At 44.8% G+C, this 106721-nt stretch overlaps 2 protein-coding genes across 3 annotated transcripts; one reads left to right on the top strand and one right to left on the bottom strand.

The window, feature by feature from the left end:
* Window positions 1-543: 543 nt before the first annotated feature.
* IFT38 (intraflagellar transport 38) lies at window positions 544-76481 on the top strand. 2 transcript variants are annotated; one of them, XM_088657459.1, is made up of 13 exons: window positions 544-693; window positions 3269-3465; window positions 4275-4386; window positions 5503-5587; window positions 14685-14864; window positions 20417-20512; window positions 40854-40937; window positions 44958-45091; window positions 46998-47139; window positions 61380-61452; window positions 66954-67061; window positions 68721-68776; window positions 75355-76481. In XM_088657459.1, exons 3-13 carry the CDS (start codon window positions 4286-4288, stop codon window positions 75505-75507), a joined length of 1212 nt encoding a protein of 403 aa, XP_088513585.1. In that variant the 5' UTR covers window positions 544-693; window positions 3269-3465; window positions 4275-4285; the 3' UTR covers window positions 75508-76481. The 2 variants fall into 2 exon arrangements, with proteins under 2 accessions (XP_088513585.1, XP_034987253.1); XM_035131362.3 differs by lacking the exon at window positions 3269-3465.
* NLRC3 (NLR family CARD domain containing 3) lies at window positions 74794-101912 on the bottom strand. The gene is made up of 19 exons (XM_035131354.3): window positions 101788-101912; window positions 101110-101173; window positions 98804-98940; window positions 96308-98048; window positions 94962-95048; window positions 91940-92023; window positions 90369-90452; window positions 89510-89593; window positions 87999-88082; window positions 87368-87451; window positions 86278-86361; window positions 85010-85093; window positions 83728-83811; window positions 83271-83354; window positions 81977-82060; window positions 80617-80700; window positions 79475-79558; window positions 78132-78215; window positions 74794-76907 (listed from the first exon to the last, which is right to left on the bottom strand). Exons 3-19 carry the CDS (start codon window positions 98808-98810, stop codon window positions 76817-76819), a joined length of 3018 nt encoding a protein of 1005 aa, XP_034987245.1. The 5' UTR covers window positions 98811-98940; window positions 101110-101173; window positions 101788-101912; the 3' UTR covers window positions 74794-76816.
* Between the last annotated feature and the right edge of the window lie 4809 nt (window positions 101913-106721).

Here is a 106721-nt window from a genome sequence, read left to right on the forward strand (position 1 = left end):
GAATTGACTGGTAAAGTATATATATATACTAGAAATATTGCACACCTGGTAGAGATTAAAAATAAATAAATAAATGCAGATAAAATATAACGTACGCCATGGCATAGCTGTCAAGTTTTCCCTTTTCTCGCGAGGAATCCTATTCAGCATAAGGGAATTTGCCTTTAAAAAAGGGAGAACTTGACAGCTATGCGCCATGGGCGTAGCCAGGATTTTTGTTAGGGTGGTAGGCATTTTGTTAGTGAAGGCAGAGCCTCAGATTGCTATGTACTGTATATTTATTAGGGTTAGTCAGCTGCCCCTCCCTCTCCGCCCCCCTACACCCATGACGTATGCAAATAAAAAACTGCGTGTATGGATGTCTCCGACGACCAGCTAAGCCACGCCTCTCTGTTGTCACAGGGCCTCAGAAGCAGCTGTGATTCCAGGCTAGCCCCGCCCATTCCCGCGTCTGAGCCTCGCATTCGATTTATCGCCCGTTTCTTTCAAAGGCGTTTCTTCGTCTTCCTGCGCGGTTTGAGCCCGGCGGCGGCCCGTAGCCTTGTTGTCATAGCGACCAAAGCGCCGCGGCCTGGTCTCGAAAAACTGCGCGGGGAAGCCTCGGCGAGTGTTGTGTTAGCCGAGTGAGTCAAAACAACAGAGGATATTTCGCAGAGTTTCCTGGAGCCACCATGTCCTTTCGCGACCTCCGGAGTGAGTCGAGTTGCCTTTATTTCGTTTAGGGTCCCACCCGTCTCCCCGTCCTCTTATCTGATCCTCGCTGATTGTACCACCAATGTGGGGGTTAATTATTAATCACTGTTATGATTCCACTTTCCCCAAGGAGCTCAGGGCAGCGTACATGCCCCTATCCCGCGCTCTCGTTTTAAAATTACAACAACCCTGTGAGGCAGGCTAGCTAGGCTGAGAGACTCTTTGACTAGCCAGGGTCACCCAGTGAGCTTCATAGCTAAAGGGGGATTAGAATCTGGGTTTCCTGACCGTAGTCCAGCACGCGCTTGCTCACGTTGGCTCCCAAAATTGAGCAGGCCTCAGGCACCGAACCTGTTGTTGACCATGTCTGTAATCCTTTTAAATCTGCATAATTTTTACACGTGATCCACCCCACTCCGAATTCAAAGCTTATGTTTGTGTCTATAGACTGCATGCTAAAAATCACATCTTCGCAGAAATGTGGCTCTTATGGCGTCTTACGTTACATGGGATGCCAACATACCCCAGGTTTTGTGGTAGTTCAAGAGTTAAAGTGAAAAGTTAAATCCTACTTTTACTAGGCCCTTCAAAATTCGCCTTTGCCATGAAGGATGGCGGTTCAAATCCCTGCGATGGGGTGAGCTCCCGTTGCTCGGTCCCAGATCCTGCCAACCTAGCAGTTCGAAAGCACGTCAAAGTACAAGTAGATGAATAAGTACCGCTCCATGTGGGAAGGTAAACGACGTTTCTGTGCGCTGCTCTGGTTCGCCAGAATTGGCTTTGTCATGCTGGCCACATCACCTGGAAGCTGTACGCCGGCTCCCTTGGCCAATAATGTGAGATGAGCGCCGCAACCCCAGAGTCGGTCACCGTCAGTCACGACTGGACCTAATGGTCAGGGGTCCCTTTACATTTACCTTTTTAATGAAGCCTATTGCTTAACCCAGTGATTTTCAACCAGTGTGCCGTGGCACCCTGGGGTGCCTTGAAGGATGGTCAGGGGTGCCGCGGGCAACACTGGCCTCTGTCCCTTTTTCCTTCCCTCCCGCCTCTAATGCCTCCTCACGTTACTGCCCCCCAAAGACTTGCACAGCTGTTTGTTGCAGCAGCCCTGGCTTGAAGCTCTGCAGGTGAATGGTGCCTCTGGGGATGGCCAGGGGCTGAGGCAGCCTCGGAGTCAGCAAGCAAGTGGGTGAGGGAGCCCAGCCAGCCAGTCTGCCAGCCCTTGCTATTGGGAATGGACATTGGGAGGCCAGGCAGGCACTGTGCAGGCTTTTCTTGTGCTTGCTATGTGCAATGCCTGCCTGGGAGCTGAGTGCCCGGCACCAAAAGGGAGCCTTTCCGCCATGCAGGCCTGGCGGTGCCCACTGCTGCCACTGCTGCCTCCCAAAGTAAGTGCTGGCCTCACATTCACCAGACTCCGTTGGACCAGTCTCGGTTGGAGGCATCCTCTTCCCAGGCTCCCGTGGAGCAGTGTGAGGAGGCACCTCTCTTTGGGGCGGCGGCGGGGGGGGGGGGAACAACTCAGAAACCAGGGGCGTGGTAGCGGCTGTCTGGAGGACTCCCAAGGTGAGGGGAGAGGAGAGGAGGCTGAAGAAACACTCCACAAGGGAGGGTGTTTGAAAAAAAGTGAGAGGCTGCCAGCTCTGCAAGCAGGGGGTGACATAACTGGGCTCCTGAGCCCCACAGGGGTGCTGCAGAAAGAATGTAGTTGGTCAAGGGAGCCGTGGATTCAAAAAGATTGAAAACCTCTGGCTTAATCCACCAATACTCATCCTCAAATCTATGCAAGCCTTAAAACATGTACTGTAATTGCATTTTCTACCCTTCCTTTCAAAACCTGGCCACAACTTACATTTAACGTTTCTGGTTGTCAAAGTTTAAATTGCAAAAGCCTTGTGTGCGGATCTCACATTGGCACAATAACCTCCGCAAAATGCCATGTAATAAGAAGAGGATGGTGTCTTTGCCCCAAGGAGCTTACAAATTTAAGCACAACAGTTGCAAAATACAGTATGGAGGGAAGGAAGATTGACTGGAGCAGGGAAGTAAACAGGAGAGCATATCCTCCCTGAAGGTTGGCTGCTTGCAATATGAAATCCAATTAGACCATAATCAAAAACAATAGTTAAAATAATAGTTTTTAAATCTGCAGTATTTTAGTCTTGGTTGCCAGTGCAGAGATCAAAGGCAGGGATTGAGAACCTGTGGCTATTCAGTTGTTCTTGGACCCCAGCTCTCATCACTCCCATCTGACATGGCTGATGATCAGTGATGGTGGCAGGTTTTAGTTTGGCAAAATCTGGAGGACCCATAGGTCTCCCACTTCTGATTTGAGGCTGCAAGGAAAGACTGCAGGTAAAAGGTAGGTTCTAAGGAGAGAATTCAAGGAAGAGAGGGAGGTGATATTTTGAAGATGGCAGGTGGGCAGGAAGGTATTGTTTGGGTTATATGAGGAAAAGTGGGGCCTATAAAACCCACAAACCTCAACTCTGGATTACCTCCAATGTCATGTCCTTTCCCCTTAGTCTTCTAAACACAGTAGGTCACTAATGACCAGTGTGGTGTTTTGCAGATGTTTTGGACTACAACTCATTGACCAGCATTGTCATTGGTGAAGGATTTAGGGAGCTGTAGTCCAGCACATCTGAAATGCTCAACATTGGCTATCCCTGCATTTGCTGAACAAGCTGACACACAAAAATTACAGGGGCTGGTCCCTTTGGTAGTTTGAGCTCTGAAGAGAGGCAGTTCCGGGCATCATCATCATAGGTACACATAACAATTTATGGCTCATGTCTTTAAAAGCACACCAGAAATTGTGCTGTAGTTCTCTTTGGTGTTTTTTTTAATTTTTTAAAAATGATATCTATGCACAACAGAATTCAGTTTGTGACTGACTTGTTAATACCAGTTAGTGACCAATCTCCTCTCAAATTTCCCCAGTTGCCAGACAATAAACACTATCCTTCTAGTTAATGAACTATGGAAAGCAACAGGATGACAGCCAATTCATTTTCATTTGCTGGCACTTCCTGCTCTGAAATGTGGTGCACAGATTCAGCAGGACCCTCGAAAACTCCTGTCCTTTGCCATTATGCATGTCCAATGCCCATAAACTCAACTGGAATTAAACTTGTTTCTGAAATTGCTGCCCTGGCTTTGCCCACACTGGTAGTTCTTGTAGCACAGCTGTGAGAGAAGGTCAAGGAAGGGTTGACCATTGCAGGGTACAACTATTTGAGAAGAATAGTTTGCATTAGAAGAGCTTTAGAGCAGACTTCACAGACACTGGATCAACCTTTAAATGCAGCACAGAAGCCATTTTCTTTATCAAAGTCTGCTGTTTTTCTCTTATCAGAAAGTAAGTTTTGTTGTTGCTGCCACACACCATATGCCTAGTATTAGGTCACAATCCATTAGTTGATGAGTAGTGAGTTAGAGAATATATGTATGATCTACAATGTACCTTTCCCATGTATAATTGGGAAAAAAACTGTTTTGCCCTTGAGATTGAAATGTAAGGACAGGAGATCATGATGCTGTATACATTTTTAAAAAATGCATATTTGTTTCTCAAGATTTTACTGAGATGATGAGGGCTCTAGGCTATCCCCGGCTCATCTCTATGGAGAACTTTCGCACTCCAAACTTCATGCTGGTTTCAGAGATACTCATTTGGCTCGTGAAAAGGTTAGTACTTTATCCTCATTTGAAAGCAAATATCAGATAAAATGTGATAATCACCAGAGCAATACTTGGATCTTTGGAAAAGAACAGGCTTACAGATGAACTTTAGGTGCTGTTTTTTTCTACAAGATCTCCAGCCAAACAAAAAATAGCATCGGTTCTGCTTTCTAGAACATACTTGAAGCTTTCTTTCATACTGATATTTGAGCAACTAAACCCTTGGCTCTTCTTCAGTTCAAAGTCATACATGTTATTGAGATTAAAATCGCCTCACAGTTTTCTCAAATCAAACACAATGTAAGTTTATTATTCTAGCCAAAATCCATGACAAACCTGCAGCAATAGTACCAATAAAACAGTACAGATCATACATCCACCCTAGTGATACACTACAGGTGAGCTACAGGTATAGGGTGGTATACAAATTTAAATAATAATACATCCATAATATGAGCCAAAATCTATGATGTAAGAGAGAGGTTACCAAAGACACTAACAAACTCATATCCAGCTTGATTTCAAATTAAACCTCCAAATCACCACAACAATTTATAACGATTTCATCTAAATCTCTTTTCCTGATTTTTCTTCTTGCGGCTAGTACATAGAAGACCACTTCTGTGTTACAAAACTATTGTTGTCACTCAAAAGAAACATGACAATTTCTGCTAGGGTGTACATGCTTGCTTTTGTGAATGAAGGTTTCATAATGTCTTCCACCTGAGGTTAACCTCAAATACAAAGTCAGTCTTCATGTGGGACCTTATTGTAGTGGTCCTCCAAGACTGCAAAAACCTGGCTATACAAATCCCTTCTGGGAGAGATGAATTTTGCCCCTTTGCTGCTGGTTTTCTAGGGTCAAGCTAGGACTGTTTTGTTTCAGAGGGCATTTGTACTTCCCAGTGAGTGGTTGCACTGTCCTGGGATGTGTTTCTCGCTTCTTGATGAATTGGGGCTTTTACTCTTGCCTTTTTTTGACTGCCTGTGTTGATTTTTATGTATTCGGTATGTGTGTTTTTAAAAGTTCTTTGTCACAAGCACCCGGTTTGAAACATTTTGCTAAAATAATATGTTCTAGCAGCATGTCTTTTAAACTGTTAGAGCTGTTTCATTTTGCAGGTATGAGCCTCAGACTGATATTCCTTCAGATGTTGATACGGAGCAGGATCGGGTCTTTTTCATTAAAGCAGTTGCTCAATTTATGGTGAGTCTTATTTATTTTATGCTTCACCATGAAGTGAGGAGGAGAGACAAGCAGGTTTCCTCTTGCCTTGCTGAGTCTTGCTAGCTAGCGTTTTATTGATTGACACATCCTTTCCACTGTGACTTTAGTTCCAAATGAAAACAATGTAAAATAAGATTCATAAAGGTTTAAAATAACTGTCCAGGAATACACTAAGGAGAATTGGTCTTGTGTTGCAAGTAGAGGCTAAATATAGATCCTGAGACTGAAAATATTAAAGACTTTCTTGACAGTGGATGATTCGGTCATTATAAATATCCTTCTACAGTGGTACCTCGGTTTATGAACACAATTGGTTCCGGAAGTCTGTTCATAAACTGAAGCGTTCATAAACTGAAGCGAACGTTCCCATTGAAAGTAATGGAAAGTGAATTAATCTGTTCCAGGCGGTCCGCGGAGTAAGCGTTCATAAACTGAAGCAAACTTTCCCATTGAAAGTAATGGAAAACGAATTAATCCGTTCCAGATGGATCCGCGGCGTTCATAAACCGAAAATTCATAAATCGAGGTGTTCATAAACCAAGGTTCCATTGTATTGGTGTAATGTGATGACTCACTCTTAACATAGAACTATGGCTTTGGCTCTAATAGATGGGTGTGTTGACTTGACATACCAGCCAGGTGTGAAGGTTGCAGTCAATGCATGTTTGGTTGATAAGGTTGGACTTGTGGTACACATCAGTGCCATTGGCATTGGGGAAATGTAGCTGTGGTCCTGGAAGAAGAAGAAATAAGTTACTTGGTACAATGTTGAAAAGCAGGGCAACTATTTCTTCAGCAGCATCCAAAATGGCTGCCCAAAAGTCAGGCAGTCACACCATAGTCATGTTTTGGTCCATCATCTTGATTCAGAATAGTGGCCAGTGGCCCATTGTCAACAAAAACTGCTGCCACTCACTTCTTTCAACCCCCCTCCTGTCCCCCCTCCCAACCTTATACTGTATACAATATTAAAGTCTCATATTGACTATAAATGATCTGAGAAAAGGACTTTATGATCTGAAAACAGAGACGATGTATGTACTTTAGTAACCTAAGAAAATCTTCAATAAATACAACCCCCCCCAAAAAAATAAAACTACTGCCCCACTACACGAACCCTCGTGCCAAGTTTGAAATCAGCCAAAAACCAGGTGAAGGCACACTCAAGTAACATTTCGGACTGCCATCTTAATTCACAATGGTGTTTGGCATCCCAATGTTGACAAAAACTGCCACCGCCACCTTGGGAACCCTCATGCTGAGCTTGGTGGTGATATTTCAAGAGACATCCGAATGCATAGAGAACCATATTCTAAAATATATACAGTAGTAGATGGTGATGGTGATGGTGATGGTGATGGCTCAGGTAGACTGTGAAGAGCTCCTAAAGGATTTCTCCAAGTGGATGGATAGGCAGCAAAATGGCAAATGAGATTCAGTATAATTAAGTGTAAAGTTATGCACAAACCACCATAACTTCACATATACATGTTCAGCCCTCCTCTGAACTGATGATGACTAACCGGGAAAGAGATTTTGGGGCTCAATAATATTGTCAACTCTGTGAGTATCAACTGTGAAAAAGGCATATTCCATACTGGGGATTATTAGGAAAGGGACAGAAAATTTAAAAATCCCAGTATTGTACTGAACCCAGTTCCAGTTACTTCATCTCAAAAAAAGGAAACTGTAGAGATACAGAGGTACAGACAAAGGTAGCCAAATGATCAGGTTAATGAAGCATTTTTCATCCAAGAAAAGGTGTGAGGCATTTGGAGCTTTTTATGTTAGAAAAAGATGACTAAGGGCAACATGATAAAAAGTTGTCAAATTATCCACTTTCTCCATATCATGCATAGATAGAAATTTCTCTGTCTTTTGTAATACTAGAACTGGGTCATCCAATGAAATTGGTTACTGTGGGGTCAGGACAGATCACAAAAAGTACATCTATACATCTAGCATAATTAAATTAATGGAGTGATCTGCTGCAAGATGGGGTGATGGCCTCTGGCTGAGGTAACATTAAGAGAAGGATGTGCCTGTCACTGGCCATTAGCTAAATGAAACATTCCAATTAAGAGGCAGTTGGTGGGCAGCAGGACCAGCAGAGCTCTGTTGTTTTATAGATGTCCTGTTTGCATTTCTCCCGGGCTACTGTGAGAAGCAGGATCCTGGATTTTGTGACCCTTTGGCTTCTTTCCACAGGGCTCTCATGTTCTTAAGACTATTGGCTTGGGAAGGTAACTTAGACAGTGAGAGAGATTGTAAGAGGGCTCAGTTGCACTACAGAGGAAATATGAAAAAATAAAGATTAATTGTATTTAGTGGAGGCTTGTAATGCCAATAGAAATTCAGATTTTCTTTGAAATGGTGAATACTCTGATTTAAAAAAACAATAAAACAATGCAGTTACATGTTATCCTGTCCTTGGCATTTACCTGGAAATTTGCCACCCCTCTCAGCTGCACTCCTCATTTACCTGGCATTTACCATCCCTCTCTTTGCTCCAGATTTCAGCCTGGCCTGTATAGTTCAGGAGCCATTGAGAACCAAGCCTAACTCTTTTTTGCTTAGACTTGCAGTGGCTTCACTTTCTTAGTCTCACTCTCCAATTGGCTTTTGTATATACAATGGGTGGATTGGATCCCAACCATCACTTTTGTCACTTTCCTCAATTTTTACGTAAGATTATTGGATGTATGAGAACTTCTTAAGGGATATTAAATTACCTATATCTTTCGCTCCTACAGCAGAATGGTGGGGGAGACGTATATGGAAGGTGGTGGACTGTCTGCTTATGGGCCAAATCCACCTCCCAAGCTTTCCCCCCAAGCTTTAAACAAGACACACACACACCCCAAATTCTTCTGGTGATGGCAGCATCTCCAATAGTGGGGCAGGTGGTCACAAACCACATGGAATATCTCATGAAGATTAGTTCCGGCAGCAGTGTTTCCATGATCTTTGACAGCCAGAAAAGATGAGAAGCACACAATAATATGAAATCTTCTCTGAGCATTGACAGGTAACAGTGAAACTTGGTGTAGGCCAGGAACGAGGAATTTGTAACCCTCCATATGTTGTTGGAATAGAACTCCTATCATGCCTGACCATAGGCCATGTTGACTAGGGCTGATGAGAGCTGGAGTCCAAGTACTTCTGGAGGACCACAGGTTCTCCATCCCTGATATAGATGCTACTCAGTGGTAGGGCACGCTTTATATGTAGTAGCTTCCCGGTGGGATCCCCAACATCTCCAGATAGAGCTGGGGGGGGATTGTGTCTGAATCCCCAGAGAGCTGTTACCATCAAAGAGCTGACAGCATTGAGCCAAGTGGATTAATGGTCTATTTGATGTAAGACAGCTTTCTATGTGACATGACTTTTCATTTCAAGTTTGAACACCAACTTAAAATCACCTTTGTCTTCAAGTGTATGAGACAAGAAAAGTGACAAATAACTTATAATACAATATCTCAAGCAAGGTCAAGGCACTGATTTACTACTATTGAAAATAAATTTCCTTGGAAGTGAGTTTTACACACTACTTCTGCTGTCCATATTGGATAGTTTTATTTTCCTGTTGTTCTGTGGAGCACATCCAGTAGAAATTAAAACAAATGAGAGTGGGTACCAGAATAAAGATAAAGGTTGTTCTGAAATGTTGCTGGTGTAATTGAATCAATCTTAAAGCGATAGACTAGGAAGAACTGTTGAACCTTGCAAATGTTTTGCGGGTAGCAGATGTGAACATCACTCAAGTGTTTGATTTCTTTTTTTAATATCATTTTTATTAATTTTCCAATAAAAACAGCCAATCAACATATAATCATAATCCAATTAAAAACAACAAATTAAAACAAAAAAGACCAAATGGTAATCTCAATTATTAATTATTAATTTTTTTCGGACATCCGATAGTCTGGACCTTGAAGAACTTTCCATATCTTGTTCCTGCCTCCTTCTTGTTCTCCTACTTTCCACATTCCGATTTTAACACTCAAAGTTCTCCGTACCTGGCTGTGCAATTCTCGATCATGTCAAAAGTCATATATCCTTGCATCCATCGAGTACAGCTTTATTTTTAAATATGTATTTTTCCAACTGTCTGTTTACCAGCACAGCTTTTCCTGACTTCATTCCCACCTTCTGATCCAGGCTATTGTCCAAGTCCTCATTTAAAATTTAATGACGCAGCAACTCCCGTGTTATTAAGTTGTAAATTACTCCCATCTGGGCTGCTGTCCAAATCAGTCACTTGATGTAAGGCATGCTGTTGCATCTTGCAATGTAAATAAACTGTATTCCACAAATATAAATCATTTGACAATTGATCGGCTTTCGGAGACCACACATTCCCCCCTCCTGGGCCCTAGGAGGGGGGTGCTAGACATCCATTTAGCCTTCTCTCTTGCACTTAATGAAGAAACCTTGCAAACAGCTGCACTGCATGTTATCCCAAGTTATTATCTCAATTCACTACAAAGTCAGGCAGCAAACATCTCCACTTCCTTTGAGACATTTTTCATTGCTGTGTCATTAACCAGCGCCATCTTGTTTCTTCTTTTCTTTATCAAGTCTCTCAAGCCAATTAAAACTGCGCAGTTGAATATCCAATTGTAAATAAAAGTCCATCTGTACTCCTCAAAATAAATTAGGTTTATTAATGAGACTTGGCATAGAAAAGCCAATTGTAAGTATTGTGAAGAAAAAAGAACGTACCAAATATTCCAAACATCATGACGAGAATCTCTTTGAAATCCAAGCTTTGAAGTCCAAGCCAGGGACTGTACACATCTGCAGGTTTTTCCTCAGTCTTCTTTGATCCAGACTATGTCTGTTTATTATTCAAATCTAATTATTTTATCATACAAATATTCCCAGCTGTGAGAGTGGCTTTGGAGAGTGCTGGCCGTACCATGCTCTGTGACCCAGTGTCCTGTCGCCTGCACCTTGATACAAGCTGTTAATCTCGGACAATCTGCGGGTCTTTGAGACAGTCCTCCCCCATCCTGGGGAGTCTGCCAGGGCTAATTACCCCCATATCAGCCCTGAATTACTGGCACGGCTGGGGTCTGATCGTGTGGGAGTCAGCCATTTCCCACTGCTGGAAACAGGAAGTCCAAGTGTTTGATTTCTAAACTTATAGGACTGGCACTTTTGTTACTATTTTGAGAAGTACGGAAAGTACATTTATTTTTCACATTACTAACTTTGGTCCCTGTTTCCATAACAATCATTGATTTTCCCTCTTCATTTTTTAAAATGGATCTGTAGCACTTCAGTTTTTAACAATACCTTCAGAATGATTCCCACCAGCCTCCCAGTGAAACTGACATTGTAGGTGCTACCAATATAGAAATTACAATTTCTTTCAAAACTTTGCACTCAATGCTGTCATGAAACAACTCTTCACAATCTTCTGGCTGAAAGAAATAGAAGGAAAAACACTTTGCTTGTTGTTGTTTTTAAACAATTCCCTATTATACTTTTTCTTGCCAATGCGTGCCAACCACTTCTTCCTTTTCTGGGGTGATCAAAAATTGCTTAGGGCTTTTCAGTGCCTATAAAGAATTGCCATTTTTTTGGTCTAGCAATTACATTTTCTCTATTCTTGCTGAAGTTGTTTCACATGTGGAGGAAAACATAAATTTCTGTAATCCTCACATCAAGCAATCACTTGATCTTCCCTCTTCTTCAGTTTCAGCATTTCTAAGGTAGCCATTCCTTGTTGCTGAAGCTTTTTTTAGTGTCTAGGCTAAACTTCACCTGGGCTGTTGAAACCTCCTCTTTGTAGGTCTCCCCTCCTGCTGTGCACTTTCCCTGCTTTTTCTCCCTAGTGGTTTGTCCAAAGCAAATTGTGTTGTCTGCAGGCACCGGTGTTTGTGGTGTGATAATATTTCCATTTTCTTAGCAGGGGAATATGTCACCTTTCTGCCAAGAGCCTCTCAAGGCAGACCTTTCTTCCATCAGCCTGGCCCACACCATCCCCATCTATGATTTTAGCTCCTTGAGTATCCACTCATGCCATGGAATGAACTATGAGTAGCTAAAAGACAAAGTCACAGGAACCCAAGTAACAAAACAGAAGTGATTGTTGAAACAAAACATGTCAGCAAATGCAAATATATGTGTACACAATACAAAATGCAAGTTACCCAAGCTGTGACCACTGTATAAACAGCAACAAAGTTGTGGAAATAAAATAGATGAAGATAGACAAGATCTCAGGATTGTATCTCACTTCATACTTGTTCAGAAACAAAATGGAGAATTACCCATGGATGGCAGCCCCAATATCCCTCCCCCATATTTTCTTCCTTTCATTAATATGCTATTCCTGTAAACTGTGATTCTGCATTTGAGTAACAACCCTCTTGGTTAGAAGTGTGATCCAAAAGTGAAGAGTTTTCAGTTCTTTGGCAAGGGTTAAATATATTGAAATGCAAACCTGCTACTTTATTATTACTTGTTTTTCTATGCCTTCATTCTTTTGTTACTTATAAATATTTTCCATTTTGAAATTATATATGGAGGAACCCCACCCACCCTCTGGCTTTTTTTCTACTACTTACAGTTCCCTGCCAGCACCTTCCATTCTCCTGCTGATCCCCACTGTGGAACTCCCTCCTCTCCTCAACACCCTTCCTTTTAGTTTCCAGATGGTAAATGTTTATGTGTATTCATGGAGAAGTGTTGGATTGATTTCATGGCACATACTAGGGAGAGAAATCAAAACAGAGTACCATAATTTAATAGAAAAATGTTGAATTGCCTGGCCGTAAGAATCATTGAAAGGGAAGAATTCATTAAGATAAGTGATCTCATTATGGCAATTCACAGTGGGGTTGGGAAGCCACTGACCTCTGTGTGGAAGGTGGGCACGGACGGGCAGCACTTAAGTGCCAATTAAGCAAAGGTCTGATCAGCTGCAGTTCCACCCCTGGCAAAGTCTCTTCAGGCTAATTAGGGAACTACTTGATGCCAAGGTGTTTGCTGTATAAGGTTACAGGTAGGTAGCTGTGTTGGTCTTCCGTAGTAGAAACAAACAAACAAAAATTCCTTCCAGTAGCACCTTAGAGACCAACTAAGTTTGTCATTGGTATGAGCTTTCGTGTGCATGCACACTTCTTCAGATACACTGAAACAGAAGTCACCAGACCATTATATATAGTGAGAGGGTGGGTAGGGTATTACTCAGAAGGGTGGTGGGGATGAGTGATTGGCTGATAGGTGTGGTAAACCTGTGGACGACTGTTAACGACTGCAATTGGTCTTACAGGAAAAAGCAATGGGTGAGATGACTAAAAATAGCTTTATCATGTATAATGATATAAGATAAAAAAATTCCTTCCAGCAGCACTTTAGAGACCAACTAAGTTTGTCATCGGTATGAGCTTTCGTGTGCATGCACACTTCTTCAGATACGTGTGCATGCACACAAAAGCTCATACCAGTGGCAAACTTAGCTAGTCTCTAAGGTGCTGCTGGAAGGATTTTTTTTATTTTGTTTCGACTACGTCAGACCAACACGGCTACCTCCCTGTAATGAGATAAGAATCCAGTGTCTCTATTCAGACCAGGTCTCTCCATGGTTTTAAGTTTGTTAATAAGTTGCAATTCAGAAACTTCTCTTTCCAGTCTATTTCTGAAATTCTTTTGTAATAAGACAGCTACTTTGAGATCTTCTATAGAATGTCCTAGGAGATTAATGTGTTCTCCTACTGGTTTCTCTGTTCTTGTGATTCCTGATGTCAGATTTATGTCTGTTTAGAAGAAGAAGAGTTTGGATTTGATATCCCGCTTTATCACTACCCGAAGGAGTCTCAAAGCGGCTAACAATCTCCTTTCCCTTCCTCCCCCACAACAGACACCCTGTGAGGTGGGTGGGGCTGAGAGACTTCAAAGAAGTGTGACTAGCCCAAGGTCACCCAGCAGTTGCATGTGGACAAGCGGAGACGCGAACCCGGTTCCCCAGATTACGAGTCTACCGCTCTTAACCACTACACCACACTGGCTTATACTTTGGCGTAGGGTTTGGCCTGTTTGTCCAATATAGAGAGCTGAAGGGCACTGTTGGCATTTGATGGCATACACAGTGTTAGAAGATGAGCAATTAAATAGTCCTGAGATGGTATGTTTGATGTTGTTGGGGCCAGTAATGATGTTGTCCGGGTGTATGTGGCAGCAAAGTTTGCATCTGGGTTTATTGCAGGCTCTGGTACCAGTGTCCATGTTAAGTCTGGTGGTTGTATTATTGTGGGTGAGGAGTTGTTTAAGATTGGGTGGCTGTCTGTAGGCAATGAAAGGTCTTCCTCCCAGAGCTTGAGAAAGGGAGCTGTCATTGTCCAGGAGAGGCTGTAGATCTCTGATGATGCGTTGTACTGTTTTAACTTAGGAGCTGTATGTGATGACTAGTGGTGTTCTGTTATTTTCTTTTTTGGGTCTGTCTTGCAGCAGATTCTCTCTAGGTATCAGTCTGGCTCTGTTGATCTGTTGTTTAACTTCATCAGGTGGATATTTTAGTTCTAAAAAGGTTTGCTGTAGATCTCTTAGGTGAGAGTCTCTGTCTGTGGAGTTGGAACAGATGCGGCTGTAACATAGGGCCTGGCTATATACAATGGATTGTTTGGTATGTTTGGAATGGTAGCTAGAAGCATGTATAAGGGTCATTTTTATCTTATTTATCCTGACAGCATCCTGACACATTATTTATCCTGACAGCATCAGGGAACGGCTTGAGCTGTCTTTTTGCAATCTGAATTACTGTGTTACAACTATTGCATGGGCAAAAGCATCTTTTAAAAATGGAAAGACTTGCTAAGATGTATAAGTTGTGTTCTTGGAGAAGGTGTTTGAGATCTGCCTCTTCAGAGTCTGGCGATCCCAGAATAAGGCCTAACCTAAATACACGATGAAGCAGCTTTATGAAAGCCAAAGCAGATCCAGATCTGGTTAGTGGCTGGATGGGAGACTGCTTGGGAACGCTATGTATATTGCTTTGAGTTCAATCATGGAAGAAAGGTGGGATAGAACATACAGTAAAACAAATTTATTTTTGGCTTTCTAATAGGCGACAAAAGCTCACATCAAGCTCAACACCAAGAAGCTCTACCAAGCAGATGGCTATGCAGTGAAGGAGCTTTTGAAGATCACCTCTGTTCTTTACAATGCTATGAAGACCAAAGGAATGGAAGCCACTGCAGTGGGTGAAGAGGACACGAGCAAATTCAAATTTGACCTTGGCTCAAAAGTAAGGAGCTTCTTCCTCCTTCAATTTCTTTTCAAGATTTGTTACATTTGCATCCTGTTCTTCTTATCAGGAACTCTAGAGTATTCTTTTGCCTCACAACTTCTCTATGAACCAGATTAATTTGAAACAAAGGACCACCTAGCCAATTCACACTAGTTGTAGAAGCCCTGTGTTGTTGTGAAGTAATGTATATAATCTAGAGATGTGTTGAGCTACACATACAACCCTAGTTGATTAAAACAGTTGGCATGAGGAATTCTGGGGATTGATCCCCGATTTGATGCAAAGTTTGATCAGATCAGCAGTCGTCTGCTTGTCTCTAGCCTGTACCACTGATGGGGGATCATATAATGGGATGTTCCTCTGTACAGCATATAATACATTCATGTATATAATAAACTAGCCTTCTTCCTGACATGCTGTTTTTCCATATGCAATTATTTATTTATTTATTTTTAAATAATGGTACAGAGGAGCAGTCATTCCTTTGAAGCTCCCCTTACAATCTGAAGTGGTACAGTCCAGATAAAGCTTTAGGCCTGGGATGTGTTAGTGAAGACAATACACTCATACCTCGACATCCGAACGACTCGACTTCCGAAGGTTTCGGCTTCTGAAGTCGACAACCCTGGAAGTCTTTTTGCCGTGTGCGTCCCGTGCCTGCGCAGAAGCGGTGCGCGCAGTCGGCACATGCGCAGAAGCGTGAAATCGCGCTTCGCACATGTGCAGAACAGGTGCTTCGACAACCGAAGACTTCGACTTACAAAGACGGCCGCGGAACAGATAGTCTTTGTAAGTCGAGGTACCACTGTAGCAGTATTTCTCACACTATTCCCTAATTTGTTTGTTCCTATATTTGAGACTGGGAGCCATTATTCATAGGAGAATCACAGATGAATATCCTTTGAGTGTTGGCTCCAAGACCAATTCAGCAGTGATTCTGGTGTTACGGAACTTTCTCTGCAGTGAGACCCACTAAGGTTTTCAAGTGTATCTCACTTGTGTATCTCAAGTGTATCTCACATTTCACAGTGTGGTTGCAAATTCTCTTTTGCTAGGTTTTTTTTGTTGAGGTTACTGTACTGTATGTATGTATATATATATATATATATATATATATATACACACACACACACACACACACACACATTCATTTTTATTAATTTTGTTACTATTGTATGTGTTAACTATGGCTTCTTTCGTCACTGCCATTTTCTTCAGAAAAGATTTGGCAAAAATGCAAAGTATACATATAAATAATAAGCTGACTGCTTTGTTCCCTACATTCTTAGCATCTAGGCTTGTCTGGAAGATGTGACCAGAGGATTACGGCCCAAATTTACTGTGAGATTGCCCCAGTTCCCAACCCATTAGTCTTTCATCTCCCAGGTTTTCAGAAAAAGTATCACTATTACAAAGAATACATTCACATTCTGGCTTCCAGCTGTTTTTATGCTTTTCTGCCCTCCCATTACTTAGTGTGTCTGGCCTTTCTTCCTGGCCTGTCAATGAGTCTGCACATTACATTAAAAAAAAGTTTCGTAAGAGTATTAGTAATTATGAATCTGTAAATGGGTCACGCCAACATTGATGGAGCAGGGAGGTTGCCCACCCCCACTGTCTCTTCTCTTGCTTTGCCTTCTTCCACAGCTGTCATTTCTCTCAGATGAATAAAAATCCAATGAAGCTGGATGCCAGAAGATTCAGGACAGATAAAAAGAAGTAATTTCTTCACAAAGCACATAGCTAAACTATGGAATTTGCTCCCACAAGTAGTAGTGATAGCCACCAGTTCGGATTGTTTTAAGAGAGGACTAGACAGATTCACGTAGGATAAGTCTGTCAGTAGCTATGACTATGCTCTACCTCCACTGAAAGAGGGAGTATGCTTTTAAATACCAGTTGCTGGAAACTGCAGGAGGGGAGAGTGCTGTTGTGCTCAGGGCCTACTTGCATCCTTCCCAGAAGAGGCATCTAGTCGACCACTGTGTGAACAGGATGCTGGATAAGATGGGCCATCATCCTGATGCTTTGGCTGTGCTGATCTTCATCCAAGGTGACAGACACCTGTGTGTTTTGTTCCCCCACAGCGGGAAAGCTAATTTCCTCTGATGTGAAAACCTTGTGGATCTCCACCATCTCAGGCTGGCTCTCTCCTCCTATAAAGGGCCAAGAGCCCCAAGGCAACAAAGAGACCAGAGTAGGTTGTGTGTATACCCCAACGTGGCATATCTAGTCTTTGTACGATAATTGGTAGTTGACATTGGAGACCAGAAGAACTGCAGATTTTAAGGTTGTCCAATCCGCTTAAACTCATTTAATTTCTCTCTCTCATCCTTTCCCAACTTTTATGTGAAAATATACTAACTATAAGCGCCTTGAGAAAATGACTCTTTTGAACGGAAGCTGCAGCTCATTAATTTAAGATGACCTCCTCCTACTCAGGAAATGTTCTTTTTTGGGGCAATGCAAAAAATTCATTTACGGGTATGATTTCATTTACTTGTTTAAAAGTATCTTTAGGCTGGAATACACATTTCCTATTGTTTACACTTATTTAAAAGTGTGCTTAAACTAACTGCTTCTTTTTAAAAGGAAAGGTATCCATGGGAGGTCCTAATCCAAAATGTGCTTCTGATGCAGATTTCAGTTCCACATCAGTTTGTAGCTGAACATCCTTCCCCCCCCCCCCCGGCGCGCCCTGGTTGCTACTTGTTCACAGAGATGTTGTTCACGGCAAACAGCAGAGAGAAAATTGGAGGATTGTTGATGGGGAACAGTCAGATCTCCAATCTGGATTGGGATCTCACATGGCTGCTCTTTTTTCAGAATAAAAGTAGACAACTTAATAATAATAATAATAATAATAATAATAATAATAATGCCTGTTGTCTTTGTCCATGGAGTTTTCTTGGCAGGGATACTGGAGTGGCTTGCCAGTTCCTTCTCCAGGTGGATCACGTTTAGTCAAAACTCTCCACTATGACCTGTCCATCTTGGGTGGCCCTGCATGGCATAGCTCATAGCTTCTCTGAGTTATTCAAGCCCCTTCGCCACGACAAGGCATTGATCCATGAAGGGGAGCATTGATCCATGAACTGATAGGTGAAGGGGGATCAATAGCAAATTTTGATCTTATAGCAAAATTCCAGCTTAAACTGAAGAAAGTAGGAAAAACCACTGGGCCAGTAAGATACAATCTGAATCAAATCCCTTATGAATACACAGTGGAAGTGAGGAACAGGTGATGAATACACAGTGGAAGTGAGGAACAGGTTTAAGGATTTAGATTTGGTGGACAGAGTGCCTGAAGAACTATGGATGGAGGCTCGTAACATTATACAGGAGGCAGCAACGAAAACCATCCCAAGGAAAAGGAAATGCAAGAAAGCAAAATGGCTGTCCAACGAGGCCTTACAAATAGCGGAGGAGAGGAGGCAAGCAAAATGCAAGGGAGATAGGGAAAGATACAGGAAACTGAATGCAGATTTCCAAAAAACAGCAAGGAGAGACAAGAGGGTCTTCTTAAATGAGCAATGCAAAGAAATAGAGGAAAACAATAGAATGGGGGAAACCAGAGATCTGTTCAAGAAAATTGGAGATATGAAAGGAACATTTCGTACAAAGATTACCCTAATCAAGGACAAAAGTGGTAAGGACCTAACAGAAGCAGACGACATCAAGAAGAGGTGGCAAGAATACACAGAGGAATTATACCAGAAAGATATGGAGGTCTCGTACACCCCAGGTAGTGTGGTTGCTGACCTTGAGCCAGACATCTTGGAGAGTGAAGTCAAATGGGCCTTAGAAAGCACTGCTAATAACTAGGCCAGTGGAAGTGATGATATTCCAGCTGAACTGTTTAAAATGTTAAAAGATGATGCTGTTAAGGTGCTACACCCAATATGCCAGCAAGTTTGGAAAACTCAGCAATGGCCAGAGGATTGGAGAAGATCAGTCTACATCCCAATTCCAAAGAAGGGCAGTGCCAAAGAATGCTCCAACTACCGCACAATTGCGCTCATTTCACACGCTAGCAAGGTTATGCTTAAAATTCTACAAGGCAGGCTTAGGCAGTATGTGGACCGAGAACTCCCAGAAGTGCAAGCTGGATTTCGAAAGGGCAGAGGAACCAGAGACCAAATAGCAAACATGCGCTGGATAATGGAGAAAGCTAGAGAGTTCCAGAAAAACGTCTACTTCTGCTTCATTGAATATGCAAAAGCCTTTGACTGTGTCGACCACAGCAAACTATGGCAAGTTCTTAAAGAAATGGGAGTGCCTGATCACCTCATCTGTCTCCTGAGAAATCTCTATGTGGGACAAGAAGCTACAGTTAGAACTGGATATGGAACAACTGATTGGTTCAAAATTGGGAAAGGAGTACGACAAGGCTGTATATTGTCTCCCTGCTTATTTAACTTATATGCAGAATTCATCATGCGAAAGACTGGACTAGATGAATCCCAAGACGGAATTAAGATTGCTGGAAGAAATATCAACAACCTCAGATATGCAGATGACACAACCTTGATGGCAGAAAGTGAGGAGGAATTAAAGAACCTTTTAATGAGGGTGAAAGAGGAGAGCGCAAAATATGGTCTGAAGCTCAACATCAAAAAAACCAAGATCATGGCCACTGGTCCCATCACCTCCTGGCAAATAGAAGGGGAAGAAATGGAGGCAGTGAGAGATTTTACTTTCTTGGGCTCCTTGATCACTGCAGATGGTGACAGCAGTCACGAAATTAAAAGACGCCTGCTTCTTGGGAGAAAAGCAATGACAAATCTAGACAGCATCTTAAAAAGCAGAGACATCACCTTGCCTACAAAGGTCCGTATAGTTAAAGCTATGGTTTTCCCAGTAGTGATGTATGGAAGCGAGAGCTGGACCATAAAGAAGGCTGATTGCCGAAGAATTGATGCTTTTGAATCATGGTGCTGGAGGAGACTCTTGAGAGTCCCATGGACTGCAAGAAGATCAAACCTATCAGTTCTTAAGGAAATCAGCCCTGAGTGCTCCCTGGAAGGACAGATAGTGAAGCTGAGGCTCCAATACTTTGGCCACCTCATGAGAAGAGAAGAATCCTTGGAAAAGACCCTGATGTTGGGAAAGATTGAGGGCACTAGGAGAAGGGGACAACAGAGGACAAGATGGTTGGACAGTGTTCTTGAAGCTACGAACATGAGTTTGACCAAACTGCGGGAGGCAGTTCAAGACAGGTGTGCCTGGCGTGCTATGGTCCATGGGGTCACGAAGAGTCGGACACGACTAAACAACAACAACAACAACAACAACAATAATAATAATTGTATACCACCCTATACCCTCAGGTCTAAATAACATGATATGCAGCTTATCCCTTTAAAGCATGATTTGTTTCCACCATAATTGGTGTAGATATGATCTCTTCTTTTTATGTGTTTTGTGACATGCCTTTCCAGTTGCAGAACTGACCAGATATGGTGGTTTCACTAGAAATATCCTTATCTACCCCCCCCTCTGGAATTTTCATGAAGGTAAAGCTCTTCTTTTTCTGATGTTTTATCTAGATCGGCGATTTGAAGACGGCCAGGCAGCTTGCTTCAGAAATCACTTCGAAAGGAGCATCTCTCTTTGATTTACTGGGCAAAGAAGTAGAGCTGAGGGTGAGTTGGTAAAAAGAACTTGCAGGCTCTGGGAAAAAAAACAATTGAATTCTTCAATTATTGTACTTGAAGTCATCCATCTTTGTGCTGTAACATTTCTAGAAACCTGAAACCCAAAATTGGGTTATTTCAAATCAGCCACTTGTGAATGCCAGCTCTCCTTTAGTGGTCAGTTCATAGTCATGATAACAGTTCTCCTCTGCTTATTTTCTCACTCAGTTTTCTATCCCCTCTCAGATTTCTTCCTGTTCTCCTCCCTGCTTTCCACTTCATCTCAGGAATTGCTTCTTCCAGTCCTTCTCATCTCCCTTTGCTCTTTTGCTTTGGCCAATTGTCTCTTCTTTCCTTAGTCCTGTCTGATCCACACATAAGCTTAAGATTCTGTGTAGTCAAAACAAAATTAAAAAATCCTTCCAGTAGCACCTTAGAGACCAACTTAACTTACAGCTGTTAATTTCAGTGGGTCTACTCTGAGTAAAAGTTAATTTGATGCAACTCTTAGAGAAGATGGAGCAGACGGAGCAACTTAGTCTTTGGCATCTAGAGGCTTGTCTGCCTGACTAGACCCACTGGAACCTTAGGACAGCTTAGCCAGCAACTGCACACATAGGGAATACTCTCCTGTTTTCTGTATCAGAGTGTTCTCTGTGAGTAGCAGTTTCCTCGTTGTGCACACAGAATATTCTTTGACATATGGCAAGGCACAAGGCAGCCCTGGGATGTGCAAGGCTCTATGTGTAGAGCTTTGGGATTGTGGCGATTTAGTTATCTTTAACACTTGAGATAGTTTAGAAGGCAGTAGGCTGGTGGCTTTGTGATGGGTGCCAGCTATAATAAAATAATAATAGTAATAATAATTTATTATTTATACCCCACCCATCTGGCTGGGTTTCCCCAACCACTCTGGGCAGCTGCCAGGAGAATATATAAAAAGTGACAAAACATCAAACATTAAAAACTTCCTTAAACAAGGCTGCCTTCAGATGTCTTCTAAAAGTCAAATAGTTGTTTATTTCCTTGACATTTGATGGGAGGGCGTTCCACAGGGTGGGCGCCACTACCGAGAAGGCCCTCTGCTTGGTTCCCTGTAGCTTCACTTCTTGCAGTGAGGAAACCGCTAGAAGGTCCTCGGAGCTGGACTTCAGTGTCCAGTCTGAACGATGGGGGTGGAGATGCTCCTTCAGGTATACTGGACCAAGGCCATTTAGGGCTTTAAAAATCAGCACCGACACTTTGAATTGTGCTCGGAAACGTACTGCTTGTTTCCCTATCCATCCTTGTAAAGGCTTCCGTTTTGCAGTATTCTGATCAAATAATTTTGATCTTTCAGGCAAGAGGGAGGAAAGTTTTCAGCCAAGCAGGGCAGATCTTTTATCTCCACCCACCTGCCAATCATCTGACATTATAATGATGCGCAAGCAGTTCCGTCTTGTTTGCTGCAGGGGTTCAGGTACACCAGCGAGGTCACTGCTCATACACCCCAAACTAAGCAGGATTGAACAGCTGTTGCATGGTTCAATCCTACTTTCCATCCGTGGAAAGTATCTTTACTTGCCCTGCACCTGAAGTCATGTATGAGGTATGAGGCAGGTGGGCATAGTTTGGTGAAAACATCCTTGTGTGCCACATGGGGAGGCCTGTTGGTCCAAATTTGGCCTGCAGGCTGGGGGCTCCCTATCCCTGTTTTTTAGAGATTTAGCAGGCTTGGTCAGTGCTGTATTGAGCAGTCCCTCAAAGGCAGTGCTCAAATGCATACATAATGCATACATAATGTTAAGCCAAAAATAGTTATCAGATTGAACTTGCCATATCCTGTCTCAGGAGAAATGACTCTGCCTCATTAGAGTTGGCATGACATTGTTAGTGTAAGGTACAAAGCCTTTGCAAAAGACCAGTTGTGCGAAAAACCTTCAAGAAAGTAACAAGCAGCGCTTTCCTGCATCGTTCCTAATGATATGTGTCTGGTGTTTTTTTTTTGTTCTGAGCAATTAATTAAAACTGAAATGCAATTCCAGCCCAAGGCTGGATAGTAAAGCTGAACACTCTCTACTCTCTCTGGGATCTGGGCCCATGGCATGTTCTGAAATACATTAGCATTAGTCTGTTATTGCAACAGTGTATTGATACCCATTTTTGCTGATGGGAAGCTGAACTTTATGGTAATTATACTGGCAAAATTCAAGCCATTAATTATGGGTGAACTTAATATTTACAAATCCTCCCTTAATATAAATATCAAGGGCTTCTGCAGTGCACCCTCCCTCCCCAGAATCTTTTGTCTTTCCTTTATTTCCTATATCTGATTTTAATCCTGCCCTTCCTCCTCTAGGGAACTCAAGGTGACATGTAGTTTGACCATGCTTTTTTTATATGCCACTCACACCATAGTGTAAGGAAATGTTGGGGGTCAACTTTTATATGCTGCTAAATCTTAATAGCTAGGTTTTATGGGCAATAAATTACATTTATATATTTGAAATATTTCATCAAAACAGATTCCAGATCAGTATACAACAATAAAGATTGAGGTGGGGAATTTTGTGTTTTATCTATGGATGGTTTTGTATATATGTGCTGTTTTTAAAACTGATGCCAGGAAACCCTGTAACCAATAATTAGAAATTGCTGATAGTAAATACTTTATCACAGTTGCTTCCTTCCCTTCCTCAAAGGACTGTTTATGTGGCATTTTCCAATTTTATCAGCATGGTAGCTCTGTGAAGCAGATGAGTGTGTGTCAGGCCTGAGGTCACCCAAAAAAATTCATGGTAGAATAGGGATTTGAATCCAGATTTACCCATTCAGTTACAAACCTTTTGCCAACAACATCACATAGATTACCCTTTTTTGAGCTGTCAAAGTGTGTTTCATATGTTGCCTCAGTAATTCATACAACCAACCCTGTAAGGTAAGTCTGTACCATTAACTCCTTATTACTGATAGGAATTTTGGCAGGCAAGGGTGGGGAACATATATTGAAAGTTCTCATATTACATATGTAAGTATTGCTCTCTCTTAAAAACTCAACCTGGTAGCTCTCTGACCTGACTATACCAAAAGGCGCTTGGGTTTGTCATTATGAGATACTTCTTTGAATTTGAAAACTGTCAGTCTTTTTTCCATTAATTTTCCATTGTACAGGTTGAAGGTGTTCTTTTTCTTCTTAAGGATTACAGATTGCATACTTTAGGCTTGCCATGTTAGTTGAGAGCTGAAACGAAATTTATTTTCCCATCATCGCAAGGCGGGTGTAAATGAGCCCTTTCAGTTAGGGGGTGAAATAGCTGTTATATAGAAAAAACACTTCTTACCGTTTGAGCAATTTTGAAGTGGTGGAAAGATGCCAATTAGAGACCACTGGAAGAGCATCTTATAATACCCAACCTAGCAGGCGGGAGACAAGCTCCAGTGCTTACCTTCATTTGTGGATGCTGTCAGTGCATTGCAGTTCCTACGGTATGCATTGGATCTGTCAGAGGATGGATCGAGGGAAAGGATCCAGGTCATTTAGATTAAGTACATTGCTACATTTTTCCCATGTTAAAAGTGCTGAGATTTCATGAACACTGTTGATTTGCACAAAATTTTAAAAAAACCCAGTACAGTACTTTCCTACTTCACTAAGAAGAGACTTGCTTGCTCAGGCCAAAGTTCCATCTAGTCCAGCATCCTGTTCTTACAATGGGCAACCAAATACCTATGGGAAGCCAGCAGGCAGGACCAAAGTGCAACAGTGCTTTTCCCACTTGTGGTTCCCAGAAACTGGCATTCAAAGGTATGCTGCCTCCAGCAGAGAACGAAGTACATAGCCATTGGTAGTCTTATCATTATCTAATCCTTTTTAAAGCCATCCAACTTGCTAGCTATCTCTAAATTTTGGGGGAGCAAATTCCATAGTTTTAACAGTGCACATTTACCAGTCCTGAATTTTCCAACATTCAGCTTCACTGGATGGCTTCCATCTAGTATTATAAAAGAAGTAGAAAAACTTCCCACCCACTTTTTCTACAGTATGCATAATCTTATACACCTCTATCATGTCCCTTACTCATCTTTTGTTCTAATCTAAACTGAAGAGCTCCAAATGTTGTAACATTTCCTCATAGGGAAGTTGTGCCAACCCCTTGATCATTTTTGTTGCCCTGTTTTGAACTGCTTCCATCTCTGTGATATCCTTTTTGAAGTGAGGTGGTCAGACCTGTATACCTGTAGGATTTGTTCTGAACTAATTGATTGAAGCGTTGAGCAAAGAGTCAGGTCCTTTGGGAGCAAGTGCCCAATAGCTCCCCCTCCCTGCTTTGGAAGTGTGTGTTTAAATGTCTCCAGCTCAGCTGGTTGTCTTCCACAGCTCTTCTTGGCGCTCTCCCATCTGTCAAGTAATAGATGGGTAAGCAGGAGCCTGTCAAGAAATGGCCTTGCTTAGACATGCTAAGATCTTACGCTCAGCAGGCATAAAAAGAAACTTCCCACTAAAGAAAATCTTCTATAGTGGAATGACCTTTTAAAAAAACATGAAAAACATGCTTGACTACATCTTTTTTGAACATCTTAATTAATGAGACTGAATTTTACAATATATCATAAAAGGTATTGGGAAAGCTCCTTTTGTTCCTGAAACAACCTCACTAGTGCATGGACCACTTCACATATTGCATTCATTTGAGTATCCTTACAAGATCTTAGGTAAAGGTAAAGGGACCCCTGACCATTAGGTCCAGTCGTGACTGACTCTGGGGTTGCAGCGCTCATCTCGCTCTATTGGCTGAGGGAGCCGGCGTACAGCTTCCAGGTCATGTGTCCAGCATGACTAAGCTGCTTCTGGCGAACCAGAGCAGCACATGGAAACCCCGTTTACCTTCCCGCCTATTTATCTACTTGCACTTTTATGTGCTTTCGAACTGCTAGGTGGGCAGGAGCAGGGACCAAGCAACGGGAGCTTACCCCGTTGTGGGGATTCAAACCGCCGACCTTCTGATTGGCAAGCCCTAGGCTCTGTGGTTTAACCCACAGCTCCACCCGCATACATGTCAAGTGGGGATCTGGTCCCATCTTGGATGTTGTACAGTGTTAGGATGGAGCTATATACAGCTGCCAAGAGGGGAGCCAGGAGAGTTGCGCCAAGATGGCCTGACACCAAGCCAGGAAAATTTGGCTTAAATTTGGCTTATCCCCATGTCTGAGAATACCTCACTTCCATGAAGAGGCTCCAAGTTGCATTTCTGTTATATGGGATAAGCACACACATTTTGGTATGTTATTTCCTCTAACATATTGTCACAGTGGCCGGAGTGGACTACTTCAGAGTAACGACGCTACGCAGCTCTGCATTTTTATTCTTTTATTGGTGCTGCGTATTTACAGTGCCGAAGTCATTGCTATTTACACGGAGTGATGTGGTCAGTCGGTTTCAGAACCTCCGAATGACTTTTGGCGCGTCTTTCTCCAACACAAAAGCTTTGGCAGACCCATCCTCTTGCCCCTCCTCTTCCTGCGTAATTCTGGAGTTGGGGGGATGGGTCTTCCCCCCTTACTTGCCCCTTCCTGTCCCACCTGGGACCCTGGCTCCTCTACCTTGCCTGAGCCTCGGACACGACTTCCTGCTTCCCCACTGGAATCGGAACTCTCCCTGCTTTCCCCTTTGCTCGGGGATGGGCTTGAACTCAGGAGGGGAGGGACTTCGCGATATCCCCTGTCCCTCACATCCACCCCCCTCCCAAGCTCTCCTTCACCCCTCCCCAGGCCCCCCCCATGTGTCGGTGACGACTGGAAGCCTAAGAACTCAGTGCTCTCCGAGCCCGTTGGTGTGAACACCTCCCCCCAGTCCTGCGAGCCCCCCCCTTCCGCCTGGGAGGACGGGAATCCCAAAAAGTCCGTGGCGTCAGAGCTGGTGGGGGTAAAAATGTTCTGCCAATCTGCTCCTTCCTCTGACTGGGTGGATCTCGGTGACACCCATACCTCATCCTCTGGTTCCTCAAACTCCGCTTCCCAGCGCCATGGTGAGCTGCTCTCCCGTGCCTCCTCCTCCTCCCCCTCCCTTTCCATGTGCCAGGGCTTGGGTCTGTGGGGAAAGAGGGCGTGAAATTCTTCCACCAAGAATTCCTCCTGTATCTGAGTGGCCGGGACCCATTCATTCTGGGACGGTGGAGCATCCTCCCATGCCATGAGGTACTCCAGGCCCCCCACCCCTCTCCGTGAATCAAGGATGGCCGTGGCCTCATTGAGTTGCTCCCTGCCTCCCCTCTCCCCCCCTCCCTCGGGGGTTTGTTCGCTGTCTCGGAGTCTGCTGCTTTCCCTGTACGGCGACAGCAGCGATCTATGAAACACTGGATGCACCCTCATGTCCTCTGGCAGTGCCAGTCTGTATGCCACCGGGTTGACCTGTTGCGTGACCGTGAAGGGGCCCAGCCTTTTGGGTGCCAGCTTTTTGCACCTCCCTCTGGTGGGAAGGCCCTCCGAGGACAACCACACCTTGTCCCCCACCCTGATGACCTCCCCTTGTCGCCTGTGGCGATCTGCCCCCTTTTTGTACGCTTCCTTGGCCCTCTCCAAGTGTTCTCTGAGCTGCTGGTGCACCGTCTCCAGCTCCTCTGCCCAATCCTCAGCCTGTGGGCCCTCCTCCTCCTCCTCCCCCTCCCTCTCTGGGAAAGATCTGAGGTCGCGCCCGTAATTGGCCTTAAAGGGCGACACCCCTGTGGAGACGTGCACCGCATTGTTGTAGGCAAATTCTGCTAGTGGCAGGCGATCCACCCAGTCCGTTTGCCGCTGGCTGACGTAGCATCTCAGGTACTGCTGCAGAATGGCGTTGACCCTCTCCGCTTGTCCGTTGGTCTGCGGGTGTCTAGCCGTCGACAAGCTGACCTCCACCTGCAGGAGGTTCATGAGCCGCCGCCAGAACCTGGAAACAAATTGGCGGCCACGATCCGAAATAACCCTTAAAGGTAATCCATGCAGTCTGAAAACGTGATCAACAAACAGTTTGGCTGTCTCTTCTGCAGAGACTGCCCTGGCACACGGTATAAAGTGGCACATTTTGGACATGAGGTCCACCACCACCAACACTGCGGTCTTACCCCTGGAAGAAGGCAGATCTGTGATGAAGTCCATGGACACCACTTCCCACGGCCTGTGTGGCGTGGCTAAGGGCTCCAGCAACCCTGGTGGCGCTGCTCTGACCACCTTTGCCCGCTGGCAGGTGTCACAGCCCCGTACATAGTCTCGAACATCTTCCCTCACCCCTGGCCACCAGAAGTGTCTCATGACTAGGTGAGTGGTCTTGTCCCTTCCAAAATGCCCCGCCGTTGGGTTGTCGTGCATCTGCTTGAGGACCGTACGTCTAAGCTGGGTGGTGGGCAGGTACAGTGCACCCTTGTAGAAAAGCAGCCCTCTGCGTTCTGCAAAGTCTTTTGCCTGCTCCCTCCCCCCTCTCAGTTCTCTGAAGATGCGGTTGGCAAATTCATCCGCTGCCGTCAGTGCTGTGAGTTCTGCCTCGCTCACCACTGCTGCTCCGCAGGACCATGCTGACGGGGGGAAAATGTGCCTTGGGACTGGTGGCGCCTCCTCCTCCATGTACTCTGGCTTGCGGGAGAGGGCATCCGCCCTGACATTCTGCTCTCCCGGGATGTAGTGTATGGAGAAGTTGAAGTTCGAGAAGAACTCTGCCCACCGTATCTGCCGCTGGTTGAGCACCCTGGCAGTTCTCCAGAACTCCAGGTTCTTGTGGTCTGTGCACACCTGGATGGGGTGCTTGGCGCCCACCAGGAAGTGTCTCCAGTGCTGGAACGCCGCGTGGATCGCAAGAAGTTCCCGATCAAAAACCGTGTAGTTTCGCTCTGGCTGGGTCAACTTCCTGGAGAAGAAGGCACAGGGTCTCCACTCTCTGTTGGCGTCCAGTTGCAACAAAATGGCGCCCACAGCTTTATCAGAAGCATCTGTCTCAATGCGTAGGGGCGCGTCCTGAACCACGTGGAACAGGTTCTGGTCTGAGGTGAACACCCTCTTGAGGCTTTCGAACGCTGCTTGCGCCTCTGGTGTCCACCTGAACTTCTGCTTGCCTCTCAGGCAGTCAGTGATGGGAGCCGTAACTCGAGAGAAGTTCTTGATGAACTTCCTGTAGAAGTTGGCGAAGCCTAGTAGGCGTTGGGCATCTTTGCGCGTCCTGGGGCTGTGCCAGTCCAGGATGGCCTGCACCTTGTCCTTGTCCATCGCTAGCCCCTTGTCTGACAGCTTGTAGCCCAGGAAGTCCACCTCCTTGGTGTGAAACTTGCACTTCTCCAGCTTCACATACAGGTGGTTCTCCTTCAGGCGCTGCAACACATCCCTGACATCTTTCACATGCTGCACTGGGTCATCGGAATAGATAAGGATGTCATCCAGGAAGACCAAGCATTTCCTGAAGAGGAGGGACCCCAGGACGTGGTGCATGAAGGCCTGGAAGCATGCTGAGCCCCCTTGCAACCCGAATGGCATCACCAGATATTCAAAAGAGCCCAGAGGCGTGAACATCGTGGTTTTCCATTCATCGCCTTCCCAGATCCTGATCAAGTTGTACGCCCCCCTCAGGTCTAGCTTGGTGAAAATCTTGCCCCTGCGTGCCGCTGTCAGGAGGTCATCCACTCTGGGCATGGGGAAAGCCACTGGCTCCGTCACTGAATTCAGCCGTCTGAAATCCACCACCAGACGGCGCTGTTGCGTGTCTTTCTTGTCCACCCAGAAGACCGGGCTGCCCCCTGCTGCCTTGCTTTCTCTGATGAACCCTCGCTTGAGGTTCTTGTCGATGAAAGCGCGCAGATCCTCCAGTTCCTGGTCTGACATGGCGTACAGCTTGGCTGGGGGTATAGTTGCCCCTGGCACCAGGTTGATCTGGCAGTCAAAAGGCCTGTGTGGGGGTAGGTGGTCGGACTCCGCTTCGCTGAAGACCTCCTGCAGGTCCCAGTACGGCTTGGGTATCGCCTCACCCCCTTTGACGTGCATGGTGGCCACCGTGGCTATCGGAGGCCCCTCCCCTGGTTGGTGCTGCATGCAATGTTCCAGGCAAAAGTCCGATCCAAACGTGATGCATCTCTGGTGCCAACTGATGGAGGGGTCGTGGCGCGCCAGCCAGCTCATGCCCAAGACGATGGGGGGGTCTGAGATGGTGGTGACGTTGAATGCCAGTGTCTCTGAGTGCCTTCCCACCGTCATTCTCATGGGGGGGGGTTTGATGAGTGATGGCCCCTCCCAGCAGCTCTCTGCCGTCAATGGTTGCCACATGCAGAGGAAAATCCAGCTGCAGCAGCTGGATCTGGTGCTCTTCTGCAAAGTTCCTCGAGAAGAAGTTCGCGGACGCCCCACTGTCAATTAGGGCGAGGACCGTCAGGGGATAGCCATTTGGAAGCGTGAGCGTCACTTCTAGAACCACTCCTGCTCTGGGAGGGGTGGGCTGGCTCTGCTCCTCTCTGTGCGGGTGGGCGGGCTGGGGCTGTTGTCTGCTGACTGTGCCTGGCTGCTGCCCCTTGTCTCCTGCAGCCAGGCTTTCCCGTTTCCCTGCTGTGGTGCTGCGTCAGTGGGGGAGGGCACAACCGTTCCCGCCTTTCCTTGCCACTCCCTGCGATGTGGGCAGTCTCTGACGAGATGCTGGGGGGAGTTGCAGAGAAAGCAATTCCCACCCCTTCCCTCCTTGCGTCTTGGCGCCGCTGGGGTTTGAAAAGCCCGCACGCGCGCGCTGTCAATCTGCATGGGTTCCTGGTCTTGGCTGGCCCCAGGCGTGGCTTGGAAGGGCTGTTGGGGGAGTGGCTTCTCCTGCGACCGCGGGAACCAAGCCCGCTTTGCGCGCGTTGCTTGTTTGTCGCTCCACCGGGATTCCTGTCTCACCCCCACCGCCAGAGCCGCTTTGCTCAGCTGATCCATATTACTGGGCTTTGGACCTCTCGAGAGCTCATCCTTCACGTCCTCATGCAACCCCAAGTAGAACGCCGCTTGCATTGGGGGTGACTCTAATTCCCACCCCAATCTGTGCACCAGCATGGTGAATTTCGCCCAGTACGCGCGAACTGTCATATTTCCTTGGCGTAAATTATGAAGTTCCTCCTTAGTCTGGTCCATATGACTATCGGACGAATACATCGTTTTCAAACCTTCTAGAAATAGTTTGACATTCTTCATGCAAGGATTCTTTGTTGCGATTAACGGTCTTAGCCACTCCCTGGCTGCCCCGGTAAGGTGCTCCACAATAAACGCTACTCTGTGCTCATCATCAGGGAACTCAGCGTGGTGTAGCTCAAGAGCATACACAATCTCAGTCTCAAAGCCCTGATATTCCCTCGGGTCTCCATTGAACTTGCTCACTAGGGTCCCGGCTCTCCTTCCTGGCAGCACTTGGACTTGGGGTGCCCCTCCCGCCTTGTTTTTCTCTGCATCCAGCTTGTTTTGGAGGTCTACCGCCACCGCCCTTAATTCCTGCTCTCTTTCCTGTAGCGCTCTCACCTGTTCCGCCAGTTGTAGCCGGTCGTCCTGGACCTTCTTAGTCTCTTCTTTAGCTGCCTTCAATTCCCCCTGCGCCTGCAGCGACAGCTGCTGCAGTTCTTGCTGGGCTTGCTCCGCGATCTGCCGCCATCTCTCCGCCTCTGACACGCTCATCCCGGCAACTCCAAAGTAGCCCAAAAAAAGATTCGGAGGTTGCTGTCACAGTGGCCGGAGTGGACTACTTCAGAGTAACGACGCTACGCAGCTCTGCATTTTTATTCTTTTATTGGTGCTGCGTATTTACAGTGCCGAAGTCATTGCTATTTACACGGAGTGATGTGGTCAGTCGGTTTCAGAACCTCCGAATGACTTTTGGCGCGTCTTTCTCCAACACAAAAGCTTTGGCAGACCCATCCTCTTGCCCCTCCTCTTCCTGCGTAATTCTGGAGTTGGGGGGATGGGTCTTCCCCCCTTACTTGCCCCTTCCTGTCCCACCTGGGACCCTGGCTCCTCTACCTTGCCTGAGCCTCGGACACGACTTCCTGCTTCCCCACTGGAATCGGAACTCTCCCTGCTTTCCCCTTTGCTCGGGGATGGGCTTGAACTCAGGAGGGGAGGGACTTCGCGATATCCCCTGTCCCTCACACATATGCATTTTATAGCACATACACAGACACCCCCAGTATATGCATTTTACTTGGCTGGAAAGCTGCATTGCAATATATAGAGAAGTGAAATTTTTGAAGGAAAACTGTGTTTTGGTTCTCATATTGTTTTGGAAAGTGCAAATTAGATTTTGCCTTTAAATGCAAACTGAAATGAATTTCTTCCTCATTCCCACTCATCACTGAGTGAACATAAAATGGAAGAGGACTGCTGTTGAAAGCAAATATATCTGCATCTCTAGCAATTTTATCAAGGAGCAGAGAAACTGGATGTCTTATGCAACATCCTATTTGATGTTTTTGAGCTCGATTTGAGCTTTCTCTCCACCTTTTTTTGGTTATAGAAAAGAAAAGATGTGAAATGACCCCTGTGCTTCACTTACAAAGGACGTCTGTAGTTATTCATTCTCTTGCTGTATGTCCATTCTTTCTGCAAAAGCACAGATGCTCCCAAACTGAGCAGCTCGTTGCTACTGTTTCTTTATCTTTGTCCAAAACTAAATCCGCAAGAAGCTCTTGGGCCTGTTTTCCAAATCGGAAAGCACCAAATTAGTTAAGGAGGACAACAATGAACTACTTTGGTGTTAGTGCTTTATGCAAGATGTGGCCTTTGCTTCTGCAGGGTGTTGGGGTTCATGGCATGTTTCTGTCAGGTTTCTCTCAGGTCTTTTTTTAAATCATAATGTTTTTACTTTTGAAAGGGGTGGTTTTCACATTAGTTTTATGGGCAGCAAAAATGAAAAGGGGGGGAGGGGTTATAGTCCCTCCAAGGAGGGGAAAATGATGGAAAAGGGTTAGGGGTGTTTAGTTTTTTTAGTATGCAGTGGACAAAAAATGTGGAGTGGTAAAACATGGTTTTCAGTTGGAAAGCTAATAACATGCATTCTGAACAGTGGGGTGAAATTAGACACGTTAAGTGTTTGTGTTTATTAAGCATGTAAATGACAGGCAATGTCAGGGATAGCATGTACACCAGGGGTCGGCAAATTTTTTAAGCAGCAGGCCGGTCCACTGTCCCTCAGACCTTGTGGCGGGCCGGGGAAGTGGCACCGAGGGTGAGGGGAGCTGGAAGAAGAGACGAGGGGGGCAAGTAGTCCTCTTCCCCAGCCCCAGCCGCTGCGCTTACCTTCCCAGGGGCTGCCACAGCACCACCACTGCTGCTGCTTCTCATGGGTAGGCAGATCGAGCTTGTCTGCTCCACTCTCTAACCCACAGGAGCACCAGGGCAGCGACGGCAATGGGAGGAAGAGGCCGAGCGGCGGTGGCTCTACCAGTCAACCGCCGCACCTGGTTTACCTCAGCACGGTGCGAGGACGTCTCTGCCAATCAAACACCGCTGAGGTAAACCAGGTGCGGCGTTTGAGTGGCAGAGCCACCGCCGCTCGGCCTCTTCCTTCCGTCACCATCGCCGGGAGTCTCGGCTTCGTGGCGTGGGCCATATTTAGGACCCAGATGCGCCTGATCCGGCCCTGGGTCGTAGTTTGCCAATCCCTGATGTACACAAATTATACAAGGGTAGAATGATTTCAGTTTGCACACAAAAACTGCCACAACCATACTAAAACATAACACTCCTTTTAAGACCAGGACCTCATCTTCCTAATCTCTAGGCAGGTAATGCTTCATCACACCCTTGTAAATACAGCAACCCTGCAACTTATGTGCTTTATGTTGCAGGCTTACTATACTCTTAAAGTGCTCCTTCTTCTTCTTCTTCTTCTTCTTCTTCTTCTTCTTCTTCTTCTTCTTCTTCTTCTTCTTCGCACTGAGAGAGTTTCATAAATGAATCATTATTTATATACTGTAGTAGATAATAGCTGCTTTCTCCTATGCAGACACCACCACTGACACAGGGTGAAAAGCAAGGAGGAAGCTTGCTTGAGACTGCAGTTTCTAATCACAGGACCTAAAGCTATGTTCCATTCACTGTTCTCCTCGGCCAAGATGTTAAAATAGATAAATCTGCTTAATTTTTGAATCTTTCCCCTTCAACTTTTGGGGGACTTCTTCGCTGTTGTATCCTTCCTTTGCTTGTAGTGTGATTCAGCAGTGCCAGTATTAATAACACCTGCTAATTACATCTCTGTGGGATTGTGTACACGTTAATTGTTTTTAAATGATTTGCCTCCTTCGCTCGTCAATGTTAATTTTACACTCTGCTCCCCTGATTTCTAATTAGCAGTTGTTTCACAATATCATGGTCCTAGTAAACAGTAAGCAACAATTTTTGCATGTGCTTCCTTTCTGTTAATCAATATTTATATTCATAAGATATATCTTTTAATTATAATATTCATAATTGTTCCCATCTCATAGCTGTTCTCCAGTTGTCATTCTCCCCTGTGTCTGATCTTGCAAGTCAGACCATATGTTCTTATACTTCCCACACCAACTTTCTTCTTTATGATGTTAAACTACAAAAAGAAGGCTATGGTGTACTGTAAGACAAATCCAATGCACATTTTTGCAGAAGTAAACTTGCATTTAGCAGAGGTTATTCCCGGGTAGGTTTGTGCATTTACAGCTTTACAGTCCATTCATTTTGCAGGCTTACTCAAAAGTGAATCCTATCCAGTTTGATGCCACTTACTTTTAAATTTGTATACCGGTATATAGCATTGCAGCCTTAGATTCTGACAGCACAATTCTCTAGAATTGTAGAGTTGGAAGGGGTCCCAAGGGCGCTGTAGTCCAAATCCCCCCCCCCGAAAGGAAGGAATCTCCACTCAAGCACCCCTGGCAGATGGCCATCCAACGTAGCTTAATTCTCACTTTGTTCATTAGAGTTCACTTCCTAGTAAGTGTGTTTTGAGACTGCAGCTTTAGGATTACATAACCTCAAACTGTTTAGCAGAGAAAACCAAATGTGATTAGTAGCTTGCCTTTAGCCTGGCCTTTTCTCTAGCAGACTGATGTCTCCATGATGTCTTTACTTCAGTTGTTCCTTCCAATAATTAGTAATGGTACTACTAGTATCCACAACTGCCGCATGAAAGGAGGCTGAGTTTTAAACATATTTTCTTAAATGTTATTCACTTATGTCTTAAACTCATCAAGTTTTGATTTATGATCGTATTTCTAGGGTAGCTTCATTGTACTGTCATTTCTGTAATCTCCACAGAGGGTTCCGTCAAGACTTAATCACTACTATTTGACTGCCTGTGTGCATTTCATGCTGAGAAATATGTTCTCATTGTCCTGTGCTCCCTTGGTAATGCTCAAGGCATATAGAGCATTCCATATTTTAAAAGGGCATCCTGTCCACTTGTGGGCTGCTTAGCCCAATCAAAATGCAGAGACTGTAATCTCAGGAATAGCATGTCCTGGCTGTAGCAATAAAGCATTCCATCTCTTGCTGTCTTGGACTAAATGTGTCCATTCACATGCCATTTTACTTTTCTCTGTGAAACTATGAACACTTGCCAAGGGAAAACAGTTTTGTTTACGCTGTCACTTCCCAGTCACCTCCAAGGTGGCTTGCAACTGGGAATGAGGTTAAATTCAATTCAGTTTGCATCTAAAGGTGAACGTATTTAAATGTTCACTTCCCAAAACAATACATGAACCGAAACATAGTCTTTGCACTTCTCCAAATATTGCAATGCAGTTCTCCAGCAAAGTAATGCATACAAAAATACATATATTCGGAGTAAAGTGTGCATGTGTCTATGTATATATTTATGAAATTAACATACAAAAGTGCACTACATTAGGGGAAATTGCTTTAGGAAACCATGTATATTAGGGGAAATGCATACAAAAAGGTGTCTATTGAGAGAAATTCACACAAAAATTCTGATGAACACAACACATACGCAGGAAGCTGCCTTATCCCAAACCAAATCACTGTTTCACTTTGTGCGGTATTGTCCACATTGACTGGCCATGGTTCTCCAAGTTTTCAGGCAGGAGTCTTTCCCAGCCTTATGCAGAGGTACCAGATAATGGAACCTGGGACTTATTGCATGGAAAGCCTGTGTTTTGCCACTGAGCTGTGGACATATCCAAAAAAACACTATGGTTCCTTGAGAGTCATTCAAGGAACATAGGAAATTATATTGTCAGACACATTGGCACATCTAGCTCAGTACTACCCAAACAGACTGTCAGTGCATCTCCAGAGTTTCAGACAGCAGATAGAATACCCCAGTTGGTAGAGCATGAGACTCTTATTCTCGGAGTTGTGGGTTTGAATCCCACATTTGGCAAAAGATTCCTGCATTGCAGGAGGTTGGACTGGATGACCCTCGTGGTCCCTTCCAACTCTACAATTGATTCCTCCCATGCCCTATCTGGAAATGATAGGGATTGAACATGGGACCTTTTGTATGCAAGGCATGTGATCCTATCCCTGAGCTTAAGCCACCCTACCACAGTGGAAAAAAGTTTTAAAATTGCACTCCATGTTGTGTATTAAAAGTGCAATATGCATTATTTAATAATAGTTTCTGTGGCTGCTTGAAATGCCAGTTTGTCTGAAACTCGCCACCTCTTCACAGTGTAATATGAACTGCACTTACAAATACTTTTGTGGTGTTTCAAGGAGTTTTGCAATACAACCTGATGTAGGGAAAGTCCTGTTGTTTGTAAATGCAGAGCCAGTATCTGCTTCTTCCTTCTCCCTGCTGGCCACAAAATAGATTTCCCTCCCTGCATTCAGCACATTTTCTTCTTGTGTGCTGGTAGTGCTTTCTAAGAATCCTCGGGTATTTTACGTGAAATGATTGAGTACATTAGAGCAGACTCCGAGCGGGGGGGGGGGGGAGTCCTGCATTTCCTGTCATTGCACTCTACATTTCTTTCTTGGCCAAATCACTTGCTGAAATTGAATGAGGCACTGAGGCTTTTCGATGCCATATGTGCGACCAGGTTTGACCGCTTTCGATGAGTAATGGGCTGTGGTCATTGCTTTGACAAATAGCAAAGAAAAGTTGGCTTGAAGTTTAGACTTGCCGGAGTTGGAGGAGAGCTGCTCCTCAGGACACAAGGTCTAGTCTTGAGTACATTCAAGATCTAGCAGCTAGAGGTTGCAACTTTAATACTGTATCTTAAAGATGCGCCTGATTTAATTGGAAGCATTTTTTAATATATATAATTTTTTAAAATACAAATACTTATAAAAGTTGCAAAATGCAGTCGTTCTCCCTTCTCATACACAGAAGGGGATGAGCGACTGTTACTGGCCTGAGGTCACCTAGTGAGCTTCATAGTTGGTCTTCTATATCCTCATCTGACACTCCAACCACTGTACCACCACTGGCTCTCTTCTAACATGCTGCTTGCTCAGGCCAGTGTGGCATCCTCTGAAAAAAAAAGTACACATTAGACTTCAGTAGTCTTGCTTTTACACCTATCCAAATTTAGTTGAAGGATTAGTCAGCTAGAACTCATATGATTCATCGAATCAAATATTTTATCAGATTGTAGCCGTATTAAAGAATATATAAGGAAAGCCCTGCTGGACCAGAATAAAGGTCCATCTAGTCTAGCATCCCCTTTTCCACAGTGACTAATCAAAAGCCTCTAGGAACTCTCAAGCAGGAAATGAAGGCAACATTCCTTCCCTGCCGTTGCCTCTTATCTGTTGGTATTCAAAGGTGAATTGCCCCTGGATTGTGAAGTTCTGTTTTAGCTATCCTGGCCAAAACAGACCTCTCTCCTCCATGATTTGTCTAATCATTTTCCAAGCAAGCTTGTATAAGGCAGCATTCAGATGATGACGCCTCAACACTTGCAGCCCCTTTGCAGTGCAGTGATAACAGGAAGTCCTTGTCCTGTTCTGGCCACAAGAAGGAGCCCATGGGACAAGGCGGAAAGGTGGTCACAGCATTGTCCTACTGAGTTGGAGCTGAACTGAGCCTCTGCCTCCAGTTCATGTCTCCTAGACTCCTCCCCCATTTTGGAGAAGTAGGCTCTTAAAGGGCAAACCCTTTGGCCTAAAGCCAGGTGCTTCTCCTGTGTTCTTTGGCATCCCATCTGGTGTGCTCCCCATGCTGCTGGGCTGGTGAGGTGCTGCAGGGAGGCACTCAATCCTTCAGGCGCTTGGGGAGGTATCTGGGGAGTCCTGGCTCCATGGGCGTAGGCAGGGGGGGCAGGAGGGGGCAGCTGCCCCCCCTAGAAGCAAAAAAATTAATGTATTTTACAGACCATAACCAGCACTTTTCCCCTCCAAAAACTGAAGTGGAAAAGAGCAGCTAAGTCTCCGCTTGCTGGGGGGGGGGGGACACAGCAGTAACAAAAACACATCAAATAAATAAAGCAAAGTGGCTACCAGTAGTTAAGCAGTTAAGACAATGGAGCATATATCCCCAGGCAAGATTTGATAGCTGACCATTTCACCCTATTGTTCTTAAGTAGGACTTGTTAATGAGCATTCAGGGGCATTAAGAGTTCTATTGGCGATTTAATGAGGGTGCAGACTCAGAGGATTCAATTTGACTAAGGTGGCTCTGCAAGGCTAAAAGGAAGTGAATAAGAAAGGGGGGGCTGTAGCTTTGACAGACACAGTGATGTTTATAAAAAGCATTGGTGTTCCAGTCTGCCCCTCCTCCTGCATCTGTATACTGTAAATCAGGGGTGGCCACCTCCCAAGAGACTCTTATCTACTCAGAGTTTAAAACTGGGGGTGATCTACCCCCTTTTGGGGGGTTCAGGTCAAAGCTGTTGAGTTTTTTTTTAAAGGAAGGGAAGCCCTGTTTTTGGGGGTTTAGGTCAAACTTGTTGAGCTTCTTTTAGGAGGGAGGGAGGCCCATTTTTGTTTAGGGCTTCAGGTCGTAGTTCAATTTTTTTGAGGGAGGAGGAAAATTTTGGGTGAGCTTTTTTTAGGGGTGCCAGTGACCTACCAGTGATCTACCACAGACATCCAGTGATCTACTGGTAGATCACAATCTACCTGTTGGACGTGCCTGCTGTAAATCAAGCAGAGAGAAAGCTGCTTACAAGGCTCCTGTACATGCAGAGTTCCAGCATCACAGCGTCACCCAGAGGCACCCACAAATATGAGTTATCCCTCTCTCTATTTCTTCCTTCCTTCCCTCCCTCTTCCATCCTTAATAAAATACGGGGGGGGGCAGATAAGCCCCACATAGAAAGCCCATCAACATGGGGGGATGACTCTTTCAAATACGGTATTTACCAGTAATTGGGGGGGGAGGCACCTAGGCCTCTAGGAGTTGGCTGCTATGCCTAGGAGTAGGACAATTCAAGAAAGCAGAACGATGCATATGGTATGGTAATATATCAATAGAATCGTAGAATTGTAGTCGGAAGGGACCACAAGGGTCATCTAGTCCAACCCGCTGCAATGCAGGATTTTTTTCCTAAGGTGGGGCTTGAACCATGGTTGAAATATTATGCTGATATGCAGCAACGCCTCAGAGCTGTCGTAGCTGTGGCCATGCCTTGCCCCGCCCTCGCCCGCCCTGCCACCCCCTCTCGCCTGCCCGACCCTCCCGTCCTCTCCAGCCAAGCAGGGTAGCCGCCAACGCTACCAGCCCTAGAAGCACAAGGTGGCCGCTGCTGCCACCGCCACGATGTCATCAGGCCCGTTGGCCCTTTAGCCCCGCCCACTTTGTGGCCCCTCCCCTTCTGTGCCTTGGCCCCGCCCCTGAACGACCATGGCTTGCCCCCCCCCCTAGTTTTGATCCTGGCTACGCCCCTGCCTGGCTCCAGTTCTATATGGATCCTGGAGTTGTGGGGTCTCATTCAGTGGACTTCTAGCTGATCAGTAGTCTGATTGCCGACATCAGGCTCAGAGCCTGGAACTCAGTCTGGCTCCTTAGCCAGAGGCACAGTATTCAGCTGGGTGTCCTGGTCACTGCTGAACTCCTGAGATCATCCTCTGAGGCCCTTCTTTGTGTGCCTCCTCCACGAGAGAGGGTGGCAACAGGAGAACAGGCCTTTTCTGCGGTGGCTCCTCATTTGTGGAATGCTGTCCCCAGGGAGGTTCAGCTGGCGCCTTCATTATGCACCTTTAGGCGCCAGATGAAAATATGTCTCTCTAACCAGGCCTTTGACTGATTGACATCTAATGCCCTTTTAAAAGTGTAAGGGGGGGAGTTATTGAGTTATTTTTGTTTTTATTACGTATTTTGTGTTTTTTATATTGTGATTTTATGTTGTGAACTGCCCTGAGATCTACAGGTGTAGGGCAGTATACAAATTTAATAATAATAATAGTAGTAGTAGTTATGGCACTAACCATAGTTTCTTATTTCATCCAAGCTGTGAAATGATTGCCAGCTACAGAACAGGCCAGGACCTGAAACCCAACTTCAGACTGCGATTTAAGATTGTGGCTTGTTCCAAAGCTGATAACTATCATTTCCCAGTTTGGACCTAGCCTAAGAATCCTCCATCTCCATCTTTGCCTTGCTTCTTACATTCCTCCACCACTACCCTTTTGCCAGAATTTAGGTTGTAACTTCCCTGAGAACAAGATCCTGTCTTTTTATAAACAGCCATACAAATTGATTGTTTAGATAAGACATTGCTAATACTATTATTAACTACGTATTAAAAAGGAGCTGATGATAAGTGGGCTAAACCACTAAGCCTAGGGCTTGCTGATCAGAAGGTCGGCGGTTCGAATCCCTGTGACGGGGTGAGCTTCCGTTGCTTGGTCCCAGCTCCTGCCAACCTAGCAGTTCGAAAGCACGTCAAAATGCAAGTAGATAAATAGGAACCGCTACAGTGGGAAGGTAAACGGCGTTTCCATGTGCTGCTCTGGTTTGCCAGAAGCGGCTTAGTCATGCTGGCCACATGACCTGGAAGCTATACGCCGGCTCCCTTGGCCATTAATGCGAGATGAGCGCGCAACCCCAGAGTCGGTCACGACTGGACCTAATGGTCAGGGGTCCCTTTACCTTTACCTTTTAATGATAAGAAGAGCACTGACCTAAGGGCTGTTGTCTGGGGCGGGAAGGGAGCTAAGAGGAGCTCTCAGCATCCAGCCAACATTTTGTCATAAATCCCCTTAATTTTAATGAAACTTGCTGCTTAGTTGGCAGCTTTAATGGCTGCCAAGTCAGAAAACATTTTAACACTGGACCTTTGTTAACCTTCTTAATGGGCTCCAAATCTGTGAAGGCCTTTAAGCTGTTGGTGCATAAATATTAGACTACACTCCATTTGTTATGCAAATCACTTTGCCAAAGCGGCTCAGCTGCCTGCCATTCAATGAATATTAATGAGAGGCTCAAACTTGGGACTATTTCTTGTTGGTTTTTGTCTTCCAGGAAATAAGAACAGAAGCAATTGCCAGACCTCTGGAGATAAATGAGACTGAAAAGGTGATGAGAGTTGCCATCAAAGACATTTTGGTAAGGATAGTGGTCTTTTTTTAAAAAAATGTTTTATTCTGTGGCTTTATTATGAATCAATTATCTTATTCAATACTATCTTACTCTGTTTTCAAGTTCTTTTTTTTATTATTCCTGAAATTTCTTTAGATTCTGTGTGCCACAGATCAGAACCTATGGCAAATGTGTGGCTTGGAGGGTGTTTTGGAGCAGGGAAGGAGTGCTTCAGCTTTTCCATACCTGCTTCTTCCAGTTCATCCTCCCTTCCCACAGATTCCCCTTTAAAATGTTTTTAAATCTGCTAGAGTCTCTTACATGAGTTTGTATGTGACATGTGGTTAGCCCCCAGAAATCTTTGCAACATCCCTGTGAAATAGGCTAGCATATTCTTATGCCTATATTTTACAGGTGTTGACCTTTGGCTGAATGACAATACCGTATGCATGTATAACTAGGAAGAAAGGCCCTGTTTCATTACTATAACTTGAAATATATTGTAATTAAAATTTGATATGTACATCAGAAGAGCCCTGCTGGATCAGGCCAGTGACTCATCTAGTCCAGCATCCCTTTCTCACAGAGGTCCACTAGGTGCCTGTGGGAAACCTGCAAAGTGGCCCTGAGCAGAACAGCACTGTTCTCTCTCTCTCTCTCTCTCTCTCTTTCTCTGTTCTCTGTTTCTCTGCTCTCCCGCCCCACACCCACCCTGCCATAAAGCACAGTTTCAAGAAACCACTCTGGCCCCATTTTTCAGAGTTTCCTGGGAAGAGGAATTGGCTGTTAAACCACTCTGGTTTAATTAGCTCTGTGTGGATAATGGGGTCTCCAAACAACTCTCAGCGCTCTTAACAACTACAGTCCTCAGGATTCTTTAGAGGAAGCCGTAACTGCTTAAAGTGGTATGATACTGCTTCAGATGTGTAGTGCAGATGGGGCCCTACTTTCATAGCTACCTGAACTAGTGAGTCCAATCAATTGTAGCCATCTGCTAGACTGGCCAAAACTCCCAAGAGACTGAGATCTACTCACAGAGTTAAAAACTGGCAGTGATCTACCCCCTTTTTGGGGGTTCAGGTCAAAGTTGTTGAGCTTTTCTTAGGAAGGAAAGCCCTGTTTTTGGGGGGTGCAGGGCTTTTTTTTTAGTGGAGCCAAAGTTATTTAGCTTCTTTGGCGGGAGCCAGTGATCTACCAGTGATCTACCACAGATGTCCAGTGATCTACCGGTAAATCGCAATCTACCTGTTGGACGTGCCTGTGCTAGAGCAATCCCAATTGGTGTTTAAATGTCAAAATATTCCTTCTTTGGCAATTAATAATTCTGAAAGAGCAAGGTTTTCAAGGTCATTGGTACTTTGATTCTGTGCAGCACATTTTTGTATATCCTTTCTCCCTTTCACTCCCCGTTTTCTTGATTTCCTTTCATCCTTTTGATTACATTTAGGTTTGTGTGAGAGAGAAATGGCTTTTTAAAAAAGGCCAAGTGATCTGCATGTTCTCTTTCAAGCAGCACTTTTGAAGGAAGATTTATCCTAAGCAGCTGTAAACGTTGGCAGAGGCTTAAAACCTGCAAGCAATTGTTCCTCTGCTTTTGCATTTGCACACAGCACTCCCCAGAGTTGATCTTTCATATTTTCCTTCTCAGGTATCCACCAGGGAGCTCTTTGTATGTTTGGTAGAGAGCAGTTTATTAATCTGATAACATGGTTGCACAAACTCTCACACAAAGAGATCACTTGGACAATGATGCCAATTTAATGTAAAAGTAATTATAAAATTGTCTTAAGCATTTTTGTTGATAGTACTGGGGTATAACTATGTAGAGGTGTGATCAGGTTCCCTACAGGTCCTTGGTTAAACAAAAATAAAGCTGAATGGTTAGTACCGCTGTATTTTTGCTGCTGCATTCGTATAAAGTAGAAAGTGCATTGTTAAAAGGGGAGGTTTTCCCATGTTGGGATCATTTAGGACCCAAGTTCCTTGGATGTGTATCATCAACAATTTGCCTTGCTCACTTTAATGGGGGTCTAATTGATCCCAGCAGCCTCCACCTCAGATTAAAAATGCACGCAGAGAATCAGAAGTTTGAGACAGAACCGTCAAGCTTGTTTACAGTACATAAAGCATGAATTAGTACAGATAACAGAAAGAACTTGGGTCTGGGTATTCTCTTTGATTATAGAAGTCCTGGCTGCACAGCAGGTTTCTGAATCTTGGTGTTACTAGTTGGCCAGCTTCTAGGGATGGAGCAGGGGTTCGGAACCTCCCAGATGCTGCTGGCCTCCAACTCCCACTAATCCCAACCAGCATAGCAAGTGTGCAGGAATGATGGGGTTGTTGTCCAAAAACATCAGGAGGGCCACAACTCCCCCATCCCTGGTGCAAAGACTCCAAACCAGGTGTCAGCCTGCACATGGAAACAGGCATCAAGAGAGTCGCAAGCAGACAAGGACCCGGTACGAAACAGGTGCAAGATTGGATAGCCAGGTGATTCTGGGAAGCTCACAAGGAATGGATGAAGGTTACAGCCCTCCCTATTAATTGCCTCCAGCATTTGGTATTCAGAGGTATACTGCCTCTGAACATATGAAGGTTCTGTTTTGCTATCATGCTTAGAACCAAAGAGCTGTGGAATGTTTATTTGTGTGCAGTTCAAAGCAAGCAGAAGTGGACTCTGCCTTCCTCCTAAATGGGACTGGTCCTGCTCTGCAATATCCCACATCCAAGTCTGGCATGGTCCTTTGAATCATCCTGGCCTTCACTTCTAGATTCTTAAGGCATTTGTGCGCTAGCCCAACCTTTTCTCAGAATTACTCATCCTTATCCTAGTAAGTTCTTGTCCTGTTTCTGGGTTGTAGGAATCTCTCTCTCTCTCTCTCTCTCTCTCTCTCTCTCTCTCTCTCTCTCTCTCTCTCTCTCTCTCTCTCTCTCACACACACACACACACACACACACACACACAACCCAAAAACAAAAACCCTCCCACATTACTTGGAAAAAGTCAGAAGAGCAGATGCATAACATTTCCAGTAGCTTGGAATAGAGCATCTGCATCCTGCAAAGCTCCCCCTCCTCATGACAAGAAAAATGAGAACAAATGCAGAATAAACTATGCAAACTCTTCCTGTTCTCATTGTTTATATGCCCTTATATTGGTGCAGAACGTGTGATGCTTTGGTGTATAATTTTTATTTATAATTGTTTTACATTTTAATCCCACCTATCCTTCAAGCAGGGACCCAGGTGGCACTGTGGGTTAAACCACAGAGCCTAGGGCTTGCTGATCGGAAGGTCGGCGGTTGAAATCCCTGCAATGGGGTGAGCTCCCGTTGCTTGGTCCCAGCTCCTGCCCACCTAGCAGTTCGAAAGCACATCAAAGTGCAAGTAGATAAATAGGGACCGCTCCGGTGGGAAGGTAAATGGCGTTTCCGTGTGCTGCTCTGGTTCGCCAGAAGCAGCTTTGTCATGCTGGCCCATGACCCGGAAGCTGTCTGCGGACAAACGCTGGCTCCCTCGGCCTATAGAGCGAGATGAGCGCCGCATCCCCAGAGTCGGACACGACTGGACCTGATTGTCAGGGGCCCCTTTACCTTTACCTTTATCCTTCAAGCATCTGCTTTGCATGCAGAAGATTCCAAGTAGGACTGGGAATGTCCCCTGCCTGAAAACCCGGAGGGCCACTGCCAATCAGTGTAGACATTATTGGGCCAGAATGACCAGTGGTCTGACTCAGTAGAAGGTAGCTTCCTAGGTGATATGCATGTTTTTCCACCCCCACCCCTACCTCACTGCTGTATTTCATGTTCACTACAATTCTATGATGTAGGTGAAGAGAGGGAGACTAGTTTTGACTTACCCAGTGAGCTTAGTTGCTGAGTGGAGATTTGAACACGGATCTCCCTGGTCCTAGTCCAGTGGCTTTTTAGCACACACAGCCATAAATGTAACCATCATAAAATGTGGCCAGAAAAGAGCTAGGAACTAAAAATGTCATCTGGTGATTCTGCCAGCAACTGTCACTCATCTTTGCAGTATCTCTTTTAGGAGCAGGTCCAGAAAACCAACGACATGCTGAGCAACGTGGCATCAGATGAAACCAGTTTGGAGGCCAAGATTGAAAAGAGGAAATTGGAGCTGGAAAGAAACCGCAAGCGGCTACAGACCCTTCAGAGCGTTCGGTAACTACTGGCGTACTGTTTGTCCCATGAGAAATGAATATGCAGAGTGTTAATGTGCATGCTTAATGCCTAGTGCAGTGGGGAGTGGAGAGCCTGCAATGAGCCTAATAAACTCTCTTGTCCAAAAAGTGCTGTAAGTATTGAGGCCCCAAACACACTCTGGCCCAGTTTTTCCCCATTCAGTCCTCTCCTCTGTTTCCTCCTCTTGCTCCTGCATTAGAGCCTGCCAATCCAAGGTCATTCCCTACAGCACTCTCGACAGTAGAATACTTGCTACCTGCTAATGCACACTCTGTAATTGCAATTATGTAATTATCCATTTTCCCAGTCATTTGACCTTTTGAAAATGGCTTAACATTTTCCTACTCTGAGCATTACTTGATAATTGAGTTTTAAAAATGATTTGTTTTAAAAATGCACAAAAAACAAAGTTGTTAAAAAGAGATTGAATCTGTGACATTTGACTCCTTGTTTTTAAAAGAAGTGGGTTTATGTTGGAGAGGTCAGTCTGTAGTGACCATATAGCAGATTTTAGTTTTTAAAAAATTGTGATCCTGCATGGCATATCCCAGATAATCCCAGTATATCCCATATAAGAGTGAAAAATAATAAAGAATTGGGGGGGGGGGTTGCTTGCTGCCTTTTTTCTGGGACTTTGAGTATGTGGGTGTTTTTGTTTTTTTGACTGTGACCTCATCAAATGCAGCTGCAGGCACAATGGCTAGATATTTAAATCACAAAATGAAAGCTGGTTTCTACGGTAATGTGTCATAATCAAGGATCTGTGGAACTTTATGCAGGCCAATAAACCCTTCCTATCAGACTTCTTTGAACTATGGATCATTATAGAACAAGTGAGCCAGTTTCTCCTTTAAAAGTTTTATGCATGTTAGAATACCTTGACGATTGCCTCCTCTCATACCATCCTGCCTCCTTCCAAAAAAGAGAAGGAGAGAACCTTCTCCTTGGCCCACTTACAATGGAGTCACAGTTGGGTGAGACAAGACAGCAGGCCTATTTAGTGGTTGTACTCAGATTCTCTCACTGTCTGCCCTCTCCTGCTTTGACCAGATTTATTAGCTTTACCATACATGCCACATCCCAGATGTTAGCCAAGAATCTATAGAAGGAAAGGTGATACTGTTCCAATTCTGCCAGATTATCATTCTGGCTGCAGTTAACTAATAAGCTATCATTTCTAAATCTTCTTCTGGTATGCTGCCCTTTAGATAAGGAAATAATATTACCTTTGGATCTCTTGGGACATCATAACCTAGAATTTTTTATTTCTGATAATACTAGATTAAAAAAAATTCCTTTTTTATATCATCGCATAATGTGGAATATATTTTCCTCAAGCATTTTACATATCCAACAATCATCTGTAGTCTCTGGGTATATTTTGTTCAATCTCACTGGAGTCATATATCAATGAATTTATAATATATATTAAAAATTCTTTAAAGTGAAGCAAGAATTCCCCCCCCCCAAAATTCATACTCATTTATCTTCTAGAATTATTATTAACATGCTTTGTTGCCAGTTAACTAGATATTTATGGCCAGGTGGTTCAAAATCAATTAAGATTTTTTATATCTTACTTAGGACTCCCTTGACATAGTTTTCAGATGTAATTACGACCTCAAATTTTGTTGGCTCTCTAATGAACCATGAATCTATAACAATAGGTTAACTGTATTTCTAACTTAGAAGATATTAGAAAAATAGTAGTTGAGTATAGTCTAGAATTGATTTAACCTGATATAATGTTTTAAATGTTCCCAGAAAATATTTGGGAGCTGGGTGGGAGGTAAGGAAGTGCTTGAAATCCCTCAGTTTATCACACAGCTAAAAAACCAAAACTCACAGATTCCCCCATGTTCCTTTTTTCTTGTGTCCCCATCAGCCCAGCTTTTATGGATGAATATGAGAAGATTGAGGAGGAACTGCAGAAACAATATAGCTGTTACCTGGAAAAATTCCGTAACCTTACATATCTGGAACAGCAACTGGATGACCAGCATCGAATGGAGCAGGAGAGATTTGAGGTGAGGGTTCTCAAATATTACATGAACTCGTTTAGTCTTTATTTCTACCCCACATGCTTTTGTATGCATTTCTGCAGTTTTGTCTGTATTTATCCTCAAGTGTGCACCAACCCAGGTTCCAATACAGAATTTTTCTAAACTTTGAGGCTTGCTTTCTTGTTTTCTGCCACTATTTTGGGGGCTTGACCCATTCACTTACGGTAGAATCCAACTGCCGTTACCCATCTGCCCAGGGTTGCTCTTTTTGAAAGGAGGTATATAAAGACCAAGAAAAATAAAACATGATTATAAATAAACAAATTTAAAACTGGGTGAAGATGGATGTAATTTTAAAAAGTGAAGTGGATTGTTCAGTCATGCGCTGAGCAGAGTTTCCTCCTGCCTTTGTAATTTGCATGAAAGGTATACATGGCAGTGCCTTGAATACTAGTTGAGTCATCTTGCTTCCTTGCTTGAGTCTGCCCAGTATGGTCTGCCACATGTATTTGGATTGACTTGTCTGTCATTTATTTATTTTATTTTAATAATAACTTCAAACATTGGTTTTAAAATTTCAGAAATGCTCTGGGTACACAAGTGTGTGTGTGGTTATAATGGGTTAATGGCTTTGTATGCACTGTTTCACAGGTAGATCTTCCACATTTAAGGTCTGCAACATTGAAAACCTGCCCATTGACAGGTGTTGTAGTTTTTAAGAAGTTGTGTCCTAACAGAAGAAGAACAATGGACTTCACAAATCCTCGCCCTGTCTCACCCTGCTTTCTGAACCACTGCAGATTTATGATTTAGTGCTGTATCCAATGGGAGATCAAGGCACAGTTCTAAAAGGGGTGTTTCTCTCTTCCTATCCTCTTCTTCCTGACTGTCCTTTCATCACGTTTGCCGGCAAACTAAAACTGGTTGGTTTACTGCATATTCAAAAGGACAATTTGGTGTCAGATTAGTCCTGCCCCTTTGGAATATGTGCTGCTTGCTGGGAGTCAAAGAAAAACATGACTTGAAATTATAAATAATTGAATTCCAATCTTTGCAACACCCAGTCACCTAAACAATCAGATGACTCTTTGGTTGATTTTTGTATACTGACTTTCCTTTGTTCCAATTAATAAGTCTTTTGCAATTATTGTGCAGAGGAAATTGTATGCTTTGTGCCCCCTTTTTTAGAATTTCATTCAACAGCATGCTAAGACAATGGCAATGGCTGTGGGGTTAGGTTAATCTGCTTCCCTGTGTTCTTTGGGTATCGAGGAATGAGCTGGTGGACAAATGAATATTTATCAAGTGAAACTGTGTTCCAGCCTGAAGAGCATCATTGAGTAATGGGCCTGTAATCTCTGGAACACTTGGCAGATGCAGTGGCTTGTTGTTTCACTGCTGTTGTTTCACAACTAATGACATCGGGTAGCTTGCGTTTCATAATTGGAAAAGTGATTTAAAGACTGAAGAAAGGTTTTCACATTTTAATTAATGCAGCCCTGTGGATTCCATGCAGCAGTCTCTTAAAACTCCCCCCTTCTTCCCCACATCCCCAAAAGACGGAAGGCCTACAAGTCTATGTAATATAGCAGATCTTTGTCCTCAAGACTCCTGCTCTTATACAAGCACTAGCATAGTCCTTGGAGGGAAATATGCATGTCTAACCACGTTGTTGTTGTTGTTAAGAAAAACAAGAATAAAAACGACCTAAAATACAACAAAGGATGCGGGTGGCGCTGTGGTCTAAACCACTGAGCCTCTTGGGCTTGCTGATCAGAAAATTGGCGGTTCGAATCCCCGGTACAGGGTGAGCTCCCGTTGCTCAGTCCCAGCTCCTGCCAACCTAGCAGTTCGAAAGCACGCCAAAAAGTGCAAGTAGATAAATAGGTACTGCTCCGGCAGGAAGATAAATGGTGTTTCTGTGCGCTGCTCTGGTTTCGGTGTTCCATTGCGCCAGAAGCGGTTTAGTCATGCTGTCCACATGACTTGGAAAACTGTCTGCGGACAAACACTGGCTCCCTCGGCCTGTAAAGCAAGATGACCACCGCAACCCCAGAGTCATCTGCGACAGGACTTAACTGTCAGGGGTCCTTTACCTTTTTACCTTTAAAATGCAACAATATGCATAAAAGTGCAAATCCAACTCAGTGCCACTCCACTGAAAATATGCAGAGAATTAAACTCTAAAGGTCTGGCTGAATAAAAGCAGATAGTGAAGGAGCCCGGCGTGCCTCCCTGGGAAGAACATTTCACAACTGGGGAGCCACTACTCTGTCCCATTCTCTCTTCGCTACCCTCCTCACCTCTCTTGGAGAGGACACACAGAGAAGGGCATCAGCTGAAGAACACAGGGTAGTGCTGTGCTACCGTATCCCTTGAGAGGAAGTGGCAACCTAGCTTGCTCAGTAGTGATAGGCCGCTCTCTAATAGCTAACTTGGGCCATGGAGCCAAAACAGAGGCAATGAAAACAAGAGGGTAGTATCTGCATGCTTGGGTGCAGCAAGAAGTAGGTAGAGGTACAAAAAGAAAATATCTCATGAAACCTCAAAAAAGGGAGCTCTTTAGCACACTGAGACTGAGGATGCCCAGTAGCTTCAGGATGTTGAACATCCAACTGTAAAAGAAAATTGGAATAATAAGGAATGCCCTGCTTTGGAGGGAGGAAGTGGCTGGAAACCTGATTAGGAGCACTCTTGCTAGGAGGGGGAATACACTGCGACATCCCCCCCACCCCGATCCTACTTGGTTCTCTAAATCTCCATATCTGGTCGTGAGGTGGGGGCAGGACACAGGGTTTGCAAGGGGGAGTCTCTGTGCCTTTCTGTGGGTTTCCCATAAGCATCTGGCTGGCCACTTTTGGAAACAGGCTGCTGGGCCAGAAGACCTTGTGCTCTGGTCCAGCTGGACTCTTCTTATGCTCCTGGGGACAACAGAGGCCCAGAAATGCCAATCATCTCCCACATTTCCCTGAAGGCGCCTGACCATCTGCAATGCACGCCGAGCGCTGCCATTCTCCTTCAAGGAGGCAGCAGGCGCTGTAATTTAAATTTCCATGTAGTGCAATCAATCCTGAAATGATTAACTCTCCTTTGTGATGCTTCTATTGAGAAGAATTCATTACAATTAAATTCTTGTGTACAAACTGTTCCTGCAACAGCTTGCGTGTGCTGCCTATTGGTATCTGAGTTACCATTCATTATGCAATCGTGACGTATCTTAACTGCTGAGAAGAGTTTAAATCCCAGCTCGTCATTATGGTCTGCTAGTGAAGCATTCTGATAATGAAGCACCAGCTGGCCTAGGGCCAAGTTAGCCAAGACAGAGGAGGGGAAACAAAAACTTGTTAAGCCATGCTACACTCGCAATCATTTTTATTGTGCTTGATTTTTGAGTGCTTTTATAAAGGTGGCCTCTTTCAGTCCTTGTTAAGGCTAACTGATGCAGTAGGTGTGAGCAGCCACTAGCTGCCCCCTTAACACCATGTGAAGAGCATCATTAACTATGAACCCTGAAATCTGGGATCCCCTCCAAACCTCTGCTTTCAGAATAAACTACAAACGTACCTCGGAAGTCAAACAAAATCCGTTTGACTTTCAAAAAGTTCAGAAACCAGGACAAGGCTTTCGAGAACTTCCTGACAGTAAGAGCTGTTTGGCAGTGGAATTTGCTACCAAGGAGTGTGGTGGAGTCTCCTTCTTTGGAGGTCTTTAAGCAGAGGCTTGACAGGCATATGTCAAGAATGCTTTGATGGTGTTTCCTGCTTGGCAGGGGGTTGGACTGGATGGCCCTTGTGGTCTCTTCCAACTCTCTATGATTGTACAGGTGCGCCTTAGACAATAGTGGAATATACAAGAGTAAAATATGGTAAAATGTTCGGAAGGCCCCAGCTGCTGTAGTAATTTCTTCATCTGACATAATTTGATAAAATATGTACACTGATTGTTGCATTTACACCACGGACTCATCCACATATTTACATAAAGACCATGCATGGAAACCAACACACCAAATAAACTAATACAATAGAACTGTAATATGCCAGGAGAGTAGCAAATGAGCTTTTATTGAATTATTACAATTTGTACTTTCCCAAGGTCCAGAGAGAGAAGTAAGCAAATAAATATGAGAGCAGTTGAGGCAATTTCTATTACAACGTAGGCACGGTTGAGTTAATTGCAGATGTCTCAGATTGGCGGCTTTGTTTTTTGGCCATTGAAAAGGGGGGGGTACTCATTGTTTGAAGAGTACTCTGTTAATACGCTATGGTCTCTTGACGGACCTTTCTTTTCTTTTGCCCAATGTTGTCACTTTGTTTCTTCCTTCCTTTATCTCCCTCCCAGCCATAATTTTGAATTTCAGTCTCTTTGCTATTGAATGTGCATTGTGCTCAAGTGTGAAGATTTTGAGCTCCTGTTAGTAGGAAATTGGCATTTTCCCCTGGACACTGTGCTTATCTGGAAGCTGTTAAGACAAGATACCAGGCAGGATTAATGTCTCCTGCTCTGGAACTGCTGACGTAGAGAAGAGACTGTTGAAACTTGACGTTCTATTTGATAGCATGCAGCATGGTCAAGGGCTCTTCTCCGCCATTGTGCCCAGGACCTTAGGGAATGAAAGGCTGCAAGAAACACATGGGTTTAGAGCTGAGATGGGGAACCTGTGGTCCTCCAGAAGTTGCTGTAATAAAACTCCCAGCATCCCTGCTGGGATAACATGCTGGCTGGGGTTCGCAGGCATTGGAGTCCAACAATACTTGGAGGGCCACAGAGCTTCTGGCTCACTTGTCTTTCTGAATATAAATAATAATAATAAATAACAATAAATTTTTATTTATACCCCGCCCTCCCCAGTGAGAACTGGGCTCAGGGCGGCTAACATCAATAAAATTACAATAAAACGTAAAAGAAGGAAAAAGAATTGATTAAAATGTGGATTAAAATACAATTTAGATTTAAAAATTTTTTTTAATGCAGCCTCGTTTTAAAATGGCCCAAATCAAAACCATAAGGGAGGAAAAAACATAGTGGTCAGACAAAGTTCAGCCCAAAGGCCAGGCGGAACAGCTTTGTCTTGCAGGCCCTGCGGAAAGGTGTCACATCCCGCAGGGCCCTGGTCTCCTGTGGGAGAACGTTCCACCAAGTTGGGGCCAATACTGAAAAGGCTCTGGCCCTAGTTGAGACCAATCTAGCCACTTTATGGCTTGGGATCTCCAAAATATTGTTATTTGTGGACCTTAAGGTCCTCCGTGGGGCATACCAGGAGAGGCGGTCCCGTAGGTAAGAGCCTTGTGAAGCCTTGTGAAGATTCAAGAAGCCTTTGCCCATCCCTTCTTTTTGGTCACTGTGCTCTGCCTAGTTCAGGATCTCAGCATTGATAACAGTTTTCATCACAATATTTTAAGTGGAGTGTCCTTAGATTGGGCAGACATTGTGGCTTACATAACGTGAAAGGGTGGGGGATCCAGTGCACACCATTGACAAAGATTATTAAGAATGAGGAATATAGACACAGTTTAGACGAAAAACGTAATGCTTTATTTAAGAGCATAAGAATAACCCATGCTGGATCAGACCAAAAGGACTACCTAGGTCAGCATCCTATTCAGAAAGTGGCCAGCCAGATGCCTATGGGAAGCTTGAAAACAGGGCAATTGGTATCACATGCTCACTGGGTCAGCATTTTCATAATGAAACTGAAAATTCAGTGCAAAGCTGGAGAAGTGGGATTTGCTTCCCATCTTTTCCTCTTATCTACCACCTCACAGAAACTACCATGGCCTCGATCCAGTATACCTGAAAGAGCGTCTCCACCTCTGCCTGGACACTGAGGTCCAGCGCCGAGGGCCTTCTGCCGGTTCCCTCGTTGCAAGAAGCCAAGTTGCAGGGAACCAGGCAGAGGGCCTTCTTGGTAGTGGCGCCCGCCCTGTGGAACGCCCTCCCATCAGATGTCAAAGAGAAAAACAGCTACCAGGTTTTTAGAAGACATCTGAAGGCAGCCCTGTTTAGGGTAGGCTTTTAATGTTTAGTAGATTTTATTTTATTTTTCTGTTGGAAGCTGCCCAGAGTGGCTGGGGAAACCCAGCCAGATGGGTGGGGTATAAATAATAAATTATTATTATTATTATTATTTTATACGGTGAGATTTGTCGTCACTGGGGTGGCAATGTTCTGGGACCGAAGTCAGTGGCTCACATTGCTAAATTTGAAAAAGCAAATGCTAAGGAACTGGCCACTAAGCCTGGATGGATGTATCAGATTTGCCTCAAGTTCTTCTTTGCTTAAAAATAAAATACTGGAGGCTGGGGGTGGAGAAAGGCTTTTAAAATGTCGCTGTCAGGTTCAGAACCAATTTTTAAGGTAACAGTCTTCATATTTATTTAAAATATTTTTATTTTGCTCCTCAGCTGAGAAAGGCTCCCAGAGAACTAATTGAGTCCTTCAGACATACAATCTAAGAAAAATATGATGCAATAGGAGGATACATTAGGAAGGGAAAAGGAGAAAAAGAAACATAGACACAAACTCTTAATATTGTAATGATCACTGAAATGAAAAGATTTCAAGGAGATGAGGAGGCAAATGTTGCTGGCGTTTCAGCAGAGGGCAAGAAAATGCCCTGCAATCCCATCTCTTTCCCTCTGCTATGGCCTGATGGGATGCCTGTAATGACATATTGCAATAACCAACAACCAGAGCACGAATAATTGCCGCAAGGTTTTTCTCTCTGGTGGGTATGGCCTGATGCCTGAGGCAGATGATGCAAATAGGTCCCAGACGTTGGAGAATATAAGAATTAAATGAGAATTCGCTGTTGTTTTTTTTAATGTGCTCTCAAATCTGCTGCCTGAGGTGGGTTGCCTTACCATGGCTAATGGTCAAGAGAACTTGAAAATGGTTGCGCACCTGTGTTGGGAATTTCTCCAATATGTGACAGAAGCTTCACTTTTTTTCTGCCAGCTGCTTGTCAGAATGCATTTAGTTATATATTTTAAAAAGATGGCAGGGTTGTCGACTACCAGATGAAGCAATCAGCCATGAAGCTCATTAATTCCTCCAAGAACACGGGGGGGGGGGGGAGAAAGTTCAATTACAGGCTAGGTCGTAAGTCGTGATCAGTCAGAGGACATGATGCTGTGCAAGTGTTGAGCCAGTTGTCTTTCTAAGAGCCCCTTTGCTGGGTGGGGATTGTAGATTGGTGACGGAACAACTGCTTTGCACAGAGGAGGAAGACCCAGGGTCAGTTTCTGGCTTCTCCAGCTAAAACAGCGTTGCCCAACCTGGTGCCCTCCAGATATTTTGGACTGCAACTCCCCATCAGTCATACATTTCCCTGTATCGGGGAAATTTTAATGTCTAACATTTTGCAATTTTTATGTGTTGTAAGTCGCCCAGAGTGGCTGGGGAAACCCAGTCAGATGGGTAGGTGATAAATAATAAAGTTATTATCATTTTATTATTATAGCCAGCAAAATAGGTCCAGGGAGGTTTTCTTGGCAACTTAAAGTCATGTGTCATGTATGATTTGAGAAAACCCAGCTTCTCAGAAGCTACCTTTTACTAAAGCAAATTGTCAGTACATATAGCCAGGTATTTTGCCGGGGGGGGGGGGGGTCCACATAGCTTCTTTGATGCCTTCTGAAAGGGTAGCTTTTTCTGACTTGTGAATATTGAGTTTTAAGTATCACTATTTATTTATTATTTATGTATTACATTTGTATACTGTCCTTTATTCAAAGATTCCAGAGTGGTTCACAACAGAAAAATACAAAATAAAGCATACCAAATGCATAGTAAAAACAAAACAAAAAACCTTTCCACAAACACAAGCCTGGATGGAGGCTAGGAAAGGATGTGTAGAAAATAGCCTACTGGGAAAAGATAAGATTTACATTTCTTTTTTACTGCAGATTTATTAAAGAAAGCAAAAGGGCAATTGTCATCTGACATTCACAATAAAATAAACATCAATACACATACACATCAATACACATACAAATTCATAAATGCCCTCCAAATGTCCACGCAGATATCCAAAGGAAGTTGGTGTTTCAAGAAAGTGCATTCAGCTATAGCAAGGGCATTAAGGACTTCAAACTGTTGCATCGTAGATGGTGAATATTTATCCTTCCACGCTCAAGGTATATGTCTCTTAGCAACTGCAAGGGCTCATAAATCCCATTTTTGTTGCCCAGTTGTTAGTCCTTATTTTGCAGGAATATAACTTAAAGTACACAAACATCTGCAGATATTTTGCCAGTATAAAATTTAAACAGACAGCAACTTCAGACCAAAAAGGGCATTTCATGGGGAGGCTCACGTCATATGCCTCAGTGAGACATTTCTAGCATTACACCTCCAAAATGCATCTGACTTAGACAACCCCTTCATATGGAGCTGCGGAGTCCATTATACCCAAAATAGTTATTTTTGTTTTTTGTTTTGCTGAATCAGTCAAAAGAAACTTGCCATATAGATTCTACAGCAGTTTTTACATCCAAGGATAGAGAAGACTCAGAGAAGGGTAGAAAATTGGCATCCAAAGTCCTGCCAACAAGATAGAATTTGGAATAAAGGCAGTAAATAGTTTACATTTTAATTGTATTTTCATTCCGGCTATAGAAGTCAGATTACATTGTGGTAAGCAAAATGTTTTCAATGTGGACCTGAGCAGGTTGTGGATGTCCAAGGCTGCAGAGGCTTCACTGGGAATACCATGGGTTAAACAATGCTGTGCCTTTTAGAGCTTGTTTAGCAATAGATCATCAGCCTCCTGCTAACTGATGGCATGTTTTTCACAGTAACCTTCCATAGCAGCTGCTATTAGACTCTCTGGAAATAGCTTTGCCGAAGCTCAGTTCCGTTCTGCTTCTAAGATCAATACTCCCCTTTTATAGCTTTTTGCAAAATGATTGATTGCCTCTGGGTCCCCCCATCCTGCCCCCAGGGGTGACATTTGGAAAACTGTTAATTAGTATCTGTGACAAAGGGAAATAAATGGATACATTTACTGTTGTGGTAGACAGGGCTCCCAAATGCTATGTCTGACACTTTCTCTCTGAAGACTCTCTCTGTCATGATACTGGGCAATCTGTTGTGCCTATTGGAGCAGGAGTGAGATACAGTGGTACCTCTACTTACGAATTTAATGCGTTCCGAACACACATTTGTAAGTCGAAAAAAATTGTAAGTCGAAGCCCATAGGAATGCATTGGGAGAAAAAATTCGTAAGTCGAAGCAACCCTATCTAAAAATTTGTAAGTAGAAAAAATCCTATCTAAACTGCATCCAAGATGGCGGACGGAGCTCCATTTGTAAGTAGAAAAATTTGTAAGTAGAGTTATTTGTAAGTAGAGGTACCACTGTACAAGGAAATCATTTTAAGATTTGCAGTCAGTTCAATTGGGTATAGGGAGCCCCCCCCCTTTTCTCGGCAAGGGAGAGCAACTGTAGCTAGTAGGCTAGTGTAGCTAGATGGATTTCTTTTGGTAGCTTTAAATGAGGATTAGACAAATTCACAGAGGCTACTAACCATGATGGCTGTGCTCTGCCTCCACTGTCAGAGGCATTATGCATCTGGATACCAGTTGCTGGGACTCACAAGTGGGGAGAGTGTTGTTGAACTCTGTTCCTGTGGTTGGCCACTGTGAGAACAGGAGGCTGGAATCGATGTGCTGCTGGCTTGATCCAGCAAGCCCTTCTTATGTTGTTATTCCAGGATTGCTTGCAGGCAATACCCATTAGATGCAGATTATAGAATTGCAGAGTTGGAAGGGACTTCGAGGGTCATCTAGTCCCACCCCCTGATAATGCAGAACATTCCTCTTCCCTTTCCTCTCTCCCTCTGTGGCAGGGTTCAGCCATTGGTAGCTGTCCAAGCTGAGATGAGCCAAGGGATAACGAGTAATTTCCTGGAGCCAGGAAGATTGTGTGGCTCAGGCAAGGTCCTGGTCCCAAAAGGTACCTTTTGATAGCCCTTTCTGTCCAAGCTGGCCCAATGGACAGGAAAGGTTGGCATAAGAAGAGGCCTGCAGGATCAGGACAAAGACCCATTTGGTATACAGTGGTACCTCAACTTACGAATGACTCAACAACCGAATTTTTCGACTTACGAATGGGGCAAATGGCCGACTTATGAATTTTTAGATGGGGTTGCTTCGACTTACGGATTTTTCCGTTTCCAATGCATTCCTATGGGAAATCGCGTTCCCAATGGCACTTTTCGACTTATGAATTTTTCGACCTATGAAGGTGCCTTCGGAACGGATTAAATTCGTACATTGAGGCACCACTGTATAGCATTCTGTTCCCACAGTGACCAACTGGATGCCCATAGGAAGCCTTTGTGTCCTCCTTCCCTTTGTTGACTTTCCTTTTTATTTTTTGTTTGTTGCTTTAATTGTATTGTGCAATTCTAAAAGGAATAATTATAGATATCTTGGAATATGTCGATATGAAACCAGGCCTTGAAACAGCGATGCTACTTGTCGATGCGGAAAAGGCATTCGACAGTGTATCCTGGCCCTTCATGATTAATGTCTGCGAAAACCTGAAAATGGGAAACAAAATATTAAATGGTATAAGAGCAATATACAAAGAACAAAAGGCAAAAATAATTATTAACAACGAAATTACGGAAGGTTTTAACATAGAAAGAGGGACGAGACAAGGGTGTCCCCTGTCTCCCCTATTGTTTATTATGGTAATTGAGACACTCTTAACAGCGTTAAGAAAAGATAAAGAGATAAAAGGCATCTGCTTGGGCTCAACTTGCTACAAGACGAAAGCTTTCGCAGACGATTTAATAATAGTCACAGAAACGCCCCAAGAAAGCATCACGAAAGCGCTTACCAAGATGAAAGAATTCAGTAGGGTTTCGGGGTTCAAATTAAATAAAGAAAAATCTAAAATGTTAACTAAAAATATGAGGGAGAAAGACAATGAAGAATTAGCAAAGAATACGGGAATTAAAATTGAGAAAAAAGTTAACTACCTGGGAATTTGGATCTCGAACAAAAACACCAACTTACTCAAAGACAATTATCTTAAAAAATGGAAAGAAGTTAAGGATAGTATGGCTAAATGGAGTAAACTAAGATTGTCAATCTGGGGACGAGTGTCAATGATAAAAATGGTGGTCCTACCAAAAATAATGTTCCTCTTTCAAAATATCCCAATAATCTTGGGAGTTAGACATTTTAAAGACTGGCAGAAGGACCTTGCTGATTTCATCTGGCAGGGGAAGAAGGCCAGAATAAAAATGGAAAATTTAATAAAATCAAAGGATAATGGAGGATTTGCGCTTCCAGACTTAAAAAGATACTATGAAGCAGCTTGCTGGAGCTGGCTTAAAGAATGGATGCTTCTACAAAACACAGAAACCTTGAACATTGGGGGATGGGATAAGGTTTTTGGGTGGCATGGCTACCTATGGTATGGGAAGGCACAGATACACAAAGGATTTAAAAACCATATCTTGAGGAAAGCCCTGCTCGAGGTATGGGATAGAACTAAAGATAAAATTATGAACAAACTACCAGGATGGGTATCCCCAGTAGAGGCAAATGCCACGCTGAGGTGTAACAAGAAAAAACTGTGGCCGACTTACAGAGAATTGATTGAAAACATAGAAGGGACCAATAACCTAAAAAAATATGAGGTGTTAAAATCCTTAGGGATAAGCTGGCTAGAATTCTTCCAACTGAAAGCTACATATGACAAAGATATTAGAACACGAGGAATTAATACCCAAATAACCAAATTTGAAAAGGAAATATTGCTAAACAACGATAAGATCATAGCCAAAGTATACAAGCTGCTAGGTGAAAAAGAACAGGAAGAAGAAGAAAAAGGGAAATGGTTAGTAAAATGGGAACAAGATCTAGGTTACGAAATCCCATACGAAAATTGGAAAAAATTTTGGTCAAAAGATATAAACTTTACTGCTTGTTACACGTTACGAGAGAACTACATAAAGATGCACTATAGGTGGTACATGGTTCCGGAAAAACTGGCCAGGATAAATAAATCTTTAAGTAACAAATGTTGGAGATGCAATGCAGCTCCGGGTAGCCTTTTCCACATCTGGTGGACATGCCCGATGGTAAAAAATTTTTGGGAAGTAATCCATGAGGAGATTATAAAATTACTAAAAATTTCATTTACAAAAAAAGCGGAAATGTATTTATTAGGTATTTTGGATAACATTATACCGAGTGAAAAAAAAAGTATTTTTTTGTATGCTTCAACGGCTGCAAGATTGTTAATAGCCAGCAATTGGAAGAGTACCAATATGCCATCTAAAGGACAATGGGTCGACAAAGTGTGTGAGTACTTAGAGCTGGCTAAATTAACGGATATAATTCATCAAAAACCTAAAAATAAAGTTAGAAAGCAATGGGCATGCTTAAACGAGTACCTGGGGAAACTTGGCAAGGGGACCAAAATTTGGTTGTGCCTTGAATGATCTTGCCGGATATGAGAATTGGATCTAGATGGTTTGCGAAGTGTTAATGTGAAATAATTATGTTATATATATAAAGAAAAGACAGGCTATACACCACGGGCGTAACTGTATGAAGAAGCGGTGGAAGTTGTAACTTACCTTATTGGACATCTGTTTTCTTTTCCTTTTCTTTTCTCTCCTTCTTTTCTTCTTTTCTTTTTTCCTTTTCCCCCTCTTCTTTCCTTCCCTTTTTTTTTCCTTTCTGCAATTTTTATTGTCTCGCGTTATGGTAATACGTTTGCTATTTGTTACTGTTTTTATTCGTATAATTCAATAAAGGTTATTTTTTTTAAAAAAAAGGAAACTTTTAGAAAAAAGTTTCTAAAAAAACTTTATGAAAACAAACACAATAAATTATGAAATTCATCCAATCTGTTTCAATGAGTGGCGGTTTATAAGGTCTGTAAATCAACTAACAAGTAAATTAAGCTCTGGTAGGATCCTTCACAAGCTGGCAGGAGAAGGGTCTCATCCTGTTGGGTTTCAGCCTCTGTCCTGTTTGTCACCCAGTGAGAGAGAGGTGGTGGGCACAGAGGAAACAGGAGGGTGGCAGATCTTTCACTCCTGTTCTCATTCGTTAATTACACATCTCCCCCACCACTACACTCCCCCTGTATGTCGATGAACTACACTCAAGGTCTTGAACAGTGTTTGTGGGCTAGAGCTCACATAAGTTTGCTTCTCTTGACCATAGTTGGAATCAAGGAGTAAGCAATGTAAGAAAATGTGTTATGGTAAGAAACATGAGCCTATGTGCATCACCCTGGAGCATGTATTCTACCTTAGGCAGAGAAAGCAGGACAGTTCATAGAACTGGCTGCTTTGCCATATTGTTGTCAGCATAATAGTGTTGAAATCGCTTTAAACTTTTGACCTTTGAAGGATCTTTCCCTCCCTAGATTAATTGCACAAACCCATTTGCAGGTGCTTTGAGTGTACCAGTAGTCACAGAAGCACTTGGAATACATTTTCAAGTGTTGTCCATGGCTTTAGGATATAGCTCTTTGGTTTGTTCTGACGCAGCAACTGAACAAAGAAGTGTCAAACCAACGCAACTGGCAGTGCATATCTGCTGGCTTAAAAAAAGCAGAGTAGTAAAAAGAAATGAAGGCTAGAAGCACTTTCTCCTCTGCCCATGTCATTCTGCTCTTCTCCCCCACTCCCTTTAGTGGGTGACAGCACTAAAAAGGGGTCCTTACCCTTCCCTTTAACATTTACCATTGTGCTTTGCTGCATCACAAGGCAGCACCTCTGTGCTGGCTCCATCTGCAAATGAAGTTGGCAGACGCGACTGGAATGAGCTCAGGAGGTGCTTCTTCTGAGAACCAAAGTGCTCTAATTCAGCCCAGTTATCTTTCATACTGGTTGCAGGGAAAGTGGCTTTACTTCCCTCATGGCTGGCACACACAAAAATTGTATGGATTCGCATAGACAGTTGATTAACATTTGTAGATGTTCTTTTATTGAACCAACAAGTTACATAAAAAGCGTTTTAGTCTACTGAACCTCATGGAATAGTCTTCTGGCCCAAATCAAACAGGAGTGTGCCCAGTTTCAAAGGTTTGCAGCACTTTTGAAAAGCTAGAGTTGATCTAATTTAGAGAGAACTTATATTCATATTTTTTTAGTCCCATTCTAGGGAACCAAGCTGGCTGCAAAGCCTTTGATATTAACCTTAGCAGCAGCTTATGTCTTGTTACCCTCCTGAGCGGAAGCATGGTGCAGCTGCCTTTCTGATTTTGATGTTTTCCCTTCCCTGCAGGAAGCAGAGAACACTTTGCGTTTGATGCAGAACAAGCTGAAGGAGGAAGAGAAGCGCTTGCTGAAGAGTGGAAGTGAGCTCTGTTTGTTAACTTTTTCGGGTGTCTGCAGACCCAGGGTCCCATGCAGTTTGGCCCTTTCCATTTGCATGTTACCGTGGTCATTTGAGGTGGAAACTAAACACCAGGCAGGCACAGAGGCATATGGGGCTGCAGCAGTTTTCTCTTTCTGCTTGATTGTCCTGTCACTCGATTTACTATATTCAAGGCAGAGTGGGAAGTCAAGGCTGTATGTTGTCTGCTGCCCCCCACCCACCCCACTTCAATGATGGGAGCATTGGGTGGGTCATGGCTGCTTACTGTTTAAATATCTATCTCAGAGCCCCAAATCAGCTGCGTTATGGGTACATGGTGGGTAAGCCCTATTATTGTTAGGAATTAGAGGTGAACCACTTTCACTTTAACAATGTAGTATCAAACCCATTAGCTGCAGGGGGATTGGATTAGAGGACCCTCACAGTCCCTTACAACTCTACAACTCTATAAAGCAGTTTTGCCTTGCTGTGTGCTAATAACAGGGGATTTGTTGTATTATTTATTGATCACATTTATATGCCGCTTTCCCCCCTGCCCTTTTGCTCAAGACACTTTACTGTGTAAAATAATGACCACCAATCCGTTGGCTACAAAAAGGAAAGGGTGATAAGAGAAGAGGGAAAAGAGAAAATTCAGATACCAGTTCATCTGTAATAAGGTTGCATAATGATTTGGGTGGAATGTGCTTGGCGCAAATCATCTTGGAGGAACCAAACAGTAGTTTGTTCCATAGAAGGGGGCCTTACACTCTCACATTATTTTCTTTGATGTGGCCGGTGCATTGCCTGTTAGTGGAGTGGAAGAGCCAAATGGTAACTGGTCTGGTAGAAGGGGCCTCACCGCCTCACCTCTCCAGCTCATGCAACTATGGGGAATGAATAGACACCAATGGGGTGAAAGAAATTGGTGGATGGCCTATCCAACAAAAAACAGGGTTTTTTATTATTATTATCCACCCGACTATTCAAAGCTGTAAATTGCAACTCAGCTGGGCACTTGTGCTGGCTAAGAAAACCTACAACCAGGCAAGGAGCAACAACATATTCCTCCTTTAGGGTATAAATGGCTAATATAAGTCACAGACATGCAAGAGGCAAGCAGAAAACTTGCCATGAGCTTGTAACTTTTGCAGATGAATATGCAAAACTGGATTAATTAACCAATTTGCGGATTACATTGAACTAAAACCAGGTGTTACAGTTTTGGGTCCTGTTTAAGCCATATGAAAATAAGTAACTCTATTTAATTAGCCAAAAATGCTGCTCTTCATCTGATAAGCAATTCCAATCTAATGTTTCTTTTTGCTCTTTTTGCTCTAGGTCAAATCTCTCCAGTGGGAGGGAGTATTTAGGCTTGCTTTTAATACCAAGGGAACTATAATTAGTAAGGTTGCCCGCATGCTAACTTTTGACAGAAAAATTGGATCAGTGACAGGTTGGAAGGAGCAATTTTATCCTGATATTATTTCAGTTTTGGCTTATTCTTAACTAAGACGTCAGCAGAGACTCTTAGGTGAATCATCCCAGTGATTTTAATATTGCTTTGTATGCCTTGAACATTTATTGGGAGGCAGGGGGCATGTGAGGGAGAAACCCAGAAGGTTTTCTCTTGTGGATCAGTTAAATGAATTTTTGCTTTTGGCTGAGACTGGCTGAGGCTTTTCAAGTCGCATTTGATAGTTCCAGCTTGTTAATAGTTTTATCTCAACCTTCCTTGTCTTTGTCCTTTTGTATGTGGCAGCAGGCTTTAAGTAGCAGAGCACTGTTGGTTCTGCTGAGGACTAGTGTTCTGGCTTGCTGGGTCTTTGTAGATCAGGCATGAGGAAACTTTGGTGCTCCAGAAGTTGCTGAACTGCAACTCCCATCATCCCTGCTCATTGGCCATGCTTGTTGGGGCTGGTGGGAGTTGTAGTTAGCATCTGGTGACCCAAAGTTTCCCCATGCCTGTTGTAGATCCTGAAATTTTTTTCCATCTTGCAGCTGTCTTCTAGAAGGAGACTTGAAAGGGCCTTCCCCCAGCTGATTTTTACCCTGGAACTTGATTCTGCATTGAGCAGGAGGTTGAACCAGATTATCTCCAAGGCCCCTTCCAACTCTACAATTAGATGGTTCTCTGAAAGGATGGCTATGAGCAAAGTTGAGCATAATCAGACTTGAACATGAAGCCGAATGACTTTAAAAAATCAATTTAGAGGAGTCTGAAGGAGAATAAATACACTTGCTCAGATACGTAATTCTTAGAACATTCAGAGCAGTTCATGGACATTCTTTCAGTGATCACCATATGCAGATGCAGATGGAGGACCGAGGCTTTGAGTTACAGGTAGGTAGCTGTGTTGGTCTGATGCAGTCAAAACAAAATAAAGAAATCCTTCCAGTAGCACCTTAGAGACCAACTAAGTTTGTCATAGTTATAAGCTTTCGTGTGCATGCACACTTCTGCGCATGCACACGAAAACTCATACCTATGACAAACTTAGTTGGTCTCTAAGGTGCTACTGGAAGGATTTCTTTATTTTGTTTTGAGGCTTTGAGATTTGCCTAAGGCCATCTCAGTGAGTGTATAGGTAAGATGAGATTTGAACCAGGATCCTCATCCCAGAGTCTTGTCTGCTGAAGTACACAGGACTGGACTTTCAGTTATAGAGCTTTCTTCTGGAGCATGATTTCTTCTCAATCATAAAACTGCCTCTGTTTTACAAACTCAGTTGTTTGTTGTTATCGGCAAAATTCTGTTTGGGGAAGCAGTGGATGAGCTCCTGGGGCTCAGCCCCTCAAATGGAGTATATCACATATTTGCTTTTGTTTACAAAGATTTGAAGCAACTGGGGCAAACAAGAGCAGCTTGGATCCGTGGGGAAATCTGAGTTCCCAAAGTGAACAGGAAGCACATATTGTTCTTGGCTTGAACAAAGCTTTATTGAGAAAGTGACATATCTATTGGTGGGTTCTGCCTGCAGCTAAGGTGGAAACAAAGTATGATCCGTGAGAGATTTATTAAACACATTTGGGGTTTAGTGTGGTCTTTCTTTCCTTCTTCAATTTTGGTTTTATCTGAAATTAGTGGCATACAAAGACACACTTGTACTACCTTCTCATCTGATTCATCTACATATTAGGATCTTTTAGGGAAGTCATTTGTATTTTTAGTTAATAGCTGCTTTGTGGAACCACAGCATGGGTCCCTTTAAAGTGGTGGGGAGAGGCAATTTCAAATGGTACTTTGCTTCTTTTTAAAGTGGATGGGTGGCAGCAGTGGCGTGAGGGAGTCCTCCATCTCCCAGCTGCCATCCCTGCCCCCTTATAGGAGAAAGCACCTGGTGAGTTGAGATTAAATCCTGCTGCCTAGGCTGCATGATCCTGTTTCCTGCTGGGAATGGGATGGTGCAGCCAATCATGGGCATAGCCAGGATTTGGGGGGGGGCAGAACCTCAGTTAGCTATTGATTTTTATTGATTTTTATTGATTTGAGGAGGCAGCTGCCCCTTCCTGCCCCCCTCCATTGGTTACGCCCATGCAGGATTAAGTTCTACCCTCCCAGCCATCAGCTGACATCACCTGTGACCTCAGCTGATGAGAGGGTGGGTGTGGTTTGGGGGGTAATGGCCCAGTGGCCAATTGGATCCCCTGGTGGGCCAGGATTGGGCTGTGGGTTGGATGTCCCCCGCTCCCTGCCTAGAGGAAAGAAGGTGGCGGCAGCAGCAGTATATCAGGCAGACAACCATCACTCCAGCGCCTCTGAGAGGAAGCCTTCCCCCTTAGAACTGCATCCTTTCTGTTCCCACTTTGCATTATTGTAGCAAGGACAGATGAGATGCTGTGGCTGATGGTGCAGCACAATTTCCTCCACCTCATTAACCTTCAGTTCTAAACTGATGAAATAGTCTGTCCTCTCTGCAGGGGACTAGGGTGAGGGTGATGAGAATCTTCTGTTAGAAGTTCCTGAACTACCATCCCCAAAATTCTCTGGGAGAAGCCATAACCGTTGAACCAGGAGCAAAAACTAATAGAAGTTTGGAATGTAGAGAAGAACATTTTGTAATTAAACCACAGCCCATTTTGTCCCCGTTGTTGTTGTTGTTGTTGTTGTTGTTGTTGTTGTTGTTACAATAATTATTACTACGTCAGTTTGTTAATTTCACTTGGGTGAGAGATCCTTAATTTTCTACAAATCTTCTTGAACTGAGAACATACTGATCTTTCTTTCCCCTAAGTGAGGCACCTCCCTGCTCCCTGGTGGTTTTGGATGACGCTGGTTCTCTTTAGAAAAGATCACAGTAAAAAGAAAAGAGAGAGAAACTTCCAAAACCTTGTTTGTGATGAATGTGTAGGCAGTATCCACTACAATCAAATTTCATAGTGTTCTCCACTCCTACATTTGTAAGTTCTGAAACACTCTGATCTTCCCCATGCAGGCCTATGGGTATTTGTGTGTCTGTGTGTTCTGATAGGCGTCTGATTTCTCTGGATCCTTTAACTGTGTTTGAGAAGGGCATGGAAATCAGTTGCGTCATTTATATGTGGGAGAGGAGATGGAAGGCAGCTTGGGGAGCTGTTTCTGGCATATTTCAAAGTCCAGCTAGCTAAATTGAACTGAGTTGCAGGTTCCAGTGTTATGAACAGGGGTAAATAGTTATCTGTGAGCGGCAAATGCACCCTGTATTTATCACAGCTCATCTTGTGTTCTGTTGGGAATAACTGGCCAGCATGATAAGAAGGAGTGAGCAGTGTTATCAAATTTCCTAGCTGATTCTCTTAAGTGTGATCATTGCAGAGACCACGCGAAAAATCTAGTGGCTGTGACCACGTAGCTACTCCTGACCTTCACACACTGTAGAATTAGATCTCTGAGAGTAAAAGATCTGAAATCAATAAAGGAAGGGTCTCTTTCAGTGGGCAGTCTTCTTCTGTTCCATTCATATCAATATGTGACTTTTCTGAACAATGTGAATTGTGTCATGGAGCCTGCTGTCTTCTTGCACTGCAATCCTGCACATAGTTCAGACTGCTTAAATTGCAGTAGGATTTAAACACCTACAGTGTGGGGGAGATGGCAACCAAGAGCCTATCCCCCCCTATCCTCTCCACTCCCATCAAACGATGCTAATAGTAGTCCCAGAAGGGAATAATTTTGACAGAAGAAGCAGCACTGAGGGGAAGCATGAAGCACCTCTTCTCTGCCATCTCAATTAAAATGCCATTCCTCCCCTCGACTGTTTTTTTATTATTATTATTTAAAGTTGTGTACTCTTGACTGTGGATTCCCCTGTGCCATGCCTGAAGCAAAGTTCTTTCCCGAGACTTTTACTTGAGGTCCTTTTAACCGGAGATCTCTTTTGGACACAGAGCAATTACTCTGTTGCTGAGCTGTGGTCTGCCTGTCAGCCCACAATCATTCCTTCAAGCTGAAACAAAGAACAGAAAGAGATGGAGCTGATGTCCTAATAACCGTTATTGGTGGGCATTCTTGTTTTTGTTTAGACAATGATGACTCAGACATCGAGATCCATGAGGATGAGGGATCTGACAGTGACATGGAAGACAGGCAGCTAATGAAGCAGCATACGGCCATGGAGATGCTGATGCAAGGTATCTGTACTTATACACCTGGTGGACACTCCATTGCAGATGAAAGGGTCCCAAGGGGCTGACTGGTTTGTCCTGCAGGGCGAAAGGAAACAGCAAGTGGCTAGAAACTTGATGGTACCGCCTACAATTTTGAAATACTTGCTCAGCTCTGGGAAGGGCTGACCAACAAAATGAGGTTGAGAGTCTGAAATATATTCTTTCTCAAGGCTCTTTCTAGAGTTGCATTTCTGGCCGAGCTGCTCAGTTATAGGAACAATTATGTGTTTACTGAATATGATACTGCCTCAGGCATTTAGATGTTAGGAGGTATGAGGTCATTTTTAATGGCCAGCAGGTGAGCTGCATACTTACTATCTCGCAGTTCCTCTCCTGAAGAACCTCTCTCCATGTTGGTTCACTTTCAGAATTGGAAAAGCATCTCCCCATTGCAGGGAGGTAAGCTGCAGGTGGGCAGGAGAGATCCATACATCCTGTTTGTTTTTCGAATCGAATCGTCCTCCCCCCGCCACATTTTCTACATAATTGGGGCCTTTTTATGTTTAAATACACAGAATTGTCCTGTCACTTCTAGCATGGCCCTTACAGTAAGTGGAGCTCTGGGCTCATATAAAAAATGGTTTTGCTCACAGGTGGGGAACCTTTGTCCCTTCTGAACTACGTAGCCAGCTGCTGAACTACAACTCCCATCAGTTCCAGCAAGCATGGCCAATAGCCATAGATGATTCTGGAATGTCTGGAGGGCCAAGGATTCCCCACCTCTGCTATAACTGAACCCTGTACATGTGGGACTGCACAGCTCCATCCCCAGAACGGCTTCTCTAGTTCAGCCAAAAGCAAGAGATGCAGTTGCTCTCCCACTTCTTCCCCAGCTTCTCATATTATAATACCACAAGGATGGCGGCGCTTTGTGGAGCCTCTCTGGAGCCTCACCAACATTTTAAGCTGGAAGCGTTAATGCACAAAATGACTTCGGGAGCTCTTTGCATCTGTCTCCGAATGTCAGCTGTCACCTGCTTTGGTCAAGCGCTCTCGGCTCCTCCTTGCAAAAGAACTGTGACCTTTTACTGGAACACAGAAAGCAGTCGTTAGAGCAAAATTGACATATTAGCTTAAGCTAATGTGCTTTGATTTAAGTTTGTGTCATCCAATCAAAGGCAGGGGTAAGTGAAACGGTGTTCCCCTTAGATGGCATGTGGATTGTCCTACAGCTTTTGGAAGGACAGGAACTCCATCAAGAAGGGGCCCATTCTGACAGGCAGCGAATGTTTGCCTCTCTTGGCCTCTCAGGCAGAAAACAGATCACATATTTAGGACTCTCTTGCACTTCATTTGATTTATTATTATTATTTCTCTAAAATCCAACATTGCCTTTCAAAGCACCATCCAACACAATTGGAAAGGTGTAACCTGAGGCATTGTTGCTTGCTGGGTCCATGTTCACTTTCTCTTCTCCCTCTCGTCATTTCTGGTCAAAGAGACTACAACAAACAAACAAACAAACAACCACCCACCCCAAATCTGAGAACAGGGATACTGGCACGATGAGTCTGAGCATCAAGTGCCTCTTATACCACCTTTGGCTCCCTAGAAAGAAAGATACCCAGCATTGTTGTGTGTTCAGCCACATTCTCATTGATTCTGTCTCCTTCTCTGCTCCAGGGAGACCAAGCAAACGGATTGTAGGAACGATGCAAGGTGGAGACACAGAGGACGATGTAAGTAGTCGCTAAAGACGCTAATGGCAAAAAGGTGCTTTTTCCATGGCATACCTTCTCATTCCGCAACAGGTAGCCTGTCTCTCCAGTTTTCCCTGCCTTATTTCCCTTTCTGTTTCTGTCTCCCCCACTTTCCTCAAAAGCTCCTGCATCTTCCCCATCTCATCTCATCTCTTCACTGTAGGTCTCTTTCTCTCCTTCCTAGTGCAGCCACTTCTTTGCCTTATCCTGCTGCTCTTGCGATTACGTTAGGGAAACAGAGCAAAAGACTGGCAAGCGATGCTTCTCAGAGGTCTGTCTGTCTCTGTCTCTCCCTCCCCCTTCCCCCCAGAACAGAGACTCCTTTTGTGATCCTGTCATCCCTATCATTTCTTTTGCCTTCAAAATTTATCATACAGTGCCTGGTAATTTTACTGTTGCTAAAAGTATTAAGGCACTTTACAATAGATAAAGACAGATCTCGATTGACGGGGATGCTAATTGGTCTTTGCGGAAACTGTGCTGCTACTACCCCAGTGGGACAGATGAAAGTGACAAGGAGCATGTGGCCGCCGGCAGCTCAATGCCGCACTATGCTCAATGCTTTTCTGCTTCTCCGCACCCCCCTCACATGCCAGGGGGTGCAACTTGGTGCAACTTGCAGAGGACAAGGAAGTCCTAGCTGTCTTGCTGATAGGTTCCAGGTCATTCATACCTAAGCATTATTGTGGTGATATCAGGGCCCACCATTAAGCCCCATCAGGATGGCAGGCACAAGAAACAGGGCCTTTTCAGTGGTAGCCCTATCCCTGCTGAATTGCTCGCCCTCTTTGCACAGAATCTCCCTCTATTTTCAAGTGTGCTTTGAACTGCTTTTAAAAGAATTTGGTTGTTTGTCTACCGAATATCATGTAAACTGCTGCTCCTTTTATAAACTAAAATTAATTGTTTTGGGCCAGAAAATAGTTTTTATTTTAGTTATGAACTGCCTTATGAGAGTCTTTGGCTTGGGGTGGGGGCTAAAAATTAAATAATTTGTAGCTTAGGCCTGAGTCCCATTGATATAAATAAATATCTATGCTTTCAGTGGGATTTGGCCACACTAAGCTCTGCAAGATTTCACCGTGTATTTAAAATCAGGGTGTTTCTTCCCAGCATAATATTTTTAAGTACTTTCTGACTAAGAAAACCTTTTGGCTCTAAAGCAGTTTGCCACTAAAGCTTGGGTTTCTCTTTAAGTCTGTCATTTTTCTTCATGTAGGAGCCAAGCTCCTTGGCTCTTTCCCTTGGGATGGACTACCTCCCTGGCTAGAAAATGCTGCTTGCGTTTTAAATATGCATTGTTCAGGTCAGCCTGAAGTCATTGCACGGATGCAGGAAATACTAAAGCATTTGTACTTCCTGTGTGAAAACCAGGTTTACTGAATTGGAGCTGCCACACGAAGGCCTCCTTTGAATGGCTCAGGGTTGCGGCTGCTCACTTGAAGTAGACAAAGAGGCTGTATTTGTTTGGATAGCTGTTTTAAATTGTGGTGATAGGTTTAAAATGTTGTTGCAACTTGGTTTGTTCTTTTGTTGGTGTTGGTTTTTTTTAATTATGACTGCATCACGGTGGCAGAGAAGGCAGATATGAAATTGGTCTTGCGTGCACCAAGGCCAGCAGTGGACAGTGGCATACCCTACATAGGGGAGTGATTTTTCTCAGACCTCCAGCTGTTCTCTTGTGGCACACTAATGCGCCCCCAACCCTGTTTGAACATTTCTGCCCTAGCCTCAGAGTTAGCACCTGCCCTTAAACAGTTTATGGCAGGATAACAGCCACACAGAGCTTGGGGTATAATTTGGAGCAGATTTCCTCAAAAAGTGGTGAACTCTCCTTCCTTGGAGGTTTTTAAGCAGAGATGGGATGGTCATCTGCCAGAGATATTTTTAGCTGTGATTCCTGCATTGCTGGTGGCTCGACTAGACGACCCTTGGAGTCCCTTCCAATCCTACAATGATTCTAAACTAGCAATCAGCCTCTTCTCCCAGCCTGTATTGTGGTCAAGCAGATTCCTGGCACTTCTAAGGAAACTTGGGTCACATCCACACCACACATTTAAAGCACTCTCATGCCACTTAAACACAATTTTCTCCCAAAAAATATTTGGAACTGTGAAGATTTTCCTAATGTGATGGACTGGCTGGATGAAGAGGAGTGGTGGGAGGCACCAGCTGGCTATCCCCTAAGGGTACCCCAGGGGACGAATGCTCAGAGCCAGGGGAGTGTTGGTGGAGTGTCAGTCAGAGGGAGAAGAGGGCACAGACTGGGAGGTGGTGTCGGAAACTAGAGGCCAAGGGCGTAGCCAGGATCAAAACTAGGGGGGGGCAAGCCAGGATCATTCAGGGGCGGGGCCACAAAGTGGGAACGTGGGCGGGGCTACAGGGCCAGCTGGCCTGACGATATTGTGGTGGCGGCAGCGGCCACCTTGTGCTTCTGGGGCTGGCAACGGCGGCGGCTACCCTGCTTGGCTGGAGAGGACGGGAGGGTCGGGCAGGCAAGAGGGGGTGACAGGGTGGGCGAGGGCAAGGCAAGGCACGGCCGCAGTCACGACGGCTCCGAGGCGTTGCTGCATATCAGCATAATATTTCAACCATGTTGTGGGTTCAAGCCCCACCTTAGGAAAAAATTCCTGCATTGCAGGGGGTTGGACTAGATGACGCTTGTGGTCCCTTCCGACTACAATTCTATGATTCTATTGATATATTGCCATAGCATATGCATCATTCTGCTTTCTTGAATTGTCCTACTCCTAGGCATAGCAGCCAACTCCTAGAGGCCTAGGTGCCTCCCCCCCCAAATACTAGTAAATACCGTATGTGAAAGAGTCATCCCCCCCATGTTGATGGGCTTTCTATGTGGGGCTTATCTGCCCCCCCATATTTTATTAAGAATGGAAGAGGGAGGGAAGGAAGGAAGAAATAGAGAGAGGGATAACTCATATTTGTGGGTGCCTCTGGGTGACGCTGTGATGCTGGAACTCTGCAGCAAGAGGACGGGAGGGTCGGGCAGGCGAGAGGGGGTGGCAGGGCGGGTGAGGGCGAGGGAAGGCACGGCCGCAGTCACGACAGCTCCGAGGCGTTGCTGCATATCAGCATAATATTTCAGCCATGTTGTGGGTTCAAGCCCCACCTTGGGGGAAAAATCCTGCATTGCAGGGGGTTGGACTAGATGACCCTTGTGGTCCCTTCCGATTACAATTCTATGATTCCATTGATATATTACCATAGCATATGCATCATTCTGCTTTCTTGAATTGTCCTACTCCTAGGCATAGCAGCCAAATCCTAGAGGCCTAGGTGCCTCTCCCCCCCCCCCAATTACTGGTAAATACCGTATTTGAAAGAGTCACCCCCCCATTTTGATGGGCTTATCTGCCCCCCCCCAGTATTTTATTAAGGATGGAAGAGGGAGGGAAGGAAGGAATAATAGAGAGAGGGATACCTCATATTTGTGGGTGCCTCTGGGTGATGCTGTGAAGCTGGAACTCTGCAGCAAGAGGATGGGAGGGTCGGGCAGGGGAGAGGGGGTGGCAGGGCAGGCGAGGGCGAGGCAAGACAGGGCCGCAGTCTCGATGGCTCCGAGGCGTTGCTGCATATCAGCATATTTCAACCATGTTGTGGGTTCAAGCCCCACATTGGGGAAAAATTCCTGCATTGCAGGGGGTTGGACTAGATGACCCTTGTGGTCCCTTCCGACTACAATTCCATGATTCTATTGATATATTACCATAGCATATGCATGATTCTGCTTTCTTGAATTGTCCTAGGCATAGCAGCCAACTCCTAGAGGCCTAGGTGCCTCCCCCCCAAAAAAAGAAATTACTGGTAAATACTGTATTTTAAAGATTCCTCCCCCCCCCATGTTGATGGGCTTTCTATGTGGGGCTTATCTGCCCCCCCCCAGTATTTTATTGAGGATGGAAGAGGGAGGAAAGGAAGGAAGAAATAGAGAGAGGGATAACTCACATTTGTGGGTGCCTCTGGGTGACGCTGTGATGCTAGAACTCTGCAGCAAGAGGAAGATACCGGTACACCTGTACAGGAGCCTTGTAAGCAGCTTTCTCTCTGCTTGATTTACAGCAGGCACGTCCAACAGGTAGATTGTGATCTACCAGTAGATCACTGGATGTCTGTGGTAGATCACTGCTAGATCACTGGCACCCCTAAAAAAAGCTCACCCAAATTTTTCCTCCTCCCTAAAAAAAGCTGAACTATGACCTGAAGCCCTAAACAAAAATGGGCCTCCCTCCCTCCTAAAAGAAGCTCAACAAGTTTGACCTAAACCCCCCCAAAACAGGGCTTCCCTTCCTTAAAAAACTCAACAGCTTTGACCTGAACCCCCCAAAAGGGGGTAGATCACTCCCAGTTTTTAACTCTGTGAGTAGATCAGAGTCTCTTGGGAGGTGGCCACCCCTGATTTACAGTATACAGATGCAGGAGGAGGGGCAGACTGGAACACCAATGCTTTTTATAAACATCACTGTGTCTATCAAAGCTACAGCCCCCCCCCTTCTTATTCACTTCCTTTTAGCCTTGCAGGGCCACCTTAGTCAAATTGAATCCTCTGCACCCTCATTAAATCACCAATAGAACTGTTAATGCGATCCCTGAATGCCCATTAACAACTCCCACTGAATAACAATAGGGTGAATAGGGTGGACCTTGCCTGAAGGGATATTCTGCTCCATTGTCTTAACTGCTTAAGTACTGGTAGCCACTTTGCTTTATTTATTTGATGTGTTTTTGTTACAGCTGTGTTCCCGCCCCCAGCAAGTGGAGAGCTGCTCTTGCTAAAGCAAAGCCCTTTCCACTTCAGTTTTTGGAGGGGCAAAGTATTGGTTATGGTCTGTAAAATACAATAATTTTTTGCTTCTAGGGGGGGCAGCTGCCCCCTCCTGCCCCCCTGCCTACACCCATGCTAGAGGCAACAGGGTATAGTGAGCAGGAAGAAGCTGGGGCAGAGAGCAGTCCAGAATCAGAGGCAGAAGCGGAAGCTGGAGAGCAGGGGTGTGGGAGGTCAAGAGGCAGAGTGGAGGCCTGGTTTCCCAGATCACGAAGATGAATGAAGACGGCAGAGCAAAGAGAGACGGAGAGATGGAGCCTCGGTGGCAAGGGGGGAGCCAAGGGGGAGAGACTTAGAGAGTGGGGGGACTTTCAGTCCTTGCAACTGCCTCATTGGGGCAAGACCTACTGGAAAGAGATGCTGTGATCACTAGACCTGAGCTGTTTTGGTTTCTCAGCATAGACTACATTCCCGGGATTCTTTGAAGAATGCCATGACTGTCAAAGTGGTATAAGTGCTTTAAATGTATGGTGTGAGTATGGTCTCTTTGGTGCCACTGAGAGGGGGCTGTGCCCTGTCAACCTGCCCTGCTTGAATTCTCCACAGGCAGGCAGCTGCCCCCCTGCACCCCACTTGAGCCGCTCACCTGTCTCCTCCTCCTCCCTCCTTTGGAGACTCTGCCCCATCTCCACAGTGCCTCTTTCACTCCCATTCATTTTTGCAGTATTCGCTGGTTTCATTTCTCTCTCTCTCCTAATTTTTCCCCTTTCTGCTTCCATCTCGCGTTGCCTCTGCGCACTGCTGCTCCCTCTTCCAAGGTCGGGGCAGCCCAAGCCCGAGCCAGTAAGCGCAGAGTCTCCAGAGCCAAGGCTAAGGTGGGTGTGACTCCAGTCTGCTATGCTTTCCCCTCCACATGCCAGGCCCCCCCCCACAGCTCTGGTGGAGCACAGCCCTCCTTCCCTGCAGCTTCTTTAGCAAATTTCAGCCAACGGTAGCACTCAGTGAAAAGAATGAATAATGGTGAGATGCATAGTGGCATATGTAGTTTACACCAACCGTCAGGAGAAGCCTCAAAAATGTTTTGGCCTTTGTTCTCAGATTGTTATCAAGCAAGAGGCAAGGGCAGTATTTAAAAAGACAGATCTTGGTTGGAACCCATGCCAGAATTAAGCAGAGCTATTTAAGTGTTTGGGGGAAAGCAAAACACTCTGCATGTGCTCAGATGTATACTTTATTGTACAATATTCCTACCTGTTACTTTAAAGGAGAGGGTCATGGTTAAAATGGAAAGGCAGCTCATGCAAGCTGCTGCCACGTGATTTTCTCCAACCCCCTTTTCCCACCACAGCTCCCTCCATGGAACATGGAAGAGGCTTGTGCGGTGGAACGCAATAACTGATTAGTCCTTCCTCACACAGCACCTCATGGCATTTGCTCCAATAAGATGTTGTGAAGGCCATCCTTGGCTATTAGCCCTGGTAGCTGGATGTTCCACCTGCCGTGTTGCAGGCAGCATGTCTCTGAATACTGGTTGCTGTTGTCCTGCAGGAGGATGGACTAGATGAGCCTTTGGCCTGACCCAGCAGGGCCCTTCTTGTGATCTTAACCATATCAATTTTAGCTGATTAATTAACAAATGTTTTAAATTGAGTGACAGCCTTGTAATGATAAGCTCTCTTAGTGGTTTGAGTCTAATAGTTCTTTACATTGAGCCTTCAAGACAGGGCATATTATATATATATATTCCCAAATAATAAATGAAATATTTTTACAGGAAGATACTGAAGATAGTGAAATTGATCTGGATGACGATGACGATGATGACGACGACGACCTGGAAGACGACAGCATGGATCTCTCTCCCAACAAGGCGAGTCGGAGGGTGAGGAAGCCCGAGCCCCTGGAGGAGAGTGATAATGACTTTTGAGCAGCCAGGTCATCTCCAGAGACAAACCTTGAGGAGCACAGAGAATCTAAAACGTTGACCCACATGACTCTGACAGGATGTACTCTATAGAGTAAGGCAACCTTGATACCAGTGAAAAGAGTACCAAAGTAGTAATATATCGTGGAACTCAAAGTAGCTTAGCTCTTTTGCTGTCGTCAGTTCATGAGCAAGGAAAGAACACTAACATTCAGAGAGCAGTCATGTCACGCTCCATGGTGCCAAAGTTTTAACAGACCCAACAACACACACACAGACAATCCAGCAACACAAAGCAGTTTAGACTCCTACAGAATTCCTGGTATCTTTTTGATACAAACATGAATCTGGAATTGTTTCAAAAGACAATTCAGGATAAATTAACAGCTTCAGAAACTGACAAGGCAGGCAAGGAGCCCACAATTAGTCTGGGGCTCTGCTTTGACTCTAATTTACCTCTTTGCTATATGAGCACATATCATATTGTGATAAAAGAAGTTCTAGGAATGATAATATCTCCAACCCCATTATTTAATACCAAGTCCTTGCCACACATGTCCATGCTAATGTAAAACCAGGTATCGGTTTGGTTTTCCTAAGCAACTTTTCATTTAAAAAAACCTCATTTAGTAGAAATACAAGTTTTATTTTGTTTTTCTCCCCTTATTCTGGGCCAATAAGTCTCTAGGCACTGAACAGGCTTGACTGAATACTTTCCTCTTGTCACAAGCCACACAGTGCTACCAGTCTCTGAATGCCTCTGTGTATAATTTTATTTTCAGAGGCTATATGAAAAATATTTTATAGATCCAATTCCCTAACAGTGGCAGGTATCATCTGTTGAACTAGTTCTATGTTGAGGATTCCTCAGTTCCTTATGCCTTGCAAGTTGTATGTATTTTCCAGACTCGCTCTGAACCTCTTTGACTTTTACATACATTCCCTCGTTTCACAAAATAAACGACTTTACAATCTTGTTTCTTTTTGTGGTGTCAACTGCTTTCAGTTTATCAGGAAGGCACAAACCACTGCTGCAGATCCACCCACAAAATGTCTGAAGCACCGAACCACCTTCACCAGCAGGAACAAATGTCCAGAATGGAAATCACAAGGTTTGTCGTCCTCTTCCACAACTGCCTTCGGCTCAGGCCACATCCCCACTTAGTACCATCCATTGCAGCATCCTTTCACTCCCTGGTGATCTCCCTTTGCGCAGCATCCTTGTCAGTGAGCCATTTGTGAGGAAGGGGCATGTCTCCAGGGCGCAGGATGTCTGGGATCCCAGAGCACCTCCTCCAGGGAAGTTTCTCTTTCACATCTCCACAATGCAGCTGGGGGCATTTGTACGGATGGCATCAGCAATCACCTTGGCTCCCGATTCACCTATTTTGTTTCCCTGTAAGCTGTGGAGGGAAGGCAAAGGGTTGACTCTTAATGCGGCATCACTGTCTGGGCACTGCTCACAATCTGACTGGTAATTGCAATTTCCTGCCATGTCAGAATCACACACAAAAGCTCAGAGCAGGTGGGGGGGGGGGAGAGAGAGAGAGGTTGAATGGCTTTCCCTGTTGCACGTGACTCTGTTAGGTTCCTTGAACCAGTTGGAGCTTTTCCTCAATGGGCAACTTAATCGAGTGGTGGCTGCTGTGCTTGTGCCCTAAAGGTCTGGACAGTGGAAGCTGTGGAGGGTGGGCACTCCTGATTTGTGACAGATATGGACTGGAGTGCTTTCCAACCAATTAATATCTAAAAGCTGGATACAGGGAAGCAGTGGGGCTAGGGAAGACAGCTAACGCATTTTGGTTGCTAAGCCATGGTCAATATTTAGCCAGCCTCAACCCCAAGTCTCTAGGTTGGGATTGTCCTCCAGGCCCACGAAACAGCAGCTAACTCTTAAGTCCTTTGCTGAACATTCAGGAACTGTTACAACAAAGAAGTAAAATTAACTGCTTGAGTCCATCATACAGCTGTCAGCCTAGGATGCCTGTCCCTCCTTCTGGAATCTGCCCTGGCTCCAACATCCATAATAATAATAATAATAATAATAATAATAATAATAATAATAATAATAATAATTGTACCCCGCTCATCTGGCTGGGTTTCCCCAGCCACTCTGGGCGGCTTCCAACAAAGATTAAAATACATTAAAATGTCACACATTAAAAACTTCCCTAAACAGGGATGTCCAGGTGTTTTCTAAATGTCAGGTAAGTCCTTTAGGTTTTTCTTTCAGTAGGAAAAGAGGGCAGGGGCAGGTTGGCTCCCGTGGGAGAAGGGCCAAGGAGTTGTAGCTATAAAAGAAAAGGAACTAGGGCAGGGCACCCTCTCCTCACTGTGCTTCCTACACATCTCCACTCTGGCTTCTGAGATTAAACCAGACACTGATCCATATGTTTTCAAGCTCCTCTGCCATAATCAAATGGGCTGGAAGCTTTTTATAAAAAAAGTTTAGGATCTCAGGAAGAAGAGTTCTGCTTCCATGGTAGATCCATTAATGTATGTAGTGCAATGTTTGTGGTTAAGTAGCAAGTTCTGCTCCACCCATCCCTACCAAATCCTGTGGGGTCTGGATCTGAAATGGCTTGGACACACACTTTCTAGACCAAGAGCATTGAAAAGTAAGTTACTTGATGTAGGTGAGGCTGTGGCTTCCAGTCAGAGCTGTGGCAATGCAGATCGCTCCATCCATGCCTAGGGAGTTCTCTTGGAGGCTGTGGGCAAGAGAACATGGGCATATGGAATCCATTATGCACAGGCACATACAGTACACAGTGTCTGCTCCAGCCTTGTTTCACTTCCCCCAGAAAAGTGTAAAGTAACACCTGCCTGGCCATTGAATAGCTACAATGCAGGTAGGGTAAGTTCCAGCCCACAGCCCAAATGAAGCCCACAAAGCCATTTCCTCTGCATCCCACCCCCTCTCAACATGCAGCCTTTAGGCTTATTTTTTTCTTTAAAAAAATAGACAATAACTTCCATTGGTGCCAATTAGTTTTTTAAAAAATAAAACGCTAATTGCCACATGGTATTTTTGGTGGGGTTTATAGCTGGGTCAAACATCGTGAGCTCTGATTCCCCCTGTCAAAATGTAGCAGTCAGCCTTGGAAAAATATCTCCTATTGGATTCAAACGGAGACCATTTTCTAGCCTAATCGTTTGGGCTATTTAAGGAGATCACGGCTGCTGATGGAAGGGCTCGCCCTCCCACCTCCACCAACACATTCCTCAGCCCTCACAATTAAACTGGACAAAAGTGCCACTGCTCCTTGCCCCAGCCAAGCCTAAGTGCTTCTGCGTGGGAAAGAATGAATGAATGTGTTAAGTGTGCATGAATGCATATGGGTAGATTGGGGGTGGGGGTGCCGTGCCCACCCAGTTTTACACTGACCCCCCAGAAGGTCAGCCACAAGAGATTGTAGCCCTCAAGTCGAAAAAGGTTCCCCACTCAAAAGCAGCGCTTAAAAGACTAGTTGTCCCCCAAAATACTATTTTGTATTGCTAGCTTCCCCAAGCATTAGAAAGGTTCAGGAGAGCTTTTCACAGGGTCAGCTCTCTTATGGGGAGAAATGCCTGGAGATCTGTGATGGTTTCACAATGCTGTATCTATTTATAAATGTACTACACGAGCAGCCTGGCACCTAGTCAGGTGGTTCTAGCCTTGCATCAGTCACTCCAATAGCAACAACAGAACTTTGCAGCTTTCCAAGGTGATTTTTGCCATCTGAGTCCAAAACCCAGGCTTTGGGGGAGGGGGGTGATTTGCTCTGCCTGGAATTCCACTGCAAAATTCTTATTTCTTTTAGCCCTAACCCAAGCAGGATACATGTGGCATATATTTCATTGGTACAGAATTAGCCACCAACCACACAAGGCCATTAAACAAGCACTTTCAGCCATTATGCGAACCCAAAGGCCATCTCTTGACACTCTTGAATGACCCCATCTGTATCCTGTCCATCGTTTTACTTACTTCAGCCTGCGGAGGGTGCCGTTAACTTTCAAGGCATTGGCCATTGCCTTTGCCCCTGCCAAACCGATGGCATTTCCTCTCAAGCTGTCAAAAAAACAAGGAAGATAAATTAAGGCCAGGTATTCACTTTGATGCTGAAATGAAGCCACAATTCCACGAAGCCAGAAGAGTCTTGCTGAATTCTAGGTGGGCCATTGGCTGCACCAACTGGCCAAGTTCTGTGATGTCACCATTAAACTTATAAGATTGAGGTTGAATCCTGACAAGACAGAAGTACTGTTTGTGGGGGACAGGAGGCGGGCAGGTGTTGGAGGACTCCCTGGTCCTGAATGGGGTAACTGTGCCCTTGAAGGACCAGGTGCGCAGCCTGGGAGTCATTCTGGACTCACAGCTGTCCATGGAGGCACAGGTCAATTCTGTGTCCAGGGCAGCTGTCTATCAGCTCCATCTGGTATGCACGCTGAGACCCTACCTGCCTGCAGACTGTCTCCCGCTTGGACTACTGCAATGAGCTCTACGTGGGGCTACCTTTGAAGGTGACCCAGAAACTACAACTAATCCAGAATCTGGCAGCTAGACTGGTGACTGGGAGTGGCCACCGAGACCATATAGCACCGGTCTTGAAAGATCTACATTGGCTCCCAGTACGTTTCAGAGCACAGTTCAAAGTGTTGGTGCTGACCTTTAAAGCCCTAAATGGCCTCGGTCCAGTATACCTGAAAGAGCGTCTCCACCCCCATCGTTCTGCCCGGACACTGAGGTCCACCACCAAGGGCCTTCTGGCGGTTCCCTCATTGCGAGAAGCCAAGTTGCAGGGAACCAGGCAGAGGGCCTTCTCGGTGGTGGCGCCTGCCCTGTGGAACGCCCTCCCATCAGATGTCAAAGAGAAAAACAGGCACCAGATTTTTAGAAGACATCTGAAGGCAGCCCTGTTTAGGGAGGCTTTTAATGGTTAATTATTTTATTTCATTTTTCTGTTGTAAGCCGCCCAGAGTGGCTGGGGAAACCCAGCCAGATGGGCGGCGTATAAATAAATAAATTATTATTATTATTATTATTATTATTATTATTATTATTATTATTATTATTATTAAATTCCCCCACCCCCTCCTGGATGAACATAGGGATTGAGGAGTACTTACTCTAGTGTCGCAAGGCTCTTGTTAAGAACCAGGGCATCTCCTAGAGCTTTGGCTCCACTCTCGCCTATCAGCGCCACCTGGAGGCTGCAACAAAACAGGGCATATTTTGAACAAACTCAAGGTAGCACCACCATGTTGTGCCAAGGACACTCAAGCAGTGCTGGAAGGGCCAGCCCTACCATTAGGCAAAGGGAAGCAACCACTTCAGGCATCTGTTCTGAATGGACAGCAAATAGTTATTCAATTTATTATTGTTGCATTTTTACAGCCAAGAAAGGGAGCAGATGCTAATGGGATTGTCTGCCTTAGATGTCAAAGTAACTCTGGCTGTGGGTGTTGTGTTCTTCAGGGGCATAGCCAGTGTTGTGTTTTCCAGCTTTTGTTGGCTCCCATCAGTCCCAGCCAAGAATGACTGGAGTTGTATTCCAACAATAACTGGAGGACATCATGTTGGCTCTCCCTGATGTACCTTGACCAAGTGCTGCTGTTGCTGCTGCTTTTTGCTTCTCTGCCTCAGGCAGCAAAATAGCTTGGGGCAGCCATGGGTGCTGAAAGGCTCCCCACCAGCACCTTGCCTTGTGTTCCTTTCGCCTGAAATGGCTGGTAAGTGCTTCTGAGAGGCAGGAGAAATGAAGGTGGGCTTGGGTTGGTTTTTAATTTTAGGAAGTTCTGGCGGGGAACAGGCCTTGGACTCAGCTCCCATCTTAAGATCATCAGAAGAGCCTTCTGGATCAGGCCAATGGCCCATTTAGTCCAGCATCCTGTTCTCACAGTGCCAACTAGATGCCTATGGGAAGTCCAAAAGCAGGAACTGAGCCAGGAGGACTTTCCTCCCCTGTAACTGGTATATTCACATTTTTGAAGGTGTCCTGCACCATTCAACCACCCAAGCAAAAGGCAAGGAGGACGGCAGGGATGAGACCCTCAGGATGTTGCTGAACTGCAGCTCCCATCAGCCCCAGCCAGCATGGCCAATGGTCACAGATTATGAAAGTTGTAGTCCAACAATATACAGAGGGCTACAGCTTCCCCATCTCTTACATTCACTGTTTACTTTCTGGGTTTTTTAACCAATAGCTTGGTTATTGAGCCTTTCCGCCACATTCCTTCCTCTCTGCACGGTCATTCTGGATTCCATGGTGGCATCAGCCACTGAATGTGCTGTTCAGGAAGTCCCTTGTGCAGCCCTCCTAGTCAATCCCAACATTCACTGAAGGCATGTGGCCCAAACAGACATGCACACAACACTGGGCCAGATATAGCTTAAGAGGCCAGCAGTTGCTGACCCCCCGCACGAGTCTTGCATCTTGATGAATCCCCTAACAGGTATTGCATCCTTGTGCATAACATGGAAACTTACTAGAGCGCAGTGAGTGTTGAGTTCACCCTCAGAGCAGAAGCCAGGGCAGCTGTTCCTTCGTCCCCAATTGCATTTTCCTGTAAACTGAAACATAGCAGAAGCTAGCCTTTTGGTTGTTGTTTTTTTAAATACTCTTCCATATTTTTAACATTAAAAAACCTCCCCTACACTTAGAGAAGAAGTAAGAGTTTAGCAAGAGCTCCATGTTGGGAGTTTATGATTATTTGCTCAGGGGTGTGTAGGCGGGAGATTTAAAAATATGACAAACACACCCTACCTGCATTCTGAAGTGGCGTGGTCCTCATTTCATATAAGGTGCAGCTCTAAGAAGCCCCGAGAGAGCTAATTTTTTGTGGACACCCCCCTGAAAATGCTTACAGAGCTCAACTCCAATGAACCCTTTCTATAACTTCCCCGCCCCAAATCTTGGGAACTATAGTTATGACAGGAACTGACTATTATTTATGGCAAATTCCCAGGGAACTAGTTACAGGTAGGTAACCGTGTTGGTCTGAGTCGAAACAAAATAAATAAATTCCTTCAGTAGCACCTTAAAGACTTAAAACTTAGTTGGTCTTTAAGGTGCTACTGAAGGAATTTATTTATTTTGTCCCAGGGAACTGTTTCAGATCTGTAATTCCCAGAGATCCAGGTTAAAAGCTATAGCAGCTAAACAGGTCTGAAACGAGTTGAGATTTGCAGAATGAATGTAACAAATGTGACACTTCTTACGATTGATCAGAACATTAGATTATCCCTAACAATGTTACTCTCTTCAGTAGTTTTGTCTCCAGTAGCTTGAAATAAACACTTAAAAAAAGAAGAAGAATATATTTCTTTTTACAAGCCAGAGCAGGCATAGGCAACCTTTGGCTCCCAGATGTTTTGGAACTACGACTCCCATGATCCCTAGCTAACAGGGCCAGTGGTCAGGGATCATGGGAGTTGTAGTTCCAAAACATCTGGGAGCCAAAGGTTGCATATGCCTGAGCCAGAGGAATGTTACACTTATGTGCAAAAAGGTACACCCCACCCCACCCCCACACTCAGAAACAGCAGGAGCCTCCCTTTTCCATTGCATGATAAAATTACCTGTGATCCTCAGACTAAATAAAATAAATGTTTATATGGGTGAACATGCAATTCTGGTCACCCTACATGGTCTAAAGCGGTACTGACTGTCCCACCACCTCTCATCCTGCTGCTTAAATGAGCCAAAAGTGATTTGTTTCCTTCAATGCAAAAACTGCTCACGCTATTGAGGCTGAGTGGAAGGCAAAAGTCAGGGACTTACTCCAAGATAGAGAGACTCTCATTGACCTGCAAGGCTTGGCTCAAGGCCTTGGCTGCTTTGAACTGGATGAAATTCCACTGCAAGCTAGAAGGAGAGAGAAGGAGAAAAGGAATGAGGACCCAACCACACATTCCCACATGGTACAGCCCTTCCTAGACTGTACCACTTCAGCATATAAACAGGGAGGGGCCAACTTGGAACCAGTTTACCTACAAGATCACCTTGCCTAATATACACCCATCTGACTGATCTGATTGGTGGAACTGGTGCTGTTACAGGTGCCAGCCACATAATACTCATTCTGAAAAATAATGCCAACATCTAGGCAGCAGTCTCCGATTACAACAGCCAGTTCCAAATCTTTGAGACACCACTTTGCAAAAGCTTGAACAATCCTGTTCCAACTGTTTGAATGCATTTATGCTCAAGCAATGCAGACTAATCCGCTGAAACTCACTGCAGGGAAGTGAGCGCTTGGTTCTCCTTCAATGCCAGCGCAATGGCCTGGACGCCTTCGTCATGCAGCAGGTTGGCAGCCAAGCTAGAAAAAAAGCCCAGGGGAAATGAGAGTTAAAGCAATGCAGCACTCAGTGCAAGAGCTGGTTGGTTGGTTCCCATTAATACATGGAATCCGGGCCTTTTCGCTGTGGCCTCGACCCCATCAGTCCCCAAAGACCTTCTGCCTGACCACAACATATACCCTGTCTTGCTTCTAGGGCAGGGGTAGGGAACCTAAGCTTTGAGGTGGCCCCCAGACCTCTCTATCTGGCCCTTGGGACTCTGACCAGGCCACGCCCACAACTGGTCCTGCCATGCCCCCTCCTTTGGTGTTTTTGCCAGGCTGGAATGTGTCCTTAGACTCTCACCATGTTTCTAGGTTGCCTGAAGGTTGGAGAGAGATTGGGGGAAGTTGGCTTACAGTACAAAAAGTCACATTTACTGATTAATATTCTACAGCTTTTTAAATGTGTTTGTGGGAGGAGGAATTATTGTTTTGTTATTTGTGTTTTAACTCTTTGTGTGTGCTAGTTGCTTTCGTCTCATGTTTATGAGTGCCCTGAGATCTTTTGATGGAGGGCAGTATATAAACCTAATAAATAATCTGGAATGTGGCCCCAGGAAGGCTAGGAACGCAGCTCTAAGTCTGGGAAATGTTCTCTGCTCCTGCCTAGACCCTTCAGGAGTTTTCTCCTTTTCTTCCCTCATTCCTCCTGCACTCACACACCTCCCTGAGAATGTTACAGGGTGTGAGCCTGGAAAACAATAGCCAACCTTCTGGGAGGAATTTGATATTGCTCTGCCGAATGTTCCATCAGCATAAACATTTGAAGCTGGCTAGGTGGGACAACGTGTCCCCTCCTCCCCTTGCACACTTTTCTTTTCCCCACAAGTCAATTCCAGGAGACATGGGAGGCATGTAGAGAGAGGAGAGGAGGGAAAGCCCTGTTGTGCAGGTGGAGGTCTTTGCATAGGGCTTCTGCTGACAGTAGTCATAAGATGAATTGAAGAAGAAACAAGACGAAGAAGGAGGAGGAGGAGGAGGAGGAGGAGGAGGAGGAGGAGGAGGAGGAGGAGGAGGAGGAGTATTTGCTAAAGTTCTCCACTCCAGAATTCCTAGATTCTATACTACCCTGAGCCCCAAAGCACCAAATTAAGGACATGCTGCCAGGCCATAAAGCTTTTTAGGGTGTGCAAAATATTTCTCAGAGACCCTGTTTTCCAAAGGCCAAATGACTCACTCCAAGTTCCTCAGGGTGCTGTTAGCTCGAAGGGCACTGGCAATCTCTTGAGCTCCGTCTTTGCTTATAGAGTTCTCCCGCAGGCTACAGGCATATGGAGAAAAGTCATTATTGGATTCTTATCAATGCCTTCATTGTTTTTCACACACTGCTCTTCCCCAAGTGGTAGGAAAATAGTGGGGAGGGGGGCAGACTTTCATAGGCCTGTTTCCTTGCCAGAGGACTTTAGTCTAATCACATATGTGAAAGAGGGAAATACCAGCAGGCACCCAAAACAAGCAAAACCTGTTTTAATGAAAACCCAGAGTCTCAGATATCAGGGGGACTCCCTACAGGGACCCACCCCCAGTCATCCTGACCAGCACTTCGCCCAGTGACAGCGCAAGCAGCGGGTCAGGAGGAGGGACTGAGGAATGGAGTGGAATGGAGAGGGGGCTCCAAGACCCAGCTGGCCAGAGGAGGAAGGACAGCGCAGCGAGGTGTCGGAGCCTCTGCAACGCTCCAGCCAAAGGACGGGAGAAGGAACGCAGCCCCTTCCGGCGCCCACGTTGGGTCATGCACCCAGACATAGGGCAAGGGGACGGCATTTTGGGGTCCCCATACTATTATGCTGGCGCAAAAACAGACAAGTGCCATTGCCAGGTTCTGAATCAGACTAGGCAGTCATGTTTTCTGTTGCCTCTGCACTGTAAATAGTATACACAATAAAGCTCTTAAAGACAGAGTCGACTGGAGTGTCTTTACTCGGGAGTAGCCGCAACCATCCCCTGACAGCGGCAACCTTGTGTCAAGAAAGTGTTAGCCCACACAAACTAGTGCACCTGCCTCACCGCAAAAATCAATCAATCAGTCAGATCTTTTGGGGAAGTTTCACAAGATCTCTGAATCAGGTTTAATTGCACAGTCTGAATTTGCTGGCACTGATGGAGGAAGGGGGTGTGGTGGCTGCAGTCTGCCCCTGGTGTCATCCCGGGGGTGTGTGTGACATCACTTCCCTGCCCCCCTAGGACGCTCACCCCGCCCCTGTGGGCAGCTCGCCCTGCCCCCAAGTGCACAGCTCTGGGTGCTGGAGCAGCTAGCTCCGCCTCTGTTTGCTGGTATGTGATTCAATCCACCCCACTCCAAAATATTCAGTGTAGGAGTGCCCTGGGGTTCTTCTTGTGCTCTTTATAGCAGTGCCGCCACCTTGCTCTCTTTCCCTGAGTCTACTCAAAGAACTCTGGCAGGCGATGGGATTTGGAGGTGGCAAAGCATAGACTAGGACTTACTTGAGGCTGGTGAGGCCTTGGTTAGAGCAAAGGGCTCGAGTGAGCGCAGTCACCCCTGTGTCGCTGATTGAATTGCTCTGGAGACTGAAGAGGCAAACACAGAAAAGTGAAAATGGGTGAGAGAGGGATGCACGCTTGATTTCTTCTTAATTCTACTTTTACATGCAATCTGGGCCTGGCTTTCAGTTAACCCAAACAAACACCCTCCGGTATCTTCCCCTTCGAGGAGGGATGCCAGAGAACTCCAAATAAAACTTAAGTGGGAGCAGAATTTGCTGACATTCATTGATTTGTTCCATTGTCTGGAACAGAAATCAATCTTGCGAATATGATTGGTATTGATATTGCTGTTGTTTCAGCAAACAACATGTGACTTACCATTTGCATTGTCTTCCTTCTTTCCTCTCCTTCCTATTTTTTTTATTTTAACTTTACTTGCGCATTTTACATACCTTAGTACATCAGTTATAGAATTGTCATCGGTTATCTTACAGTCTTTGACTGTGCTTCATTATTATCAAAAGGAATGGGGCAGCATAAAGTTAACGATGATGTACGTAACTTGCATAACTTATGTATTTTTCTCCCAGCAAACAGTGAAACAAATGATGTCGGCTTGGGCAGAAGATGAACTGCAGCAGCACAGAAACAGCGCCGCATGCAGCAAATACAGGGCAGAACGGACAACGATCTTACATCCCTACCTTGTGTTGAGGGAGAGGAAAACCTAAAACTGTGTGGGCTGTACCTGTTGAAAGAAAGGATGCTGGCACAGTCCTCCAAGCACAGTCTTCGAAACCAGCTTCAGGGGCTCATTTAAAAAAAAACCCGCCTCGAAGGAGAGCTTTGTAAGCCCCAGGAGGACAAAGGCTGTGGGACTAGGGGAAGTTGCAGTTCCCTCGAGGGCTGCGGCATCCTCCCAGGGTCCCCCAGACTTTGTGCGCCAGCACAGGCTATCAGGGCAACAGAGATTGAGGAAGGGAAGGGGGGAACTCTGCTCTCCAGAATCACTTTGCTTTAGAGAACTCTCTCAATAGTAATTTTCAAACAAAATAAACACATGTGGGAAATGGAGGCAGAAGTCACTTACTCCAGGGTTAAAAGGGTGTGGTTCACCTTCAGTCCTTCTGCCAGGGCTGCAGCACCAGTGTCTCCAGCACAGTTACTGGACAATCTAGGATAGGAACAAAGGGAAACGTAATGCATACCAGCAGCTGCCCACTCACTAGACATTACTTTAACGGCAGGATTAGCAACCATGCCCAGGGCTTTAAAAACTTCAATACTAGGTGTGAGTGGTGTGTTGGCTAATGGTCACATTTTGACCAAGCAATTCCCCCCAATAGAATGCATTTTTGCATGTGGTTTTTAAGGCATGCTTTACCCTAGCATATTCATTTTTTTGACTCATTACTCGGCTGGAGAACTGCACTGCAAGTTTGGGAGACGTGTGGATTTTGATGGAACTGTACTGTGCCAGAAAGTGTGGATGAGGTAGGTTTGCCTTTAAATGCAAACTGAATCTGAAGTCTCCCCCACTTCCTACTGCAGTGGCAGGACAGGGGGTCAACCCTCTGCTTTAACATGGGCAGACGTCTGATCAGCAACCTTTGCCTCCATGCTACTGGGCACTCTCTAAAGAGCTACAGACCCCACTGCGAGGACAAGGCCACCTCCCCACGATCCATGCAAATCTGTGAGTCAATTCTCCCGGCTCTTACATCAGCTCCTTGAGGCCCCAGTTAGTCTTCAGTGCTTCTGCTATTTTCTTTGAACCTTGGGGTCCAACAGAGTTCTTCTGGAGGCTGCAAAGGAGATGACATCCTTAATGAGCAGTGAGCAGAGGGAGGTCAGCCCCCAGCCCTTTGATCAGCAGCGGAAGCGCTGCCGCTTTAAGCAAACAAATATAATCCCTTATTGCCACCGCAAATATCCCTGTGAATCTGGAGATGTGGAATCGATAACTCGTGTTCTTATGAACTGCTCCTTTATCATTATAGATGTAGGATTTTAATTGACTGCTTTCATGGAGATTCCCAGGAAAAAAAGATGCATTTTATGTTGTTTTTTATTCCTTTCAGACCCGAATGGACCTACCGGTATCTCTTCCAAGGAGGAGGAAGAAGAAAAGCTTCTGCATGTAAAACTTGCCAAGGACTAATTTTAGCAAAATTATAATTTTGTTCTCTATGTTCTCTATGATACAGTTACTATTACTTTTATTGTTATGGCTCTGTTTTGTTTTGTTTTGATTGGTATTATTTTACATATTTGTACAAAGCTCTTTCTTTGAAATCTGGTCTTTGATTATTATATCCCAGCTCGATCACTGATATAATATTCAGGAACACAGTTAAGCATCACCAGAGTTGGCAAAGCTCATCTGACAGCAACAAGAAACAAAGTCTTTAGTGTCATGAGCCCAGTCCTAAGGAATGCTCTGCCAACAGAGATTAAGCAGGTGCCTTCTGTTTTAACCTTTGAATGCCTGCTGAAAACATTTCTATCCCGCCAGGTTTGTGCAGGCAATATAGAAGATATCTATCTGTTAGTTGATCTCTGGTTCTAACTTTTGCATGGCTTTTATTCCATATATTATGTTTGTTCTAAACTTCTTTGAGATATCTAGATCTACAGTATACTGGTACCTATATTTATATCTATTTAAATAGCAGTATATAAATACTTTTATAAATAACTAAATAAGCCAATCACACCATTGCTAATTGCACATTTGGTGTTATACCTGTTCTTCCCAGAAACACAATCAAACAGGCTTTCGAAGGCAGTATGTACTGTACATCAGAGAAAAATCAAATGGCATAGTTATTCTTGGATTGTACTGCAGGTCTGATGGGGTGAATGTTAGGGGAGGGGAAACCTCTACAGACAGAAACCTAGCACATCAGAGAGAATGCTTTTAACCCAGCCATGTCTTTTACACTTCCCTTTTCTACATGCAGGGTTTGTTGCTTCCCAACAGCAGGGAAGCCTTCAACCATGCCAAACCACCCACCCCAATACCTTCAGCCTGCAGTGTAACAACCAGAGAAGAGTTTTTCTTGCTTGATTAACTGCTAATTGCATACACAGGCCCTTATCTAGCTCTAGCGGAGATGTCAACCCAAACACAGCATTAGCAGCCAACTGCACAGACTGGAAGAACAGGTGCCCAGGAAAGGAACAGGTGTGTAAACCATGATGCTGCTTAGCAAAGACCAGAGAGACGCACTGCAGAGTCCTCAGGCTGTGGTTGCTGGTGAGAGCCTCGGCCAGGCATTTGGCACCTTCTTCCTTGATGGCGTTGTTCTGGAGGCTGAAAGAGGAAAATCAACTCCATTACTTTTCCAGGCAGCGGTTGAGGGGCAGGAAGTGACAAATGTTCCAACCTTGCCACTGACAGGGGTTTTGGTAAATTTACGCCATTCCACAATTTTCATGTCTCTTGCCAACAGTTAGTTGGTGCTAACTGGAAGGATTTTTTTTAAAATTTTGCTATAGTTTAGTGCAGGCAGGCATCCCCAAACTTCGGCCCTCCAGATGTTTTGGACTACAATTCCCATCTCCCCCGACCACTGGTCCTGTTAGCTAGGGATCATGGGAGTTGTAGGCCAAAACATCTGGAGGGCCACAGTTTAGGGGTGCCTGGTTTAGTGTGACTCTCCAGATGCTGCAGGACTACAACTCCCATCCTGCTCCTCCTCTTTGTTCATTGGCCATGCTGGTGGGGGCTGATGGGTCTCGAAAACATCTGGAGGGGACCAAGCTTAGTCTGCAGGAGCTAAGCATCATCTTTGTAAGGAGTCTGAAAGCTTTCACTTCTGCTTTGAGCTGGCAGTGTGCCATGTTGTCGAGTGCTGAAAATCTGGGGGTTTCCCTAATCATTCAGGGACCTTTCTTTTTGTGCGTGTGGATGAGGCCCATCTGGCATGCTTCATGATTGGCACAGCCCACTCAGGTTTGGTATTAGAGGGAGCCTTTGTATAGGCTAAGAAGCAGCAAACTACCAGGCAGTGGCATGATGCTATATCTAATGCCATGCACATTTGCCTTCCCCTATTGGTTAGAGACCAAGAAAAGCAAGCACTTACTTGAGAGAAAGCAAGTACTGGTTGATTTTCAGCGAGTCAGCAAGGGCCTTCGCTCCTTTGGGTCCTATGGAATTACTACGAAGACTGGATCCGAAAAAAGTAAAGAAAGGAGGGAAGACCAGGGTTACCTAGTGGTGGAGGGCAGGGTGCGGGGGGGGGTGATCTGCCCTCCAAATGAGTTGTTGTTTTTGTTGTTTTTTTAAAAAAGGGCTCACAAAAGTTTTTAGGAGTGATGTGGTGGCTTAGGCACCTGCAGGTTCCGCGCTGCCTGAAAGGGCAGTGTGGGACTTGCGCATGCCTACTGCTTGAGGGGGAGCCGGTGGAGAGGCTCCAAGCATCGCAGAGGCTCGCCCCGCTACCCTAGGCACAAATTGCCCCGCCCCCAGCCAAGGGCGTACCCACCACGGGGCAAGTTAGGGCAGCTGCCCTACTCTAGAAGCAGGGCTGGTGGGCAGAGGCGGAGCACAGCCCGGCGGAGCGCGAGTTCGCCATTCCCGCTGCGCCGCGCCGCGCCGCGCCGCACCCTCCCTCCAGCTCCCCGTCGCGCCCTCTGGCAAGGGCAAGCGCGGCGGGGAACCAGAGAGCGCGGCGCGGCGGGCGGGAACGCTGAACTCGCGCTCTGCTGGGCTGGGCTCCGCCTCCGCCCACCAGCCCTGCTTCTAGGGAGGGGCACAGCCCGGCGGAGCGCGAGTTCGCCGTTCCCGCCCACTTTGTGGCCCCTCCCCTTCCGTGCCTTAGCCCCTCCCCTTGCCCCCCCCTAGTTATGATCCTGGGTACGCCCATGCCCCCAGCTGCAGGACACGCCCCCGCACCAGGCACCTGAGCAGCTAGCTATGCTGCTGGGGTTACCTATAGATTGCTCATCAAGACCTCCTTAATACAGTGTCCCTTTCATCATGTTATTCACGATGACAGTATCAGGGCAGTCATACATGATCCCCCCCCCCTTGGGCACAGGCAGCAGGTCTCTCTCTCTGTGCACATCTCTTGTCCCTGGGCTGTCATCTGCTGTGCATGGGATAAGAACAGGCATCCCCAAACTTCGGCCCTCCAGATGTTTTGGACTACAATTCCCATCTTCCCCGACCACTGGTCCTGTTAGCTAGGGATCATGGGAGTTGTAGGCCAAAACATCTGGAGGGCCGCAGTTTGGGGGTGCCTGGATAAGAACATGAAAAGCCTTGTGAGATCAGGCCAATGGCCCACCTAGTCCAGCATCCTGTTCTCACAGTGGCTGCCTGCATCTGTGGGAAGCCTGCAAACAGGACACCCGGAACAAGAGCACTCTCCCCTTCTGTGGCTTCCAGCAACTGGTATTCAGAAGCATTGCTGACTCTGACTGTGGAAACAGGAGCATAGCCACTGTGGCTAGTAGCTGTTGAGAGTCTTCCCCTCCATGAATTTGTCTAATCCCCTTTTCAAGCCATCCAGGGCCACCAGCCTTTCCAGTGGCAGTGAGTTCCACAGTTCCATCAGGGGCAGGTTCATCCCACTGGCTGCTGATTGCTGATCCCTATCACAGTGAATGGCAAACGCCTGACCCTTTAAAGTAGAACTTCTGAGATACTTACTCCAGCGCCATCAGGCTCCTGTTGACCATCAAGGACCGGGCAAGAGCTTTAGCACCTTTGTCACCAATCTTGTTTTCCACCAAGCTGTCCAGGGATATATATATAAAATGGTTAAATGCATTTTCTAAGTATTATAACCCACTCCTTACTTACTGGGCCTATAACTCTTCTGGAAGTTGCATTAGCAGTAATTTAATAGTGCTCTCCTCTACGTCTGGTGTGGCCTGATAGTTATTGCAAAAACTGAAATTTGCTGAAATTTGAATCTGAAGAAGAAAAGGTTAAAGAATGCATGATCAAATGGGCAAAACCTTTTGGTTATAATGCACCTGAGTCCCTCTGCATGCAAAGCAAATATTCTGCCCCTGATCTATGGCCTTCCTCACTTTCAAGGGCACCTATACATCTCTCTGTCTGGGGACCTGATGAGAGCAGAAGGTTTTCTCCCTGTAGAAATGCTTAAGCTGCTTTCCTCCACTGTGCTCTACTTTTATATTTGCAATTAATTCAAATGCAGCAAAATGCCACAAGATTCTGGTGATCTCTCCTACCACAGGAAGCAAAACCCTTGCAAGCCCTACCCTTGGGGACCTCTCACTGCCTTGCAAAGGGGAGGGTGCACAGCATTTCCTTTGCAACCGTGGCTCCTTTCATTCCTAATCAGACTGCGAGCTCCTCCAGATGAGCTGTTTATTTACCCTGATTTGCTAGCACAAAGCTCACACAGAGGTCAGACTTTGTCAAGTCTTTATTGAGTATTCATCCTGATTTGTTTGCAGGTGTTTTCACACCTGCCCATTAATTAATCATTCATCCATCACACACTTTTAAGTATGTTTCCCCTTCTCTTTCTCAAGCACAGAAAGTCAGTTTTGTCTTGTTTGGGGTTTTTTTAAGTCGATTTGTGGAGCAGAGCGATTTAATACACTTTACTTTTGCAAACCTCGGTTTCCCAGTAAGCGCTTGGATCCCGCCCACAAGAAACTGATGGCTTGGAGGTACCCTGCTAGATCTGGTTCCCAAGCAAGTGAAAATCACATAGAAGGGCACAATACTAGTACAGTCATACCTCATGTTACGTCTGCTTCAGGGATACAGACGCGCCCAACCCGGAAGTCCCAGAACGGGTTACTTCCAGGTTCGAAGCCTGCGCAGAAGCACCAAATTACGTCACGTGCCTGTGCAGATGCAGCGCTTCAGGATGCGGCCTTCTCGGGTTGCAAACGGGCCTCCGGAATGGATCCCATTCGCAACCAGAGGTACCACTGTATATAACAGAGGTCACCAAACTTTTTCAGCAGGGGGCCAGTCCACTGTCTCTCAGATCTTGTGGGGGGCCGGACTATATTTTGAAAAAAAATATATGAACAAATTCCTATGCCCCACAAATAACCCAGAGATGCATTTTAAATAAAAGTACACATTCTACTCATGTAAAAACACCAGGCAGGCCCCACAAACAACCCAGAGATGCATTTTAAATAAAAGGACACTTTCTACTCATGTAAAAACATGCTGATTCCCGGACCGTCCGTGGGCCGGATTGAGAAGGCGATTGGGCGTTTGGGGACCCTGGTATATAGCAACCACAAAAGTGCAGAAGGGCACATGACTGTAAAGACCATATATCCTCTGCAATGCAGGAATCACAACTTTAAAAAAATCAGTGACAGATAACCATTCAACTTCTGTTTAAGAACCATGCAGAGAGACTTGGAGGGCCTCATTTGTTCCTCAGGCCTGAGGTCCTGTGAGATGTGCTGCCGCTTGGACTACTGCAATGCGCTCTATGTGGGGCTACCTTTGAAGGTCACCCAGAAACTACAACTAATCCAGAATATGGCAGCTAGACTGGTGACTGGGAGCGGCCGCCGAGACCACATAACAGTGGTCTTGAAAAACCTACATTGTCTCCCAGTACGCTTCCAAGCACAATTCAAAGTGTTGGTGCTGACCTTTAAAGCCCTAAATGGCCTCAGTCCAGTATATCTGAAGGAACGTCTCCACCCCCATCGTTCTACCTGCACACTGAGGTCCAGCGCGGAGGGCCTTCTGGCGGTTCCCTCGCAGCGAAAAGCCAAGTTACAGGGAACCAGGGAGAAGGCCTTCTCGGTAGTGGCACCCGCTCTGTGGAACGCCCTCCCGCCAGATGTCAAAGTGAACAACAGCTACCAGACTTTTAGAAGACACCTGAAGGCAGCCCTGTTTAGGGAAGCTTTTAATGTTTGATGGATTACTGTATTTTAGTATTTTGTTGGAAGCCGCCCAGAGTGTCTGGGGAAGCCCAGCCAGATGGGCGGGGTATAAATAAATTATAATTATTAACCTTCCATGAAGGAGAGTCCACCACCATGTATTTTGAGGTGATGAGTGGATTGGTAATTATAATGGTAGCTTATGAATGTTTGGTAAACCCTTATGGGGAATGTTTTTGCAATGATCAACTGAAGAAGATTTTCTGAAGCAGGGCTTTAGCCAAAAGCCTGCTGTCAGCTCCTTAGAGTAAGGTTACCAGACGTCCCCGCTTCCCGGGGACAGTCCCCGGATTTACAAATCAGTCCCCATACAAAATCCATTGAAGTTGAACAGTGTCCCCGGATTCATTGAAAAAGATCTGGTAACTTTACCTTAGAGCTTTCTCCCATACAATAACAATTACTTTTGCTACTGTTTTCGTAAGCTTTGCTGAAATGCACACTTTGCAATTGTAATAATATTTTGTCTTTCTATTGTAACTTCTTATTAATATATGCTTGCTCATGGGCGTAGCCAGGATTTTTGTTGGAGGGGGCAGAACCTCAGATTCGTATTGATTTTTATTGATTATAACCTCTTGGCTATGCCCATATGCTTGCTACAGTTGTGTGCCCTTCAGCCTTTTTTGTGGTTGTTCCCAAGCAAATTAAGCACGAATGTAACTGCCAACCTAGGCAGAGGCAACCACAGTTGTCCCACAACAAGCCATAAGTCTGTACACATTGTGCAGAAAATAAGTATTGCACACTTAGCTATTCTGCATCACCTTATTTTCTGAATCTGGCAGTCCTTTCCGCTCAGCACACTGCCCAGCAGGTCCATAGCACTGTCTTTAAACTGGTTGTAGTCTAGCCTGGGCCAAATTATGGCCGTGGATGGGGTGGGGAGGGGCAGGAGGAGAGAGAACAAAGCATATTCTTAGTACATACAACCAGAGGAGAGACAAAAGGTGGATGAGTCATGTGAGTGTGGCTGAGAAACAGGCCATTTCTAGAGATGTAAGAGGAAACAGTTTTCCATTCCGCCCTGTATTCCTCACATGCAGCACTGTTTCCGTTCCACTGCAATTTGTCTTCCTCCCAAAGCCAATGTTATTTGTCACCGCACTGTCTGCTATGGCGAATTTACGCAATTAGCTAACTAATTAACTGTGTAAATTACGTTGTCATTACGCTATTCCACCCAGTTCGTTTCATCGCAAAGAAAACAGAATGTGAATGAGAAAGGGAGGAACCCCATAATCCATCAAGTAATCTTTGCAGCCTGAAAGCAGCAGCAACTGTGAACACCAATCACATTCCCTGGATCCACTTCCCATTCTGGACAAATAAGCAAACACCTGCAACTTCTACTCCTGCTTCCATTTCCGTTTTGTTTTTTTGCCCTTTTAAATTCATTCTTTTATTTATATTTTATACATTTATTTAAATTGTATACATTTTTTGACAAAGTAATAAAAATAAATAAATAAGAATAAAAATGTGCACCCCACCACCGAGACCATTCCATTATAACTATCCAACTTCCCAAAATTTCAACACCTCTTGCAATGGTTTGACCCCTTTCCATTTTAATAGTACAAATTCTACAAACACCTTCCATATCTCCTCAGAATAATTTCTCTTGCATATTCCCCGTCTTACCATAATGGCACGTGTTAATTTATCATTAATAGCTATATCCCACACTTCTTTATACCATTCTTCCATTTTATATTCTGCTTGCCCCTTCCACTTCCTAGCTATGATACTTTGTGCAGCTGTCAATAAATTTGTGAGCAAGTCCTTCATAGCTGATGAACCTTCCACCTCATCGTAATAGCGCTACCTCTGGACTTTTTGCCACCTTTAACCCAGTGATTTCTGTTATCTTTCCATTTCCATCTGAATTCAATCACATTCCTAGTCAACCTGTTTTTTGAGCCGCCATCCTTATTTGTTTTCTATGGGCCTCCCCCTCCGTATTCAGAGAGGCTGAACTTCATCCTTCAACCAGCATGGCTTTCAGCTGCAGTCCAGCAACACCTACGTAGAGGACTAGAGGTACTCCCCACCTCCACCCTCTCCTCCCTGTCCTGGCGAGTCCTGTCTCCCATCAAGCACTTCGACCTACCTGAGATTATTGCAGTAGAGGAGCTGAGAGAGAAGGCTCTGGAAAGCATGGTAGGTGAGGCAGTTGGAGAGGTTTGCCTCTTCCACACAAACCTCCGAGGTCTGCAGGAGATAAGCCAAGGCAGAGCAGTTGACCGGCGTCAACATCCCAGCCAGGGCCTCGCTCTTCATTGCCTCTTCGAGGCTCGCGACAACGTCCACATGCTGAATCTCATGTAAACACCGCATGAGGTTGATGGACCCACAGGAGACGGCTTGGTCTGCTCCCAGGAGGTTCTGCAGGAGGCCAACCACGTGACTCCGGTAACCGTGGTGCTCGTCCCTCGCCAAGAACCAATCGGACAGGACTTTGTTCACCTGTGGGGCGAGGAGGCCTGAGAGGAAGCGCACAAAGACGTCCAGGTGCCCGTCCTCAGACTGCAGAGATCTTTGGAGGGCGTTTTTAAAGTGGTTGAGGAAGCCAAACTTTGGCCAGGACATGCCACTCTCCACAAAGAGGTCAAAAAGAGCCCGCTTTGCAGCAGTGTAATAATAGGTGGCTGCCAGGAATTCTTGAAATGTTAAGTGGGGGAAGTAGTAAATGGTGGAAAATGGAGTCTCTTCCTTAAGCAAGAGCCTATTGCACAAGCTAACTTGGAGAGAAGAGAGGTCTACGCCATAGGCTTTCATGTCCTGCTCATGGAACATGTATTTCCTCTTGATTAGGCTGTAAAATGCCAAGCGGCCTAGGCAGTTCATCATTTTCTTGCCATTGTTCAGCAGCTGGTCTATTTTGAGGGCTTCCTTCTGTTTCCCTGGCCAGTCGCTACACAGCGCCATTTTAAAGTAACAGGAATAGATTTCCGACAAAGTTTTAGGAGCAGTCAATGCTTCTGGAGATTGATCGGCGCTCCTTAGAAAGTACCCCATGGAGGACCCACACGTCTGGCAGAAAGCTGGCACTGTGCACAGGATGTACAAAGACCTGCTTGCCTTGAGATGCCGCAACACACCATCGGATAAGCCCTGGTTCTCAGCAAACATGTGATCTAAATGGTCTTTGATCTCTGCATCTCCAAAACCCTGCACTTCAGTCATCCGGTCCACAAGACCGCCCGGGATCTGCGTGGTTGCCGTTGGCCGCGAGGTGATCCAGACAGAAACCTCTTGCAACAGATTGCCTCGGATGATGTTGGTGATCAAGTTATCCACCTGGACCTCCTTTCGGAGGTCTGTGCAAACGACGGCATTGGAGAAATCCAGCAGAGTTTTAAACTGATCCAGACCATCCAGGATGAGGAGAGTCTTGGCCGTGTCGATGGAGAGAAAGCTCGGCTCAGCTAACTGGGGGGTTGCCAGCCGGATCAGCTTCTCTGCAGAGAGCTTGTCGTAAGCATTCAGTTCCCGGAAGGTGAGAGGCAAGACAAACGTAAAATCCTTGCCAATCTCTCCCTTTGCCCAGGTGTGGACAAACAGCTTGACCAAAGTGCTCTTGCCAATGCCGGCAACTCCAATGGTCACCAAAATTCGCGGGGGGATGGTAAATTTGGACAAAGGCAGGAAGAGTTTCTCCAAGGGAATCTTCTTGGAGACGTTCCTCATGCCTTTGATTGTTTCAATCTGTACAAAATCATGTTGCTTCTGCTGGAGATCGGTCAGCCCTTCCACCAGGAGGAGATCAGTCAGCCTCTCCAAGGAGGCCCCTCCTGTGCTTGTGCCACACCAGCTCTGCAGAGTCTCCATATGTTTTTGCACCATCAGCTCTGCAGAGTAAGAAGTTGGAAGAGGAATTAGAACAGGAAGCAAACACCTTAAATTATTTATATATTTATTGTGTTTACATCCTACCTTTTCCCTGCCCAAGTAGCTCATGGTCCTCCTCCTCATTTAATCCCCGCAACAACCCTGTGAGTAGGTGAGGCTGAGTGGGGATCTGAGCCCTGGTCTCCCAGGTCCAACTCGCTAACCACTATACAGTACCACACTGGGCAGCAGGGCTGGCTCTAAGGCAAGGCTGGGTGGCGCTGGGCCGCCAGGTGGGCACCGTGCGGCTGCGCCCGCTGTAGCCACGCTGTGCGCTGCACCCGCCAGACAGCCACGTTGGGAAACTGAGTGGGGTGGGGGGCGCCGGAGTGATCTTGGCACCACGGCGCCCGATATGCTTAAGACGGCCCTGCTGGGCAGGCTAGTACCCACCACTAGCACTACAATTGTGCAGAAACTCTTCAGAATCCCCAAAGCGCAAATCAGTGGTGTCAGTACTGGCTCTTGTTGGAATACGCAGATTTTTGTTGCAGTTTAGGGGGACCAACCTGAATCCATGTCATCGTTCACACAGGCATGGACCCCCCAGGATGTTGGAGGTACAGAAATCAAGTCTTTTTCTATCATCGGGTTGGTGAGCAAAACCCTCCTCAAAAATAATGAGCAGGAGGAGGGGAAATAAATTCCTCCAAATTTGGGGGAAAGGGGTTTCTGCTTACCGTACTTAGCCTAGCAGGACTGACTGCCCACTTACCATCCATCGGGGGTTTGCTCTGGAGCACCTGAACGAGCACCTGCGCCGCGTGGGGGATGCAGGTGAGAGATTCTACTTCACCCTGCTCTGTCCATGCTGCTTGGGGAGATTCCCTGGGCTAGCCTTTCTCCATGGTTCTGATGGAGAAGAGAGGGAGGCCATAGTTTGCAAGTGATTGATAGAGAGACAGAAAGAAAGAAAGCAGAAGTGGACTGGGTACCTTCAGACAATGGTTTGATATTGCAATTGGATCACGGAAGTATCACAAGCGGATCATTGCAACTGGGTTTCCCCCACTTATCAGATTTCCCTCAGAAAGGCTAAATCTGTATTAAATGGGGGGAATTTGTTTTTAATAATAATAATATTTATTCATTTTATAAGAAACAGAAACAAAAAGAATACAACACACACAAAAACATATACAAACATTTCTTATATAAACCTAATTTTCCTTAACATCATGTGACTTCCTTCGGTCCCTTCCTTCTGAATTTCATTATAATACATCTTTAGCAATTTATTCAGCATATTCTAATATCCAGTTATTAATTTAATTATTCCATCACCTATAACCAATTATTTAAATTCTACATTTATTTAACTAAATCTGTATTAAATGGGGGGATTTGGCAATAGTAGTTAGGTGGATGGAGTCTGCTCTGAGTAGTATTAGCATTGGGTACAAACCAAAGACTTTTCAAGGAACAGGGAAGATACAATGATAACTGCTGTTGGTTTTTGTTTGCTTAGTGTTCCTAGTTTGTTTGTTTTTTATTTTAATTTATTTTAAATCTGATATTATCTTTTTTTTCCTTTTTTTAAACTGTCTTCAGTTTCAGATGGAGGGAAAGGCAGGGTTAAAAAGAAAATACAGTAAATACAGAGTAATCCAGCTTCGGCTCATAATGGCATTTTACAAGTTGCATAGCTGAGTCATTCAGAGACACATAGCTTGAATAATATATACGCTTTCCTAACCTGCAGGGAGTCTGCTATGGATGCACAAGGCTGGCATCCTTCCTAGTTTATGACTCAGGAACCTATCACACTTGACTCGGCTGAATTACCTGCTACGGACGCTGCCCATATAATTCCTTATAATTTATCCACTTATAAATAATTCCTTCAAATGTTCGTGTGATTGGCCTGTGAAATGAGAATAGATTATGCCGTTCAAGGCATCACCTAACTAAATAATCAGACACCCTCAACACTTTCTTATAAATGCCACTGGCTTGGAAATGCAACTGAACTTTCCTGCAAAGTAGTTTGATGTTGCTGGATTTGTTGGCATGTGATTAACCTGCCTGATTACATCCCCTGTGCCCTATTTGGATTAAGGCTGCCCCCTTTGGAGAAGGTCCCATCTAAGTCCAGCAGTTCACATTATCAGCCCCACCCTGCATCCAGCCCAGTGATGAGAAAATGGGTTGAGGGGGAAAGTGGTTGTTGGGCAATCTCTCTCACCAACAGATTTTTCCCTTTAAATGCCAGCCCCCTCAAAAAAATAAAAATAAAAAAATCAGAGGGGGTTGGGAATAAAAAAAATTGTAGAGCTGGAAGGGACCTTGAGGATCATCTAGTCCAATCCCCTGCAATGAAGGAATCTGCAGCTGCCCCATACGGGGATCGAACTTGCAACCTTGGCGTTATCAGCACCACACTCTAACCGACTGAGCTGTCCAGGCTTTGAACCCCATTATGCCTCATTATGTGCTCCCGACTATCTAGTTCAAGGGAGCCCCTGCCCCCTACAGAACAGCATCTGCTTTGAATGAAGAAGGCTCCTGGTTCAATCCGTGGCATCTTCGGGAAGAGTAGGAGAAGACCCTAGTTTTAGAACCCTGGAAAGGCATATCAAGTGACTAAACAAATAGCAGCAGCAGCAGCAGCAGCAAGAGAGCAAAATTTTGACTTACTCATCCAGACTTATTCTTAAAACACAGAAATGTGTGTGTCTTTCTATAGGTTCTATATATAATTTGTTCCTATTACTCATTCAGGGAAACTACAGTTTAACTTTGTTTTTACATATCTCAGACTCAATTCATAATTGCAACTGGCTGTGTGGATGGCTCTGCAAAAGGTGGCTAAGAACAGGCGTCTCCAATGTGGCAGGCTGCATTTGGAAAGTGGCTCCTTTGGCAACTACCCTGACATGTCCCCTGATTTCTTTACACAGTTTATGCAGAGGGGTTCAACAGAGCAGGAGCTGTGTGGGGAATCGCTTCTCACAAAGGGTGAGAACTAGAATTGTGGATGCCAGTGAACTACTAGGACAAATTCAAGGTGTTAGTACTAACATTTGTTGTTGTTTAGTCGTTTAGCCATGTCCGACTCTTCGTGAATGGCTTGCAATCTAAGTACCTAGAAGAGTGAACAAATTAAGTTAATTTGGATATGCAGAAGATATTAAAAATAAATTCAAGGAACCGCAAAAAGAGGGGGAAGGAAGTCAAGTTTTGAAATGCTAAAATGGCTGTAAAATTATTGAAATGTATAAATCTGAAAATCATAAATAAAATAAAAATAAGAGTGCCTTCCCCAATACCAACTGTGACAGGGCCTTTTCAGTGGTGGTTTGCCAGTGGTAAGTAGTGGCTGCTGTTATTATTATATTTATTTATATACTCCGCAGACTGGGAGTCAATGTGGCTTACACAAATTAAAACAACACAGATTCCTGCATTACACAGGGTTGGAGTAATGACCCCTGGAATTTACCGACTCCTTGATCAGCTTATTAAGCTAATAAATCTTGAGTAGTCCCCCAACCCAAATTCTTAGGCGTGTAAATGAAATAAAGTGAAAAAAATATCAATATATAATCAACATTTGTTAATCATCCAGTGTGGTGTAGTGGTTAAGAGCGGTAGACTCGTAATCTGGGGAACCGGGTTCGCATCTCCGCTCCTCCACATGCAGCTGCTAGGTGACCTTGGGCTACTCACACTTCTTTGAAGTCTCTCAGCCCCACTCACCTCACAGAGTGTTTGTTGTGGGGGAGGAAGGGAAAGGAGAATGTTAGCCGCTTTGAGACTCTTTCGGGTAATGATAAAGCAGGATATCAAATCCAAACTCAAACTCATCCATCACTGTGATTACTGTGAATCATAAAATGTAAAAAAGAAGGAAGTAAAACAAATATTCCCTCAATAATGATACCATGCATTTTATCTTTTCTAATGAGATGGAATTCAGAGGTTCCTCACTGGCAAGGGAAGTGCATAAATATTGTCTGTCTGTCTGTCTGTCTGTCTGTCTGTCTGTCTGTCTGTCTGTCTGTCTGTCTGTCTGTCTTTCTGTCTTTCTGTCTTTCTGTCTTTCTGTCTTTCTGTTTGTTTATTACCTGCCCTTCACCATAAGGCCCCAAGGAGGGCTACAACATTTAAATAACATTTAAAACAATCTGAAACGCATAAAAAAAATCCCACCATACCTTATAAATTTATTTTCCACCCCAGGCTCTTTCCAATTGCCCTTTTGACCCCATTGTCTTTATTCACCCCCTGCACAGATCCATTAACCCAGGGGCAGCCTTTGGTAATCTTTCATAATATGGCACCCTGTGCAAGGCCAAAATTTGGTGACCCCAAATGGATCTTCTCAATTATGGATCTCCTCAATTTTGCACCCCCCCAGCTCAGCGCTCTGTGCGAGGGAAGTGACAGCACTGCCCTAAATTTGGCGTTGCATCAACCACTTTGGGAAAACCTGGGTATAAATAGACAGCTATGGGGGAAGAGGTGTAGGAGGGATGGAAGAAAAGGTCAGTGTAAAAACAAACCCAAAGCAAGCAACGTTTAAATGAAAAAATGCAACAATACACAAGTACATTCTTAGGTCTGCTGCTTATAGAACAAGTTTCAACATTTATAATCCCTGCATGAGAAGCTGGAGGTTGCATCTCTTAAGTGCAACTTTCAGGGAAACGTAAGAATGAACCTCAACCAAGGACCTGAGAAGGATTTTTCCTTCTTTTCCCCTTAATAAATTGGCAAGAACCCATCCCAATCCTATGAAAATTAATCACACCCTTACCTTCTCCACAAATGCAGCAGGAATGGGAAACTTTAGGAAGCCATGGAAGGATGGAAGGGAAGTCGGTGGAATAGAATTATGGATTGATGTAATTTTTTTCCTTTTCCCCCTTCCTTTTCTTTCAATTTTTTCTTTTTTATTCTTCAGTTCTGTATTTTGTACTCTTATAAATTCATAAATATGTTTTTTTAATGCCTCCATTTCTTGCAGACTCCCTGGGGTTTTCTGTTAAGGCAGATGCCACATTTTGAGCCTGCCAACAAAGGCCGCTGCAACCTGCTTCAAAGTTACCTTGTCAGAACCAGGATACTTCCTGGGTAACTTGAATGCACTTGTCTTGATGGCCTGAATCGAAAGAGTACGTGCCGTTTCCAATAAGACCTTCTATCTATTAGGATTCCTTCCGAACATTTTGCAGTTTGCATAAGGCAAAGACGAATTTTAGCCTCTTTTGAACGCCCCTCGGTTCAAGGAAAGTAGAATTATAAAGAAGACTGAGCCACACAGATAACTACGGATTTCCTTGTCTCTGTATTGCTGTCGCTGCTGCTGTTTCAGTTGAGCTGCTTTCTTTCCGTCTCATTCTTTTTTAAATAAATTAAAAAATGCTACTCACCTCTTCCTGTGCTGTGGGTCTCATTTGATCTTCCTTCCTGTTCATTTCAAAAGCTGCAAGACAACCCAGTGCAGAAGGGTGACCACTACAGGGGGAAAAAAACAAAAAACATAGCCCACACTTGCCAGGAACTAGCAAAGTTAAGAGTGTCTGGCGTTGTGCTACCAGGTACAGAGAATACAATCTCCCATGCTTGCTCAAAAGGGCATTTTGGTACCCAAAGGGGAAAATCCAGTCCGCCCCCACCCTATGATTAATTCACATGGCGCAGGGCTGGTCCAAGACATTTTGCTGCCTGGGGTCCACCCTATCTCTAACTCAAGATGCAATACAGTGGTACCTCGGTTTACAAACACAATTGGTTCCGGAAGTCTGTACTTAACCTGAAGCGAACTTTCCCATTGAAAGTAATGGAAAGTGGATTAATCTGTTCCAAACGGGTCCGCGGAGTACTCAACCTGAAGTGTACTTAACCCAAGGTATGAGTGTAATTGGTTCCGGAAGTCTGTACTTAACCTGAAGCGTACTTAACCTGAAGCAAACTTTCCCGTTGAAAGTAATGGAAAGTGGATTAATCCGTTCCAGACAGGTCCATGGAGTACTTAAACTGAAAATACTTAAACCGAGGTATGACTCTATATCAACAGACCAAAATAAATACATAAATATCACAAACAACTCTCTCTGTACCTGTTACAAAAATACAGGGGTGTAGAATTATATGCATCAGGGGTAGCCAACATGGTGCCCTCTCGATGTTGTTGGGACTACAATTCCCGTCACCTTCAACCAGAGGCCTGGCTAGCAGAGGCTGATGTCTAACATCGTTTGAAGGGCATCAACATTGTTGTCCAACATCGTTTGAAGGGCATCAACATTGACTGGCAGCAGCTCTCCAGGTTTCAGACAGTGAGTCTTTCCCAGCTTTACCTGGGGATTCTGGGGGTGGAACCTGGGACCTCCGACATGCAAAGCAGATGCTACATACTGCAACTAACAATTTGCTGTCTTTTCCTGGCACCTAAGATCTGCTGCCCCACTCTGCCTAATGGTAGGGACTGGAGACACAGTACATTAGGGAGATCTCCTGCACAATCCTCATCCACATCTTTAATAATAATAATAATAATAATAATTTATTATTTATACCCCACCCATTCCTGGAGAACAGGCGAAGTTCCAGCAGACTGGAGGAGGGCAAATGTTGTCCCTATTTTCAAAAAGGGGAAAAGAGAGGACCCAAACAATTACCGCCCAGTCAGCCTGACATCAATACCAGGAAAGATTCTAGAGCAGATCATTAAGCAAACAGTCTGTGAGCACCTAGAAAGAAACTCTGTGATCACTAAAAGTCAGCATGGGTTCCTGAAAAATAAGTCATGTCAGACTAATCTGATCTCATTTTTTGACAGAATTACAAGCCTGGTAGATGAAGGGAACGCTGTGGATGTAGCCTATCTTGATTTCAGCAAGGCCTTTGACAAGGTGCCCCATGATATTCTTGTAAAGAAGCTGGTAAAATGTGGGCTAGACAATGCTACCATTCAGTGGATTTGTAACTGGCTTACTGACCGAACCCAAAGGGTGCTCATCAATGGCTCCTCCTCATCCTGGAGAGTAGTGACTAGTGGGGTGCCACAGGGTTCTGTCTTGGGCCCAGTCTTGTTCAACATCTTTATCAATGACTTGGATGATGGGCTTGAGGGAATCCTGAGCAAGTTTGCAGATGACACCAAATTGGGAGGGGTGGCTAACACCCCAGAGGACAGGATCACACTTCAGAATGACCTTAACAGATTAGACAACTGGGCCAAAGCAAACAAGATGAATTTTAACAAGGAGAAATGTAAAGTACTACACTTGGGCAGAAAAAAATGAAAGGCACAAATATAGGATGGGAGACACCTGGCTTGAGAGCAGTACATGTGAAAAGGATCTAGGAGTCTTGGTTGACCACAAACTTGACATGAGTCAGCAGTGTGATGCAGCAGCTAAAAAAGCCAATGCAATTCTGGGCTGCATCAATAGGAGTATAGCATCTAGATCAAGGGAAGTAATAGTACCACTGTATTCTGCTCTGGTCAGACCTCACCTGGAGTACTGTGTCCAGTTCTGGGCACCACAGTTCAAGAAGGATATTGACAAGCTGGAACGTGTCCAGAAGAGGGCAACCAAAATGGTCAAAGGCCTGGAAACGATGCCTTATGAGGAACGGCTTAGGGAGCTGGGTATGTTTAGCCTGGAGAAGAGAAGGTTAAGGGGTGATATGATAGCCATGTTCAAATATATAAAAGGATGTCATATAGAGGAGGGAGAAAGATTGTTTTCTGCTGCTCCAGAGAAGCGGACACGGAGCAACGGATTCAAACTACAAGAAAGAAAATTCCACCTAAACATTAGGAAGAACTTCCTGACAGTAAGAGCTGTTCGGCAGTGGAATTTGCTGCCAAGGAGTGTGGTGGAGTCTCCTTCTTTGGAGGTCTTTAAGCAGAGGCTTGACAGCCATCTGTCAGGAATGCTTTGATGGTGTTTCCTGCTTGGCAGGGGGTTGGACTGGCTGGCCCTTGTGGTCTCTTCCAACTCTATGATTCTATGATTCTATGATCTGGCTGAGTCTCCCCAGCCACTCTGGGTGGCTTCCAACAGAACAGAACATTAAAATGCAATAATCTATTAAACATTAAAAGCTTCCCTAAACAGGGCTGCCTTCAGCCCTTTAAAGGGCTGCCTTTAATCATCGGTTTCATTATATTGGGGAAATACATTCTATTAGGAGGGAATGTTTTGCAAAAATGTGTATATTAGGCAAGATTGTACACAAAAATGTGTGTAATAGGACAAATGCACACTAAAATGTAGGTGAAGTTGCAAAATGACTTTAAAAAATATACTATCACAAACAGATTTTTGAGATGTGGACTACTAAACATAAGACTGGAAAAAAAGAGAAAGACCTGCCCATTTCTACTAATGACTGAACTTTAAAAACAACCTACTGTTTTAAGCTGAGTGGAATTGAATTTTGCAAACAATGCCGGATTTTGCATTTGCAAAATTCATACAAACATAAAATTGTGGAGCGCACACAGCCTGGCCTCTCCATCACATTGTCTGGATCAAGAATTCCAGGTCATTACTTTTTCTAAGGCATTGTCGCACTGCACAGGCTATGGCATGACAGAATGTTACACCAAACCAACCTCCAGGCAGGATGTCAAGAACCACATATTTGCCGGGAGGTTGGGTGGGAGGACTCTC

This window comes from Zootoca vivipara, chromosome 13, assembly GCF_965207765.1.
Source record: "Zootoca vivipara chromosome 13, rZooViv2.hap1.1, whole genome shotgun sequence".
Taxonomy (NCBI): Eukaryota; Metazoa; Chordata; class Lepidosauria; order Squamata; family Lacertidae; genus Zootoca; species Zootoca vivipara.

Coding starts and splice junctions, on each gene's coding strand:
- IFT38 (XM_035131362.3), top strand. CDS start 672: ATGTCCTTTCGCGACCTCCGGA. Junction 694..4,274: donor GTCCTTTCGCGACCTCCGGA/GTGAGTCGAGTT, acceptor TTGTTTCTCAAG/ATTTTACTGAGATGATGAGG. Junction 67,062..68,720: donor CATGGAGATGCTGATGCAAG/GTATCTGTACTT, acceptor TCTCTGCTCCAG/GGAGACCAAGCAAACGGATT.
- NLRC3 (XM_035131354.3), bottom strand. Junction 87,452..87,998: donor TGGGGCCTCAAGGAGCTGAT/GTAAGAGCCGGG, acceptor TTCCTATCCTAG/ATTGTCCAGTAACTGTGCTG. Junction 76,908..78,131: donor CACAGCCTCACCTACATCAA/GTAACTTACTTT, acceptor TTCCCTCCACAG/CTTACAGGGAAACAAAATAG.